Here is a 121,212-nt window from a genome sequence, read left to right on the forward strand (position 1 = left end):
TGGTGAGACCCCATCTCTAAAAAATAAAAATATTTTTAAAAAACCAATTCCACAGCTCAAGTCCCATCTCTGCCACTTCGGCAATGAGCAATGGGCCACATGTGCCGAGCCTTTACTACCTGCTCCGAATTGTGTCAAGCACTTTGCACGTATTATCTCTTGAGCTTGTGTCTGAATATAAATCATATATATATGTATTTTTTTGAGACAGTGTCTCACTCTGTCACCCAGGCTGGAGTGCAGTGGCTTGATCTTTGCTCACTGCAACCTTCACCTCCTGGGTTCAAGTGATTCTCCTGTCTCAGCCTCTAGATTAGCTGGGATTACTGGCGCCCGCCACCACCCCGTGTAATTTTTTTTGTATTTTTAGTAGAGACGGGGTTTCGCCATGTTGGCCAGGCTGGTCTCGAACTCCTGAGCTCAGGTGATCCGCCCACCTCAGTTTCCCAAAGTGCTGGGATTACAGGCTTGAGCCACCGCGCCCGGCCCATTGTGATTATTTTATGAGATAGAAGATATAATAAAAGAAATCCAAGAGTGCTAAGGAGGCACAGAAGTGGGGTTTCTGAGGCAGTCAGAGTGGTGGGAGTGAGGAATCAGAAGGTGGGGGAAGAGGAGTAAATTCTTTAGAGAAGGTAATGGCCTCAAGTTTTCAGTAAGTAATACTTTTCCAGGCAAAGAAGATGGAGAAAATTCCAGACAGAACACAGCATGAACAAAGACCAAAGGGATGAAATTAGAATTCTGTACACAGTCATAAAAAAGAACAAAATCATGTCCTTTGCAGTAACATGGATGCAGCTGGAGTCCATTATCCTAAGCAAACTAATGCAGGAATAGAAAACCAAAGACTGCATGTTCTCACTTCTAAGTGGAAGATAAACACTGGGTTCTCGTGGACAAAGATGGGAAGACACTGGGGACTCATGGCAGGGGGGAAAACTCACGATTGGGTACTATGTTCAAGTACCTGGGTGATAGGATCAATCTTACCCTGAATCTCAGCATCGCTCAATACACCCATGTAACAAACCTGCACATGTACCCCTTGAATCTAAAATAAAAATTGAAAAATTTTTTTTTTTTTGAGATGGAGTATTGCTCTGTCGCCCAGGCTGGAGTGCAGTGACGTGATCTCAGCTCACTGCAAGCTCTGTCCCCCGGGTTCACACCATTCTCCTGCCTCAGCCTCCCAAATAGCTGGAACTACAGGCGCCCGCCACCATGCCCGGCTAAGTTTTTTTTTGTAGTTTTTAGTAGAGATGGGGTTTCACCGTGTTAGCCAGGATGGTCTCGATCTCCTGACCTTGTGATCCACTCGCCTCGGCCTCCCAAAGTGCTGGGATTACAGGCGTGAGCCACTGTACCCGGCAAAAGTTGAAATTTTTGTGTAGATATAGATGTGTGCGTGTGTAAGTTAGAATTCCCGATCTCCCAGGCTCAGGGATTAGTATGAAAGAAAAGGGAATTGGTGGCCAAGCAGTGATCATTCATGCCTGTAATCCCAGTGCTTTGGGAGGCTAAGGTGGGAGCTTGCTTGAGCCCAGGAGTTCAAGACCAGCCTGGGCAACATAAGGATACCTCATCTTGGCTGGGCACAGTGGCTCACGCCTGTAATCCCAGCACTTTGGGAGGCTGAGGCAGGTGGATCACCAGGTCAGGAGTTCAAGAGCAGCCTGGCCAAGATAATGAAACCCCGTCTCTACAAAAAATATAAATACAAAAAATTAGCCAGGCATGGTGGCAGGTGCCTGTAATCCCAGCTACTCAGAAGGCTGAGGCAGAAAATTGCTTGAACCCAGGAGGCGGAGGTTGCAGTGAGCGGAGATCGTGCCACTGCACTCCAGCCTGGGCAACAGAGCGAGACTCCGTCTCAAAAAGAAAAGGATACCTCATCTCTTTTTAAATTTTTTTTTGAGATGGAGTTTCACTCTGTTGGCCAGCCTGGAGTACAGTGGTGCGATTTCAGCTCACTGCAATCTCCACCTCTCAGGTTCAAGCGATTCTCCTGCCTCAGCCTCCCAAGTAGCTGGGACTATAGGCGTGTGCCACCATACCTGGCTAATTTTTGTATTTTTAGTAGAGACAGAGTTTCACTATGCTGGCCAGACTGATCTCGAATTCCTGACCTCAGATGACCCACCCGCCTTGGCCTCCCAAAGTGCTGGGATTATAGGTGTGAGCCACTGCACCTGGCCACCTCATCTCTTAAAAAAAATTTATATATATATATATACACACACACACACACACACATATATACACACACACATATATATATATTCCAGATCTCCCAGGCTCAGGGATTATATATATATATATATATATATTTTTTTTTTAATATTTGAGGCAAGGTCTTACTCTGTCAGCCAGGCTGGGGTGCAGTGGCAGGATCATAGCTCACTGCAGCCTTGACCTTCTGGTCTCAAGTGATCCTCCCACCTCAGCCTCCTGAGAAGCTGGGATCACAGACATGCACCACCACACCTGGCTAATTTTTTTGATTTTTGGTAGAGACACAGCCTCACTATGTTGTCTAGGCTGGTCTTGAACTCCTCACCTCAAGTGATCTGCCCTCTTCAGCCTCCCAAAGCGCTGAGATTACAGGCAAGAGTCACCACACGCTGCTGGGGTTCTAGCCTTGCCTGTCCCGCCACCTCCTTACCCCTCACCAGGTCCTCTCTCTGTCCTCTCTCCCACAGGTCCTTCCTGTTCATCCGTTCAAAGGTGCTGAGAGCCAACCTCCAAGCCTCCTCTGTCCCGAAGTGGGTGATGAGCAGCTGGGCCATTTCCAGGGGACCGGCCATCTCCATGCGTCCCCAGGGGATCTTGTCTTCTCCCAGCTCTGTCGCAGTCCCCAGGTATAACTTGAACTTCTTCAGCTCCACAGCCTCGAGTTCTTCCAAGTAGGCGGACAGGCGACAGAGGCCGTCCCTGCCTGCGGTTCGTAGCATGGGGGTGCCGTGAGCCCGGAAGGAGAGGACCTGGAGGCTGAGATGTTCCTATGCACGGGACACGGGGCGACCGCAGCACACCTTCCATTGCATCGTTCACAGGTGGTGGGCGGAGAGGCTGAGCCAGCGGTTCGAGGACTGAGAGAGGGAGGAAAAACCTTTTGCTGAAATAATGGCTTTCTCACTCTTCAGCTCCCTCCTGCCCCGCCCCACTCACCAATGGGTGTTCTGGGTGGAGAACAGGAAGTCAGGGGGAGATTAAGAAATCCTAGGAGCCACTTGGCTGATGAAAATGAGCTTCACTTCTGCTGTCTCTTCCCGGCTCTCTTGACACAACAGTCGCTGTCTTTCCGCCTTCCTCTTGTTTTCCTTGTTTCACTAGTGTGTGTGGCAGAGGGTATCATCAAAACTGTGACTGCGGCTGGGGGCGGTGGCTCAAGCCTGTAATCCCAGCACTTTGGGAGGCCGAGACGGGCGGATCACGAGGTCAGGAGATCGAGACCATCCTGGCTAACCTGGTGAAACCCCGTCTCTACTAAAAAAAATACAAACAAACAAACAAACAAACAAAAAACTGTGACTGCGCCTCTTCCAAGGAGAATTTGTTGTTTTTTGAGACAGAGTCTCGCTCTGTGGCCCAGAGCGATGCAATCTTGGCTCACTGTAACCTCTACCTCCCAGGTTCAAGCGATTCTCCCACCTCAGCCTCCCGAGTAGCGGATTTCAGGCACCCGACACCACACCCGGCTAATTTTTGTGGTTTTAGTAGAGACAGGGTTTCACTATATTGGCCAGGCTGGTCTGGAGCTCCTGACCTCAGGTGATCCACCTGCCTCGGCCTCCCAAAGTGCTGGGACTAGGCCGGGCGCGGTGGCTCACGCCTGTAATCCCAGCTCTCAGGGAGGCAGAGGCGGGAGGATAGCTTGAGCCCAGGAGTTCGAGACCTGCCTGGGTAATATAGCGAGACCCCGTTCTCCACAAAAAGGAAAAAAAAAAAAAAAAAAAAAAAAGCCAAAGTGCTGGGATTACAGGTGTGAGCCACCATGCCTGGCTTTTTTTTTTTTTTTTTTCCCTTTGAGACAAGAGTCTCACTCTGTCACCCAGGCGGGAGTTCACTGGCGTGATCTCAGCTCACTGCAACCTCCCGGGTTCCAGCGATTCTCCCACCTCAGCCTCACAAGTAGCTGGGACCACAGACGTGCGCCACCATGTCCAGCTAAGTTTTTATAGTTTGGGTACAGATGAGGTCTCATTATGTTGTCCAGGCTGGTCTCGAACTCCTGAGCTCAATCTGCCCACCTCAGCCTTCCAAAGTGCTGGGATTACAGGTGTGAGCCACCGAGCCCAGCCTCAGGGAGAAGTATTAAGGACCTCACATAGGGCCGCTATTTTTTCTTTTCTCTCAGTCACAACAGTGGCATAAGAGGGACTCTGTGGTAGGCAGGATAATAGTCCCCAGAGATATTCATGTCCTAATGCCCAGAACCTGTGACATTTCACCCTACATAGCAAAAGGGACTTAGCAGATGTAACCAAATGAGGGCACTTCAGATGGGGACGTTATCCTGGGTTATCTGGGCAGGACCCGTGGAATCACAAGAGTCTTTCTTTTTTTTTTTTTTGAGACGGAGTCTCGCTCTGTCACCCAGGCTGGAGTGCAGTGGCGAGATCTCGGCTCACTGCAAGCTCCACCTCCCGGATTCACGCCATTCTCCTGCCTCAGCCTCCCGTGTAGCTGGGACTACAGGTGCCCGCCACCATGCCTGGCTAATTTTTTTTTTTTTAATTTTTAGTAGAGACGGGGTTTCACCATGTTAGCCAGGATGGTCTTGATCTCCTGATCTTGTGATCCACCTGCCTCAGCATCCCAAAGTGCTGGGATTACAGGCGTGAGCCACCGAGCCTGGCCACAAGAGTCTTTATAAGAGGAAGACAGGAGGGTTAGTGTAAGAGGGAGATGTGACTGAGTGCAATGGCTCACGCCTGTAATCCTAGCACTTGGGGAGGCCAAAGCAGGTAGATCGCCTGAGGCCAGGAGTTTCAGACCAGCCTGGCCAACATAGCGAGGCCCCATCTCTACAAAATATATGTTAGCATAATTTATGAATTCTGATGGAGGAGCAAGTTTATGATTCCCTCTGTCTCCTGCATCATGCCAACTCTGTTTCATGCTTCTGATCAATTCAGACCTCTCAGACACACACACACACACACACAAGTCTTCATAGCCAGGCGCAGTGGCTCACGCCTATAATCCCAGCACTTTGGGAGACTGAGGTGGGCAGATCACCTGAGGTCAGGAGTTCGAGACCAGCCTAGCCAACATGATGAAACACCATGTCTAAATTTTGTAAAAATACAAAAATTAGCCAGGCTTGGTGGCAGTCATCTGTAATCCCAGCTACTTGGGAGGCTGAGGCAGGAGAATTGCTTGAACCGGGAAGCAGAGGTTGCAGTGAGCTGAGATTGCGCCACTGCACTCCAGCCTGGGCAACAGGGCGAGACTCCATCTCAAAAAAAAAGAAAAAAAAAATTAGCTGGGTTTGGTGGCGGGTGCCCGTAGTCTCAGCTACTCAGGAGGCTGGGGCAGGAGAATCACTTGAACTCAGGAAGCAGAGGTTGCAGTGAGCCAAGATTGCACCACTGCACTCCAGCCTGGGCAACAGAGTAAGACTCCATCTCAAAACAAAACAAAACAAAACAAAACAACAACAACAGAAACCTTCACAGCTTTTTATGAGACATTCTCCCATGTCAAGTCCTTTCCAGGACTAATGTTCTGTTGCATGGCATGGAGCGGTTTTGAGCAGGGGAGGGATGGAGTCAGATCTGGGTTAAGGAAGATTCCTCACAGCCCCTGTGGAAGGCGGACCACACGGAGGAGGCCTGGACTGGGAGAGCGAGAAACTGAAGCCATCATGTTTCCGGAGATGGAGACAACGCCTGACTGAGGGCGGGTGGTGGGTGCGTCCTGGGAGTAAGGGGATGGCAGTGATCATTGGAGGGGAGGAGAAAGGTGTGGCTCACCTGAATTCCCTACAGATCTGATTTGAGCGTCCTCAAGTGGCTCACGACCCAGGCTCCTTCCACGCCACTGCCGCAGGGGGCGGAAAAACTAATTTCTAGGAATTCGGAAGCGAGGGTTGGGAGAAGCTGAATCCACGTCTGTCTACTTCATGCTTCCACTTTCAAGATAGTCCTTTCTCATGGGGAAAGAGGAGAATTGGCAACTTCTATAGCTGCTTCTGGGCTCAGTGCCATTTCTGGAAACACAAGAATGAATCTAAAGACAAGGAATGCAATTTTCCTTTTTTTTTTTTTTTTTTTAGTAGATGGAATTTCACCATGTCGCCCAGCATGGCCTTGAACTCCTGAGCTCAAGCAATCCTCCCGCCTTGGCCTCCCAAAGCGCTGGGATTACAGGCATGAGACACCACACCCAGCCCAATTTTCCTTTTTTTTTTTTAAAAATTTTTTGCTAGGCGCGGTGGCTCATGCCTGAAATCCCAGCACTTTGGGAGGCTGAGGCGGGTGGATCATTTGAGGTCAGGAGTTTGAGACCAGCCCGGCCAACATGGCGAAACCCCGTCTCTACTAAAAACACAAAAATTAGCCGGGTGTCGCGCACCTGTAATTCCAGCTACTCAGGAGGCCGAGGCGTGAGAATCGCTTGAACCTGGGAGGTGGAGGTTACAGTGAGCCGAGATCCTGCCACTGCACTCCAGCCTGGGTGACTGAGTGAGACTCTGTCTCAACAACAACAAAAACTTAAAAATAAAATAAATAAAAATACAAAAGTCAGCGAGGCATGGTGGCGAGTGCCTGTAATCCCAGCTACTCAGGAGGCTGTGGCAGGAGAATCTCCTGAACCTGGGAGGCGGTTGCAGTGAGCCGAGATCGCACCACTGCACTCCAGCCTGGGCCACAGAGTGAGACTCCGTCTCAAAAAAAAAAAAAAATTACATATAGATGAAATATTTTATATCAGTTATAATAAGATGTATAAATATATAAATATAATATGTATATGAGATTGGCCCTCCCTAGACTTCCTGAATCAGAATCTTGGTAGGGCAGGGGCCATCAAACATATGTTTCTTTTTTCTTTTTTTCTTTTATTAGTGTTTTGAATAGAGATGACATCTCCTTATGTTGCCCAAGCTGGTCTGGACCCCCTGAGCTCAAGCGATCCTCCCACCTCAGCCTCCCAAAGTGCTGGGATTACAAGTGTGAACCACCGCGCCTGGCTAAATGCATGTTTTTATAATATAAAGCTCCCCAAGCGATTCTGCTGAGAAACATTTCTCTGTATCAGTACTATAAAGGCACAGAGAAATGCTTGTTTTTCTGTCAGCAGAATTTCCCTTTTGCCGTTCCGGAAGAGACCTGTTTCCTTTGAGGGAATACTTTGAAAAGTCACTTGAGTATGAAACCTGTTAACTGGAGAAATTTTGCAGTATGGTGTTTGCTTGTTTGCAGGTATAACTAAATCATTCAGGATAAAAAGGCGTTTTAGAAGCCACGTGGGGAAAGGCAGAAGGAAAGGAAATAGGAGGTGTCAGGTGCCTGGGAAGAACATTTGGTGGGTTTATGGAGATGACTAATAGGAATTTAAATTGCTTTACTAGATGGTGTATGATGAAAACTGTCTTCTATCCCAACCAAACCCATCATCAGTGAAATCTATGCTACTCGCTAACGTGTTGCAAACATGGATTTGCTGGTTTGTTTTTGTTTTTGTTTTTGTTTTTGTTTTGAGATGGGGTTTCACTCTTGTTGCCCAGGCTGGAGTGCAAGGGTACCATCTTGGCTCACTGCAACCTCCGCCTCTCGGGTTCAAACAATTCTCGTGCCTCAGCCTCCGAGTAGCTGGGATTACAGGCGCCTGCCAGCACGCCCAGCTAATTTTTATATTTTTAGTAGAGATGGGGTTTCACCATGTTGGTCAGGCTGGTCTCAAACTCCTGACCTCAGGTGATCCACCCACCTCAGCCTGCCAAAGTGCTGGGATTACAGGCGTGAGCTACCGCGCCTGGCTTGGATTTGCTTTTACAGGCAATGTGACAAAATACTGTCTCTAACTGGCATTGACTGTCCCGTGGGAGGCCACATCTGAAGTTTCCGTTCCTCTTTGTTGTCACGTAGAGGGGACACCAAGTGCTACCCACCGTTCCCATCACCACCACCGGCATCACTAGCTCACCGCCAACCGGCTAGAAAATGGAAACCATCATGCTCCACGTACGAATGAGGAAACAGAGACTGAGAGGGAAGTTCTGACTGTGTGGCTTACACAGCAGCCCTGGGAAATGATGGAGATGACTCTGAAATCCAGGTCTGGCTCCAAACTTCAAGCAGCCAAAACCTTCATCAGCTTGTACGATGAGGCCAGCCCTCCAATTTGAAAGAGGGATAGATTGAGGTCCAAAGTAGCAAAGTAGCAAAGTCACCTGCAGACTGTCACATAGCACTCAAAAGCTGCCCAGGGGCTACTCGGATGCAGTCTTTCTATTTTTTATTTTATTTTATTATTTTTTTTTAATGAGACGGAGTCTCACTCTGTTGCCAGGCTGGAGTACAGTGATGTGATCTCAGCTCACTGCAACCTCCACCTCCCGGGTTCAAGCGATTCTTCTGCCTCAGCCTCCCGAGTAGCTGGGATTACAGGCACCCGCCACCTACACCCAGCTAATTTTTGTATTTTTAGTAGAGATGGGTTTCACCATGTTAGCCAGGATGGTCTCCATCTCCTGGCCTCGTGATCCACCCGCGTCAGCCTCCCAAAGTGCTGGGATTACAGGCGTGAGGCACTGCGCCCGGCCACAGTCACTTTCATCAAGGCCCTAGTGTAGGGGTTGTGAAACTTCCTGTGAGCCACGTCCTCACTTTTACCACAGACCTTAGCAGGAAATTCATCCTGGCTGTGACCTTCCCTATGGGTTTTAGGAACAGTTGCACAGGTTCCAGCCCCACCACAGGCTCCACTATCCTTGTCCGGATCTATTGGAACGATTCAGCCACGGCTGATGATACTAAAACCTTTTTTTTTTTTTTTTTTTTTTTTTTTTGAGGTAGAATCCCACTCTGTTGCTCAGGCTGGAGTGCAGTGGTGCCATCTTGGCTCACTGCAACCTCCACCTCCCTGGTCCAAGTGATTCTCATGTCTCAGCCTCCCTGGTGGCTGGGATTGCAGGCACCTACCACCATGCCTGGCTAATTTTTGTGTTTTTAGTAGAGATGAGGTTTCACCATGTTGGCCAGGCTGGTCTCAAACTCCTGACCTCAAGTGATCCACACCCCTTGGCTTCCCAAACTGCTGAAATTACAGGTGTGAGCCATCTCGCCCGGCCAAATGATACTAAAACTTAGCATCAGGGAGAAGTAGGTGGCACTTAAAGAAAATGTATTATGTTCCTTCCTTTTCAGACCAATAATCTCCCTCTGTATTTGCTAAGTTTCCTCAGAGAAACAGAATCAATGGAAGGGAGACATACACACACACAGCGTTAGAAAGAAAGGGATTTATTATGGGGACCGGTTCACAGGCTTGCTGAGCCCTAGGAGTTGCACCATCTGCCATCGACCAGCTGTAGAACCAGGAAAGCCGGTGTGGAATTCACTCCAGGACCGAAGGCATGGGAACCAGGCGCTCCGATGTCCTAGGACAAGAGATGGACGTTCCAGTTCAAAAAGAGAGGGCAGGTTGGACGCGGCAGCTCACGCCTGTAATCCCAGCACTTTGGGAGGCTGAGGTGGGCGGATTACCTGAGGTCGGGAGTTCGAGCTCAGCCTGACCAACATGGAGAAACCCCATCTCTACTAAAAATACAAAATTAGCTGGGTGTGGTGGCACATGCCTGTAGTCCCAGCTACTCGGGAGGCTGAGGCAGGAAAGTCGCTTGAACTCAGGAAGCGGAGGTTGCAGTGAGCCGAGATTGCACCATTGTACTCCAGCCTGGGCAATAAAAGGGCGGGCCAGGCACGGTGTCTCAAACCTGTAATCCATTTTGGGAGGATGAGCCAAGAGGATAGCTTGAGCCCAGGAGTTTGAGACTAGCCTGGACCACATGGCAAAACCCCGTCTCTACAAAACATACAAAATTAGTTGAGCGTGGCGGCGCCTGCCTGTAATCCCAGCTACTTGTGAGGCTGAGGTGGGAGGATCACCTGAGCCCAGTAAGTCAAGGATGCAGTGAGCTGTGATCACACCACTGCACTTCAGCCTTGGCAACAGAGTGAGACCGTGTCTAAACAAAACAAAAAAAAACCACCCCAAAACAAAAAAGGCAAATTTGCCCTTGTTCACTTGGCCAAGGTCACTCAGCCACAAGGTACGGGGGCAGACACTGGACTTGGGTCACACTGTAATCACAGCCGTCACCCCTATTCTGTCACATACAGGTGTCTGTCTAAAAATAAAATAAAATTACAATTACAATTACAAAAATAAAATAGGGCCGGGTGCGGTGGCTCACGCCTGTAACCATGAAGTTACTTTGGGAGGCCAAGGCGGGTGGATCACAAGGTCAGGAGTTCAAGACCACCCTGGCCAATATGGTAAAGCCCCATCTCTACTAAAAATACAAAAAAATTAGCTGGGCGTGGTGGCGCATGCCTGTAGTCCCAGTTACTCAGGAGGCTGAGGCAGGAGAATCACTTGAACCTGGGAGGCGGAGGTTGCAGTGAGCCGAGATCGCACCATTGCACTCCAGCCTGAGCAACAAGAGCAAAACTCTGTCTCAAAAAAAAAAAAAAAAATTAATTAAGACTGGGCACAGTGGCTCACGCCTGTAATCCCAGGACTTTGAGAGGCCAAGGTGGGCCGATCACCTGAGGTCAGGAGTTTGAGACCAGCCTGGCCAACATGGTGAAACCCCGTCCCTACTAAAAATATAAAAATTATCTGGGCTTGGTGGTGCATGCCTGTAATCCCAGCTACTCAGAGGGCTGAGGCAGGAAAATCCCTTTAACCCGGGAGGCAGAGGTTGTAGTGAGCCGAGATTGCGCCACTGCACTCCAGCCTGGACGACAGAGCGACTCTCCATCTCAAAAAAAAAAAAAAAAAAGAAAAAAAAACAAGAAAGAAAAACCAAAATAGTACTATGTTTTGTTTTTAATTTTTTTATTCTTTTTTTTTTTTTTGAGACATGATTTCACTCTGTCACCCAGGCTGGAGTACAGTGGTGCAATCATGAGTCACTGAAACCTCAAAACACCTGGGCTCAAGCCATCTTCCTGCCTCGGTCTCCTGAGTAGTTGGGGTTTCAGGCATGTACCACCATATCTGGCTAATTTCTTTTTTTAATTTTTAGTAGAGATGAGATCTCACTATGTTGCCCAGGCTGGTCTCAAACTTCTGGGCTCAAGCGATCCTTCCTCCTCGGCCTCCCAAAGTGCTGGGATTACAGGCGTGAGCCACCGTGCCTGGTCCAAGACGGTATTACGTTTTTGATCCAGGCTTCCTATAGTTTTATTGCCAAGAAGAGATATAATTTCTATAAAACAACTCTCCTATCTAGCTGGTTTTAGGAACACTCCTACTGGTCAAAGTTAGTCTATAAAACTACGGGGACCAGAGTTAGCTGTAACTACCTTAGGCTCCACACATGCAGGTACTTAAGAAAATTAACGAACACTTCTTGTAAGGTAGAATGCATCTTTTACACCTGAGCAAATTGAGGCTTGGGTTACACATCTCTGCCTGGGACACGTGATTTATTTTCTCTCCCTTTTTGTTTTTAAGACCTAATCTTGCTCTGTTGCCCAGGCTGGAATGCAGTGGCACGATCTCGGCTTACTGCAACCTCTGCCTCCCAGATTCAAGCGATTCTCCTGCCTCAGCCTCCCGAGTAGCTGGGACTACAGGCGCCCCCACCACGCCTGGCTAATTTTTTTGTATTTTTAGTAGAGACAGGTTTCCGCCATGTTGGCCAGGCTGATCTTGAACTCCTGACCTCAGTTGATTCCCCACCCTCCACGACCCTCGGCCTCCCAAAGTGCTGGGGTTACAGGCATGAGCCACCGCACCCGACCTGGGTAAGTAATTTCTTTCTGGGTAAGTGATTTCTTTCTGCCTGTCTAATCATTAACCGGTAACTGAAACTCAGAAACAATTTTAATCTGATGACCAATTTACCCAGCAGTCAATTCATGCAAGATACATTTTTTTTAAATTGAGGCTTCCGTGGATGGTGATAATCAAAAGTGGAATGATTTTCATATGGGACAATGAAGAGCACCCCTTTTTGAGTTTTCTTTTCTTTTTTTTTTTTTTTGAGACAGAGTCTCGCTCTGTCGCCCAGGCTGGAGTGCAGTGGCCGCATCTCAGCTCACTGCAAGCTCCGCCTCCCGGGTCTACGCCATTCTCCTGCCTCAGCCTGCCGAGTAGCTGGGACTACAGGCGCCCGCCACCTCACCCGGCTAGTTTTTTGTATTTTTTTTTTTTTAGTAGAGACGGGGTTTCACCGTATTAGCCAGGCTGGTCTCGATTTCCTGACCTTGTGATCCGCCCGTCTCGGCCTCCCAAAGTGCTGGGATTACAGGCTTGAGCCACCGCGCCCGGCCGCTTTTTGAGTTTTCTAGACTGACCTCTGACCTCTGTTTCGGAGAGCCTGGCAAGGCCTAGCCTGGGACTGCAGAGGATTTTGTTTTATTTCCTGCGGACTAAATTATGATAGGATTTTAGGCACCAGTAGAGGGCGCTGAGACACAGGTGGGCGAGCAGAAGGCAGGCTGTTCAAGGGGAAGTAAAGCTAATCGCGTTCCCTTTAAACTTTGAAATGACTCACCACTGAGTAAACTTGAGGAAGTGAAAGTTGATAGGAATAGTCTCAGTGAACAATGCCATAAATTGCCATGCAGCCAAGTGCCAAGCTCTGATAACAAATCAGTAAAAAATGCAAGTTAATGGATGCCATTGTTCCCTTAGCGGGGAATAAAAATATCTTCTTTGTTAAAGCCATTGATTACCAGCAGAGGGTAAGGCCTGTTCAGAAGGTCAGCCGGCAGTTTTGGAAATTAATATGGTCTCATGCATGAAAATTCTTAGGGTGATTCAACTCTGACAAAAGTCGCAGAGATGTTTTCTATTATTTATTTACCTTTTTGAGACGAAGTCTCGCTCCGTCGCCCAGGCTGGAGTGCAGTGGCAAAATCTGGGCTCACTGCAACATCTGCCTCCCGGGTTCCAGCGATTCTCCTGCCTCAGCCTCCCTAGTAGCTGGGATTACAGGCGCCTGCCACAGCGCCCAGCTAATTTTTGTGTTTTTAGTAGAGACGCGGTTTCACCATGTTGGCCAGGTTGGTCAACCGCTGACCTCAGGTGATCTGCCTGCTTCGGCCTCCTACAGTGCTGGGATTACAGGCAATAGCCACCGTGTCCAGTCACAAACTGTCTTATCAATGGCAACTGTCTCCTGATCTGTTGGCCTCATAATAACTGAATAATAAAACCTGTATCTTGCCAGGCTCAGTGGCTCATGCTTGTAATCCCAGCACTCTGGGAGGCCGAGGCAGGAGTATCACCTGAAGTCAGGAGTTTGAGATCAGCCTGACCAACATGATGAAACCCTGACTCTGCTAAAAATATAAAAATCAGGCGGGTGTGGTGGCAGGTGCCTGTAATCCCAGCTATACGGAAGGCCGAGGCAGGAGAATTGCTTGAACCCGGGAGGTAGAGGTTGCAGTGAGCTGAGATCGCGCCACTGTACTCCTGCCTGGGCGACAGAGCTAGACCCTGTCTCAAAAAAAACAAAACAAAACAAAACATAAAACCCCACCCCCCAAAAAACCCTACATCTTAAAACAAGAGGCAAAATTGCCCTCCATTGAGAACCACCTTTCTAGACTTAATCTGTTAGAGTCATTTATTTATTTTATGCAAAGAATAACTTTGCAAAGAGGAATGACTTTATATTTGTTCCAGATTATAAAATAATCTATGCAGTCTTCTGTGCAGGTTGAGATACTTAAAACTATCGGCAAAGGCCAGGTGCGGTGGCTCACACTTGTAATCCCAGCACTTTGGGAGGCTGAGGCAGGCGGATCACGAGGTCAGGAGATCGAGACCATCCTGACTAACATGGTGAAACCCTGTCTCCACTAAAAATACAAAAATTAGCCGGGCGTGGTGGTGGGTGCTTGTAGTCCCAGCTACTCGGGAGGCTGAGGCAGGAGAATGGCATGAACTTGGGAGGCAGAGCTTGCAGTGAGCCGAGGTCATGCCACTACACTCCAGCCTGGAGGACAGAGTGAGACTCTGTCTCAAAAAACAAAACAAAACAAAACAAAAAAACGGCAAAGTCACAGCCATGGCTAATTATCATAAGTTTGTTCGGCAAACTCACCTTCTTTTTGCAAACATAATTTACACCGTTTAATCAGGAGAATTTTTCACAAAAAAGATTCTAGCAAACATAGCTGTCCATAACCATCATGGTTTCCAGGTTGCAAGTTCATAATCATTTGAATTATTCAAATGAGTCTCTAAATGCTACAAAAATATTGTCTTCTACAGTGGGAAGTTATGGTATAAATATATAGTTGATCCTAATTTCAGGACACTTGGTATGTAAATATTTGCTAACGTTTTTCTTTGTTACCTGCACAAAGACGAATGAGTAACCCAGTGCTCACTTACATCATAGCTGCTTTTTTTTTTTTTTTTTTTTTTTTTTTGCTTTTTTATTTTTCTTTGAGACGGAATCTTGCTCTTGTTGCCCAGGCTGGAGTGCAGTGGCGTGATCTCGGCTCACTGCAAGCTCTGACTTCCAGGTTCAAGCAATTCTCCTGCCTCAGCCTCCTGAGTAGCTGGGATTACAGATGCCCACCACCACACCCGGTGGTGTGGTGTTTTTAGTAGTGACACTGAGTGACAGCTGTCAACTCATGTGCCCCATGTCTCGGGTATTCATGGAGAGCCCAGCTGGGCTCCATAACCCAGTCCTTGGGGATCTGTTTCCCAACTGTCTCTCTCCAAACGCTGCCGGCTGCCAGAGCTCATGTTTTACTCCTCTTCCCCTTGTTCACTCTCCTCCAGCGCAGCGTTCATTTTACTCTTTTTAGAACAGGCAAAACACACTCCCACCTCCAGGCATCCGGATCTGCTCTTCCCTCCACCAGAGACGCTCTCCTTGGAGGCATTCGGGCCCCAGATCAAGCACTGTCTCTGGAGAGGCTTTCTGTCGTCGCCTCTCCTAGAATTGCATTGGTTACTCCTGCTCTCATGCCCAGCTTTTTTTCTTTATCAAGCACGTCACTGTCTGACATAGTGTGACATGTCTGTGTGTTCCTGTGGGTAATTATCGGTCTTCCCTTATAGTGCAGGAACCCTATGAGGACAGGCACTTTTTTGTTTTTAAGACAGGGTCTGGCTCTGTCACCCAGGCTGGAGGGCAGTGATGTGATCACGGCTCACTGCGGCTTCAACTTCCCTGGGTTCAAGCAATCCTTTCGCCTCAACTTCCTGAGTAGCTGGGACCACAGGCACATGCCACCATGCCCAGCTAATGTTTATAATTTTTTTGTAGAGACAGGGTCTTGTCACGTTGACCAGGCTGGTTTCGAACTTCTGGCTTCAGATGAACTGCCACCTCGGCCTCCCAAAGTGCTGGGATTACAGGCATGAGCCACCGTGCCTGGCTAAGGGGACTTTGTTCTTCTTCTTCTTCTTCTTCTTGGACTTTGTTCTTCTTCTTCTTCTTCTTCTTTTTTTTTTTTTTGGAGACAGTCTCGCTCTGTCACCCAGGTTGGAGTGTGCAGTGGTGTGATCTCGGCTCACTGCAACCCTCTGCCTTCTGGGTTCAAGCAATTCTCCTGCTTCAGCCTCCTGAGTAGCTGGGACTACAGGCGCGTGCCACCGCGCTCAGCTAATTTTTTGTATTTTTATTAGAGACGGGGGTTTTGCCATGTTGCCCAGGCTGGTCTTGAACACCTGGGCTCAAGTGATCCTCCCACCTCAGCCTCCCAAAATGCTGGGATTACAGGCATGAGCCACTGCACCCGGCCAAGAGGACTTTATTTTCTTCATGGCCCTATCTGCAGTGCCCGTCTGTACCAGGGCACAATACACTCTAGGATACTTGCCGAGTGAGGGAATTTCCCCAGTTAGCTAGTATAGTTTCATCTCTCCTGCTACCACCCAGGCAAGACCACCAGCGTCTTTCCCAAGGACCCCTGTCTTCTGTCCCCTTTTCACTTGACATCTTCACGAAGTTGGTATCTTTCCTCCACCCAGCAAGATTCTTTTAAAAACAGAAACCGGACTGTGTCATTTCCAATCCTAACAGCCCCTAATTGCTTCCTTTTCCACTTTGAACAAAAGCCAGATTCTTTACGTTTAACAGGAGCCATGATCTGGCTCCTGTTAGCCTTGGCTGCTTTCCTTCCTACCTCCAGGTTCCTCAGCCCTCCCTCTCTGATCCACCCCATTAGCCGCTGCGCTGTTTTTTCATACACCGGAAAGGACGCCTTTACGCCGGGCTCTTAGGCTAACCCTTCCCTGTGTTGTAACATCCAGGCTTCCTTAGGATCTTCAGGTTGCCCCTCCTCCTCATTCTGCAGTTCTCAGCTTAGAGGTTACCACCGCAGCTTCCTCAAAAAATTAAAAATAGAAACACCGTATGATCCAGCGATCCCACTGCTGGGTAGTTTCCAGAGGAAATGAAATCAGTATGTGGAAGAGACATGTGGAATCCACCTAGGCTTCCACCAATGGATGAACTCACCAAGAAAACGGGGTGTGTACGCACAATGGAATACTAGCAGCCTTAAAAAAGAAGGAAATCCTGGCTGGGCTCGCTGGCTCATGCTTGTAATCCCAGCACTTTGGGAGGCCGAGGCGGGCGGGTCATGAAGTCAAGAGTTCGAGACCAGCCTGGTCAACATAGTGAAACCCTGTCTCTACGAAAAATACAAAAATTAGCCGGGCGTGGTGGCGCACGCCTGTAATCCCAGCTACTCAGGAGGCTGAGGCAGGAGAATCGCTTGAACCCAGGAGGCGGAGGTTGTGGTGAGCTGAGATGACGCCACTACCCCCTGGCCTGGGTGACAGAGCTAGGCTCCGTCTACAAAAAAAAAAAAAAAAAAAAAAAAAAAAAAATCTTGTCATTTGGAACAGCATGGATGAACCTGGAGGACACATAGTAAGTAAAGTCAGTCAAACACAGAAAAACAAATACTGCAGGATGGCACTCATATGTGACATCTGAAAACGTGGCACTCATAGAAGTAGAGTAGACTGGGGGTTCCCAGGGGCTGGAGGGAGTCTGGGGGTGGAGGGGAAGAGAGAGAATGGGAAGTTCTTTTTTGAGACAGAGTTGGCCATGCTGGTCTTGAACTCTTGACTTCATGACCCGCCCGCCTCAGCCTCCCAAAGTGCTGAGATTACAAGCGTGAGCCACCGAGCCCAGCCAGGATTTCCTTCTTGTTGCCCAGGCTGGAGTGCAATGGCACGATCTCGGCTCACTGCAACCTCCGTCTCCCGGGTTCAAGCGATTCACCTGCCTCAGTCTCCCGAGTAGCTGGGATTACAGGCATGCACCACCATGCCCAGCTAATTTTTATATTTTTAGTCGAGTTTCACCATGTTGGCTGGGCTGGTTTCGAACTCCCAACCTCAGGAGATCCGCTTACCTCAGCCTCCCAAAGTGCTGGGATTACAGGTGTTAGCCACTGAGCCAAGCCAGGGAATACAAAGTTCTTAGTCAGAGAATACAATGTTTCAGGCGAGGCACAGTGGCTCACACCTGTAATCCCAGCACTTTGGGAGGTCAAGGTGGGAGGATTGCTTGAGCTCAGGAGTTTGAGATCGGCCTGGGCAACATGGCAAAACCCCATCTCTACAAAAAATACAAAATTAGCTGGGCGTAGTGGTGTGCACCTGCAATCCCAGGTACTCGGGAGGCTGAGGTAGGAGGATCCCTTGAACACAGGGAGTTCAAGGCTGTAGTGAGCCATGATCACACCACTGCCCTCCAGCCTGGGTGACAAAGTGAGACTTTGTCTCAAAAAACAAAACAATACAAAAAGATACAAAGCTTTGGATACACAGGAGGCATAAGTTTTGAGATCCATGGAACAAGAAGGCGACTAGAGTTAATAATAATGAACCATATTCGGCCGGGCATGGTGGCCCACGCCTGTAATCTCAGCACTTTGGGAGGCTGAGGCAGACGGATCATGAGGTCAGGAGTTCGAGACTAGCCTGACCAACATGGTGAAACCCCATTTCTACCAAAAAAAAAAAAAAAAAAAAAAAAAAAAATTGGCGTGGTGGTGCATGCCTGTAATCCCAGCTACTCAGGAGGCTGAGGCAGGAGAATCACTTGAACCTTTGAGGCAGAGGTTGCAGTTAGCCGAGGTCGTGCCATTGCACTCCAGCCTGGGCAATAGAGAGACTCCATCTCAAAAAAAAAAAAAAAAAGAAAAAAGAAAAATAATGAACCATATCTTGAAAACCACTGACAGTAGATTGTAAGTGCTCAAACCACAAAAAAATAAGTATATGAGGTAATGCACGTGTTAAACAGTTTGATTTAGCCACCCCACAATGTATACATATAGCAATACATTATGTTGTACACCATAAATACATACACTTTTCTTTTTTCTTTTTCTTCTTCTTTTTTTTTTTTGAGACAGAGTCTTGCTCTGTGGACAGGCTGGAGTACGGTGGCATGATCTCGGCTCACTGCAACCTCCACCTCCCGGGTTCAAGCGATTTTCCTGCCTCAGCTTGCCAAGTAGCTGGGATTATAGGTGCCCACCACCATGCCTGGCTAATGTTTTGTATTTTAGTAGAGAAGGGGTTTTACCGTGTTGGCAGGATGGTTTTGATCTCCTGACCTCGTGATCCACCTGCCTCGGCCTCCCAAAGTGCAGGGATTACAGGCATGAGCCACTGAGCCTGGCCAACACATACACTTTTCATTTGTCTATTTAAAAAAAATCACTACTGGCCAGGCGCAGTGGCTCTCGCCTGTAATCCCAGGACTTTGGGAGGCCGAGGCGGGTGGATCACTTGATGTCAGGAGTTTGAGATCTGCCTGGCCAACATGGTGAAACTCCGTCTCTACTAAAAATATAAAAATTAGCCAGGTGTGATGGCCGGCACCTGTAGTCCCAGCTACTTGGGAGGCTGAGGCAGGAGAATCGCTTGCACCCAGGAAGCAGAGGCTGGCAGTGAGCTGAGATCATGCCACTGCACTCCAGCCTGGGCAACAGGGTGAGACTCTGTCTCAAAAAAAAAAAAGAAAAGAAAAGAAAAAAAGAAATCCTTGCTAATCCTGATATCCCAGAGATGTTTCCCAATGCCTTGCTCTTGAATATTTATAGTTTTATCTTTCACAGTTAGACACGTGAACCATCTAGAAATGTATTTGGGGTATGGCATAAGGTCGGGGTCATGGACCGAACACAGCTCCACAAAAATGTCTGTTCTCGACTGCAAAAAAAGCAATGTGACTTTGTGCACAGATCGAGCGCATCTGTTTCTGAAATCTGTAGTATTCTGTGTCATCAGCCTGCATTTCCATGGTTGTGACAATACCACATTATCTGCCTCATTTCCTACCACAGCTTCTCAATCACTCTGAATTCAGCGGCACTAGCCTCATTGCTCTCGGATGAGCACACGTATTGTGTACCACTCAGGGCGCCTGTGTCTGGACCGGCAGCCTTTCTTAGATGCTTTGGGTGGTGGTTCTGTCTTATCCTTCAGCCGGCAGCTCAGAGTCCTGCCCTCAAAAGGCCTTTCCCTGACCGCTCCATCTAAAGTAGCTCACCCCAGTCCCCTATATCTTATTTTTTTTTTAATAATGCACCAGAGAAGGTGATACAGGTACATTGACAGGCCTTCTTTTATTAGCTTGAGCCATTATTATTATTATTCTTTGAGATTATTATAATAATTATAATTATAACTTAATTAAATTATAATAATTATTATTATACACCCAGGCTGGAGTGCAGTGGCACGATCTCAGCTCACTGCAACCTCTGCCTCCCAGGTTCATGCCATTCTCCTGCCTCAGCCTCCTGAGTAGCTGGGATTACAGGCCCGACTAATTTTTGTAGTTTTAGTAGAGATGGGGCTTCACCATGTTGGTCAGACTGGTCTCTAACTCCTGACCTTGTTATCTGCCCGCCTTGGCCTCCCTAAGTGCTAGGATTACAGGCGTGAGCCACCGTGCCCAGCCTTATTATTATTATTATTATTATTGATTTGAAATGAAGTTTCTACCTGTCGCCCAGGCTGTATTACAGTAGGGCGATCTTGGCTCACTGCAACCTCCACCTCCCAGGTTCAAGCAATTCCCCTGCCTTAGCCTCCTGAGTAGCTGGGACTTTTGTATTTTTTAGTAGAGACGGGGTTTCGCCATGTCGCCCAGGCTGGTCTCAACTCCTGACCTCAGGTGATCCACCTGCCTCAGCCTCCCACAGTGCTGAGATGACAGGCATTAGCCACTACGCCTGGCCACCAGTCCCCTATATCTTTCTATGTTCTGGTACATTTTGCTATACAAAAACAACTTAAGTGCGTGTTTGCTGACTCATTGTCTCTCTTGCATGTGTGAACAGAGCAGCAGCAATACTGTTTGCATGTTTTGTTCACTGGCCATGTCCCCTGGGCATAACTTACAGTAGGGAATTTGCTTTGGATGAAGAAAAATGACCCTCTTACACCCATTTAGGATGAATGCATTCTACCCTCAGAGTCCTCTAGGGGGCACCCTCACACGAATGCGCCCCTGCAGGGCACAGCTCTTTTTTTTTTTTTTTTTTTTTTTGAGACGGAGTCTCACGCTGTTGCCCAGGCTGGAGTGCAGTGGCGCGATCTCGGCTCACTGCAAGCTCCGCCTCCTGGGTTCACGCCATTCTCCTGCCTCAGCCTCCTGAGTAGCTAGGACTACAGGCGCCCGCCACCGCGCCCGGCTAATTTTTTGTATTTTTAGTAGAGACGGGGTTTCACTGTGGTCTCGATCTCCTGACCTTGTGATCCGCCCGCCTCGGCCTCCCAAAGTGCTGGGATTACAGGCTTGAGCCACCGCGCCCGGCCTTATGGGCACAGCTCTTGAGTTGCTTTTGTTTAACTGGCCTGCACCTGTTATTTTGTGTGTGTGTTTTGGTTTCTTCTTCTTCTTTTTCTTCTTCTTCTTTTTTTTTTTTTTTTTTTTTTTTGTGATGGAGTTTCGCTCTTGTTGCCCAGGCTGGGGTGCAATGGTGCGATCTCAGCTCACTGCAACCTCTGCCTCCTGGGTTCAAGCAATTCTCCTGCCTCAGCCTCCTGAGTAGCTGGGATTACAGGCGCGCGCCACCACGCCCAGCTAATTCTGTATTTTTAGTAGAGATGAGGTTTCTCCATGTTGGTCAGGCTGGTCTCGAACTCCCGACCTCAGGTGATCCACCCACCTTGGCCTCCCAAAGTAATGGGATTACAGGCGTCAGCGCCCAGTCTTTTTTTTTTTTTTTTTTTTTAAAGATGGGGATCTTGCTCAATTTGCCCAGGCTGGAGTGCAGTGGTGCAGTCACAGCTCACTGCAGCCTCGCACTCCTGGGCTCAAGTGATCCTCCTGCCTCAGCCTCCTGAGTAGCTGGGACTATAGGCACAACCACCTTGCCTGGCTAATTGAAAAAAATTTTTTTTATTTTTATTTTTTAGAGGCAGGGTCTTGCTATATTGGCAAAGCTGGTCTCAAACTCCTGACCTCAAGTGATTCTCCCACCTCAGCCTCCCAAAGTGTTGGGATTCCAGGCATGAGCCACCATGCACCAGGTCTGGCCTGCAGCTTTTAACTACACATTTAGAAAGAGAAACCACAAGTGGTAAAAGCCTGGGTTCTGCCCTAGATTACCTGAAATGAGCTATTTTTATAGAAGCCTCCTGTGTGCAGGGGCCCATGCTAGGCCCCAAGGGCAGGCAGAGGTTGTTTTTTGGTTTTTTGTTTGTTTGTTTGTTTTCTTTTTCAGACAGGGTCTCACTCCGTCACCCAGGCTGGATACAGTGGTGCAATATCAGACCTGCAACCTCTGTCTCCCAGGTTCAAGGGATTCTCCTGCCGTGGCCTCTGGAGTAGCTGGGACTACGGGCGCGCACCACCACGCCCAGCTAATTTTTGTATTTTTAGTAGAGACGGGGTTTCACCATGTTGGCCAGGATGGTTTTGAACTCCTGACCTCAGATGATCTGCCCGCCACAGCCTCCCAAAGCGTTGGGATTACAGGCGTGAGCCACTGCACCTGGCCTAAGGCAGACGTTGTTGACTGGTCTAAGTTGCTGCCTGGAAGGGCCCCAGTCTCCTGCAGGGAGGGAGGGAGGATCCCACCGTGGCTCCCAGAATTTTGCTTCCCAGCAAGAGGCACTAAATCAATCCCATGCTTTAGGATGGTGGGCCCTGGGAGAAATCAATCTTGGCCTCCAAGTGTTCAGACTGTGTGGGGGACGCCTGCTATTTACATCTGTGAAATGGGGCTGGAGACCTTGGCCCAGGGATGGGCTCCATCTCATCTCCTCCTCGAAGCTTGACGGAGAAAAGCATCTACAGCCATTTGTTATCACTGGGCTCCTTGCCCGAAAGAGTATAAATACCTCATTTAAATACATACATACATAGTGATGTGTTTTGACTTGGTAATATATTTCAGGGTAGACGCAAGCCTCCTCAGCCACCCCTGTTTTCCAGTTGCCCACTGTTCCTCCCTTTCTGTTTTTACTGATTTCTTCTGTATCTTTCTGGAAATATCCATTGCATATATACACACACACAGATATATATATATATGCACATATAAATGTGTGTGTGTATATACATATATATGTGTGTGTGTGCTGATATAAGACATGGTTTTAAGTATTTCACATGCATTGAGTCATGTAATATAAATATAATTTTATATTGCTAATATATTAATATGTCTAAAATGAGAAAATTACACAGGCCAGGTGCAGTAGCTCACACCTATAATACCAGAGCTTTGAGAGGTCGAGGCAGGAGGATCACTTGAGGCCAGGAGTTCGAGACCAGCTTGAACAACATAGGGAGACCCCTGTCTCTACAATGTGTAAAATAAAATATAAAAAAATAAAACCCGGCTAGGCATGGTGGCTTGCGCCTGTAATTCCAGCACTTTGGGAGGCCGAGGCGGGCGGATCACAAGGTCAGTAGTCCAAGACCAGCCTGGCCAACATAGTGAAACCCTGTCTCTACTAAAAATACAAAAAAAAAAAAAAAAAAAAAAATTAGCTGAGCATGGTGGCAGGCATCTGTAATCCCAGCTACTTGGGAGGCTGAGGCAAAGAGAATGGCCTGAACCTGGGAGGCGGAGGTTGCAGTGAGCCGAGATCACGCCACTGCACTCCAGCTTGGGCGACAGTGCGAGACTCTGTCTCAAAAAAATAAAAATAAAATAAATAAATAAAACCCGCCAGGCATGGTGGCTCATGCCTGTAATCCCAGCACTTTAGGAGGCCAAGGTGGGCAGATCACAAGGTCAGGAGTTCGAGACCAGCCTGGCCAACATAGTGAAACCCTGTTTCTGCTAAAAATACAAAAAAATTAGCTGGGCATGGCAGCGTGCACCTGTAGTCCAAGCTTCTCAGGAGGCTGAGGCAGGAGAATTGCTTGAACCTGGGAGGCGGAGGTTGCAGTGAGCCAAGATTGTGCCACTGCACTCCAGTCTGGGTGACAGAGCGAGACTCTGTCTCTAAAAAATAAGTAAGTAAGTAAGTAAATAAATAAATAAATAAATAAAACCCTAGCCAGAGGAGACAGCTGTGGTCCCAGCTACTCAGGAGGCTAAGGTAGGAGGATCTCTCGGACTTAAGAGGTCAAGGCTGCAGTGAGCTGTGATCATACCACTGCACTCTAGCCTGGCAACAGGGTGAGACCCTGTAATAAAATACATCAACAGTGATGTGTTTTGACTTGGTAGTATATTTCTGGGCAGACTGTAAGCTTCTCATCCATCCCAGTTTTCCCATTTCCCAGCGTTCCTCCCCTTCTGTTCTTATTGATATCTTCTGTATCTTTTTGGAATATCCATGGCATATATATATATATACGCACACATATAAATGTGTGAATATATACGTACTGATATAAGGCATTATTCTAAGAATTTTACTTTTATTTTTTTGAGACAGAGTCTCACCGTGTTGCCCAGGCTGGACTGCAGCAGCTGAGGCTCACTGCAACCTCCGTCTCCCAGGTTCAAGAAATTCTTGTGCCTCAGACTCCCAAGTAGCTGGGATTACAGGTGCCCACCACCACGCCTGGCTAAATTTTGTATTTTTAGTAGAGAAGGGATTTCACTATGTTGGCCAGGCTGGTCTTGAACTCCTGACCTCAGGTGGTCCACCCGCCTCAGCCTCCCAAAGTGCTGGGATTACAGGCGTGAGCCACCACGCCCGGCCTGTTCTAAGAATTTTACATGCATTGAATCATGTAATATAGATATTATTATTATTATTATTTTTTGAGATTGAGTTTCGTTTTTTGTCCAGGCTGCAATGCAATGGCATGATCTCAGCTCACTGCAACCTCTACCTCCCCAGTTCAAGCAATTCTCCTGCCTCAGCCTCCAAGTAGCTGGGATTACAGGCGCCTCCACCATGCCCAGCTAATTTATTGTATTTTCAGTAGAGATGGGGTTTCACCATGTTGGCCAGGCTGGTCTCAAACTGCTGACCTCAGGTGATCCCCTGCCTTGGCCTCCCAAAGTGCTGAGATTACAGGTGTGAGCCACCACGCCCAGCCTGATATAATTTTATACAGCTAATACATTAATATGTTTATTTTATTTACTTATTTTTTTGAGATAGAGTTTTGCTCTTGTTGCCCAGGCTGGAGTGCAATGGCGCAATCTCGGCTCACCACAACCTCCGCCTCCCGGGTTCAAGAGATTCTCCTGCCTCAGCCTCCTGAGTAGCTGGAATTACAGGCATGCGCCACCATGCCCTGCTAATTTTGTATTTTTAGCAGAGATAGGGTTTCTCTGTGTTGGTCAGGCCGGTCTTGAACTCCCGACCTCAGGTGATCCGCCCACCTCAGCCTCCCAAAGTGCTGGGATTACAGGCGTGAGCCACTGCACCCAACCAATATGTCTAAAATAGAAAAATTGTACAGGTCAGGTGCCAATTTTTTTTGTAGCGACAGGGTCTTGCTATGTTGCCCAGGGTGGTCTTGAACTATTGGCTTCAAGTAATCCTCCTGCTTTGGCTTCCCAAAGTGCTGGGATTACAGGCATGAGCTGTCCTGTCCTGCAGGCTCATTTTAACAATCAGCTCTCATGGGAACGAATAGAGCAAGAATTCACTCATTACCCTGAGAAAAGCGCCAAGCTCTTCATGCAGGATGGGCTCCCATGATACAAACACCTCCCACAAGGCCACAGGCCTCCAACATTCTGAATAAATTTTCTTTTTTCTTGAGACAGATTCTCACTCTGTTGCCCAGGCTGCAGTGCAGTGGCGCAATCTCGGCTCACTGCAACCTCCGCCTCCCAAGCTCAAGCGATTCTCTTGCCTCAGCCTCCTGAGTACCTGGGATTACAGGTGCTCGCCACCAAACCTGGCTAATTTTTGTATTTTTGGTAGAAAGGGGATTTCGCCATGTTGGCCAGGCTGGTCTCGAACTCCTGACCACAGGTGATCCACCCACCTTGGCCTCCCAAAGTGCTGAGATTACAGGTGTGAGCCACCGTGCCCAGCCCAGGATCAATTTTCTACATGAGATTTGGAGGGGACAAATAGGCAAACCATATATATATCCTTATTTTTGTGTTTTCTCACCTGTAAGATTGCATCCCCATGCATCATTTTGCATCTTGCCTTTTTCACTTAGGACTCCCTCCTAGAAAGCTTTTCATTTAGGTAAACAGATCTTCCTCATCCTTTTAAAAAGATACAGACACGGTTGCATTATCGAATCTGCCATCGTTCATCTCACCAGTCCCCTATAAGATGGAGTCTTGATCTATTTCCAGTCTGAGAAGTACATTCAGCAGGGGAGTTTTACAAATCAAATAGATTTCCTTCCTCGTTCCCCCCAAAAATGCAGCCTACGTCTTCAAAACAGAAGACTTCAGTCTATTTTGCTTAAGGATGACAAAAGTCACCATCTGTTAATCCAATCTGCATCACGAGGAAAATGCAAATCGTTTCATGAGCATGAAACCTCCTCTTGGGCTACATGAAGGGGAGTTCCTGAGGGTCTCTTGCCATGCAGCAGGGAGAGCCTCTGGCTGTGGTGGCTCTTGTTTGCAGACCACAGACATCTCTGGATCCAAGAAGCAGAGGAGGAATGTGTTGAAGGACTTTGAGTAAAAGCAAAATAACCGAGTGCGGTGGTTCATGCCTATAATCCCAGCACTCTTGGGAGGCTGGGGAGGGTGGATCATCCGAGGTCAGGAGTTTGAGACCAGCCTGGCCAACATGGTAAAACTCCATCTCTACTAAAAATACAAAAAAAATTTAGCCGGGCATGGTGGTGCATGCCTGTAATCCCAGCTACTCGGGAGGCTGAGGCAGGAGAATTGCTTGAACCCAGGAGGTAGAGGTTGCAGTGAGCTGAGATCGTGCCATTGCACTCCAGCCTGGGTGACAGAGCGAGACTCTGTCTAAAAAAAAAAAAAAAAAAAAAAAAAAAAACCCGCAAAGGATGCATGGAAAGGCTACGGAATCAGGCTCAGGAATGTGGCAGGAAGCCAAGAATAGACAGCAGCAAGAATGTTCCTAACGTCAGATGCGGCCACACCCCAGTGGAGAAGCCACCATTGCCACCGCCACCACTGGGCACTGCCCTCCTGACATTGACCAGTGACACCTTTGCCCTTGCCACTGTACTTTAATTTTTCTTTCTTTTTTTAAGACAGAGTCTCACCCCGTTGCCCAGGCTTGAGTGCAGTGGTGCAATCATAGCTCACGGCAGAATCGAACCCATGGGCTAAAGAGATCCTCCTACCTCAGCCTCCCAAGTAGCTGGGACCACAGGTGTACATGACCATGTCCAACTATTCAGTGTTTTTCTAAAAAAAAATTCACAGGGCCAGCTGAGGTGGCTCATGCCTGTAATCCCAGCCCTTTGGGAGGCCGAGGCAGGTGGATGACAAGGTCAGGAGTTTGAGACCAGCCTGGCCAATATGGTGAAACCCTGTCTCTACTAAAAATACAAAAAATTTAGCTAGGGCCGGGCACGGTGGCTCATGCCTGTAATCCCAGCACTTTGGGAGGCCGAGGCAGGCGGATCATGAGGTCAGGAGATTGAGACCATCCTGACTAACACAGAGAAACCCCGTCTCTACTAAAAATACAAAAAATTAGCCGGGCGTGGTGGCGGGCGCCTGTAGTCCCAGTTGCTCAGGAGGCTGAGGCAGGAGAATGGCTTTAACCTGGGAGGCAGAGCTTGCAGTGAGCCGAGATCACACCACTGCACTCCAGCCTGGGCGACACAGCGAGACTCCATCTCAAAAAAAAAAAAAAAGAAAAAAAATTTAGCTGGGCATGGTGGCCAGTGCCTGTAATCCCAGCTACTCAGGAGGCTGAGACAGGAGAATCGCTTGAATTTGGGAGGCGTAGGATGCAGTGAACCAAGATCACGCCATTGCACTCCAGCCTGGGTGACAGAGCAAGACTCTGTCTCAAAAAAAAAAACCAAAAACCAAAAAACATCAATACTAAATTTTGTCAAACACTCTTTTAGCACGTATAAGATGATTGTGCTGATTTTTTTTTTTTTTACTTTGCTAATATGATAAAGGTGCATTAATTTTTTTTAATATTAACCATTCTGGGCTGGGTGCACTGGCTTATGCCCTTATCCCAGCATTTTGGGAAACTGAGGCAGGAAAATTGCTTGAGCCCGGGAGTTCAAGACCAGCCTGGGTAACATGGCAAAACCTTGTCTCTACAAAAAAACACCATGCTGGGCATGGTGGTACACACTTGTAGTCCCCACTACTCAGGAGGCTATGGAGGGAGGATTGCTTGAGGCTGGGAGGTTGAAGCTGTAGTGAGCTGTGATCACGCCACTGCACTCCAGCCTAGGAGACCCAGAGAGACTCTGTCTCAAAAAAACAAAAACAAAAACAAAAATCCCATTTTGGCATTTCTAGAATAAACCCCAGCTGTTCACGTTGTATTATTTTTTACTCTACTGCTGGAGTCTGAATGCTAATACAGGCTGGCACACTCCAAAACACAGAGCTCTATTCTGAGCCTAAGGAGGCCACACAAAATGAAGGCTGTGCTACCCGCGCCATAGCCACAAAGAGCACTTGAAACCTGGCTAGTGAGACTGAGAAACCGAATTTTAAATTTTATTATTATTATTATTATCTTGAGACAGAGTTTCTCTCTTGTTGCCCAGACTGGAGTGCAATGGCGTGATCTCGGCTCACTGACACCTCTGCCTCCTGGGTTCAAGCGATTCTCCCGCCTCAGCCTCCTGAGTAGCTGGGATTACAGGCAGGAGCCACCACGCTCAGCTAATTTTGTATTTTTGGTAGAGACGCGGTTTCTCCATGTTGGTCAGGCTGGCCTCAAACTCCCGACCTCAGGTGATCTGCCCTGCACTACTCCAGCCTGGGCAACAGAGTGAGACCCTGTTGAAAAAAGGAAAAGAAAAAGGAAGCAGAAATGCATTCACAGGCTTTGCTGCTAGGTGGTTATTATTTTTTGTTTGTTTGTTTTTTTGTTTTTTGAGACAGAGTCTCAGGCACTCTGTCGCCCAGGCTGGAATGAAGTGGCGTGATCTCAGGTCACTGGAAACTCTGCCTCCCAGGTTCCAGTAATTCTTCTGCCTCAGCCTCCCGAGTAGCTGGGATTACAGGCGCACACCACCATGCCTGGCTAATTTTTGTATTTTTAGTAGAGACAGGGTTTCACCATGTTGGCCAGGCTGGTCTTGAACTCCTGGCCTCAAGTGGTCCGCCTGCCTCAACCTCACAAAGTGCTGGGATAACAGGCCTGAATCACTGCACCTGGCCAATCACTACTTTATGTCTCCAGAAAATTTTCTTCCTCCCAAAAAGAAACGTTCTACACTTGTATCAACCCCATCCCTTGAGTGTGGGAGGAATGTGTTACTTTCTTCTAACCAATACGGCATGGCAAAGGTGGTGCTTATATGTTGTAGAAGATTTCTTGCTAGCTGACACACCCTAGAGTCTCTCATTGCTGACTTTGAAGGAGCACGCACTGATGAGTTGATGAGTGTTTTAATTTTAATTTTTATTTTTTTGAGACAGAGTCTCGCTCTGTCGCCCAGCCTGGAGTGCAGTGGCACAATCTTGGCTCACTGCAAGCTCCGCCTCGCGGGTTCACGCCATTCTCCTGCAGCCTCTCGAGTAGCTACGACTACAGGTGCCGGCCACCACGCCCGGCTAATTTTTTGTATTTTTAATAGAGATGGGGTTTCACCGTGTTAGCCAGGATGGTCTTGATCTCCTGATCTCGTGATCCGCCCGTCTGGGCCTCCCAAAGTACTGGGATTACAGGCGTAAGCCACCGCGCCCGGCTGAATTCCTTTTTTTTTTTTTTTTTTTTTGAGACAGAGTTTCACTCTGTCATCCAGGGGCTGGAGTGCAGTTGCGCGATCTCAGCTCACTCCAACCTCTGCTTCCCAGGCTCAAGCGATTCTCCAGTCTCAGTCTCCCCAGTAGCTGGGACTACAGGTATGTACCACTAACACCTGGCTAATTTTTGTATTTTTATAGAGACGTGGTTTTGCCATGTTGCCAAGGCTGGTCTCCTGAGCTCAAAACGATCTGCCCGCTTTGGCCTTCCAAACTGCTGGGGTTACGGGTATGAGCCACTCTGCCCAGCCCCTGATGAGTTCTAAAGTCACAAGGAAATAAATTCTGCAGCAAGCTGAGTCAATTTGGAAGCAGATCCTTTCCCAGTTGAGCCTCCAGATCAAAACTCAGTGCTGGGTCAGGCGTGGTGGCTCACGCCTATAATCCCAGCACTTTGGGAAGCCAAGGTGTGCAGATCACTTGAGGTCAGGAGTTCAAGACCAGCCTGACCAATGTGGTGAAACCCTGTCTCTACTAAAAATATAAAAATTAGCCAGTTGTGGTGGCATGCACCTGCGATCCCAGCTACTCAGGAGGATGAGGCAGGACAATCGCTTGAACCCGTCAGGCAGAGGTTGCAGTGAGCTGAGATCGGGCTACCGCACTCCAACCTGGGCGACAAGGTGAGACTCCATCTCAAAAAAAAAAAAAAAAACCCAAAACTCAGTCCTGGCCAATACCTTGATTACAGCCTCACAGAGAACCCAGCTAAACTGTGCCAAGTTCCACAGAAACAGTGAGATAATAAATGCACACACATATAGATATGCATATATATGATATGTGTGTGTGTGTATTTTAAATCCAACGAAATATTCTTTGAGTGGGAACACTGACTATCAAAAAGAGAAGAAGAATTGTAATAGCAACAGTAAGGTTATGAGAAGAACATCTTTAGAGATGAAAAAGAGGAAAAGAAGAATTGACAGCCGGGCACGGTGGCTTACTCTTGTAATCCCAGCACTTTGGGAGGCTGAGGCAGGCGGATCACCTGAGGTCAGGAGTTCGAGACCAGCCTGGCTAACATGGTGAAACCCTATCTCTACCAAAAATATGAAATTAGCTGGGCGTGGTGGCCCATGACTGTAATCCCAGCTGCTCGGGAGGCTGAGGCAGGAGAATCACTTGAACCCAGGAGGCAGAGGTTGCAGTGAACAGAGATCGCACCACTGCACTCCAGCCTGGGTGACAGAGTGAGACTCCATCTAAAAAAAAAAAAAAGAAGAATTGACATGAGATTAAAAACAAAACAAAACAAAACAAAACCAACCTCTCTGTTGTTAGAGGACAGTCCTAGAAATGTAGCCAGGTGGCCGGGCGCAGTGGCCTCATGCCTGTAATCCCAGCACTTTGGGAGGCTGAGGTGGGCGCATCACCTGAGGTCAGGAGTTCAAGACCAGCCTGACCAACATGGTGAAACCCCATCTCTACTAAAAATACAAAAAAAACAAACAAACAAAAAAACCAGGCGTGGTGGCGGGCACCTATAATCCCAGCTACTCCGGAGGCTGAGGCAGGAGAATCGCTTCAACCTGGGAGGCAGAAGTTGCAATGAGCCAAGATCACATCATTGCACTCCAGCCTGGATGACAAAAGCGAGACTCCGTCTCAAAAAAAAGAAAAGAAAAAACGCACACATTGGTGGTGTCAGACGTGTTGGGAGTGGAAACCAGTTCGTAATCTTTATCCCAAGGGAACTCTCCCCCTAAAACCTCTATTACAGAGAATGCTATGATGCCATGTGGTAGATCGGATGGCCACTCTGTGGCTCTGGATCAGCCTCTTTCCCTGGCGTCCTCAGGGCTTGCTCCATGAGCTCAGGAACAAAGTGGCCGAGGTGGACGACAACAGCTACGTCACCGATGAATGCCTACCTAGCTGGCAGTAGCAAGTGCTGAGCCCCCAGTGTGGTAGTTTCCAAGGAAGATCAAAGAGCCAAATACCTGGGCGTGTGAGGATTACACTGGGGCCCTTTCATCCTGGACTGGGCAGTGAGTTTCCTCCCTCGAATAAACAACTCTGGGCTTGTTATTTGCTTTTCTTGCCCTTTGCACTTCTGCCAACAGCAGCATCTGTGTCTGCACTGAATGGCCCTATTCACCCTCCTGTTACCCCGCACAGTATTGCTTCTGGTCAAGGAGCTCCACATATTAGGAAGTCAGTGGGGGGCAGCGCATGTAGCCCGTTACCCCAAAGCAGCCAGCCTCATGGAACAGAGGCACAGCCTGTTTGAGACTGGGTTACAGGGCCAGTTTGGAGTCATCATCTTTGGGGTCAGGGGTGCTGCTTACGGCACGGGTAACCACTCTGAACCAGGGGCACATCCCAGATGATCCCAGATTACAGAGACCTGGGAACTCAAGAGTGCCATTTCTTTCTTTTATTTTTCTTTCTTTTTCTTTTCTTTCTTCTTTTCTTTTTTTTTTTTTGAGACAGAGTTTCACTCTTGTTGCCCAGGCTGAAGGGCAATGGTGTGATCTCTGCTCACCACAACCTCTGCCTCCTGGGTTCAAGCGATTCTCCTGCCTCAGCCTCCCAAGTAGCTGGGATTACAGGCGCCTGCCACCACGTCCGGCTAATTTTTTGTATTTTTAGTAGAGACAGGATTTCACCATGTTGGAGAGGCTGGTCTCGAACTCCTGACTTCAGGTGATCCACCCACCTGGGCCTCCCAGTGTGCTGGAATCAGAGACATGAGCTGCTGCATCAGCCAAGAGTGCCATTTCTTAGGACCACACCCGATGACTCACTCTTCAAATTTTTGTTTTGTTGTTATTTTTTGCTTTGAGACAGTTTCGCTCAGTCACCCATGGTGGAGTGCAGTGGCACAATCTTGGCTCACTGCAACCTCCACCTCCCCGGTTCAAGCCATTCTCCTGCCTCAGCCTCCTGAGTAGCTGGGACTACAGGAGGCGCCATCAGGCTTCATTTTTTTGTATTTGTAATGGAGATGGGGTTTCATCATGTTGGCCACGCTGGTCTCAAACTCCCCACCTCAGGGGTGATCTGCCGGCCTTGGCCTCCCAAAGTGCTTAGGATGACAGAGGTGAGCCACTGCGACCGACCTTCACTCTTCAAATGTTTGCTTCCTGTTCCTGCTACCCTGAACCCCGACGTTGAGGGGCCCTAGTGTCTACAGGGGAACCGCTGCCACCACAAGGAATAATACAGTAAGTTGTGTAAGTGGAGACCACCTCTGGGCCGTTTGGGGTACCTCGAGTGTGTCACTATGGGGTCAGGCAGTGACTGATTTAGGCAGGAAGGGAGAAAGATTTACTGCTACACTTGGGGCCAAGGAGGCCTGTGAGTGGAACCTAGAGGCGTCCCAGGGGAGTCTCCAGCTAACACCATGTCCCGACTCCCTATCCGTCCATAGCCCTCCCTCCTGGGACAAGGCCTGATCTGGACGCATTGAGACCTCCCTCCCCTGTGCAGGGCCCAGAATGACAGAGAGGGTCTGCGCCCCCTTCCCTTTGCAGAGGCACAGAGTGCGCACACAGGCTTTAACTTCCTCTGCCCAACCCCCTCTCCACTCCTGCAGAAACCCCCTTCCTGCAGTTCCCCCTCCGGCCCCTCCCCGCTCCGTAGGACACGTAGACCCGGATCCTCAGCTCCCGGACCCCTTCCTACTGCTCCCTTCGCCACTCGCGCGGCTTCCACTCCTGGTCTCGGCCTCAAAGCCTCTTCAGCTGTCGGCCCTGGAAGGTGCCCAGCGGCGGCAGCGCCAGACGCGCCCCGTTAGCTCAGCGTCGCTGAGCAGCCGCAGCCGCAGCCGCCACCAGGCCCCGCCCAGTGGCCGCCGCCAGCCAGGCCGCGCCCGGGACAACTGCAGAGCGCGGTGAGTGAGCGCGGCCAGAGGGAGGGACTCAGGCGTCCCGGGTCCCCGCCCTGCCCCTCCCCGGGGGCCCGACATCCCGACTCTCAGCTCCCTCTTTTTCTTTTGGCTCCGGCAGTGCGTTTTAGGGCCGCAGAGTCGCCTTTTAAAAACGCACCCGGCAGCCATTCCCTGCCCCGGGGACTTCGGGCCCACCAGCCCCTTGGATCCCTTCCCCTCTTGCAGGATCCAGGAATCCAGAGCCCCCAGCCCCAGCTCCAGCCCCATCCTCATTAAAATTCTGAGTCCCTCCCTCCAACCAGGAGTCAGGAATGTAGGCCAAAAATATATCTGCCTTCCAGACCCAGGCGGCTAGGCTTGCAACACCTGCTCTGAAAATCCAAGAGTCTGAGCTTTAATGGTTCTATTATTATTATTATTTACTTATTTTTAATAGAGCAGGGTCTCCCCCATGTTGCCCAGGCTGGTCTTGAACTCCTGGGCTCGAGGGATCCTCCCTCCTCAGCCTCCCGAAGTGCTGGGATTACAGGCGTGACCCACAGCGCCGGGGCCTGATTGTTCTTTTGAGTCAAGAATCTCGGCCTCAACCTAGGCATCCTGTGGAGCCCAGGAATCCGGGCCCCCAACTCCTACAGCGCTAGCTCCCGGGAATTTTGCCCCCAACACACCCCACCCCTATCCACTGTGATATCTGAGACCCGCGTCCAGCCGAGTCCCTTACCCTGCGGCGCCCGGTGCCAATGGGTACTAGGGGAGCATTTTGCTACCCCTTCAAGATCCTTAAATACAGGAATCTAGCCTCTGTTTCTTGGGGAGACCCAGCAGTCAGGGATCGTAGCCCAGAACCACCTAAGGCCCAGGAATACTGCTCTCAATTCTGCTGTCCCTCAGGGCTCCAAGAGACAGAGATCCTAGCCCACAAACCCCATTAAACTGAGGGGCCTGGTCCCCCAATCCGCTGCGACCCAGGTGTCTAAGCTTTCATCCAGCAAGGCAGGGGTGGGGGCGGAATAGACCAGGAAGGAGGGGGCAGGAAGGGAGCGGGAGAAAGGAGTGGGGTGAGACGGGGGTGGGGACCTGAGCTGGGGGGCTCTGTACTAAACAAACCCTAAACATGCGGGTTTCTATGGTAACGGTGTTCCCTGGCCTACCCTGGAGACTCCTCTAGGGCTGTGTCGAGGAGGGCAGCCCCCAGGAGTCTCCACGCCGCCAGCTGTTGTGTCTTCCTGTTTTGTCACCACGGCAACGGTGACCTCAGCTCTCCACCCTGCTCACTGGGGTGGGGCCGGAGCGCCGCGTTACTTTTTACCCGGGGGGCGTGGTCCGCTCTTGGCCCCGCCTCAGGGCGGAGCTGGGATAGCCCAGGCTCGGGGAAGTCCCGGTCCACCGCCCTAGCCTGAGCTGCGCCCCGCCCCGGCCCCGCCCCCGTCCCGCCCGCCCTGGCTCCCCAGCCCGCCAACCCCACCCAGCCCTCAGACCCTTCCAGCTGCAGCTGTCGTCTTTGCTTCAGCCTCAGCCGCCACTGGTTGCCTGAGGTGAGGTTGTGGGGACCCCAGAGGGCGTGAGCAACAGTCTAGGGTCCTTATGGCCAGAGGGAGGAATGGACTGTCTCAGAATATCTGGGTCCCTAGAAAGACTAGGGCTGGGCCAGGATTTTTGGGGTTCTGCAGAGGAGAGGGCTGAGGACCCGGACTGTGGAGGTCATATGTCTGGAAGAGTGGGGAAGGGGACCTGGACTCCTGGGTCTGAGGGAGGAAGGGCTGGGGGTCTGGACTCCTGGGTCTGAGGGAGGAGGGGCTGGGGGTCTGGACTCCTGGGTCTGAGGGAGGAGGGGCTGGGGGTCTGGACTCCTGGGTCTGAGGGAGGAGGGGCTGGGGGTCTGGACTCCTGGGTCAGAGGGAGGAGGGGCTGGGGGTCTGGACTCCTGGGTCTGAGGGAGGAGGGGCTGGGGGTCTGGACTCCTGGGTCAGAGGGAGGAGGGGCTGGGGGTCTGGACTCCTGGGTCCGAGGGAGGAAGGGCTGGGGGCCTGGACTCCTGGGATGAGGGAGGAGGGGCTGGGGGCCTGGACTCCTGGGTCTGAGGGAGGAGGGGCTGGGGGCCTGGATTCCTGGGTCTGAGAGAGGAGGGGCTGGGGATCTGGACTCCTGGGATGAGGGAGGAGGGGCTGGGGATCTGGACTCCTAGGTCTGAGGGAGGAGGGGCTGGGGATCTGGACTTCTGGGTCTGAGGGAGGAGGGGCTGGGGGCCTGGACTCCTGGGATGAGGGAGGAGGGGCTGGGTCTGCGGGAGTAGAGAGATGGGGACTCGTAGGTGCCCTAGTTGGAGGCTGGAATCTGGTACGTGGAGGTCCTTTAGGAAGGGAACAGCTTGGGTTTAGGAGTCCTGGGTTTGGGAATGAGAATGGAAGGAATTCAGAATTACTGACCCCTCCCCATCCAGGGGACAGACAGAATCGGAACTTTGGGCTCCTGAAAGGCCGAGGGAGGGGTGTTAAGATCCAGCCCCGTGCTCCCAAAGTGCAGAAGGAGCTGGGAAAGGAGGAGAGGACAGGGCTGCGTCCCGCATCTCTGGGTGCCGAGAGCCGAGGCTGGGGTTCTGGGGCCCGATTCTGAGCGTGAGCGATAGGTGTGGCGTCTGAAGTGGACGAGGGAGGACACTGAGGGGCTGGGTGTGGCCCGGGGAGTCCGGTGCTCTGCAAGGAATCCCGGAGGCCTGTTTCCACACCCTCCAGGCTCTGGCTGCGCATTCCTGAGCTCTGATCTCGGACGACTGCTGGAGGCCCTAAGGGCGGGGTGGACCCCTCTCCTCCCCTCCCCTCGGCGCGCCCCCTCCGCGGCTAGCCCACCTTCCGCGGGAGACTGAATGAGTGACGCCCTCGCTCGTCCTCCTCTCCTGCTTGGGACGGGGCAGTAGCCCGCCTTCTAGAGCACGGGACGCTGGGCCAGTCCCGATTTCCTTCTCCTTCCCGGGTCCTGGGGGGTCGTGAGGGCGAGGAGGTGCTCCCGCAAGCCCCGAAGCCCCCGCAAGCCCCGAATGCTCCCAGGTGCTCCCGCAAGCCCCGAATGGCGATCAGGGAGACCGTGGGAGGCGTGTCTGGGCCTCGGGCCTGACTCCAGCACCGCGTGCAGTTTCCAGCCCGGAGCCTGAGTCCCGGGTCCCTGCCCACTCCGGTCTTAGAGATGCTCTCGGAGGGCTCTCAGCCCATGTTTATAGGGATCCAGAAATACGGGCCTCCACTCCTCTCCTACTAGGGCCTGGGAGTCGGGGTCCCCACCCCCCGGAAATCCGGGAGAGGGCGGGCAGCCCCGGAGGCGGGCGGGGGTCTGGGCACCGCCTCCTGGTCCCTGACACATTCCAGATGGCTGGGCCGACTCGAAGCCCTTATAAGGCGCGGAGACTCCGGCTCTGGCTGGGCCTTCCGCCCCCGCAGCCGCCGCCCAGGGTTCTCTAACCACCGCCGCCTGCACCCCAGTCCCCCCGCCCCCGCGGGGTTAAGATCACACGCGCGCCCACGCCGGCCCGCGGGGCGTGCACTTTCGCTGGCTTCCATCGGCCGCAGCCCAGTTTACTGAACGGGAGGGGAAGGGGGCGGGGCTCGCCCGGGGTCACAGCCAGGCCCCTGCTGGGCTCCACGCCACGTTCCTGTCCCCGCGGGGCAGCGGATCTCGGGAGGGAGGAGCCTGTCCAAACGGACGCTAACGGCCTCCCTCCTCCTCAGGTGCTCTTACAGCCTGTTCCAGGTGTGGCTTAATCCGTCTCCACCACCAGATCTTTCTCCGTGGGTTCCTCTGCTAAGACCGCTGGTGAGTGGGCAGTGGGCTTGGACTCCTGGGTCTGAGGGAGGAAGGATTGGGTTCTGGACTCCTAGATCCTGGGAGAAAGACCAGGAAGCTTGGGCTCCAAGGAATAGGGCCCCAGACACTGAGATATCTGAGGAAGAAGCATGGCCAGGCCCTGGCTCCCTTGTCTCGGGGAGCTGCTGTGCTGGGACTGCCGGGAAGAGGTTAAGACCTGTGCTACTGCCCTGCAATGTGCCTGAATCTGAAAGGAGGAAGTTACTTTCCTGTGGGCTAGGAGAGGTCAACTTGGGTTTAGTGGTGTGGCTGCAATGAGACAGTTTACACCCTGAGGAAAGAACTGGGCACCTGGTTTCTAAGAGGACTGGCACTTGATTCCTGGGGGCCGTTAGGACAAGGAGGTGAAAGCTGTAGATTTTGCAAGGACAAAAGAAGCAAGTTGGTTTTCTGGAGTCTGGGGCATCTGGGATCCTTCAGGCTCAGGGCCCAGGGCCAGAGGTCTGACCCCTTATGACAGGACTGTGATGGCCAGGCGCAGTGGCTCATGCCTGTAATCCCATCACTTTGGGAGGCCAAGGCGGGCGGATCACTTGAGGTCAGGAGTTTGAGACCAGCTTGGCCAACATGGCGAAACCCCTTCTCTACTAAAAATACAAAAATTAGCCGGGCTTGGTGGCGGAAGCCTGTAATCCCAGCTACTCAGGAGGCTGAGGCAGGAGAATCGCTTGAATCAGGAGGCGGAGGTTGCAGTGAGTCCAGATTGCACCATTGCACTGCATCCTGGGTGACAGAGCGACTCCGTTTAAAAAAAAAAAAAGTAAAACAAACAAACAGGATTGTGAGGCCTAAAGAGTTCAGTGGAAGGGCCTGGGGTTCCTACTGGACAGTTGGAAATCTGGGGAGCTGAATTTCCCAGAAGCTGGGGGACCAGCTGGCTGGGTTTTGGGGAGAGAAGGTGGAGGCGGATGGACTCAGTGTGCGGGAGTGGGGAGGGGGAGGCTGAAACCAAACTTTTTGGGTTACAGTACTCCAGTCCTAAATTCCGGGTGGGAGTTAGACTGAGAGTGAAGGTCTTAATCTCCAAGGTTGGGGGTGGGGAGAGGAGGGGGCCACTGAGAGTTTAGGCTCCTTGCCAGAAGGGAGGGGAAATCTCTTGGTTTTCCGCGGCTGGGATCTCTATGAGAAGATATCCTTTATTGGGAGGTCGGAGCTCTTATTAGATGTGGGTCCCTGAGAATGGAAGCCTGGGGAGGTTGGGCCGTTTAGAGGCTGGAAATGTCGAGGTCACCGTTCGATAGAAGAAGGAAGTCTGCTCACAGGGTCTGGGGTGCAGAGCTCTGAATACTGAAAGAAAAGGAAGTTGAGAGATGGGGCTTTCAGAGTTCGTGGAAGACAAGCGTTTTGTCCTGACTCTTAGGTTGTGGCAGGAGGCAGAAGGAGGACGCTTTATTATTATTATTATTATTTTAATTTATTTTTATTATTTTATTTTATTTTTTTGAGATGGAGTTTCACTCATGTCGCCCGGGCTGGAGTGCAGTGGTGCGATCTCGGCTCACTGCAACCTCCGCCTCCCGGGTTCAAGTGATTCTCCTGCCTCAGTCTCCCGAGTAACTGGGATTGCAGGTGCATGCCACCATGCCCAGATAATTTTTGCATTTTTGGTAGAGACCGAGTGTCACCATGTTGGCCAGGCTGGTCTCCAACTCCTGACCTCAAGTGATCCACCTACCTTGGCCTCCCAAAGTGCTGGGATTACAGGCATGAGCAACCACACCCAGCCTATTTGTAATTTTAATTTTTTTTTTTTTTTTTTTTTTGAGTCGGGGTTGTTCCCGGCTGCACTGCCCAGGCTGGAGTGCAGTGGTGCAGTCTCGGCTCACTGCAACCTCCACCTCCCGGGTTCAAGTAATTCTCCTGCCTCAGTCTCCCAAGTAGCTGGGATTGCAGGTGCCCACCACCACACCCAGCTCATTTTTGTATTTTTAGTACAGGATTTCACCACATTGGCCAGGCTGGTCTTGAACTCCTGGCCTTAAGTGATCCACCTACCTTGGCCTCCCAAAGTGCTGGGATTACAGGCATGAGCCACCGCACCATATTATTATTTCTTTTTTTAAGGCAGAGTCTGGCTCTGTTCCCCAGGCTGTTCCCCAGGTTGGAGTGCAGTGGTGCGATCTCGGCTCACTGCAACCTCCGCCTCCCGGGTTCAAGTGATTCTCCTGCCTCAGTCTCCCGAGTAACTGGGATTGCAGGTGCATGCCACCATGCCCAGATAATTTTTGCATTTTTGGTAGAGACTGAGTGTCACTATGTTGGCCAGGCTGGTCTCCAACTCCTGACCTCAAGTAATTCACCTCCCTTGGCCTCCCAAAGTGCTGGGATTACAGGCATGAGCAACCACACCCAGCCTATTTGTAATTTTAATTTTTTTTTTTTTTTTTTGAGACGGAGTCTCGCTGTATCACCCAGGCTGGAGTGCAGTGGCGCAATCTCGGCTCACTGCAAGCTCCACCTCCCGGGTTTACACCATTCTCCCGCCTCAGCCTCCGAGTAGCGGGGACTACAGGCGCCCGCCACCTCGCCCGGCTAGTTTTTTGTATTTTTAGTAGAGACGGGGTTTCACCATGTTAGCCAGGATGGTCTCGATCTCCTGACCTCGTGATCCGCCTGCCTCGGCCTCCCAAAGTGCTGGGATTACAGGCTTGAGCCACCGTGCCCGGCAATTTTTTTTTTTTTGAGTCGGGGTCTCACTGTCCCCGGCTGCACTGCCCAGGCTGGAGTGCAGTGGTGCATTACAGCTCACTGCAGCCTCGACCTCCCAGGCTCAAGCACTCCTCCCACCTCAGCATCCCGAGTAGCTGGGACCACATGTACACACCACCACACCCAGCTAATTTTTAATTTTTTTTTTTTTTTTTTGGTAAATGAGGTCTCCTTAGGTTGCCCAGGCTGGTCTCCAACACCTGGGCTCAAGCAATCCTCCTGCCTCAGCCTCCTGGAGTGCTGGGATTACAGGCATGAGCCACTCCCACGCCTGGCCAGAGGGATGGTGCTGTAGAGTACAGAGTGCTAAATGGCTGAGTTACTGAGTCCCTGGGGGAAGAAGGGAAAGAGGGAAGCCTGGTATCTGGAGTGGGAAGCAAACAGTGTAGTTGTACAGTAGTTAGGTCTCGAAAGAGAGAAGAATCTCTTGGGAAGGAGGAAAATAGGTGCCTGGACTCCTGCGTTCTGATACGGGTAGGGGAGGAGTGAGTCTAGAGCTGGAGGGGACAGGCTCATCCCTGTATGCCGAGGACAGTCCCCATTTGAAAACCCAAGGCCGGGCGCAGTGGCTCATGCCTGTAATCCCAGCACTTTGGGAGGCCAAGGCCAACGGATCACCTGTGGTCAGGAGTTCGAGACCAGCCTGGCCAACAGGGCAAAACCCTGTCTCTACTAAAAATAAAAATTAGCTGGGCGTGGTGGCACGCATCTGTAATCTCAGCTACTCGGGAGGCTGAGTCGGGAGAATCACTTGAACCTGAGTAGCGGAGGTTGTAGTGAGCCGAGATTGTGCCGCTGCACTCCAGCCTGGGCCACAGAGCAAGACTCTGTCTCAAAAGAAAAAAGAAGAGAAAGGGAAACAAGAAAGAAAACCCGAAGCCCCACGTCTTGGGAACTCCCTAACTAGAGCTCATATTCATTTGTCCCTGCGGTAGGCAATGGCTAAGGGACCTGGATTCCTATGTTTGTGACCTTGTAAGGACACTGTCTTTCCCCTTTTTGCAGCCATGCCAGTGACGGTCACCCGCACCACCATCACGACCACCACGACGTCGTCCTCGGGCCTGGGGTCCCCCACGATCGTGGGGTCCCCTCGGGCCCTGACACAGCCCCTGGGTCTCCTTCGCCTGCTGCAGCTGGTGTCTACCTGCGTGGCCTTCTCACTGGTGGCTAGCGTTGGCGCCTGGACGGGGTCCATGGGCAACTGGTCTATGTTCACCTGGTGCTTCTGCTTCTCCGTGACCCTGATCATCCTCATCGTGGAGCTGTGCGGGCTCCAGGCCCGCTTCCCCCTGTCTTGGCGCAACTTCCCCATCACCTTCGCCTGCTACGCGGCCCTCTTCTGCCTCTCCGCCTCCATCATCTACCCCACCACCTACGTCCAGTTCCTGTCCCACGGCCGTTCCCGGGACCACGCCATCGCCGCCACCTTCTTCTCCTGCATCGCTTGTGTGGCTTATGCCACCGAAGTGGCCTGGACCCGGGCCCGGCCCGGCGAGATCACTGGCTACATGGCCACCGTGCCCGGGCTGCTGAAGGTGCTGGAGACCTTCGTGGCCTGCATCATCTTCGCGTTCATCAGTGACATCAACCTGTACCAGCACCAGCCGGCCCTGGAGTGGTGCGTGGCGGTGTACGCCATCTGCTTCATCCTAGCGGCCATCGCCATCCTGCTGAACCTGGGGGAGTGCACCAATGTACTGCCCATCCCCTTCCCCAGCTTCCTGTCGGGGCTGGCCTTGCTGTCTGTCCTCCTCTATGCCACTGCCCTTGTTCTCTGGCCCCTCTACCAGTTCGATGAGAAGTATGGCGGCCAGCCTCGGCGCTCAAGAGATGTAAGCTGCAGCCACAGCCATACCTACTATGTGTGTGGCTGGGACCGCCGACTGGCTGTGGCCATCTTGACAGCCATCAACCTACTGGCGTATGTGGCTGACCTGGTGCACTCTGCCCGCCTGGTTTTTGTTAAGGTCTAAGACTCTCCCAAGAGGCTCCCATTCCCTCTCCAACCTCTTCGTTCTTCTTGCCCGAGTTTTCTTTATGGAGTACTTCTTGCCTCTGCCTTTCCTATGTTTTCCTCTTCCTGTCTCCCCTCCCACCTTTTTCTTTCCTTCCCAGTTCCTTGCACTCTAGTTCTTGGATGCATCTTCTTCCTTCCCTTTCCTCTTGCTGTTTCCTTCCTGTGTTGTTCTGTTGCCCACATCCTGTTTTCACCCCTGAGCTGTTTCTCTTTTTCTTTTCTTTTTTTTAAGACAGAGTCTCACTCTGTGGCCCAGGCTGGAGTGCAGTGGTTGAATCTTGGCTCACTGCAACCCCCGCCTCCCGGGTTCAAGCAATTCTCCTGCCTCAGCCTCCCAAGTAGCTGGGAGGACAGGTGTGAGCTGCCGCACCCAGCCTGTTTCTCTTTTTCCACTCTGTTTTTTTTTAAATCTCTTTTCTGGGTTTCCTGTTGGCTTTCTTAACTGCCTGTTTCCCAACCACCTTCTCCTATGTCCTTGGGAGCCCTGAGACTTCTTTCTCTTCCTGCCTCCACCCACCTCCAAAGGTGCTGAGCTCACACATCCACACCCCTTGCAGCCGTCCATGCCACAGCTCCCCAAGGGGCCCCATTGCCAAAGCATGCCTGCCCGCCCTCGCTGTGCCTTAGTCAGTGTGTACGCGTGTGTGTGTGTGTGTGTGTTTGGGGGGTGAGGGGTGGGTAGCTGGTGATTGGGTCCCCTTTCTCCCAGTGGAGGAAGATGTGCAGTGACTTCCCCTTTAAGTTAAAAAAATATATATATACATATATATGTGTGTATATATATTTTATATATATATATATATTTGGAGGTCAGTAATTTCCAATGGGCAGGAGGCTTTAAGCACAGACCCTGGGTCCCTAGGCCCTGCCTGGCACTCAGTCTTGCCAGAGATCGGCTCCAGAATTTTTGCCAGGCTTACAGAACACCCACTGCCTAGAGGCCGCCTTAAAGGAAGCAGGGGCTGGATGCCTTTCATCCCAACTATTCTCTGTGGTATCAAAAAAAAAAAAATTCAGGGCCGGGCGTGGTAGCTCACGCCTGTAATCCCAGCACTTTGGGAGGCCAAGGCAGGCAATCACCTGAGGTCAGGAGTTCAAGACCAGCCTGGCCAATATGGTGAAACCACGTCTCTGCTAAAAATACAAAAATTAGCCAGGCGTGGTGGCGCGCGCCTGTAATCCCAGCTACTTGGGGGACCGAGACAGGAGAATCCCTTCAATCCGGGAGGTGGAGGTTGCCGTAAGTCTAAGATGGCGCCACTGCGCTCCAGCCTGGGCGACAGAGCGAGACTCCATCTCAAAAAAAAAAATAAAAAAAAAAGGAGTCGGACAAAGAACCACAGGATGTTGAAGACAACTGTCTGAAGTATTTGTGCGGGACAGGGATGTGGCCCTCTGTGTTAAAAATAACGTGTCCTGCTTTGGCAAAGAGAAGAACACGGCCACTGCCCGCTTTCAAGGCAAGATCAGCCTTTTTTGTTTTGTTTTTCTTTCTTTTTCCTGGTCATGAGGATGAAAATTACTGAGTGGCCCTTAAAGAGGGAAGTTTCTTTTCAGCTGTTCTCTTTTGCCTGTAGGTGGGAGGGTGCGGATTGCTGCCGTCCTAGCTAGAGGAATGGCTTTGCTTGAATGTGTAGCGCACACGCATGGGTGTTTCTGTGTGCTAGTTGCTTCTTGCTGCTGCTTCCTGCTTGTCTGGGACTCACATGCATAACGTGAGATATATATATATATAAATGTATAAATATATATTTTATTTTTTTTTAATTCTCTGGAGCTTTTGGTTCCAATCAGTTCCTGTTGTTAGTCATAGAAGCCTTGTCCCTTCCCCCATTCCCGTATCCATCATGTTCTTTTTCCTTTAACTATCAATATAAAGATAAAAGAAGGACTTGTACTTTATTAATGGGGAGGGCGGCCAAGCACGGTGGCTCATGCCTGTAATCCCAGCACTTTGGGAGCCCAAGGCGGGCGGATTACTTGAGGTCAGGAGTTTGAGACTAGCCTGGCCAACATGGTGAAATCCTGTCTCTACAAAAAAAAAAAAAAAAAAAAAAAAAAAATGGGGAGGGCTCTCGGAGAAGGGCAAGGGTCAGATTCTTGGGCCTAGTGGGAGAATGGGGTTGGGGGCCAAGACAACCTTGGCCTCATCAGAAGATACTAGCTGAGTCAGGGTCTTCTAAATGACTTCCTCAAACCAGGAGGGCTGGGTGGGATAGAAATGAACTAGACTTCACCCTCCTCAGAGTCCGTCCCCTGAGCACCTCACAAATACAATGTCCCAATTTGAGTGAAGGAGCTTTCCTCCCAAATCACCTCTTCCTCCCAGGCTCCCCATTTCAGTAATAGCCTCTCAGAGCTGAGAACCCAAGCATATGGTAGTACCTTCCCCCCTCTCCTCAGTCAGTCCCTCATCAAACACTGTCTGTTTCTTCCTCCTAAATACCATTTCCACCGCCCTCTTCTCCAGGTTCCTGGCCCAGCTCAAGTTCCACTTTGTTTCACCTGAGCTACTGCCCCAGCCTCGTCCTCCACCATCCCACCCTGGATCCAGAGGGATTCTTCCCTCATGGAGATCTGATCCTGCCCTTCCCTGCTGAAGTTCCGTAGCCCATGCCATATTGCCTATAGGCACTATCAAAGCCCCTGGGTCTGGCCTTCATGATCTGATCCCACCTACATTCCCACTATCAGCTCCCTTCTTACCCTCCAGTCTAAGCCTCTGAATATACCTGGTCAACAGAAGACCTTCATAGAGATCAAATGAACTACTGCAACCAATCTCTGCCCCACAGAAGGCCATCTTGTCCATTTCTGTAGGGGCCAGCCCTACGGGGCTTAGCGGGTGTTCTCCCCGTGTGCGGAGATGAGAGATTGTCATAAATGAAGGCACTAGACAAAGAGATAAAGAGAAAGCAGCTGGGCGCAGGGGACCACTACCATCAAGACGCGGAGACCGGTAGTGGCCCCGAACGGCTGGGCGCGCTGATATTTATTGCATACAAGACAAGGGGGCGGGGTAAGGAGGGTGAGTCTTCTAAGTGGTTCACAAGGTGAAGCAAGTCATGTGATTACAGGATGGGGGCCCTCCCCTTTTAGGTAGCCGAAGCAGAGAGAGCAGGCAGCATACGTCAATGTTTTCTTCTATGCACTTACAAGAAAGATCAAAGATTTTAAGACTTTCACTATTTCTGCTACCAATGTTTACTACGAACTTCAAAGAGGAACCAGGAGTACAGGAGGAACATGAAAGCGGACAAGGAGCGTGACCACTGAAGCACAGCACCACACGGAGGGGTTTAGGCCTCCGGATGACTGCGGGCAGGCCTGGATAATATGCAGTCTTCCACAAGAAGCTGGTGGAGCAGAGCATTCCCTGACTCCTCCAAGGAAAGGAGACTCCCTTTTGTGGTCTGCTAAGTAACAGGTGCCTTCCCAGACACTGGCGGTATCGCTTGACCAAGCAGCCCTCAAGTGGCCCTGATGAGGGCGCGACAGAAGACTCACCTCTCGCCTTCTAGGTCACTTCTCACAATGTCCCTTCAGCACCTGACCCTATACCCACTGGTTATTCCTAGGTTACATTAGTAATGCAACAAAGAGTAATTTTTGTTGTTGTTGTTGTTGTTGTTGTTGAGACGGAGTCTGGCTCTGCCGCCCAGGCTGGAGTGCAGTGGCCAGATCTCAGCTCACTGCAAGCTCCGCCTCCCGGGTTTACGCCATTCTCCTGCCTCAGCCTCCCAAGCAGCTGGGACTACAGGCGCCCGCCACCTCGCCCGGCTAGTTTTTTTGTATTTTTAGTAGAGACGAGGTTTCACCGTGTTAGCCAGGATGGTCTCGATCTCCTGACCTCGTGATCCGCCCGTCTTGGCCTCCCAAAGTGCTGGGATTACAGGCTTGAGCCACCGCGCCCAGCCAAAGAGTAATGTTAAAAGCTAATGATTAACAGTATTTATAATAATGATTGGTAATTGTCCATGATCATCTCTATATCTAATTTGTATTATGACTATTCTTATTCTAACTATTTTCTTTATTATACTGAAACAGTTTGTGCCTTCAGTCTCTTGCCTGGGCACCTAGGTAATCCTCCGCCCACACATTTTTCCCCCCTCCTCAGGAGAATCACAAATACACAAATATATATAAGCCCTACAAAACTCCCGGATCAGGCCGGGTGGGTGGCTCACGTCTGTAATCCCAGCACTTTGGGAGGTCGAGGTGGGTGGATCACGAGGTTAGGAGATCGAGACCATCCTGGCCAACATGGTGAAACCCCGTCTTTACTAAAAATACAAAAATTAGCCAGGCGTGGTGGCAGGTGCCTGTAGTTCCAGCTACTCATGAGGCTGAGGCAGGAGAATCGCTTGAACCTGGGAGGCGGAGGTTGTAATGAGCCGAGATCATGCCACACTGCACTCCAGCCTGGGAGACAGAGCGAGACTCCATCTGAAAAAAATAAAAAATAAAAAAAAATAAAAATTCCATGATCAGCCGCCACGGAGGCTCACGCTTGTAGTCCCAACCCTGGGAGGATAAGGCGGGAGGATCGCTTAAGCCCAGGAGTTCAAGACCAGCCTGGGCAACACAACAAGACTTCGTCTCTATTAAAAACAAACAAACAAACAAAAAAAGTTTTAAAGAAAATTCGATGATCGCACAACCCCCTATCTGCATCTACATCCGCAAAAGCAATTGGGGAGAGACACCGAAAGGGAGGGAAGGGTTCCCGTGGAAGGGGAGAAGGAAGGGCCAGCTGGGGCACACACTCTCGTTGGATGAGGAAAGGCCTCCTTTTCATTTCTGCAGCGTCCACTTTTGAGCTCCAGCCCACTCCATCGCTGTCTTTTTTTTTTTTTTTTTTTTTTTTTTTGAGACGGAGTCTTGCTCTGTCGCCCAGGCTGGATTGGAGTGCAGTGGCGCGATCTCGGCTCACTGCAAGCTCCGCCTCCCGGGTTCACGCCATTCTCCTGCCTCAGCCTCCCGAGTAGCTGGGACTACAGGCGCCCGCCGCCACGCCCGGCTAATTTTTTGCATTTTTAGTAGAGACGGGGTTTCACCGTGCTAGCCAGGATGGTCTCGATCTCCTGACCTCATGATCCACCCGCCTAGGCCTCCCAAAGTGCTGGGATTACAGGCGTGAGCCACCGTGCCCGGCCCATCGCTGTCTTCGTAAAGGACTCCTCGCCCACCCTTCTCTCCCATCCCATGCCTGAATCCCTTCTGGAAAGCACCCGAGAGAATAGCTATAGAACTCTGGGGTGATACGTTGGTTAACTCGGGAAAGAACCCAAGGGCACTGGACTAGAACGTGGTGGGATTCCTAGGTCAGTTTCGGGGCCATTCCCGCCGCCTATCCTTCGCCCTAGGTCACCTGGAGGTGGCTGGAAGGTCAGTGGTCTCCACATTTAGGGAGAGTGGTTACGAGAGGACTCGGATTCCCCCACCTTCCCTTCGGCTTTGGGAATCCCAGGAAACCCGGCCCGAACCCCTAAAAAGTCCCAGAGAAGGTGTGCTGGACGTCCAGAGTCCCTCCCAGGCGCCGCCGCACCGTCCCGCCCAGCCTCGCGGGGCACGCCGGGAGACGGAGTTCTCGGCCACGTCCCGAGAGTGGCTGGTCCGCAGACTCGGACTACCAGTCCCAGAAAGCACTGCGCCCGCAGCCCGGGGCGGGCCGTGGTTGCCCCTGGCAACAGAGCCGGTCTCTCCGGAGCTGGGACTGGGAAGCGCTCCCGAGCCGGGGAGGCGCAGAGCCAGACCAGAGAGAGGCGGGGACGCGGGTAGAGCGACCAAGAGGTGGGGAAGCCGGAAGAGACTGACCGCGCCGGCCCTCGGAGAGACCCCCTTCCTGAGAGGGGGCGCACAGAGAGGATGCCGGAGCCAGCGAGATCTAGAGAGAGGAAGACAGGGATTGAATCACAGAGACACTCAGGGGGAGGGAGAGCCCTCAGAGACAGAGGGATTCACAGGGCCGGAGAGACACGAAGAGTGGGTCAGAGAAGAGGGCAGAGGACAGAGGCATAGGAAAGAAAGGACGGAGAGAGACGGAATCACAGATACGCAGGGAGCGAGGGAGAGACCTCAGAGATGGAGAGAGACTCACAGGGCCAGATCGACACATGGAGTGGGTCAGAGAAGGGGACAGAGAGAAACAGAGACACAGACACAGAAGAGGGAAGAGGGAGAGAGACTGAATCACAGAGAGACAGAGAGGGAAGTCTCTAGAGCCCCTCAAGAGGGATTCAGAGAGCCAGAGACAGAGATTCAGAGAGCCAGAGACAGAGATTCAGAGAGCCAGAGACACGGAGAGATCATAGAGACATAGAGAGAGATTCAGAGAGCCAGAGACAGAGATTCAGAGAGCCAGAGACACGGAGAGATCATAGAGACATAGAGAGAGATTCAGAGAGCCTGAATTACGATTCACAGAGCCAAAGAGACAAACAGAGGATTCATAGAGCCACAGACACAGAGAGATTCGGAGAGTCAGAGACATCGAAAAAGATTCATAGAGCCAGAGACACAGAGAGATTCAGAGTCAGAGAGACATGGAGAGACATTCATAGAGACAGAGACATAGAGAGATTCAGAGTCAGAGAGACATGGAGAGACATTCATAGAGACAGAGACACAGAGAGATTCAGAGTCAGAGAGACATGGAGAGACATTCATAGAGCCAGAGACACAGAGAGATTCAGAATTAGAGAGACATAGAGAGACATTCATAGAGCCAGAGACACAGAGAGATTCAGAGTCAGAGAGACATAGAGAGACATTCATAGAGCCAGAGACACAGAGAGATTCAGAGTCAGAGAGACATAGAGAGACATTCATAGAGACAGAGACATAGAGAGATTCAGAGTTAGAGAGACAGAGAGACATTCATAGAGACAGAGATACAGAGATTCAGAATTAGAGAGACATTCATAGAGCGAGAGACACAGAGTCAGAGAGACATTCAGAGACAGAGACGCAGAGAGATTCAGAGTCACAGAGACATAGAGAGACATTCATAGAGCCAGAGACACAGAGAGATTCAGAGTTAGAGAGACATAGAGAGACATTCATAGAGCCAGAGACACAGATTCAGAGAATCAGAGAGACAAATAGATTCAGAGAGCCAGAGACACAGAGAGAGTGAATCACAGACACAGAGGGACGGGGAGATCCCCAGAAACAGAAGGAGATTCACAGAGCCAGAGAGACAAACAGAGATTGGGTCAGAGAGAAAGGGACAGAGACAGAGAAGAGAGGAGGGAGAGAGACCCCCCTAGCGTCAGAGAGAGAGAGATCAACAGAGCCAGAGAGGGGCAGGCACAGAGAAACAGATGGAACCAGAGAGAGATGGGAAGAGACAAACAAAAACAGAGACGAGTTGCAGAGCCGGAGGAAGGGAGAGAGACAGAGACAAAGGCATTTCTAAAGACAGGGGTGGAGGTGAGGAGAGAGAGGGAGAGACAGGGGCAAGCATTTAGAGAGTGACTCCCAGAGAGGAAGACAGAGATGAACTCCCAAAGAGATCAAGTCGCAGAGGGAGGGAGAGACACAGTCGCAGCCTTAGAGAGAAGAGAGATTTACAGAGCCAGAGAGACAAATAAAGACAGGGAAAGGAACAGACTCAGGGAGACAGGGGTGGAAGAATTTATCAGACATAGAGGGAGAAACAGAGGGAGACTGACTCACAGTCAGACAGACCAAGACCCCGAGAAGGACCACAACACCAAGACCCAGAGATGGCGACAGATACAGATGGAGACACACAGCCGAGGAAAGAGAGACATAGAAAGAAATAGAAACAGCATTTCTCGGAGACAGGGAAAAGAAAACAGATCCACTGAGAGGCAGAAAGAGAGACACGTCGAGAAAGGTCGCTCCAGGAATAGAGGGAGAGGGACAGAGGTCACAAGAAAGATACTCGCGGGCAGAGAGAGCCACGCAAATAATGGAGAAGCCAAGGGGAGAAATAAAGACTCAGCCGGCATCAGAGAAGGCGAGAACCCCAGCAGCCTCCCTGTCCACTGCTGGACCCCTAGCGTGGAGCATAAAGTTTGTTGAAGGAAGGAGAGGGGCAGGGTCAGACACAGGGACCCCAGGGCGCCCACAGGACACACGAGGCACCCTAGTGGGGGAGGAACACGGGGCAGGATGACAGATTGCAGGGTAGTGGGGGGGAGCCAGGCTCAGAGGATGCCCCTCCCTCCAGCCAGCCCCCGGAGTGGGTGTGTGCACGTGTAGGGGGCAGGGAGGGAGGACATTTGTCCCGTGTCTCCGGGAGGGGAGCGCCTTTAAGCTGAAACCCCGCCCCCTCTGTCGTCCTGGCAACGCCTCCCCCTACCCGGGGCTCCCACATTTCAGCAGGTGCCGGAGCTGGAGCTCCCACCGCCGCCGCCCGTGCCTCCGGCTCCCGGCGCCGTGCCTTTGGCTCTTCCTCCCCACTCGCCCGCTCCCCCTGGCGGAGCCGGCGCACCCGGGGGTGCCGCTCCCTGCCTGGCGCGCTCCGCACCTGGAGGTGCCTTGCCCCTCTCCTACCCACCTCGGAATTTCCCTGTGGCTCCTTTGATCCTTCGAGTCTCCGGCTCCTTTCCCTTCCACCTGTTTCCCCCAAGAAAGGCAGGATCCTGGTCCCTGCTACGTGTCTGGGGCCATGGCTGGTCTGGGCCCCGGCGGAGGCGATTCAGAGGGGGGACCCCGGCCCCTGTTTTGCAGAAAGGGGGCTCTGAGGCAGAAGGTGGTCCACGAAGTCAAGAGCCACAAGTTCACCGCTCGCTTCTTCAAGCAGCCCACCTTCTGCAGCCACTGCACCGACTTCATCTGGTGAGGGAAGGGGGCTAGGGGACTGGGGGAGGAGGGGACTAGGGGTGCAGACCCCTGTCACGCCGACCCCTGTGGAAGGAAGAAGGAGGGGGCTGTAGCCCCGACTCCCAGGTTCTAGGATGGCCGGGGAACGCTGGGAGCCTCGACTCCTGGGTTTGAGGGAGGAGGAGGCTGGTTCCTGGAGTCCTGGGTCTGAGGGAGGAGGAGGCTGGAGGACGGAGGTCCTGGAGTCTTGGGTATGAGGGAGGAAGGGGCTGGGGGGCTGGGAGCCTGGATTCCTGGGTCTGAAGGAGGAAGAAACCGGGGGCTGAACTCCGGTCTAAGGGAAGAAGGGCTGGGGGCCAAAATTCCTGGGTTCTAGAAAGAGGAGGCGGCCGGGGCTTGGACACCTGGGCCCTGTGGGAGGAGGGTCAGAGACCGCAGGCCCCCTGTGGCTCGCAGAGGTTGGGGGTCCAGGTACCCCTTTCTGCACTGACCTGGGATCCCTGACTTTTCCAGGGGTATCGGAAAGCAAGGCCTGCAATGTCAAGGTAAGAACTGGGGACCAGGGCTCCTGGGACCCTCAGGCGGGTGGAGGCTGGGCCCTCACAGCTGAGGCTGCTTGACACACGTGTTCTCTGGTCCCCAGAGAGGCGCGGGGGAGCCCGGGGCGGGGGGTGTGGCAGACACACAGCCTGTGGCGGGGAGGGAGCTCTGATGGTGGGGCCACCGCGGAGGTGGTGCTGGGGGCCCCTCCCTCGGCCGGCTCCAGGTGGGGACAGATATTTGGAGAATCTGTTGCCATGGGAACAGGGAGATTTGGAAAAGGGGAGCTGAAGGGGGGAAGGGGGAGGGGGCTGGAGATGCAAAGTCAGAGCCCCCCCCACCCCAGACTGCTGTCGCCATGACAACACCAGCCGTCCTAGGCAGGGGCAGGCCGGGTGGGGTCACCGATGGGCGAGTGGGGGCCGGGCGGGGCCGGCAGTTCTGGGGGGCGGGAGAGGGGGGCGAGTCCTTGAGCACCAGCTGCCACTGCTGAGAACAGAGTGAGTCAGGGTGGGGGGCGGGCCGGCACAGCGCCCCCAGACTCACTTCTGCCCAAGTTGCTGCTTCCTGGGCTGCGTCTGAAGATATTTCGGTTTTTGCTCTTTGAATCTGTCTGCCTCTCTCCTCGCTTTCTGATCTCGGTCCGTGGGCCTGTGTCTGTTTGTCAATGGGATCTTATTTTCTTTCTCTCTTTTTCCATCTCCCTTCCCTGGGCTCTGTGCTCTGTGTCTCTCTGTGAGTCTCTGCGTCTCTGTTTCTGCCTCTGAACCTATCTCTTGGGTTTCTGTCTCCGGCTTCTCTCTCTGGCCTCCGATTTTCTCTCTGTTGGACTCTCTGTGTTGAGATCCCTCTTTCTGGTTTTCTCTGTTTCCGAGTTCTGCTCTCTCTTTCCAATTTTCTGTCCGCTGGGGTCTCCCTCTGGATCGATCCATGCCTCCATCTGTGTCTCTATGATTTTCACCTTTAGTCTGCAGCTTTGTGGTTCATCGACGATGCCACGAATTTGTGACCTTCGAGTGTCCAGGCGCTGGGAAGGGCCCCCAGACGGACGTGAGTGCCCGGACACCTGGTTCTCCTCCTTGGGCCGCGCCCCCGCCCTCACCCCCTCGGCGTCCGTCCCAATTTCTCCTGCTATTTTTATGGCTGGGAGGGGAGGGGGGCTGGAGAGATAGGGGGAGCTATTTGGCCCAGATTCCTTGCCCTTGGCCTGGAAAGGGGGAATGCGAGGGGGACTGACAGGCTGGGGACACAGGTGGGGGACAGAGAGGAGGCCGGGGTGAGAAGACTGAAGATGGGTACTGCTGGGGGTGGGCTGTGATCCAGGGATGAAGGGATTTAAAAATTGAGAGCTGAGGAGCACACAGAGAAAAACACCAATGCAGGTGCGGAGATCCCAACATAAGACAGAGGCAGTCTCAGGAAGAGGAACAGAGTCACAGAAAAAGACAGAGACCCAGGAGAGATTGAAGATGAGGCAGAGAGAGAGACGGAGCAGAGAAAGAACCAGGGAGAAAGAGGGGAATTCGGAGGCACCAAAAGATGGACAGAGAAAATCCAAGAGAGGGAGACAAAGACACCTGGAGAGAGAGACTAAAATAGAAAACGGTGGATACAGACAACAGCCTAGGAGATGCTAAGAGACCCAGGGAAGTCCCACAGTACACTCGCACACACGTGCGTGCATGTACAGATGCCCGTCATCACAGATGTGCAGCACGCGGAGACACACAGCCTCTCCCCAAACCCTCTCTCTCCATCAGAGGCTCACAAGACCAGTCAACCCTGAGTGCCCATCCCCGTTCTCTTTTCTGCTTTATCTCTGAGCCTCAGTTTCCTCCCCTATAAAATGGGGCTGATGATCTAGCATTGACCAACAGAACTGTCTACAGTGACGGAAGCATTCTGTACATGCACTGTCCAATAGGCAGCCACCAGCTCCATGTAGCCAGTGAGCACTTGAAACAGGGCGACTCTGGCTGAGGAACAGAAATTCCATTTCATGTCATTTGAATTGACTTACGTTTATTTTTTTTTTTAATGTTTATTTTTTGAGATGGAGTCTTGCTCTGTTGCCCAAGCTGGAGTGCAGTGGCGCAGTCTCGACTCAATGCCACCTCCGTTCCCTGGGTTCAAGCGATTCTCCTGCCTCAGCCTCCTGAGTAGCTGGGACTACAGGCACGCGCCGCCACGCCCGGCTAATTTTTTTGTTTTTTTAGTAGAGATGGGGTTTCACCATGTTGGCCAGGCTGGTCTCGAATTCCTAACCTCATGATCCACCCACCTCAGCCTCCCAAAGGGCTGGGATTATAGGCGTGAGCCACCGCGCCTGGCCACATTGACTTAAATTTAAACAGCCACATGTAGTTAGTGGCCACCGAGTGGGACAGCACACATCTGGACATTTCCTGGCTTATTTTGAAGTCGGGTGAGTTCAGAGTTTCGCCCAGGGTTTGACACAAGATTGGAGACAGTTTTATGATGTACAGATGGAGAGGCAGAGAGAGAGAGAGAGAGATCCACAGAAGTCCATGAGGCGTTTTACCAGCTTATCAGCCGAAAATAACAGAAGTCTACATAGAAGATGTGACTTCATAGAACATATACTGAACACCACTGTCTACCAGCACGTGTATGTGATTGATGACCCGCCTCATTCACTCACCTCCGCCACCAACACCAGACTAAGTCTGATGTATCCAATCCTCGTTGGGTACACTCATCAAGATTTTTCTGGTTTTTCGCCTGTAATCCCAGCTACTCAGAGGCTGAGGCAGAATTGCTTGAACCTGAGTGGCGGAGGTTGCAGTGAGCCAAGATCACGCCACTGCACTCCAGCCTGGGCAACAGAGCAAGACTTTGTCTCAGAAAAAAGAAAAAAGATTTTTTTGTTTTTGTTTTTTGTTTGCTTTTGGGGTATTTTTTAGATGGAGTCTCACTCTGTTGCCCAGGCTGGGGTGCACTGGTGCGATCTTGGCTCACTGAAACCTCCACCTCCCAGGTTCAAGCGAGTCTCATGCCTCAGTTTCCCGAGGAGCTAGGACTAGAACAGGCATGTGCCACCATGCCCGGCTCATTTTTATATTTTCAGTAGAGACAGGGTTTCACCATGTTGGCCAAGCTGGTCTTGAACTCCTGACCTCAGGTGATCCACCCACTTTGGCCTCCCAAACTGCTGCGATTACAGGCATGAGCCACTGCACCCAGCTGATTTTTGTGTTTTTTTGAGACAGGGTCCTGCTCTGTCACCTAGACTGGAGTACAGTGATGGGATCATAGCTCACTGCAGCCTTGAATTCTCCAGGCTCAAGTTCTCCTCCTGCCCCAGCTTCCCAAGTCGCTGGGACTACAGGCACAAACCACAATGCCTAGCTAATTTAAAAAAATGTTTTTGTAGAGATGGAGTCTCACTTACTATATTGCCCAGGCTGGTCTTCAACTCCTGGTCTTACTCGATCCTCCTGCCTCAGCCTCCCAAAATGATGGGATTACAGGCATGAGCCACTGCACCTGGCCTCAAGTATTTTATATACAGTATAGGATTGGATCCACACAACAGCTCATGTGGTTAAGTTAGATATTTTTCCTGTCCCTATCTGGTTTGAATCCCAGCTCCACCACTTTTGGTTCTGTGACATTTCCTGAGTTAATTTACCTCTCTGCACTTCTTGAATCCCTTGTCTGTAAAGTGGAGATAATAATTATGCTCACTATGGATTGGTTTGAAGATTTAGTGAGTCAGACATTTGGGATGGTCTCTGACACATAGCAAGAGCCAAAATATTATCTTTTGTTATTGTTAAAATTATTATTATGACCAATGAGGAAACAAGTGAATAGTGAGGAGGAGATCTTTCCTCTGCAGCACTTGGTTTTTTTGTTTGTTTTGTTGTTTTACTATTGAGACAGGGTCTCACTCTGTTGCCCAGGCTGGAGTGCAATGTGCGATCACTGCTCACTGCAGCCTTGACCTCCGGGGTTCAAGTGATTCATTGCCAGCAGTTGATCTTCTTAAAAGTAACATGCAGGCCACGCGCAGTGGCTCATGCCTGTAATCCCAGCACTTTGGGAGGTCGAGGTGGGCGGATTACCTGAGGTCGAGAGGTCGAGTTCAGCCTGACCAACACGGAGAAACCCCGTTCTCTACTAAAAATACAAAATTAGCTGGGCGTGGTGGTGCTCACCTGTAATCCCAGCTACTCAGGAGGCTGACGCATGAGAATCACTTGAACCCAGGAGGCGGAGGTTGCGGTGAGCTGAGATTGTGCCACTGCACTCCAGCCTGGGCAGCAAGAGCAAAAGTCTGTCTCAAAAAAAAACAACAACAAAAAAACAAAGCAAGGTAACATGCCTCGGCCGGGCACGGTGGCTCACGCCTGTCATCCCAACTCTTTGGGAGGCTGAGGCAGGTGGATCATGAGGTCAGGAGATTGAGACCATCCTGGCTGACATGGTGAAACCCCGTCTCTACTAAAAATACAAAACATTAGCCGGGCTTGGTGGCATAAGCCTGTAGTCCCAGCTACTTGGGAGGCTGAGGCAGGAGTATCGCTTGAACCTGGGAGGCAGAGGTTGCAGTGAGCGGCGATCACACCACTGCACTCCAGTCTGGGTGACAGAGTGAGACTCCATCTCAAAAAAAAAAGAACATGGATCAAGAGCTTAAGATGTGCTAAGGGTTTGGCAAGTATGATTTCATTTAGTACTCAGGGAGGGCACATGGCCCCACTTTTCAGACGGTAAACCTGAGGCTTTGAAAAGGGGCAGGCGTGGTGAGGCCACCTAGCTGGGTAGGGGGTAGAGGCAAGATTTGAACTCTGATGTATGTAACCAGGGCCTCCGTGCTGTCTCCTTTTTAACAGTGACATTCACTTTTGAGAATAAGAACAGCAGCCTCTGTCTGTGGATGGCTTGTGTGTCAGGCACCCTGCTGAGAGCCTTCATACACAGCATCTTATTTAGTGCGGCAGGAACCCTTTGAGTTAGGGTCAGTGGAAGACATTTAGAAGCTCAGCACATTGAAAGGGATCCTGGAAACTGCCAACACCCTCCTCTACCCAAATATATATTCAAACTAGAAACCCCGCTAACATAAATGAAAATCCAAGAATGGCCTAAATTTTCACCCTGTGATAATCCTTTTAATGGATTCTTAGAATCAAGTTATTTAACAAGCAGATATTGTCCCAGGGGTAGAGGGTGGCAGGGGAGAAGGAGAAGCTTCACTGATGTCCTGCATTCGTGTTTAAGGGACTCTGGAAATTTAGCATTGCTTCAAAATATAGATTATTTATTTCCACTTGACAGAGGAGGATGCTGAGGCTCAAAATTAGGAAAGAACTTGCCCCAAATCACACAACTGAGAAGTGGCCTAGCTCTTACTTAAATTCAGGGCTATGTAGGAACTGCAATAAAATCCCTAATAATAACCACAGGAAGAGTAATAGTATTGGGAGCGTCTAACATGGTAGGCACAGCTGTGTTTTATACACCAATTATTTTATTTAGGCCTGCTGGGTTCCTGTTATAACTGAGGGGTCATCTTCTCCATTCCACCTGGAGCTCAGAGAAAGTATACCATGTGGACACTGGCAGAAGCTGCCAGTGAATGAGCTGGGGTTCAGGGTGGCCCACAAGTCCTCAAATACTAACTTGTGGGAGTTGGGGGGATGGGAACTATGGGATGTTGGAAGCTCCTGCCTCCTTCACATTCTGCCCGGATACCATTTTGTCAGCGAGGCCTCCCCACCACACACTGTTTGTTTTGTTTTGGTTTGGTTTTTTGAGCCAGAATCTTGCTCTGTCGCCCAGGCTGGAGTGCAGTGGCACAATCTTGGCTCACTGCAACCTCGGCCTCCTGGATTCAAGCGATTCTCATGCCACAGCCTCCTGAGTAGCTGGGATTACAGGCGTGCACCACCATGTCCGCCAAATTTTTGTATTTTTAGTAGAGACAGGGTTTTGCCATGTTGCCCAGCCTGGTCCCGAACTCCTGAGCTCAAGGCAATCCGCCCACCTCAGCCTCCCAAAGTGCTGGGATTACAGGCATGAGCCACCACGCCCGGCCAGGACCACCGTATTTAAAATTTCAATCCCCCAACTTCTGGTGGTCCCCATCCCTGTCTCATTTTTCTCCAGAGCACCCATTACCAACCATCAAACTATATGTTTTATTTATTTACCATGTTTACATTCTGTCTCCCTCCACTAGGAAGTAAACTCCATGTGACAAAGAGGTTTTTTTTTTCATTTGTTTAATGCTGGGTCCCCACACCAAGAACGGTTCCTGGCACACAGCAGGTGTTCAATTATTGGTACATGGAGAGAAAAAGATGGAGTCTCAGGATGACCTAGAGAGTAAGGCAGGAGGAAAAGATAAAAGGGCCCCTCCCCTGGGGTTTTAGGACCCTCCCAACGCCCCCTAAGCCAGTCTTCTCTGCTCCCAGGACCCCCGGAACAAGCACAAGTTCCGCCTGCATAGCTACAGCAGCCCTACCTTCTGCGACCACTGTGGCTCCCTCCTGTACGGGCTTGTGCACCAGGGCATGAAATGCTCCTGTGAGTGAACTGGGCGTTGCCAGGGCCCTTCCAAAGCGCCTGGGAAATGCCCGGGATGGGGTGGGGGGTGGAGGCTTGGCTTGGGGGCGGGGCCTGAGGTGCTACCCGCAGCTTTCTCCCGCAGGCTGCGAGATGAACGTGCACCGGCGCTGTGTGCGTAGCGTGCCCTCCCTGTGCGGTGTGGACCACACCGAGCGCCGCGGGCGCCTGCAGCTGGAGATCCGGGCTCCCACTGCAGATGAGATCCACATAACGGGTGAGGTCCCGCCCCCTCGCCTTGCCCCGCCCCTTTCCCAAGTGTGAGGCGAGGCTGACCCAAGGCACTTGTGCTGGCCCAGCCCCACCCCAAAGATGGGGCCACGCCTCTCTCGATAGTCACGCCCACACTTCCGACCCCACCCCAAAGGCCCTGCACACCCCGCCACGCCCCTTTTGGCTCAAAGCTCCGCCACCAGCCTGGCCTCTTGCAATTTTCAGCGCCTGTTAATGACTTTGACTTTCTTTGTTTTTTTTGAGGAGGGCAGAGTTTCGCTCTTGTTGCCCAAGCTGGAGCAGCGATCTCAGCTCACTGCAACCTCCGCCTCCCGGGTTCAAGCGATTCTCCTGCCTCAGCCTCCCAAGTAGCTGGGATTGCAGGCGCCTGCCACCATGCCCTGCTAAGTTTTTGTATTTTTAGTAGAAACGGGGTTTCACCATGTTAGCCAGGCTGGTCTCGAACTCCTGACTTCAGGTGATCTGCTCGCCTCGGCCTCCCAAAGTGCTGGGATTACAGGCGTGAGCCACCGCATCTGGCCAATGGCTTTCTTTCTTGTTTTTGTTTTATGTTTATTAAGACGGAATCTTGCTCTGTCGTCCAGGCTGGAGTGCAGTGGTGCAATCTTGGCTCACTGCAACCTCTGCCTCCCGGGTTCAAGGGATTCTCCTGCCTCAACCTACAGAGTAACTGGGATTACAGGTGCCCGCCACCACATCTGGCTATTTTGTTGTTGTTGTTGTTTTTGAGATGGGATCTCACTCTGTTGCCCAGGCTGGAGTGCAGTAGGGCGATCTCAGCTCACTGCAGCCTCCGCCTCTCAGATTCAAGCAATTCTCCTGCCTCAGCCTCCTGAGTAGCTGGGACTACTGGTGTGTGTCACTGTGCCCAGCTAATTTTTGTATTTTTAGTAGAGACGGGGTTTCACCATGCTGGCCAGGCTGGTCTCGAACTCCTGACCTGAGGTGATCTGTCTGCCTCGGCCTCCCAAAGTGCTGGGATTACAGGTGTGAGACACTGCGCCCAGCAATGGCTTTCTGGGTATAAGCATCTTGAGAAGGGTGAGTACCTGGTTCTGAGGTAGGCTGAGGTTCAGTATTGGTGACATGGCCAGGGTCCAAACTCTGGTTCCTAATGGAGAGAAGGGCTCTGGTCTGATTTCGGGGTCACTGTTTGGGGAAAGGGCTCTATGCCCTGTCTTCTGGGTACTGGAGAGGTAAGAAGTCATGAGAAATGAGACTGAGAGCTTGGAACTCTTGACTGCTGACTGGAGGAGGGCTGGGAGTCCCTTCCTGGATCTCTAACCCATCACGCTCTTCCTCACTTCCCATTTAGTTGGCGAGGCCCGTAACCTTATTCCTATGGACCCCAATGGTCTCTCTGATCCCTATGTGAAACTGAAGCTCATCCCAGACCCTCGGAACCTGACGAAACAGAAAACCCGAACGGTGAAAGCCACGCTAAATCCTGTGTGGAATGAGACCTTTGTGTTGTGAGTCTGGGGTGCAGGGAAGGCAATGATAGCTGACAGAGAATGATCTGAGGGTCCTAGTGGTCCCCAGAGAGCAGCTGATGGGAGGGGTTAGGATAGAGGGAACCCAGAAAAGGGCAGAAGATGATGGTGGGAAAAAGGAATAGAGCGATTGAGGGAGTGGAATGGAGATACAGAAACAGAGACAGCCAAACCACTGTGTAATTTGTCTCCATTGAAGCCCCCCAACTTTAGAGTTAGACAGAGATGAGAGAGAGAAGAGAGAGCCTCAGACGAGGCAGAAACCCAAAGAGAGACACAGAGGGAGAGGGAGGGGAGAAGACGAGGGATGGCAGGGAGACAGAGGTCAGCTGACAGAAAGACAGTGACAGAGACCCAGAGAGGAGAGAAAGGTGCAGAGACTCAGAGAGAGAGATCTCGAGAGACAAGAGACAGGGATGGGAAGGGCGGAGAATGCAGGAAGAAGGGAGGGAAGAGCTCTCCGGGTTTACTTCAGGCCCCAAAGCCCTAGCTGGGGAGAGAGCCCCACTGGGAAGGTCAGAGGTCGGAGACAGACAAAGCAGGAGAGGAACCCCAGCTGGCTGGGTTTGCCCCCACCTTTAGCACCAAGGATGGGGAACCGAAGGGAGCCATGAGCTTGGCCCCGCACCCCATTCACCCCACCTTCCTGCAGCAACCTGAAGCCTGGGGATGTGGAGCGCCGGCTCAGCGTGGAGGTGTGGGACTGGGACCGGACCTCCCGCAACGACTTCATGGGTGCCATGTCCTTTGGCGTCTCAGAGCTGCTCAAGGCGCCAGTGGATGGCTGGTGAGGAGCAGGGCTGGGGCCTGGGGATGGAGCGCAATATTACCATCTCCATCTGTGTGTGGTCTCTCTCCTCCAGGCCACTGTCCTTCCCTACACCTCCCAGCACACACACACACACACACACACACACACACACCCCTCTCTCTCTCTCTCTCTGTATCTCTTCTTCTCTCCTTCTCACCTCCCTTTCTTCCTCTCCCTCTCTTTTTATCTCACTCTTTCTCTCTTCCATCTCTGTGTCCGTCTCTCTGTGTCTCTTTCCTCCCTTCCAATGTCTTTGCCTCTCCCATGGGTGCCCCGTCCCCGCTGTCCGCCTCTGGTCTCCGTCTGTATGTCAGGTACAAGTTACTGAACCAGGAGGAGGGCGAGTATTACAATGTGCCGGTGGCCGATGCTGACAACTGCAGCCTCCTCCAGAAGTTTGAGGTACCCAGACCCTGGCTTCCTCAGGGGAGCCCAGCCCAGCCTCCCATAGTTCAGAGCTGGCCTTTCCTTCCACCCCTGAGTGCCTGCTGGTCCTGGGACTACAGTTCCCAGAAGACCCTAGGACTCCCTCCTCTGCTCTTCTAGGGGACTCGAGCCCCAGGGTCTGTTGGGAATTATAGTTCCTATCCATTGCCATGGCTTGAGGGTACTAGGGGCCACCAGCCCCTGCTCTAGGGCGATCCCTTGCCTCTCTTGGGACCCTGACTCTCTCTTTCTTTTCTCCCAGGCTTGTAACTACCCCCTGGAATTGTATGAGGTGAGTAGAACAACCAAGGCATTGAATGGAGGCAGTTTCAGCCTGCGTGTCTGATTTCTTATCCCTCCTCTGACTTCTGTCTTCAATTCTACACACACGAGTTGAGCACACATTTGCGCTAGGTCTGTCTTGTGCTTGCTGAATAATCCAGGATCCAGAGGTGAATCTGACCCTCAAGCAAGTCCCCAAGGTAGGGACACAGTCACAGATACTTAAAATACAGGAAGATGTGCTAAATTAGAGGTAGCCCAGGGCACTGAAGAGGCCTAGAGGAGGCATTAACGCAGCCTCGGGGAGGGTGGTCAGGGAGAACTTCCCTGAGGAGGTGACACCTGAGTTGATATTCTCGAGGTGTTTTTCTTTTTTGGAGTCAGAGTCCCGCTCTATTGCCCAGGCTGGAGTGCAATGGTGCAATCTCGGCTCACTGAAACCTCCACCTCCCAGGTTCAAGCAACTCCCTTGCCTCAGCCTCCTGAGTAGCTGGGATTACAGGTGACCGCCACCACACCCGGCTAAGTTTTTTGTATTTTTAGTAGAGACGGGATTTCACCATGTTGGCCAGGCTGTCCTCAAACTCCTGACCTCAGGTGATCCGCCTGCCTTGGCCTCCCAAAGTGCTGGGATTACAGGCGTGAGCCATGCCCAGCTGATTCTTGAGTTTTAAAAAATCTATCAAGCATGATGACCTTAATCTCTCCATTCATTCATTCACTCATCGAATACCTTTTTTTTTTTTTTTTTTTTTTGAGACAGAGTCTCGCTTCATCACCCAGGCTGAAGTGCAGTAGTGCAGTCTCGGCTCACTGCAACATCCGCCCCCCAGATTCAAGTGATTCTCCTGCCTCAGCCTCCTGAGTAACTGGGATTTCAGGAGCGTACCACCACACCTGGCTAATTTTTGTATTTTTAGCAGAGATGGGGTTTCAACAGGTTGACCAGGCTGGTCTCGAACTCCTGACCTCAAGTGATCCGCCCACCTTGGCCTCCCAAAGTGCTGAGATTAGAGGCGTGAGCAACCACACCCAGACGAATACCCATTTTCTTTCTTTCTTTCTTTTTTTTTTTTTTTTTTGAGACAGAGTCTCGCTCTGTTGCCCAGGCTGGAGTGCAGTGGCCGGATCTCAGCTCACTGCAAGCTCCACTTCCCGGGTTCACGCCATTCTCCTGCCTCAGCCTCCCGAGTAGCTGGGACTACAGGCGCCCGCCACCTCGCCCGGCTAGTTTTTTGTATTTTTCAGTAGAGACAGGGTTTCACCGTGTTAGCCAGGATGGTCTCAATCTCCTGACCTCGTGATCCACCCGTCTCGGCCTCCCAAAGTGCTGAGATTACAGGCTTGAGCCACCGCGCCCGGTCACGAATACCCATTTTCTAGGGTGTCATAAGCCAGACCCTGTTCTGGGAATAGAATCAGGCCATTCCCTGGGGGAGCTCTTCTTGTAGTGGAGGACAAAGTTACAAACCCAGACATTCACAACGAGGAGCAATGCTGCTGTAATGGAGATAGCCTCAGGCACTGGGGCGTCCCTGGCACAGCCTGAGTCAGAGAAAGCTTCCCAGAGAGGTGAGACCTGGTGGAAGGGCGGGATTTCCCAAAGGAGAGACCAGATTTTCAGGCAGAAGGAAGTAATGCTCTCTCCCTCATTTACCCTTTCAAAAAATACTTTACAGAGCGTCTCTATGTGCAAGGCGTGGCTCTATTCACTGGGGATATAGAGAGAGCAGGGAAAGAACTAACAAAAAAAAAAGTTCCTTTCCTCATGGGATTTACACCAGGAGGAAGACATCAAACAAAATATATAAGCATATGATAGGCCGGGCGCCGTGGCTCATGTCTGTGATCCCAGCACTTTGGGAGGCCAAGGCAGGCAGATCACTGAGGTCAGGAGTTTGAGACCAGCCTGGCCAACATGGCAAAACCCCATCTCTACTAAAAATACAAAAATTAGCCGGGTGTGGTGGTAGGTGCCTGTAATTCCAGCTACTCGGGAGGCTGAGGCAGGAGAATTGCTGGATTCCGGGAAGCGGAGGTTGCAGTGAGCCAAGATTGCTCCACTGCAGTCCAGCCTGGGTGATAGAGGGAGACACTGTCCCCCCCCCCAAAAAAAAAAAAAAAAAGAAAAGAATCTTCAAGATTCAACAACAGCAACTACATGCTATAGTCTTCCCTGGACTCTTACAGAAACTTTCCCCCGAGTTTTAAATGTTCCGTGTAGGGGTTCATCTGCATCAGAATTCCTAGAGTGCTTGCTTTTAAAAGCATATTCCCCGGCCTTTCTGCAGACCCACTGAGTGAGGGTCTCTCTGAAGCCTCAAATGTCTGCATACGAAATTAATTCCTTAGGTGATCCTTTTGCAAAGTTAAGTTGGAGAACAGGCTCTGCAGGAGACAAGGGTACCAGCGGGAGGAAATTCTGAGCCAAAGAGGTAGAGTCTTTTGAGATCAGCGGGGATGATCCTCCCATGCAAACCCAAGAAACCCAGCAGGGCAGACGGTGGGCAAAGGCCTAGAGGCAGGGAGTGTGTGCCTGTTGTGGTTCACAGTGCTCTCCCACAGTTCAGCAGGCACCACTTAATATTACCAGTGAACACCAACTATGTGCCAAACCTTGAGCTAGGTACGGGGCTAACAACACAGCAAACAGAAACAGCCATTATTATTATTATTATTCTGTATTTATTTATTTGAGACAGAGTCTCGCTGTGTCGCCCAGTCTGGAATGCAGTAGCGCGATCTCGGCTCACTGCAACCTCCGCCTCCTGGGTTCAAGCGATTCTCCTGCCTCGGCCTCCCAAGTAGCTGGGACTACAGGCATGTGTCACCATGTCCTACTAATTTTTATATTTCTAGTAGAGATGGGGCTTCGTCATGTTGGCCAGGCTGGTCTTGAACTCCTGACCTCAGGTGATCTGCCCACCTCAGCCTCCCAAAGTGCTGGGATTACAGGCGTGAGCCACCGCACCTGGCCCTCAACAAATATTTATGTAGCCTCAATGATGTAGGCAGAGTTACTGTGTCTTAGCGAACAAAGCAGACCCCTGCCTTAGGGAGCTCACAGGCAGAAAGCAGATAGTCACACAGATAGATGTAAATTACTAAGAATAAAAGTGCCAGGAAGGTGCTGTCCATGGTGACCAAGGGGTGGTAAGAGAGGCATCTGACCCAGTTTAAAAAGTCAGGCATGGCCTCTATGAAGTGATGCTTGAGTCAAGGTCTAAAGGGTGTTTGGGAGGCAACTAGGAGGGAAGGGGAGGGGAAAGCTTTACAGAAAGACCTGACAGCATATCCAGAGGCCCCGAGGAGGGAGGGAGGACAGCGTGTGTCAGGCCAGGGTGGCTAGATCATGGAGCCCCCAGGAGAGAGAAGAACAACCTGCAGGGTCAGTCACAGCCTGGCTCTGCAAGTCACATGGAACAAAATCTTAACACAGACAGAGCAGTTAAAGGGTTTACAAGCATAGGGGAGACATGACCTGGTTTATTTATTTTTAAATTGGCTCCTGTGCCTGCTGAGTAGAGAATGCATTCGAAAGGGCAGCCGTCCATGTGGAGGGACAAGTGTGGAAGCTGTGACAGCAGCTTAGTCGTGGGCCCCCTCCCTGGGGGGCCAAGGCAGGAAAAGGTAGAGAAGGGACCTTAGCTGAAAGCCAGGAGTGCTCCCTGGACTGGCAGCACCCATGTCACCCAGAAGCTTTTTACGCATACCAATTCTCACGTCCCATCCCAGATTTATAGAGTTAGAAAATCTGGCACTGGGACCGAGCAATCTGTTTTACCAAACCCTCTAGGCGATTCCAGCTTAGAGGCTAAGAGCAACCAGACTCTAGAGCTGAACTGCTTGGGTTTCGTTTCTAGCTCTGCTCTTTACCTGCTGTGTGACTTGGGGCAAGTTACTTAACGTCTCTGTGCTAATTTCCTCTTCTGTAAAATGGAAACGATAGCAGGGTTTTCTGGAGATAGCATATAAGCATCTACTAAAAAAAAAAAAAAAAAAAAAAAAAAAGAGAGACAGAGAGATCTAAGTGTTTGTTAAATAATAAATAAACCCTCCAGGCTATGGGAGTCAGAGAAAATTAAGCCAAGGATGGAATAGGAGGGTGGCCATTTTCCTCTCTCTAGCTAGTCTCATCCTTTTCTTTCTTGGGTGCTGTCTCTCTCGGGGGGCATCTCTTTATCACTGTATAAGGTCTAACTGCCTCTGGCACTTTCTTTCTCCTTTCCACAGCGGGTGCGGATGGGCCCCTCTTCCTCTCCCATCCCCTCCCCTTCCCCTAGTCCCACCGACCCCAAGCGCTGCTTCTTCGGGGCAAGCCCAGGACGTCTGCACATCTCCGACTTCAGCTTCCTCATGGTTCTAGGAAAAGGCAGTTTTGGGAAGGTTGGATTCCTGGGGTTCCGGGGGAAAGGGAGGATGTCTGCGGGGAGGTCAGATTTCTGGTTCTTAGGGAGGAAGTAGGGGTGGGAAGACACTGGGCTCCTGCATCTTCAAATATGGTTAGGCTGGGCCGTTCAGGTTCCTGGAGAGGAGAGGTTTAGAGATGCGGACACTCTCCCTGAGGGGGCAGGCGGCAAGTTAGGGCTGTCAGTCCCTTAAGAGATGGAGGGAGGACCTGGGATCCCATTTCCCTGCGTCCCTGAAAGGAAGGGGGCAGGTCCTGTACCACTGGGTTCCCAACACGGACTGGCCCTTTTGGAACTGTGTGCATAGGTGATGCTGGCCGAGCGCAGAGGCTCTGATGAGCTCTACGCCATCAAAATCCTGAAAAAGGACGTGATCGTCCAGGATGACGACGTGGACTGCACGCTGGTGGAGAAACGCGTGCTGGCGCTGGGGGGCCGGGGTCCTGGCGGTCGGCCCCACTTCCTCACCCAACTCCACTCCACCTTCCAGACCCCGGTAAGGATGGAGGGGGCGGAGGCTGGCCTCGGGGCCCTGCCTCATCCAGTTCTGGACAGATCCGGCATCTGCGTTGGGATTCTGAGTTTAGGGCGAGGCAACAGAACCTTGTACTCTCTGAGTGGGCGAGGCCAGGAGGATGGGCTCCTCAGGGGGCGTGGCCAGGGAGAGGGGCTCCTCGGGGGCCAGGCGGAAGGGCCCCTCGAGGGGCGTGGCCAGGTGGAGGGGTCCTCGTTGGGCGTGGTCAGGCGGAGGGACTCATCGGGGGCGTGGCCAGGAGGAGGGGCTCCTCGCGGGGCGTGGTCAGGCGGATGAAATCTTTCGGGAGTTTGGAGGGCGGACTTTGTCAGGCGATGCATCATTAATAGGCGTGACCAGGCAGATTGGCTCCTTGAGGGCGTGGCCAGGCAGATGACATTATGAATGAGCGTATCCAGGCAGGTAGATTTTTCGGGGGGCGTGGCCTGGCGGATGAGCTCCTAGGGGGCGTGGCCAGGCGGTGAGTTCCTCGGGGGCGTGGCCAGGTGGATGGATCCTGCGAAGGTGAAGCGGTTGAGCTCCTTGGGGGCGTGGCCAGCTGGATGGGCTCCTGGGGGGAGTGGCCAGATGCCTGTTTCCCTGGGGAGCTTGGTCTTAATTGGGTATAGCCAGTGCCCTGGAATTTTGAGCAAAGGAGCACAGTGGAGGAAAGTGCGTTCCTAGTGGGCCTGCCCAGAATTGGGCCCCGAGTGACGGGGTCATCACTTTTGGATTCTGACTGAAGGACACATCAGAAACAGGGCACTTCCCTAGGATTGCGACGTAGGGGCAGAGAGTCAGAACCTGCAGGATTTTGAGAGGGCGTGACTTTACTTCCAGGGACTCTGAGTGAACGTGGCTAGCTACCTGGATTAAAATTTATATGTGAGCAACTTTGATTCCTTTTTTTTTTTTTTCCCGAGACGTATTTTCGCTCTTGTCCCCCAGGCTGGAGTGCAATGGCGCGATCTTGGCTCACTGCAACCTCCACCTCCCGGATTTAAGCAATTCTGTCGATTACAGGCATCCGCCACTGCGCCCGGCTAATTTTTGGTATTTTTAGTAGAGACCGGGTTTCACCAGGTTGGTCAAGCTGGTCTCGAACTCCTGACCTCAGGTGATCCACACGCTTCGGCCTCCCAAAGTGCTAGGATTACAGGTGTGAACCACCACACCCGGCCGCAACTCTGAGTCTTGGTATGAAGCCAGAATTGCATATGTGTGTGAGTGGCTGTGGAAAGAGATTTTGGTGTCCCCAGATTTCGAGCGAAAGGTGGGCTTCAGTCTTCATTCTGAGAAGGCGGGGCCAGAACAGGTGGTCTGATAGCTGGGAGTGGTCTGGCGGGTGGAGATTCTGAGGTAGCAGGGTTAGCACCTTAGGGCCCTTCCAGGGATGTGGCTAGGTGCTCTGATTTCTGGTTGGGTGCATCCAGAACCTTCCACATCTGTCCTGAGTGATCAGGAAAGAACTTCTCCTACCCCGGGTAGATGAGTGCCGCCTCTAAGCCCATGCACTCCTCCGCAGGACCGCCTGTATTTCGTGATGGAGTACGTCACCGGGGGAGACTTGATGTACCACATTCAACAGCTGGGCAAGTTTAAGGAGCCCCATGCAGCGTGAGTCTCGGTCAACAGAGAAGGGACGGGGTGGCGGAAGGGGGCAGGGTCCAGCCACTGACCCTCTGATGTCCTCACCCACCCCGTCCTCCAGGTTCTACGCAGCAGAAATCGCCATCGGCCTCTTCTTCCTTCACAATCAGGGCATCATCTACAGGTGAGCAGCCTCAGGACTTTCCACGGAGGAAATCACGCCCCTGGAAGGGAAGGGATTTGAATATGCGGCTCCAGACTGCTGAACTCAACCCTTCTTGCAATTCCTACCCTACCCGCCCCGCTTCGTCCAGGGACCTGAAGCTGGACAATGTGATGCTGGATGCTGAGGGACACATCAAGATCACTGACTTCGGCATGTGTAAGGAGAACGTCTTCCCCGGGACGACAACCCGCACCTTCTGCGGGACCCCGGACTACATAGCCCCGGAGGTAACCCCAACCCTGCTGGTCTGGCCACGCTTTGAGATCCCTTAGAGGGTGTGGCTGATGGTCCAGTATTCATCGCGGGGGGAGGCCTGACCCTCGGGCCTTGTCGTGCGTTGTGGCCTTCTTACCCAGCCAGGCGTTCCTCCAGCCTCCAGCACAGGTGAGCTTGTGCACTGAGCCTGCCAGGTGGGCCCAGCTGGGTCTCTAAATAGGTAAGGTGGGCGGCACCTGTGGGTGAACATTCCAGGAGAGTGGGACCAGCTTGTAGGAATTCCGAGTAGGGCCTGATCCTGGACCCTTCTGACAAGGTGCAAGCGATTTCTAGTGTACTCTGAGTGGGTGTGGCCTGTCCCCTGCCAACACTGAACATGTCTGGACTATGTCCTGAATACTCTTAACTGGGCAGGGCTCTCCCTGGAGTATTCTGTTGGATGGAAGCTTATTTCCTAAGTGTTGTACGTGGTTCTCTGATCTAAGTGGGTTGGACTTCTGTGCTGCATTTTTTAAGAGGGCAGGATTAGTCAGGCGCGATGGCTCACACCTGTAATCCCAGCACTTTGGGAGGCTGAGGCGGGTGGATCACTTGAGGTCAGGAGTTTGAGACAAGCCTGACTAACATGGTGAAACACCGTCTCTACTAAAAATACAAAAATTAGCCAGGCGTGGTGGTGAGTGCCTGTAAACCCAGCTGCTTGGGAGGCTGAGGCAGGAGAATTGATTGAACTCGGGAGGTGGAGGTTGCAGTGAGCTGAGATCACACCACTGCACTCCAGTCTGGGCAACAGAGTGAGACCCTGTCTCAAAAAAAAAAAAAAAAAAAAAAAAAAAAAAAAACCACACACACAAAAGAAAAAGGGCAGGGTGAGATCCCTAAGGTTCTGGGACAGCAAATGCTGTCCTATGAGTATTTTAATTTTAAGTGGGTGGGGTATTACCTGACTTTGTTAAAGGGGAGGGGCTGATGTTCTGAACGTACATATAGATGGATAAAGCACATGCCTGTAGTCCCAGCTACTTGGGAGGACGTGCCTGACTTGTGCCCAAATAATCAACGTCAGTGATCACAAAACCTGGCTGGCAATCAGAATCATCTGTAGAAAATTTGAAAACTGAGGCCAGGCATGGTGGCTCATGCCTGTAATCCCAGCACTTTGGGAAGCTGAGGTAGGCGGATCAGTTGAGGTCAGGAGTTCAAGACCAGCGTAGCCAACATGGTGAAACTCTGTCTCTACTAAAAATACAAAAATTAGCTGGATGTGGTGATGTGTGCCTGTCATCCCAGCTACTCAGGAGGCTGAAGCAGGAGAATCACTTGAACCCAGGAGCTGGAGGTTGCAGTGAGCCAAGATTGCACCACTGCACTGCAGCCTGGGCTACAGAGTGAGACTCCATCTCAAAAAGGAGAAAAGAAAAGAAAATTTGAAAACTACACACATAGCCGGGCGTGATGGCTAACGCCTATAATCCCAGCACTTTGGGAGGCTGAGGCGGGTGGATCATGAGGTCAGGAGTTCAAGACCAGACTGGCCAACATGGTGAAACCCTGTCTCTACTAAATACAAAAATTAGCGGGGCGTGGTGGCGGATGCCTGTAATCCCAGCTATTCAGGAAGCTGAGGCAGGAGAATTCCTTGAAACCAGGAGGCGGAGGTTGCAGCGAGCTGAGATCCTGCCACTGCACTCCAGCCTGGGTGACAGAGCAAGACTCTGTCTCAAAGAAAATAAGAAAAAGAAAAAAACAAAAACAAAAACTACACACATATTCCTGACTCTGACACAAATATTCTAGGTGGTTGCAACTAGTGACTTGGACCTTAGGTAGTGTTTCTATTTGAGGCCAAATGAATGTTTGAAGTAGGTATGCTTTGTTTCCAGAATATTCCAAAAGGTAGATCCCTGGCCAGAATATTCAGAGTGGAGGCTGGGCGTGGTGGCTCACTCCTATAATCTCAGCACTTTGGGAGGCTGAGGCAGACAGATTGCTTGAGTCCAGGAGTTGAGACCACCTAGGTAATATAGTGAGGTCCTCTCTCCACTAAAAGTGCAAAAATTAGCCAGGTGTGGTGGTGCACACCTGTAGCCCACCTACTTGGGAGGCTGAGGTAGAAGAATTACCTGAGTCTGGGAAGTTGAGGCTGCAGTGAGCTGTGATCACACCACTGCACTCTAGCCTGGGCAACAGAGTGAGATCCTGTTGAAAAAACAAAATGAGACAAAAAATCACCTGACCAGCCGGGCGCGGTGGCTCACACCTGTAATCCCAGCACGTTGGGAGGCTGAGGCGGGCAGATCACGACGTCAGGAGATTGAGACCATCCTGGCTAACACGGTGAAACCCCATCTCTACTAAAAGTACAAAAAAATTAGCTGGGAGTGGTGGCAGGCGCCTGTAGTCCCAGCTACTGGGGAGGCTGAGGCAGGAGAATCGCTTGAACCTGGGAGGCAGAGCTTGCAGTGAGCTGAGATCGCGCCACTGAACTCCAGCCTGGGCGACAGAGCGAGACTTCATCTCAAAAAAAAAAAAAAAAAAAAAAAAAAAAACCATCCGACGAAATAATATTCAGAGTGGGAAGAGCTTGTGCTGAAAGCACTTAAAGTGGGTAGCGCTCCCAGGGGTTGAGGCCAGAGGGGTCCTAGGCTTCTTAAAGAATGGATCGTGATTACCTGCCTTCCACCTCCCCCAGATCATTGCCTACCAGCCCTATGGGAAGTCTGTCGATTGGTGGTCCTTTGGAGTTCTGCTGTATGAGATGTTGGCAGGACAGGTAAGGGAAGGTGGGGAGAAGCTGGCTTGGCTAAAAGAGGCAGAGTGGGGCACCTGTATCTCAGGAGGAGCGGGTTAGAAAGGAGCCTGGAAGGTTGTGCCCGAATAGCGCTGTCCATGGTTCTGAAGTGTTGTCTTACTGTAGACCAGGTTTTTTGTTTTGTTTTGTTTGTACCATGGATTCTTTCTCCCTAGATGCTAAAGTAGCAGTCTGGTTAAGCCTATGGATCCCTTCTCAGAAGAATCTTTTTCAGTGCACAAAATAGAATAATACATACACAGAAAACCAACGTTCAAATCCTCACTTTGCCACTTACTGGCTGTGTGAGCTTAGACAATTACATACATTCTAAATCAGCTTGATTGGATTCCTGGACTGCTGAGTGTACTAAAGCTAAAAAAGATTGGGTGCCACCCTCTTGATCATCTTCTTAGCTGGCTATGGTAGTGGGCACCTATAGTCCCAGTTACTGCGGAGGCTGAGGCAGAAGGGTCACTTGACCCCAAGAATTCGAGGTTACATTAAACTATGACTATGCCACTGTGTTCCAGACCAGGTGACAGAGCAAGACCCCATCTCAAAAGAACAAACAAACAAAAAAAAGAAATCAATTATTTTGAAAGATAGTCACCAAAACTTTTAAAATTTAATTGAATCTAACAACCAACTAAATTAAATGTATACAGTTGTCTAAATATTTTAAATTGGAATATGGACATATGTGCAATTTCTTATTCATTAAGTAGTAGGTTCTAATGGTAATAAAGTGAAAAGGAGCTCTCACAGTAATTTTGAAGTAGCAATGGCTAATAATTTGAAATATCTGCAACTCTCATGTGATGAGAAAATACCTGTGATTTCTATTGATAATGAAGCCACAAGCACTGCTGCTGCCTGCGTTCATAACTGAAGGGAATGCTAAATTTTAGTTAGAAGTTAAAAAAAATTTGGCTGGGCATGGTGGCTCACACCTGTAATCCCAGCTCTTTGGGAGGCTGAAGTGGGCAGAACACTTGAGGTCAGGAGTTTGAGACCAGCCTGGCCAATATGGTGAAACCTAGTCTCTACTTAAAAAAACAAACAACAAAAAAAAAAAAAAAAAAAAAAAGGAAAAGGAAAGAAAAAAAATAATGCCTGGTATCATTTTTTTGTAACCTCAGAAGACTGTGAACCACTCATCCAACCAGGAGAACGCTTTTAGAGTGTTTCCTGCAGTTTTTCCTCTCTTCTATTTAACGGACATGTTGTGTAATTAACACCCTGCCGACTTACATAGCAGATAAAAAGAGGCAGAATAGTACAGAGATGCACAGAGCTGAGGCATCTGAGATAGGAAATGAGAGAACCTGAGAAGGAGAGAGATCAAGCTTTGGTGGTTTGGTTCGGTCTTTCCTGAGGGTGTGGTCGGGTGTGTATGTGGGGGTGTGATGGGTCAGGTATGTTCACGGTGGGGTGAGGAGGGTGTGGAAGGTTTGGGGAAAGGCAGTTGGGCAAGTCTCTGACTCTCTATCCCCTCCACTTTCATAGCCTCCCTTCGATGGGGAGGACGAAGAGGAGCTGTTTCAGGCCATCATGGAACAAACTGTCACCTACCCCAAGTCGCTTTCCCGGGAAGCCGTGGCCATCTGCAAGGGGGTGAGAGCCCTCTGACTCCCAGCTTCTCCAGGCTCACAATCCACACACCCCATTGCTGTCTCTGTGCCTATTAGAAAAAGGCTCTCATTCCTGAAGTCACTTTATTTCCATCTGTTGGAAAAGTTGATATAATACACAGGTTTTTGTTAGAACAGTGGTTTCTGGCCCTCTTGCCACCAGGCCTGGAGATGGCCTCTGTCCCATCCTTGTCTGTGACACCCACTCCCCAGCTCCCTGCTTGCAGGAAGTGCTGAAAGTCCAGGGTCTGTCTTTCCGGAACTGGGTGGGTCAGGTAAACCCAACTTCTGCAGCTTTTCTTCCTGTGGGATCTTGGGTGACTCACCAAAACTTTGTGAGCTTCACTCTCTTCAGGGGTTATGGAGTTGACACAGAAGAAAGCATCTGGCCCATAGCAGATTTTCAGCCCATGTCAGCACCTTCTGCGTCTAGCTGCTCTCTCTGCATCTCCCTGACGGTCTCTCTGGTTTCTGCCTCATACCTCCCCTCCATCTGCATACGACGGGGCTCTCTGTGTTTCTTCCTTTTCTCTTTGTCTCCTTCTGTATCTCCATCTACACTTTTGGGCCTTTGTCCAACCCCCCCCCCCACCCCCGTCTCTGTTCCCTCCTGTGTCTGCTCTCATACACACACTGCATCTCACCGTCCTCTCCTGCTGGCTTTCTGTCCTCCCCTTTCTCTGGGTCTCTGTCCCCATATTTGGTCTTTATTCCTCCCTCTGGGTGTGTGTTTCCTGGGTCTCTATCCTTCTCTCTCTCTGAATCTCTGTCCCCTGGGTCTCCTCTGTCTCCTCCCTTCTCTGGGTTTCTGTCTTCTCACCTGGGGTGTCTGTACCACCCTCTGAATTTCTATTTCCCCCTTTCTCTGAGTCTGCAACCTCTTTTCCCCATTCCTTTCCTCTTCCCCTTGTCTCCTCTCCCCTTCCCTCCCTCCCCCTACCCACTTCCCTCTCTCCTTCACTCTTCCCCTTCCCTCCCTCCCCCTACCCCTCTCTCTCCTCTTCCTTCTCCTCTTCCCTCTCTCCCCCTACCCCCTTTCCCTCTCCCCTTTGCCATCTCCTTCATTCTCTTCCTTTCCCTCTCCCTCTGGGATCCTTCCCATATCTTTCCTCTTTCTTGGGTTCTCTGCCCCTCACAACCTCACACCCTGATTTGTTCTGTTTCTGTGTCCCTGGGTCTCTGGGTATGAATTTCGTCTACTCCCATTGTCATGTATCCTCCCTCTTCCTCTTTCTCTCTCTCTCTCTCTCTCTGTCTCGCTCTCTCTCGCTCTCGCCTTCTCTGTCTCTCTTTTCCTCTCTCTCTCTGTCCCTCTTCCTCTCTTCTCTCGTCTCTCTCTGCATCTATCTCTCTGTCTCTCTTTGTCTTGTTCGTCGTCGTCTTCTCTCTCTCTGCCTCTCTTTCTCTCCCCTTTCTTTTCCCTTCTTCCCTCCCTCTGCCTGTTTCCCCTGGCTGTTCTTATCTCTCTGGGTCTCATGGCTGTGTCTCTTGGTTCCTCCATCTGCTTGTCTCTGTCTATTTCTTCCTCGTTCTCTGGGTCTCCCTGTCCGGGACTCTGTCTGTCTGTCTCTCTGTCGTCTGTCTATCTGTCTCTCTCTGTGTTTCCCACAGTTCCTGACCAAGCACCCAGGGAAGCGCCTGGGCTCAGGGCCTGATGGGGAACCTACCATCCGTGCACATGGCTTTTTCCGCTGGATTGACTGGGAACGGCTGGAACGATTGGAGATCCCGCCTCCTTTCAGACCCCGCCCGGTCAGTCACCCTCCAGGCAACAAAAACTTGGTCCCTAATGGGGTGGGGTTCCCGTGGGTCTCAATATACCTGTATGTGGGGGTGGGGCTCCCTCTGCAGAGCCCTGCCGCCCCCTACAAAAGGAGGTGCAGAGACCGTGAAGCATGCATAGAGATTCTGCACGAGACAGGAGATGAGACCGGGGTACACAGGGGCACGCGAGGAACCCTTGGAGCTGCTTAACCTTCCCTCCCCCACGTCTCCCACAGTGTGGCCGCAGCGGCGAGAACTTTGACAAGTTCTTCACGCGGGCGGCGCCAGCGCTGACCCCTCCAGACCGCCTAGTCCTGGCCAGCATCGACCAGGCCGATTTCCAGGGCTTTACCTACGTGAACCCCGACTTCGTGCATCCGGATGCCCGCAGCCCCACCAGCCCAGTGCCTGTGCCCGTCATGTAATCTCACCCGCCGCCACTAGGTGTCTCCAACGCCCCCTCCGCCGTGCTGGCGGCAGCCCCCACTTCACCCCCCACTTCAACACCTCCTGCCCCATTCTAGATCCTGCACCCACGCATTCCGGCTCTGCCCGCGCGGGTTCGAGACGCCCCTCCCGAGCGTTCCTGGCCTTCTAAACTCCATACAGCCTCTACAGCCGTCCCGCGTTCAAGACTTGAGCGGAGCCCGATATTCTCCCCGACCTTAGCATTCTGGACTCTGCCCCAATCGGGTCCAGAGACACCACCACACCACTAACCATCCCCAACTCCATGGGGTTCGAGACTCCATCTTGGTAGTTCTATGCCTCCCCCCAGACCCCGCCCCTGGGGAAATAGCCTCACGGGGTTGGCTGTTCCAGACTCAGGTTCCAGAACAACCCTCAGCCTCCGAGGCCCGCCCCCCACCGCCTCCACTCCAGTTCTAGATGAGTGGGAGGCGTGCCCCCCTCCTCCAGTACGTCCCGCTGCTGTGCTCTGGGGATTTCTGGGATATATGGAGGATTCTTCCCCCAGCGGCTCCCAATCAGCTTTTGTTCTAGACTTCCCCATCCCGAAGCCATCACTGCTCCCCGCAGCCTGCCTGCCGTGCATGGCTCCTGTCTGGCTCGGACCCACCCCAACCCTCCCCAGTGCCTGCCACTCTCTGGGACTCTCCTCCTCCCCTCCTCTTCCCTTAGCCTCTCCCACCCCGCCACAGCTGCTGGAGAATAAATTTGGGATGCTGATGCTGAAGTGTTTGGATATTTTCTTGTAAGCTTGGAGAATGAAGGGGGTGTGGAGGCGGGACAGTGACTGTCCATAGAAACAAACAGAGACGGAAAGCATGGAGACCTACAAAGTCAGAGGGGAGACACCCACAGCAAGGGAGCAAGCAGAGAAAAGCGCACACACACAGGCAGGAGACCCGGACAGACAGGAAGAGAAAATATCACAGAGGGCACCAACGTCGACAGTGCACAGTGAGAGAGGGGCACGGAGATCACTGGGAGTGCCAGGTGGCGACCCCGGCGCAGAGACCCAGCTCGTCCGTGTTCACCACAGCAGCCACGCAAGCTCACATGCACATCCAGGCTCAGACACTGGGGAGAAGTCCTTCCCAAGAGGGGAGATCACAGTCTCGCCTCCTCTTGAGAGACCTAGAGACCCGATCAGAGGAAGAGATCCCCTCGTCAGAGCAACCAAAACCGGCCAGAACCCGTGAGCCTAGGGATCGGTGACGGAGGCACACGGCAGCCAGACGCGCCTTCTGGGCCTCTTTCCCTTGACCCACTTGCAAGTCTGGGGAGTGCCGGGGACGGTGCAGATGCACTACATTTCCCAGCAGGCCCCGCGGCAGACCCTTCCCCCAAGTGCGGCTCCTCGCTGCCAGGGCTGATGGGAAATGTAGTCTCCGGACAGGGCCAGACCAGCGGAGCGGAGTGCCTTGTCTGTGTGTTTGGAGGGGACTGAGCCCCAAAGCTTCGCAGGCTTCCTTGCGGACCCGGGCACTTCTTCTTCCCTGCAGGCTCCTGGGTTTCTATGTCCCGGTCCAGCTGGATGCTGGGGCTTCCCCTCTCTCCCCCATCACCGCCGCGACACCCCCATCCCGTGCCCGCAGGCCCCAGCCCCCGCTCCGACCCTCGGCGGGCGGCCTGCCCCTTTAAGAGTGGCCCCGCTGACATCACGGCAGGGGGGGGGGGGGTGGGCTGGCCCGGCTCCCGGCTCCGCGGCGGCTGCAGGACCCGACTCCGCTCTGCGCCCGCCCGCTGCTGTAGGGACCCCGGCCCGGGACGCCCCCTCCCGCTTCCTGCAGTCGTCCAGACCCCAGGCTCCGCCCCAGGCCTGGCTAGAGCCCCAGTCCTCGTCAGGGGACCCCCAGGATTGTCCCTGCTGTCTCTCCTTCTCAGAGTCTCTCTCTCTCTCTCTCTCTGTCTCTCTCTCTCCGCCTCTGTCTCTTCTCCAAGCTCAAGGTCTCTGGGTCTCAGCATCTCTCAGCCCCAGGCCTCTGGGCGTCCCCCTGTCTCTTTCTGTCTCTTTCTGGTCTCCGACCTCTCCACTTCCCGGGCCTCAGAATCTCTGCGCCTAGGTGGTGAGGGGTGGTCCTAAACTCTGTCTCTCTCCCTCCTTGTCTCTGTCTCTGTGTCTCCTTCTGTCTCCAGACCTGAGTCCCTGGACTTCTCGGCCTCAAGGTCTCGGCGTGACTTTCTCTCTCTGCCCTGTCTCTCTTTGTGCCTCTGCCCCTCTCGGGCTCTCTGCCTCTGTTTCTATTCTCTCTCCCTCTCTGCCTCCCCCATCCTCAAGGCCCATCTCCCTCCCTCGCTGCATCCTTCCCCCCTTCCCTCCCCGCCCCTCCCCTCCTCCGCAGTAGCCAATGAGCGGCCGCCGGTTCCTGCTCCCGGCTCCGTCCGCCGAGTGAGGCCGCGGGCGCGGGGGGTGGGGGGTGGGAGGCCGGGAGGGGGCCGGGACGCCGGGCTCCGGGGCGGGGGCGGGGGGCGCGGGCACCGGCGACCCCGGTGGCGGCGGCGGCGGCCGGGGGAAGCCGCGGGGCCGGTCATGCGGCTGCGGGGCCCGCGGCCCGGAGCGTCCGCCCAGCCCTGAGCGAGGTGAGCGCTAGAGGAGGGTCCTGGGAGGAAGAAGGGGCGTCCCTCGAGGTGTCTGCGAGCCGGGTTTGGGGCGACAAAGGACCCGAGGGGCTCCAGGGGTGGTGGGATCCTGGCAGTCGGGACGCCCGAATTCGGGCGGCTATGGGGGATGCAGGGACACCTGGGCCTGGCGATCCTGGAGGACGGGGTCCGAGGGTCCCGGAGTGGGAAACTGCACGCTTCATGTCCGAGTCGCAGCGACCGTGGGCTGGGGAGGGCAGAGGCCGGGTCCTTGAGGAAGGCGGTACGGGGCGAGGGCGGAGGACCCAGGCCGGCCAGAGCAGGGTGTGGGTCTGGGAAGGGGTCCCCAGAAACGCGGAGTTACAGTCTCCCGAGAGATGGAAGGGAGATGGAGTTTGGGCTTAGGACTTGCAGAATGGGACCCCAGAGATTCAAATGCCTGAATCCGCGAAAGGGTGGGAGAAAGAGGGAGAAGAGGAGGCTCCAGGCCTGGGGGGAGGGTCCCAAAGGAGGAAAGGTTGGAGGAATAAGGAGATCTGGGCTGGCCAGTGAGAGTGAGGAGGAATTGGAGCAAGATTGGGTTTTAAAACGGGGTGCAAGAATGTGGAGGAGAGACGAGGTCTCAGCTGGGAGTCAGAGGGGCCAAAGGGGAAAGCTGAGATCGGCTACCTGGGACGGAGGCAACCAGGGTGGCCGGGGTAATGGTGCCCATTTCCGGGCCCACAGGGCTGCCAGAGGACCAGGCAGCTCGCGGTCAAACCCCCGAGCCGCCGGGCGGGGGATGGGAGGAAAAGCTGGCCAGAGCCTTCCCAGACTCTGGATCTCGGAGGCCTCCAAGAGGCTGGGGGGGAAGGAGGGGGGATCTGGAGGCTGGGAGTGCGGGGTGGAGCGGGGAGGAGAGAAGGTTGTCTCAGACTCCAGAGTCTTTATTCAGGTGGAGCAGAATTGCAAGGCTAGAAGAATTCTGGTTAGGGAAAGTGGAGTTTTATGTCTTGATTACTTTGTTGGGGAGAGTGTTTAGGGGACTCAAGCTTCACAGTTAAAAATATCCCGGGTATTCAGGCATGTAGCCGTCTCTGGTTGATACAGGCTGAGGGTCCCAAGTAGAGACCCCCAAATCATGGGATTGTGTGGCTTGGGGAAAACTCTTGCAGGGGTCGGGGAGAATCGTGGGTAAGGAATTGCAAGTCCTTGAGCTCTGGGTTGAGGAGCTCCCTCGTTGGAATCTCTAGGTTCCTAAGTGGAATTGGGGAGGCCACCGATATGAACTGGGGATCTCCTGTTTGGAGTCTAGTGTTATGAAATCGGGGCTCCATGCTGGATGTTGAAGAGGATCTGTGATTGGAAGTCCCAGCATGGGAAACCGAGGTCCAGAACCTCTGGTGGGAAGTGTTAGGGGAGGCGGTTTTGGGACTCCTGCTTGGGATTTTAGAGTTCAGGGCACTGAATCCTAGTTGGAAGGATGAGAGTCCGATGTTTGACTGGGGTGCTCTGATTAGGATGCTGGATTGGTGGTGGTGGTGGTGGTGGTGGTGGGTTCCCAGCTCATTCATGATTTTTTTTTCTTTCTTTTGAGATGGACTTTCACTCTGTCACCCAGGCTGAAGTGCAGTGGCGCGATCTCGGCTCACTGCAACCTCGCCCCCTGGGTTCAAGCTATTCTCCTGCCTCAGCCTCCCAAGTAGCTGGAATTATAGATGTGAGCCACTGTGCCCAGCTAATTTTTGCATTTTTAGTAAAGACAAGGTTTCACCATGTTGGCCAGGCTGGTCTCGAACTCCTGACCTCAAGTGATCCACCCACCTCAGCCTCCCAAAGTGCTGGAATTACAGGTGTGAGCCACCTCACCCAGCCCCATCTCCTGATTTTGACATTCTGGAATCTCTAATCGAGATTCTGGTTCTATGTCTCTGGGTTCCAATGTTCTGGGACTCAGCAGCCTATGAAGATGTTCCAGCATTCCAGGTCCAGGGGCCTGCCTAGATGTGGGAGGTTAGAATTACCGTTCTGGCGCTAGGATCTGGGTTGTGAGATGTCATCTCAGATTGGGGTATCAAATGAGGTCAAGGCACAGGATCAGAGTTAGAAGGTCATGAGTCAAGTTCTTGGTGTTAGAATTGGGTGTTAGGCTCAAGATACAAATCCAAGAGGCTAAACTTAAGTGGGGGCCTCTGCTCAAAGTCTTAGGGCAGAGGTCAAGGGTGTGAAGCCCCGGTATGGGGTTAGAGATCCTTGGTTAGTGACCCACTTTGGGGATTTCTGGGTGCAGTTCAGAGACAGGGTGCAAGAAAATGTATCAGGGTATCAGATTAGGGCAGGGAGTTAAGACTGGGTAGCCTGGGTTAGAGTTTCTGGCCAGCTCAAGTTGTAGAGCATCCAGGGTTCAAGCCCAATGCCCTGTGCTCTGGGATCTAAGTCCTGGCTCAGAGTTCAGGTTATTGATTCTTGTTGGAGTCTGATGTTCACAACTGGGGGCTTCGATCGGCGCACAGAGACAGGGCTGTGGGATGCCAGGTCCTAGAGGTGAAATCATTGATTGGCCTAATAGTTTCTGACTCACTGACCCACACTCAAGGTTAGGGACTCTGGTGGCATCTGATTTCTAAGTTAGGGTCTCAGGTCAGCAGGTGAGGTTAGGTTTAGGCAGGGAGACCTGGTTCTGGGGTTCAGAATCTCAAATTAGAATTTCTGCTCAGAGTCACAATATTTGGGACCCAAGTCCAAACACGGTTGGAGCCAAGATTCAATCTCTGGGCCTGGGCTGAAAGTTAGGATCAGAAATCTAATTCTGGGGTTGGGATCAGGATCTGGAGCCAGAGCACAGGCAGCAGGTTTGGGGAGCTCAGTCCTGAGGCTGAGGCTCAACAGTTGGTGTCTCTGGTCAGAGTCTAGGGTTGGGGTCATGGGTCAGGCCAGGGAGGTCAGATCTGAGAGAGTTCCATTTGGGAGTCGGTGTCTCTGGCTAGGACCCAGCATCCCGGGTTGCTGCATGGGGTCAAGCACTCTGGTCGGTCCCATGGAGCTCTGCACTGCAGCTTCCCTCTCACAGGCCCCGCAGGGCGCCCCCTGCCTCTGAGGATGAGTCACTGCAGCAGCCGCGCCCTGACCCTGTTGAGCAGCGTGTTTGGTGCGTGTGGCCTGCTCCTGGTGGGCATCGCGGTCAGCACTGACTACTGGCTGTACATGGAAGAGGGCACAGTGCTACCGCAGAACCAGACCACCGAGGTCAAGATGGCCCTGCACGCCGGCCTCTGGAGAGTCTGCTTCTTTGCAGGTACAGCCCTCACCTGTCTTCCACTCAACAGTTTCTGCCTTGCCTGGGGTCTGAGAGTCTTAGCCATAGTCCCATCCATTGGGTTCCAGAAATCCAGAAATGGATCCTGATTCTCTCCCGGAAGTTCAAATTTCTACATGGAGTCCCAATGACTAGCCCTTTATTCCTGGATCTAGGAGCCACAGTGCTGCAGGTCTGTAACCCCTAAGGAATTATGGAGTCCTTCCTTAAAGTTTGTAGTCTAGGTTTAGAACTTGTCCACTGAACAATTTCAGTGCTGAATGGGCAAGATTTTAAAAAAAATGCATGGGACGGGCGCGGTGGCTCACGCCTGTAATCCCAGCACTTTGGGAGGCCAAGGCGGGGAGGTCCCTTGAGCTCAGGAGTTTGAGACCAGCCTGGCCAACATGGTGAAACCCCATCTCTACTAAAAATACAAAAATTAGCTGTACGTGGTGGCGCACCTCTGTAATGCCAGTTACTTGGGAGGCTGAGGCAGGAGAATCGCTTGAATCCGGGAGGTGGAGGTTGCAGTGAGCCGAGATCACGCCCCTGCCACTGCACTCCAGCCTAGGTGACAGAGTGGGACTCCATCTCACTCTGCCTAGCTCTGACTGGTGGCGTGCACCTGTAGTTCCAGTTATTCAGGAGGCTGAGGCGGGAGGATTGCTTATGTCCAGGAGTTCGAGGCTGCAGTGAGCTATGATAGTGCTGCTGCACTCTAGCCTGGGTGACAGAGCAAAACCCTGTCTCTAAAGAAAACAAAAAACAAAAAAAGAAACAAACAAAAAAAATATGCCTCCCAGGGACCACAAAGACCCATTCATTGTAAGAATCCTGGCTCCCCAGACCTCGTCCCCTTTAGGGACCATGAGTTCTGATCTACAGATCTTTCGTTGTTTAGGACCTAGAATTCCAGCCTTGTCCTCTTCCAATCAGGAATCTCTAGGGCAGCCAGAAAGAGGAGTCCCAGGCCAGGCGCAGTGGCTCACGCCTGTAATCCCAGCACTTTGGGGGGCCAGGACGGGCAGATCACAAGGTCAGGAGTTTGAGACTAGCCTGGCCAACATAGTGAAACCCCGTCTCTACTAAAAATACAAAAATTAGCTGGGCATATTGGCATGTGCCTGTAGTCCCAGCTACTCAGGAGGCTGAGGCAGGAGAATCACTTGAACCCAGGAGGCAGAGGTTGTGGTGAGCCAAGATCGTGCCACTGCACTCCAGCCTGGGCAACAGAGCGAGACTCCATTTCAAAAAAAAAAAAAAAAGAAAAGAAAAGAAGAGAAAAGAAAGAGGAATCCCAGACAGACATCCACCCACCCCCTTTCCCAACACCCCTGGAGTGGTACAGCTTGTAACCCTTGGGCTAGGCCTTGCACCCCCAACCTGGGGTCTCCCCTCTGTCCACCCTGCCCCCACCCCCACCCCCACAGCCTCTCTAGAGCTTAGGAGCCTCTCATCCAGGCCCGTCTGTTTCTCTTCCCCCCAGGTCGGGAGAAAGGTCGCTGTGTGGCCTCAGAATATTTTCTTGAACCAGAGATCAACTTGGTGACGGAAAACACGGAGAATATTTTGAGTGAGGGGATGTGGGGGTGCCAAGGCACAAGAGAGCAAGATCACAGTCAAGTCCTGGAGTCCTGGGAGGGGGCAGGACTAGGGAAATGGTGGGGTCCAAGGGAAGGAGGGGAGGCTTGAAAGAAGGCAGAGTGGGTCAGGCGTGGTGGTTCACACCTGTAATCCTAGCACTTTGGGAGGTTGAGGTGGGTGGATCACCTGAGTTCAGGAGTTCGAGACCAGCCCGGCCAACATGGTGAAACCTTGTCTCTACTAAAAATACAAAAATTAGCTGGGTGTGGTGGCACGCGCCTGCAGTCCCAGCTACTCAGGAGGCTGAGGCAGAAGAATTGCTTGAATCTGGGAGATGGAGCTTGCAGTGAGCCGAGATTTCGCCACTGTACTCCAGCCTGGACAACAGAGTGAGACTCTGTCTAAAAAAAAAAAAAAAAAAAGGAAGAAAGAAAGAAAAGAAAGAAAGAAGGCAAGGCAGAGTGGTTAGGTAAGGAGAAAAGGCAAGGTTGAAAGGGTGAGGTCCGGTTGGTGAGGAGCAGTTAATCAGAAAGGGGGCGGAGTTAAGCCCAAGGGGGTGTGGCCTATGTGAGGGGGCGTGGCAGGCTTGTGTCCACGGAGGAAATATCAGGGGAAGGGGAGGAGTCAGTGGGGAAAGGGAGGAGCCAAACAAAAATGCAGAGGTGGCGACAGCAGAGGTCAAGGAATGGGGAAGTGACCCACTGGAGATTCCCTCCTCACTCCTGTCTCTCCCCATCCGCTCCCCAGAGACAGTGCGCACGGCCACCCCCTTCCCCATGGTCAGCCTCTTTCTCGTGTTCACGGCCTTCGTCATCAGCAACATCGGCCACATCCGCCCGCAGAGGACCATTCTGGCTTTCGTCTCTGGCATCTTCTTCATACTATCGGGTGAGCCTAAGGACTTGTGGGCTGGGGGACCATTTCCAGTTCCAGGGACCTGTGGTTCCTTTTCCACTTAGCCACTTCTTTGCTGTGTGGCCTGGGAGGAGTTGCAGACCCTCTCTGAGCACCACTTTCCTTCTATGTGCAATGGAAATAGCAGTGCCCATTGCAAAGCGTCCTTTAGAGGACCACATTATAGCGAGGGCTAACTGGGTGCTAATTAGGTACCAGGCTCTGTTCTGATACTCACAACAACCTTGTGAGGTAAATCCTATTAATAGCCCATTTTACAGATACGGAAACAGACACTCAGAGGGATGAAGTCATTTGCTCAGGGCCATACAACTAGTGAGAGGCAGAGCTGGGAGTGAAACTCACGCAATTCGCCTCCGGAGGCTGTATTTTTAACCACTGCTGATAAACTGCAATTAACAGTTTAAAGGACTCCTTATTTTCTGTGCAATATTTTGTTCTAAATTTTTTCAAATAAATGGAAAAGTCCAAAGAATTTTATAGCGAACACCCATGTAGCCACCACTTAGAGTCAAACATTAACAGATCACTAGACTTGCATGATCTTGCGTCTGTCCATCTGTCTATATGTCCAACCATCCATCAATCTACCTTATTGTCTAGATGCATTTCAGAGTAAGTTTCAAGCATCAGTACACTTCACCCTACTTACATCATCATACATGTGATTAGCTAGAGTTCAATATTTGTTTACGGTTATTTTTTTTTTCTTCTTTTGAGGCACAAGCCTCTTTTGCATATGTGAAATCACACCCATCTCCTAACATCACTACCTAGGAGTTATTATTAGCACTCACTTGATAAAATGGGGGTTCCAATGCCCAGAATTGCAGAGAGTTGCCCAAGATACCAACATAAACTATTTCCAGAGGACTTGAGTGTCCAGAGTTCCAGTAAAGCCTTTTTTCTTTTTTCTTTCTTTTCTTTTCTTTTTTTTTTTGAGACGGAGTTTCGCTCTTGTTGCCCAGGCTGGAGTGCAGTGGCATGATCTCAGCTCACCACAACCTCTGCCTCCTGGGTTCAAGCAATTCTCCTGCCTCAGCCTCCCAAGTAGCTGGGATTACAGGCATGCACCACCACACCCGGCTAATTTTCTATTTTTTTTAGTAGAGATGGGGTTTCTTCATGTTGGTCAGGCTGTCTCAAACTCCCGACTGCAGATGATCTGCTCGCCTCGGCCTCCCAAAGTGCTGGGATTACAGGCGTGAGCCACTGTAACTGGCCTTTCTTTCTTTTTTTTTTATTTGAGACGGAGTCTCCCTCTGTTGCCCAGGCTGGAGCCCAGTGGCGTGATCTCGGCCCATTGCAACCTCTGCCTCCCAGGTTCAAGCGATTCTCCTGTCTCAGCTTCCCGAATAGCTGGGATTACAGGTGTGCACCACCACGCCCAGCTAATTTTTGTATTTTTAGTAGAGATGGGGTTTTGCCATGTTGGTCAGGCTGGTCTTGAACTCCAGGCCTCAAGTGATCCTCCTGCCTTAGCCTCCCAAAGTGCTGGAATTACAGGCATGAGCCACCATGCCTGGCCTAAAACCTTTTTCTTGAGTGTTAATCTCCTCCAGATTTCAGCTGAGTCCAATCCAATTCAGTCCAATTCAGCTAAAATCAGCCCAAATCAACTCAGCTCGAGTACATTTAACTCCATCCATCCAACCCAGCTAACCCCAATTCATTCTGACTCAATTCTTCAGTTCAATTCAAATGAATTCAACATAATTTAGTTAAACTCAAATCAGATCCTTGTAATTCAGTTGATGGTTTATGAACAAACCCCACTGCATGTCCTGTCTCCATTCTGTCCCCTGGGGCCAGCACTCAGCTCCCTCTTTTCAGTGGCTGTGCAAATAGTTGAAAAGGGATTCTCCAACTAAGCAACTGAGATCCAAAGTGCCTGATCCAGGATCCCCTCCTCCAGTCTCTGCTCCTCACCCGGCCTCCTCTGGGTTTAACCTCCCCCATGCCTTCAACCTAACCTGAAGAGACCTTTCCCAGGGAAGGCAGGGTGCAAGCTCCGTGCAAACTTGAATCACAGCGTGTGGAGCCAGACACTGAGCTAAAATAAGACGTGGAGAATATCACAATCCTAGAGTGTCAGAGCGGAAAGGTCTCATCATTTTTCAAATGGAAAAATAGTGGCCTAGAGAGAAAAAGTGGGGCAAGAGTAGATAGCATGGGGATTTTTATTCAACCCGTCAAAATCATTATAAGGAAAGTCCCATTGTTTGCGGTTCACAGGAACAGAAACAGGGGCTTGCAGAGGCGACATAGCTCGTCAGTGGCAGAACTGGGATTGAAATCTAGGGTATTCTGATTCCTAAATCCATGCTTATACCACCCACTGCACCAGGAACTGACTGCCCAAGGTCACGCTGAGGATCAGTGGTGCAGGCAGGCTGGAAGTCACGTCTCTAGGGTAACAATAGAGTAATTTGGAAGAGATTGAATCCAACTGCCTGAATTCCTTCCTAGCATTCATTTCACCTATGCACTCCACCCCAAGGTATCCAGGCATGTGCTGCCAAGCTTGTGGGGTGTAGTGGCTGAAGGCCACATGTTGTGAACCTAGAAAGAACTGGGTTCAAATCTTGCCTCTATCACTTACTCATGGTTTAAACCAAAGCCTTCTTTTGTGGAGTTATTGAGGGGACAAATCTTGGTCAGCGGTTGGCAAGCTTTTTCTGCTTAGGGCCAGATAGCAAATATTTTAGGCTACGTGAGCCATAGGTTCTCCAATGCAACTATTCAACTCTGCTGGGAGGCAATTGGCCACTGTAGTGCAAAAGCTGCCAGGTTAAGCAAATGGGAGTGGCTATGTTCCAGTGACTACTCGTGGACTCTGAAATTTGAGTTCAATGTAATTTTCATGTGCATGAAATAGTCTTCTTTTGATTTTTTAAGTCAAATTTTTAAATTTAATTTATTTAAATTTTTGTTTTTTTAAATCAAAAGGAGAATAATAGGTAAAAATCATGCTTAGTTCGCAAACCATACAAAAGCAGACAGTGGGCCAGGTCGTCATTTGCCAACCCCCGATTTAGATCATGAGTGTAAAGCATCTGACCCAGCACCTGACTGTAACAATAAGTGCTCAACACTTGTTGTTTTAAGTAAATAAATAAACATAGTAATAATAGTGGTAGTACTAGCGGTGGTGGTGGTGGTGATAGTAGTAATAGTACTAGCAGTAACAACCAACTTTTTAATTTTTTTTTTTTTTTTTTTTTGAGACGGAGTCTTGCTCTGTCACCCAGGCTGGAGTGCAGTGGCCCGATCTCAGCTCACTGCAAGCTCCGCTCCTGGGTTTACGCCATTCTCCTGCCTCAGCCTCCCGAGTAGCTGGGACTACAGGCGCCCGCCACCTCGCCGGGCTAGTTTTTTGTATTTTTTAGTAGAGACGGGATTTCACCATGTTAGCCAGGATGGTCTCGATCTCCTGACCTTGTAATCCGCCACCTCAGCCTCCCAAAGTGCTGGGATTACAGGCGTGAGCCACCGTGCCCGGCCTAACTTTTTAATTTTTATTTTACTTTTTTATTTTTTATTTTTTTGAGATGGAGTTTTGCTCTTGTTGCCCAGGTTGGAGTGCAATGGTGCAATCTCAGCTCATTGCAACCTCTGCATCCCAGGTTCAAGCGATTCTCCTGCCTCAGCCTCCCGAGTGGCTGGGATTACAGGCATGTGCCACCACACCCAGCTAATTTTTTGTGTTTTTAGTAGAGACGGGGTTTCACTGTGTTAGCCAGGATAGTCTCGAACTCCTGACCTCAGGTCGCCCTCGGCCTCCCAAAGTGCTGGAACTGCAGGCGTGAGCCACCGCACCTTGCCCTTATTTTTATTTTTTAATTTTTTCCCCTTCTGGCCAAATTTCAGCTCACAACAACCAACTTTTTTGGGGGTCCAGACAGTTCTAGGGGCTTTATACATATTAAGGTATTTATTTTTATCCACCCTGTAAGGCAGGTGCCATTAACATCCCCATTTTACCATTGGGAAAACAGAAACATGCAGAGGTTACATTGTTCCATAAGGGAAGCAAGATTCCAACCCAGGCTCCTCACCATGGCATTATGCTGCCCCACTAAGGTTAAAGCATAAAAAAGGAGGAGATTTAAAATGAGAGGTTAAGGACAGAAATAGTACCAATGCCTTGGGACTTGGAATGGAATAGCCTGGTGTGACTGCCTCCTGTTCCCAATGAGGAAACCAGGGCTCAGAGAGAGAAAGACAGGGATTGCCTCAGGCCTGGTCATTGGTGGAGTTGTCCTCAGGCCTGGTCATTGGTGGAGTTGTCCTCAGGCCTGGTCATTGGTGGAGTTGTCCTCAGGCCTGGTCATTGGTGGAGTTGTCCTCAGGCCTGGTCATTGGTGAAGTTGCCCCAGGTCTGGTCATTGGTGGAGTTGCTCCAGGCTGGTCATTGGTGGAGTTGCCTGAGTCTGGTCATTGATGGAGTTGTGCCAAGCTGGTCATTGGTGGAGTTGCCTGAGTCTGGTCATTGATGGAGTTGTGCCAGGCTGGCCATTGGTGGAGTTGCTCCAGGCTGGTCATTGGTGGAGTTGCCTGAGTCTGGTCATTGGTGCAGTTTCCCCAGGTCTGGTCATTTGTGGAGTTGCCCTAGTCTGATCATTGGTGGAGTTGTCCAAGGTCTGGTCATTGGTGGAGTTGTCTGAGGTCTGGTCATTGGTGGGGTTGTCCCAGGATGGTCATTGGTGGAGTTGTCTGAGGTCTGGTCATTAGTGGAGTTGCCCCCGGTCTGGTCATTGGTGGAGTTGCCCCAGGCTGGTCATTGGTGGAGCTGCCCTGGGCTGGTCATTGGTGTAGCTGCCTGAATCTGTTCATTGGTGGAGTTGCCCCAGGCCTGGTCATTGGTGCAGTTGCCCGAGTCTGGTCATTGGTGGAGTTGCCCGAGTCTGGTCATTGGTGGAGCTGCCCCAGGTCTGGTCATTGGTGGAGCTGCCCTGGGCTGGTCATTGGTGAAGTTGCCCGAGTCTGGTCATTGGTGGAGCTGCCCCAGGTCTGGTCATTGGTGGAGCTGCCCTGGGCTGGTCATTGGTGAAGTTGCCCGAGTCTGGTCATTGGTGGAGCTGCCCCAGGTCTGGTCATTGGTGGAGCTGCCCTGGGCTGGTCATTGGTGAAGTTGCCCGAGTCTGGTCATTGGTGGAGCTGCCCCAGGTCTGGTCATTGGTGGAGCTGCCCTGGGCTGGTCATTGGTGAAGTTGCCCGAGTCTGGTCATTGGTGGAGCTGCCCCAGGTCTGGTCATTGGTGGAGTTGTCCCAGGCTGGTCATTGGTGGAGCTGCCCCAGGGCTGGTCATTGGTGCAGTTGCCCGAGTCTGGTCATTGGTGGAGCTGCCCAAATCTGGTCATTGGTGGAGCTGCCCTGGGCTGGTCATTGGTGGAGCTGCCCCAGGTCTGGTCATTGGTGGAGCTGCCCCAGGGCTGGTCATTGGTGGAGCTGCCCAAATCTGGTCATTGGTGGAGTTGCCCCAAGTCTGGTCATTGGTGGAGCTGCCCTGGGCTGGTCATTGGTGAAGTTGCCCGAGTCTGGTCATTGGTGGAGCTGCCCCAGGTCTGGTCATTGGTGGAGTTGCCCCAGGTCTGGTCATTGGTGGAGTTGCCCCAGGCTGGTCATTGGTGCAGTTGCCCGAGTCTGATCATTGGTGCAGTTGCCCGAGTCTGGTCATTGGTGGAGTTGCCCCAGGCTGGTTATTGGTGGAGTTGCCCCAGGCTGGTCATTGGTGGAGTTGCCCGCATCTTGTCATTGGTGCAGTTGCCCCAGCTCTGGTCATTGGTGGAGCTGGCATTCAAGTCTAGAGAAACCAGTGGAAGGACTAGGGCAGGAGGGATAGGGTCACAGCTGGGCATTAAATGTCTCACAGGGACCTGTGCTGGAGATGGACTAGAGGGAAAGAGACTGGAAATGTACAAACTGAGGAGGCTTGTTTAGTGGTCCAGGCCATAGCAGACAAGGTCTGTGCTGGGGCTGGAGATGTGAGGAAAAGGCAATTGGATGGCCATGTGAGAGAGGGATATTGATGGAAGAATCAATAGAATCAGATGACTGACTGGATGTGGCTGGTGGGAGAAGTGGGAGGAAGCTAGACAGGCATTGATTTTTTTCCAGGTCATAAGAGGCTTGCGCATGCATGTCCCACATTAGTCCCTGATCATTAAACATGATCTGTGCATATGTTAATTCATTCAGTCTTCAGATATCCTGTATACCAGACCCTGTCCTTGGCACAGAAGACACAATTAAATCCTCATGTATAACTCAGATGCACTCACTCACAGAACAGCTCTTGACTACCTGTCAGTCAAAGCTTTTCACACTTTTTCTTAAATTCCTTCAATAGATTCCCATCGCACTTAGAATATACCCAAATGCCTCAGTCTGGCCTCCAAGGTCTTCTATGATTTGGCTACCGCTCAGATCTCTGACCTCATCTCCTCAGCCACTAGCACTCTCCGCATTGCTTATAAGTTCAGCCTACACTGGCCTCATTCTTCTCCTTGAAAATGCGAATCACAGCCTCACCTCAGGACTTGGTACACTCATTATTCTTCCCTGCTTGGAAGTCCCTTCCCCACCTCCAACTCCATCCGACCCTGATTCTCAGAAGCCTCAAACTTTTTTCTCTTCAGAGTTGCTTTCTCTGACAACAGTACCTAGTATTCCCTTACCCCTGCTGTACTATCACATGCTTTGTTTTATATTTTTTAATAGCATTTATTGCTACTGTTGTGATATTTGTTTTCTGTCTTTTTGTACCAGAATGTAATCTTCAAAAGGGCTGAGACAGGCCAGGCATGGTGGCTCACGCCTGTAATCCCAGCACTTTGGGAGGCCAAGGTGGGTGGATCACTTGAGGTCAGGAGTTTGAGACCAGCCTGGCCAACATGATGAAACCCTATCTCTACTAAAAATACAAAAATTGGCTGGGCGTGGTGGTGGGCCCCTGAAGTCCCAGCTACTTGGGAGGCTGAGGCAGGAGAATCACTTGAACCTGGAAGATGAAGGCTGGAGTGAGCAGAAATCATGCTGCTGCACTCTAGTTTGGTCTACAGAGCAAGACTCTGTCTCAGAAAAAAGAAGAGTGAGGAGGATGCTGAGACCTTTTCTTTCCTTTCTTTTTCTTTTCTTTTCTTTTCTTTTCTTTTCTTTTCTTTTCTTTTCTTTTCTTTTCTTTTTGAGACAGAGTCTCGCTTTTTTACCCGGGCTGGAGTACAGTGGCGCAATCTCCTGCCTTAGCCTCCCGTGTAGCTGGGATTACAGGAGCCCGCCGCCACGCCTGGCTAATTTTTGTATATTTAGTAGAGACGGGGTGTCACCATGTTGGCCAGGCTGGTCTCGAATTCCTGACCTCAAGTGATCCACCCACCTCAGCCTCCCAAAGTTCTGGGATTACAGGCATGAGCCACTGTGGCCCAGCGGGCTGAGACCTTTTCAAACATGTTCTTGTTTGTGTCTTAGAGCCTAGAAGTGTTGTTTGTATGAAGTGCAAACTGAACTATTTCCAGAATGAGTGAGGGCAGAATGGATGAGTGACAGTCCTGGGTATTCTGAGAAAAGGGATGATGCATTAACCTGACATAGTAGGGTGCTGTGGGGAGGGTGAGAGAGACCAGGGAGGGCTTCCAAGAAAAGGTGACAGCTAAGTTGATGCCGAAAGGGTCAGGGGGAAATTTTCAAGTCCAGAAAGAAAGGAACTGGTTTGGAGATGGAATTCACAGCATGCGATAAGGCCCTAGAGAGGAGCTAGGACAGGCCAGGCACTGTGGCTCATCCCTGTAATCCCAGAACACTAGGAGGCTGAGGCAGGCAGGTCACCTGAGGTTAGGAGTTCGAGACCAGCCTGGTCAACATGGTGAAATCCCGTCTCTACTAAAAACACAAAAATTAGCCAGGCATGGTGGCAGGCGCCTGTAATCCCAGCTACTTGGGAGACTGAGACAGGAGAATCGCTTGAACCTGGGAAGCGGAGGTTGCCGTGAGCTGAGATTGTACCATTGCACTCCAGCCTGGAAAAACAAACGAACAGGTTGCCGTGAGCCGAGATTGTACCATTGCACTCCAGCCTGGAAAAACAAACGAACACACACACACACACACACACACACACACACACACACACACACACACACACACACACACACACACACACACACACACACACACACACACACACACACACACACACACACACACACACACACACACACACACACACACACACACACACACACACGAAAGAAAGCAAGCAGGCAGCTAAGACAGAGGTCGACGCCAGTGCACCTGTCCATGGTCCTGAAACCCAGTTGCTTTCAAGCCAGGATGGTTCTATTCAGCTTGGAATGTAGGTGACTCTTGCCTACTGTGCTTTAAGAATTACAAAGCAGATGAAGTTGAGGGGGTGGGAAGAGAGTAAGAGAGTTGGATTGCAGAGAGAGAAAGGGGGAAGGGAGGGAGAAAAAGAGAAAGGAAAAAGACATTATTTTTGGAGAACCAGGGCTAATGCAAAATGGCCAGAAAGAAAAAGGGATGATAAGAATGACTTATTACAAAGAAAAAAGAAAACAAAATATTTTCCTCAGTGGAAATATTTCTTTCTTTCCCATCATACCCTGGTCCTGACTCTGCTTATAGAGACTGGTATTTATTTATTTATTTATTGAGGCAGGAGAAATCTGCCTCTTGGTCTGTTGCCCAGGCTGGAGTGCAGTGGCACAATGTTGGCTCACTGCTACCTTCACCTCTTGGGTTCAAGCAATTCTCATGCCTCAGCCTCCCGAGTAGTTGGGATTACAGGTGTGCACCACCACACCTGGCTAATTTTTTTCGTATTTTTGTAGAGATGGGGTTTCACCATGTTGGCCAGGCTGGTCTTAAACTCCTGACCTCAAGTGATCTGCCCACCTCAGCCTCCCAAAGTGCTGAGATTACAGGCATGAGTCACCACACCTGGCAGAATGTTTGTTATTTAGAGCTGTAACGTGAAACTTGGGCCTTAAGTCTGGGGTTGGAGTGAACTGTGAGGCAGGTGTTGTCAGCAGGAACAAGATCACAGACAGCCTGGAATGACAGGCTGAGTTGTTTCTCCTGTGGACAATGCGGAACCAAGGAAGGGTTCTGAGCCTGGAGGGATAGAGTCTGCTTTGGGTTTCAGAAAGGGAGATGAAGACTTTGGAACAATGGTACAAACATGCAGAATAAGGCCTGAAGGCCGGGCACGGTAGCTCACGCCTGTAATCCCAGCACTTTGGGAGGCCGAGGTTGGCGGATCACAAAGTCAGGGGTTCAAAACCAGCCTGGCCAACATGGTGAAACCCCATCTCCACTAAAAATACAAAAATTAGCCGGGTGTGGTGGCACATGTCTGTAATCTCAGCTACTCAGGAGGCTGAGGCAGGAGAATCACTTGAACCCAAGAGGCAGAGGTTGCAGTGAGCTGAGATGGCACCATTACACCAACTCCAGACACAGAGAGACTCCATCTCAAAAAAAAAAAAAAAAAAAAAAAAAGAGAGAGAATAAGGCCTGATCTGGGGCAAGGGACTTGGGGAAGCAAAAAGGGGGTTATATTTATGAGAAATTCAGGAAGTAAAACAGACACAATTTGATTGTCCTTCAGTGACCATCCCTGATGGATGAGAGAGAGAAAGAGGGAGAGAGAGAGAGGAAAAGAGGAATGAAGCTGATTCCCCTGCATTTGCGTTAGGCACTGCAGTGAGTGCGATTTCTGGGCTTCCTTCAATCTTCCTTTCCTATAAACCTGCTCATATTTCAAGACCAATCTCGGTGCGTTTTCACCATGTAATGCTTCATGATCACTTTCTTTTTTTTTTTTGTTTCTATTTTTTGAGGTGGAGTCTCGCTCTGTCACCCAGGCTGGAGTGCAGCAGCATAATCTCAGCTCACTGCAACCTCCACCTCCCAGCTTCAAGCAATTCTCCTGCCTCAGCCTCCCGAGTAGCTGGGATTACAGGAGCCCGCCACCACGCCTGGCTAATTTTTGTATTTTTAGTAGAGACAGGGTTTCACCATGTTGGCCAGGCTGGTCTCAAGTGATCCGCCCTCCTTGGCCTCCCAAAGTGCTGGGATTCCAGGCCTGAACCACCACATCTGGCCTATAATCACTCGCTTACTGCGTCTCAACATTGTGGAATACTAGAAGTTGAAAGTGTTATGGAAGTTCAGAGCAAGGAAAAGTTAATTCTTGGAAGGGATAGAGGAATGGTGGGATTTAGAATGAATGAGCTTTTCTAGTCATTCTAGCTGCATGGCAAGTATATGCATTCATTCAAACAGTATTGACTAGTTGCTGGAGAATAATAAAGAACAAGGTGGACTCGTTTCTAGCATCATGGAGTTCCTAGCATCCAACTGGGGATGGAGGAGATGTCTAATAAAAAAGTAACAAATAGATAACATAATGTTAGATGGTGCTACATGCTACAAAAAAATAAATAAATAAAAATAAAAAATAAAAAAAAAAAGCAGGTTAGGAGAAGGAGAGTGATGGGGAGGGGTTATTATATTATCCCACCCACCTGAATGTTTTTCTCTCTATCTTTCCCTCCTACCTCACCTTTTTTTTTTTTTTTTTTTTTTTTTTTTTGAGACAGAGTCTCACTCTGTCACCCAGGCTGGAGTGCAATGGCGCCATCTCTGCTCACTGCAACCTCTGCCTCCTGGGTTCAAGTGATTCTCCTGCCTCAACCTCCCAAGTACCTAGGACTACAGGCGGGCACCACCATGCCTGGCTAATTTTTTTTTTTTTTGAGACGGAGTCTCACTCTGTTGTCCAGGCTGGAGTGCAGTGGCTCAATCTCAACTCACTGCAACCTCCGCCTCCAAGGTGCACAAGATATTTCCTACCTCAGCCTCCCGAGTAGCTGGGATTACAGGTGCCCGCCACCACGCCCCACTAATTTTTTGTATTTTTAGTAGAGACGGGGTTTCATTGTGTTAGCCAGGATGGTCTCGAACTCCTGACCTCGTGATCTGCCTACCTAGGCCTCCCAAAGTGCTGGGATTACAGGCCTGAGCCACCACACCCGGCCAATTTTTGTATTTTTAGTAGAAATGGGGTTTCACTGTGTTGACCAGGCTGGTCTTGAACTCCTGACCTCAGGTGATCTTCCCTTCTCAGCCTCCCAAAGTGCTGGGATTACAGGTATGAGCCACTGTGCCTGGTACCACCTCACTTTTTAAACACACCACACACAGATTTTTTTGGCTTTAGCATTTGAAAGTAAATTGCAGACATGTTGATAGTTCATCTCTAAAATTAAGTGTTAGTATGCGTCCTTTAAGGATAAGGGTCGGGTGGTGTGGCCTCACTTTGGGAGGCCGAGGTGGGCAGATCCCTTGAGCTCAGGAGTTCAAAACCAGCCTGGGTGACGTGGCAAAATCCCGTCTCTCCAAAAAATACAAAAGTCAGCCGGGCATGGGGCATGCGCCTGCAGTCCCAGCTACTCAGGAGGGTGAGCTGGGAGGATGGCTTGAGCCCAGGAGGCAGAGGTTGCCATAAGCTGAGATCATGCCACTACACTCCAGCCTGGGCAACAGAGCCAGATCTTGTCTCTAAATAAATAGAAGAATAATGACATTCTTCTACGTAACTACAACAACATTATCAGACCTAGAAATTTTATAATTCCATAATATAATTTAATACATTTTTAAACTGTCTGGCTATTTCAAGAATGTCTTTTATAACTGTTTCCCCAGAACCAGGATTCAATCTAGGTCCATGCGTGACATTTAGTTAATAAGTCTCTTTTTTGGCTGGGTGCAGTGGCTCATGCCTATAATCCCAGCACTTTGGGAGGCCGAGCTGGGCGGATCATTTGAGGTCAGGTGTTTGAAACCAGTCTGACCAACGTGGTGAAACCCTATCTCTATTAAAATACAAAAAAGTTAGCTGGGCGTGGTGGTGGGTGCCTGTAATCCCGGCTACTCAGGAAGCTGAGGCAGGAGAATGGCTTGAACTCGGGAGGCGGAGGTTGCAAGTGAGCTAAGATCGCGCCACTGCATCCAGCCTAAGTGACACAGTAAAACTCTGTCAAAAACAAAACAAAACAAAACAAAACCTAATTCCACTACTATTTGTTTTCACAACACTGACTTTTTTTTTTGAGACGGAGTCTCGCTCTGTCGCCCAGGCTGGAGCGCAGTGGCTCGACCTCGGCTCACTGCAAGCTCCGCCTCCCGGGTTCACGCCATTCTCCTGCCTCAGCCTCCTGAATAGCTGGGACTACAGGCGCCGGCCACTACGCCCGGCTAATTTTTTTTTTTTTTTTTGTATTTTTAGTAGAGACGGGGTTTCACCGTGTTAGCCAGGATGGTCTGGATCTCCTGACCTCCTGATCCGCCCGCCTGGGACTCCCGAAGTGCTGGGATTACAGGTGTAAGCCACCGCGCCCGGCCAACACTGACGTTGTAAATATTTCTCATTATTAAAATATAAAAAAAAGCCAAGCACAGTGGCTCGAGCCTGTAGTATTAGCTCCTCTGGAGGCTGAGGTGGAAGAATCACTTTGAACCCTGGAGATGGAGGCTACGCTGAGCTGTGATGGTGCCACTGCACTCCAGCCTGGGCAACAGAATAAGACCCTGTCTGAAAAAAATAAATAAATAAAAATTGAAATAAAATAGAGAAAGAATAGTATAATGAAATTCATGGATCCTGTACTCAGTTTCAACAATTACCAACATATGGCAAATCTGTTTTTAGTCATATTGCCATGTCCTCTTCTGCATTTCACTACATTATTTTAAAGCCAGTCTCAGACATCATTTTATTCACAGACATTTCAGTATATCTCTGAGTTATAAGTAGTCTTTTATTTACTATAACCACAATGCCATGATCAAGCCGAAGCAAATAAGAATATTCACTTCCTATTATATCTAGTTAATGCTCACTCTTCCCCACAGGCCTCATAAATGCCTTTTCATAGTTCATTTGTTGCAAATCAGATCCAAGTTCCACATATACATTGAGTTGATAGATCTCTGAAGCCTCTTTCAACCGAAAACGGTCCCTCTCCTATTTTTTTCTCGCCATTTATTTTTTTGAGAAATTTGGATTTTTGTTGTATGGAATTCCCACATTGCAGAGCTTTCCAATGGAATCCTCTGTTGTGATTTAATATGTTCATCTCTTCCAGTGTTTTATTTCTTTTCTCTCTCTCTTTTTTTTTTTTTTTTGAGACAGAGTTCCGATCTTGTCGCCCAGGCTGAAATGCAATGGTGCAATCTCGGATCACTACAACCTCCGCCTCCCAGGTTAAAGCGATTCTCTGGCCTCAGTCTCCCAAGTAGCTGGGATTACAGGCACCTGCCATCACACCCGGCTAATTTTTGTACTTTTAGTAGGGATGGGGTTTCGCCATGTTGGCCAGGCTGATCTCAAACTCCTGACCTCAGGTGATCCACCCACCTCAGCCTCCCAAAGTGCTGGGATTACAGGCGTGAGTCACTGAGCCCGGCCTTTTCTTTTTTTGAGACGGTCTCACTCTGTCGCCCAGGCTGGAGTGCAGCGGTGCAACCTTGGCTCACTGTAACCTCTACCTCCCAGGTTCAAGTGATTCTCCAGCCTCAGTCTCCTGAGTAGCTGGGATTACAGGTGCCCACCCCCACGCCTGGCTAATTTTTTTTTTTTTTGAGATGGACTGTCACTCTGTTGCCAGGCTGGAGTGCAGTGGTGAGGTCTCAGCTCACTGCAACCTCTGCCTCCCAGGTTCATGCAATTCTCCTGCCTTAGCCTCCCGAGTAGCTGGGACTATAGGTGCCCAGCACCACACCTAACTAATTTTTGTATTTTTAATAGAGAGGGGGGTTCATCATGTTTTGGACAGGCTGGTCTCAAACTCCTCAGGTGATCTGCCCGCCTCAGCCTCCCAAAGTGCTGAGATTACAGGTGTGAGCCAATGCACTGGCCTATTCCTGTATTTTCTTGTAAGCCAAGATCTAAAGGAAGCTTAGATGGATGCAGGTTTGATTTTTTTTTTTTTTTTTTTTTTGGCAAGAACACTTTACAGATAGGTGGTGCTATTCACATCCTGTTGTGTCTATTACATCAGGAGACACGGAATGTCTGATTGTCTCTCTTTTTGAGATATTAGAGTTGATCGCTGGTTTGAGTGTCATTAGCTTGGTCCATGTCATCGTTTTTCTGAAGACTGAGGGACAGGGTATCCTGGTGAATGTCCTGCATCTTGGATTTATTGTTTAATTCATTTTTATTTTTATATTTATTTATTTTTTATTATTAATTTTTTTTGAGACGGAGTCTTGCTCTGTCACCCAGGCTGGAGTGCAGTAGCCGGATCTCAGCTCACTGCAAGCTCCGCCTCCCCGGGTTCAAGCAATTCTTGTGCCTCAGCCTCCCGAGTAGCTGGGATTACAGGCCTGCACCACCATGCCCAGCTAATTTTGTATTTTTAGTAGAGGTGGGGTTTCTCCATGTTAGTCAGGCTGGTCTTAAAGTCCCGACCTCAGGTGATTCACCCGCCTCGGACTCCCAAAGTGCTGGGATGACAGTCGTCAGCCACTGCTCCCAGCCGCATCTTGAATTTATTTGGTTCTTCTTCGTAACATTTCATTTGTTCCTCTTTCCTTGTATTTTCTGTAACCTGGAAGTTCTGTATAGACTAGAGGCTCGATACCATTCACGTTAAACATCATGGGCAAGAAAAGCCAGAGGTGCCGCCATGTACTTTGTATCCCATTACTCCAGGGAGCAAATAATGTCAGGTTGTCCTACTATGAGTGGTACCAGCTCGAACCCTTGGTAAAGGTGGTGTCCATCAGAGCTCCCAGGGGAAAAGGTAGGTTTTTCTTTTTACAGTGAAAAAGCAAGGCCAGGCACAGTGGCTCACGCCTGCAATCCTAGCACTTTGGGATTCCGAGGCGAGAGGATTGCTTGAGCCTAAAAGAGTTTGAGACCAGGCTGGTCAACATATTGAGACCCTGTCTCTCCAAAAACAAAAAAAGCAAAACAAAACAAAAAAGTTAGCCAGGTGTGGTGGTGCATACCTGTTGTCCCAGCTACTCCAGAGGCTGAGGCAGGAGGATCGCTTGAGCCCAGGAGTTTGAGGCTGCAGTGAGCCATGATCATGCCATTGCACTCTAGCCTGGGCTATACAGAGAGACCCCATCTCAATAAATAAATAATGAAATGAAATACTAGTGTGCAGGTAATACTTTAGCACTTTGAAAAAAAAATCTCTGGTTTGGGATACTCATATTTTAAACTTTTTATTTTGAAAAAATTTTAACACTGCAGGATGCTTGCAAAAATAATACAATGAACTCTCATATCCTTCACCTAGCCCAGTTTTTCAACATTTTACCACGTGTGCCTTTCTGTCTGTCTCTCGCTCCATATACACATATGATCTATATACACATATATGTATACACATGTTACATATACATATATACATATGTATACACATGTTATATATATACACACAAATATATACATATGTGTGCACAAAAAATATATATATACACACATTGATGCAACCACTTGAATATAAGTTGCAAACACTTCACTAGTTCAGCAAGTATTCCCTAAGAACAAGGGCATTCTCTTACCTAACCACAGTACAATAATCAAATTCAGGAAGTTTAAGGTCTATAAAATACTATAGCTAATACCTAGTCCTATATTTAAATTTCATCGATGCGAATTTTTTTTTTTTTTTTTTTTTTTTGAGACAGTCTTGCTTTGTCACCCAGGCTGGAGTGCAGTGGCTCAATCTTGGTTCACTGCAACCTCTGCCTTCTGCCTCAGCCTCCTGAATGGCTGGAACTACAGGCTCATGCCACCAAGCCTGGCTAATTTTTGTGTTTTTAGTAGAGACAGGGTTTCACCATGTGGGTCAGGCTGGTCTCAAACTCCTGAGCTCAAGCGATCCACTCACCTCGGCCTCCCAAAATGCTGGGATTATAGGCGTGAGCCACCGCCCCCACCCTCCAATATTGTCTTTTTTTTTTTTTGAATTGGAGTTTCACTCTTGTCATCCAGACTGGAGTGCAATGGCGCAATCTTGGCTCACTGCAACCTCGGCACTTCCTGGGTTCAAGTGATTCTCCTGCTTCAGCCTCCCGAGTAGCCGGGATTACAGGCACCCACCACCACGCCCAGCTAATTTTTTTGTATCTCTAGTAGAGACGGGATTTCACCATGTTGGTCAGGCTGGTCTCGAACTCCTGACCTCAGGTGATCCATCTGCCTTGGCCTCCCAAAGTGCTGGGATTACATGTGTGAGCCACCGCGCCTGGCTTTTTTGTTTTTTGTTTTATTTTGTTTTGTTTTTGAGACAGTCTTGCTCTGTCACCCAGGCTGGACTGCAGTGTGCAATCTTGACTCACTGCAACCTCCACCTCCTGGGTTCAAGCGATTCTCCTGCCTCAGTCTCTCAAGTAGCTGGGATTACAGGCATGCGCCATCACACCTGGCTAATTTTTGTACTTTTAGTAGAGACAGGGTTTCACCCTGTTGGCCAGGCTGATCTCGAACTCCTGACCTCGAGTGATCCACCCACCTTGGCCTCCCAAAGTGCTGGGATTATAGGCGTGAACCACCACGCCCGGCCCAATGCTATCTTTTTTACTGTCACTTTTTCCTGATTCAGGATCCGATCTAAGATCACTCTTTGCATTTCCCTATTGTGTCTCTTTAGTCTCCTTTCATTTTTTTTTTTTTTTTTTAGTACGTGGAGGATACCATGTGAACCTTTCATTTTTTATGGAGCTCTGCTGCCTTTTTTTTTTCTCTTTTTCAATCTTTCATGTTGACGTTTTTGAAGAGTGCAGCCAGTTGGGCTGTAGAGTGTCCCACTGTCCTCATGAGTGGATTCAGGTTACACATTCTCAGCAGGAACACGACACAAAGGAAGTAGTGGCTTGCTCAGCTCTCTTCTCCGGAGGCCCGTGGTGTCGGTCTGCCCTGTTGCTGGTGATGTTAACTTCGATCGCTTGGTTAAGGCGGCATCTGCCATGTGCTTTCAGCGTAAAGGAAGCTTTTTCTCTCTGTAATAATTAATAGATCTGTGGGGAGTTTCTGTCATCCAGCGATGGAGCATCCTCTTGTGACTCTTGCCTGAATCTGACATTACTACTAGGATTGCAGGATGGTGTTTTCTTCTAACTCTGTTATTCCACCTACATGGATAAATTGGTGTGCTACTGAAAAGAACTTTCTCTTTTTTCTTATTTTAAATATATCAGTGTGGACTCATGTATTTTATCTTATTTTGTTTGTAATTTAGTTGTTTTTTTTTTTTTTTGGAGACAGTCTCACTCTGTCACCCAGGCTGGAGTGCGGTGGTGCGATCTCGGCTCACTGCAAGCTCCGCCTCCCGGGTTCAAGCAATTCTTGTGCCTCAGCCTCCCGAGTAGCTGGGATTCCAGGCATCCACCACCACGCCTGGCTAATTTTTGTATTTTTAGTAGAGACCAGGTTTCACCATGTTGGCCAGGCTGGTCTCAAACTCCTGACCTGAAGTGATCCGCCCACCTTGGCCTCCCAAAATGCTGAGATTATAGGCGTGAGCCACCGTGCCCGGCCTAACTTAGTTTTTTGAGACAGTCTCGCTCTGTCACCCAGGCTGGAGTGCAGTGGCGCAATCATAGCTCACTGCAGCGAACTCCTAGGCTGAAGGGATCCTCCTTCCTGAGCCTCCCAAGTAGCTAAGACAACAGGAACTAATTATTTATTTTTAGTAGAGATGGGGTCTCACTATGTTGTCCAGGCTAGTCTTGAGCTGCTGACCTCAAGTGATCTGCCCACCTCAGCCTCCCAAAGTACTGAGATTCCAGGTGTGAGCCACTGTGCCCAGCCTCCATTCTTTTTCTTTTCCTTTTCTTTTTTTTTTTTTTTTGAGACAGAGTCTTGCTCTCTCCCAGGCTGGAATGCAGTGGCGCAATCTCAGCTCACTGCAAGCTCCACTTCCCAGGTTCACGCCATTCTCCTGCCTCAGCTTCCCGAGTAGCTGGGACTACAGGCGCCCGCCACCTCGCCCGGCTAATTTTCCGTATTTTTAGAGAAAATTAGAGTAGAGACGGGGTTTCACCGTGTTAGCCAGGACGATCTTGATCTCCCGACCTCGTGATCCGCCCGCCTCGGCCTCCCAAAGTGCTGGGATTACAGGCGTGAGCCACCGCACCTGGCCTCCGTGTGTGATTTTGTTAGATGCTACTAAATCCCTTTTCACGTGGCGGCACCATTTGGCATTCCCACCAGCAATGCAGAAGAATGTCCATTCTCTCAGCCTCCCCAAAAAAGTGTACTGTGAAGCTTTTAAACTTCTGACTACCTGGTTGATGAGAAGTGGTAGCTCGTCATATTTTTCATCTGCATTTCTCAAATTTTGAGTGAGGGAAATATACTTTTTTCAACAAGGAGATCATAAAAGACCCCTCCCCCCCTCCCTCCCTCCTTCCCTCCTTCCCTCCCTCCTTCCTTCCTTCCTTGACAGAGTTTTGCTCTTGTTGCCCAGGCTGGAGTACAGTGGCACGATCTTGACTCACTGCAACCTCTGCTTCCCAGGTTCAAGCAATCCTCCTGCCTCAGCCTCCCCAGTAGCTGGGATTACAGGTGTGTGCCATTGCACCCGGCTAATTTTTGTATTTTTGGTAGAGACGAGGTTTCACCATGGTGGCCAGGCTGGTCTCAAACCCCTGGCCTCAAGTGATCCTTTCGCCTGGGCCTCCCAAAATGCTGGGATTACAGGTGTAAGCCACTGCGTCTGGTCTATAGAAGGTCTTTCTAAAGAGGCAACAAGTGAAGAGAGATCTAAGTGACAGAGACAGACATGGGGAAATCTGTGGGAAGAGCATTTGGGGTAGAAGGAACAGCAAGACCAAAGGCCCTGAGGCAGAAGTGAGCTTGAGGAGTGCAAAGAAGAAAAAGAAAGTTAGGTGTTCTAGGCTGAGTGTGGTGGCTCATGTTTGTAATCCCAGCACTTTGGGAGGCCAAGGTGGAAGAACTGCTTGAGCCCAGGAGTTCGAGACCAGCCTGGGCAACATGGGGAGACCCTGTCTCTACAAAAAAATATAAAAGTTAGCCAGGCATGGTGGTGCATGCCTGTTGTTCCAGCTACTCATGAGGCTGAGGTGTGAGGATCGCTTGAGCCAGGGAGGTGGAGGCTGCAGTGAGCTATGATCACACCAGTGCACTCCTGCCTGGACAACAGAGCAAGGCCCTGTCTCAAAAAGAAAAAAATAATAAAGTAAAGAAACTTTGGTGGTCTAAGAAGAAGAAACAAGGAGAAACTGATCAGAGATGGTGTGGGCCAATACCAGATTGTTTATGTACTGTAGTCTGAAAGGTCAGCGAAGTTTTCTGTAAAAAGCCAAATAATAAATATCTTCAGCTTTATTGGCCACCCAGTCTCTCTTGCAACTGCTCAGCCTTGTGAGATGTGAGGCCAGGCACAGTGGCTCACGCCTGTAATCCCAGCACTCTGGGAGATGAGGTAGGCAGATCACTTGAGATCAGGAGTTCAAGACCAGCCTGGGGAACATGGCAAAACCCTGTCTCTGCAAAAACTACAGAAAATTAGCCGGGCATGGTGGTGTGCACCTATGGTCCCAGCTACTAGGGAGGCTGAGGTGGGAGGATCACTTGAGCCTGGGAGGTGAAGGCTGCAGTGAGCCATGATTGCCCCAGTGCTCTCCAGCCTGGGCAACAAAGCAAGACCCTGTCTTCAAAACAAAACAAAACAAAAAAGGCTGGGCATGGTGGCTCACACCTGTAATCCCAGCACTTTGAGAGGCCAAGGTGGGCAGATCACTTGAGGTCAGGAGTTTGAGACCAGCCTAGTCAACATTGTGAAGCCCTGTCTCTACTAAAAATACAAAAATTAGCCAGGCATGTTGGCAGGTGTCTGTAATTCCAGCTACTCAGGAGACTGAGGCAGGAGCATCGCTTGAGTCCAGGAGGCGGAGGTTGCAGTGAGCCGAGATTACACCACTGCACTCCAGCCTGGGTGACAAAGCAAGACTCCGTTTCAAACCCCCCCTTTCCCCTCCAAAAATTGAGATGTAATTCACATACTATAAATTTCATATAATTCAGTGATTTTTAGTACATTCACAAGGTTGTGCAACCATCTCCATGAGCTAATTTCACAACATTTTCATTATTCTCAAAAGAAACCTCACATACCTTAGCAGCCAGACACAATTTCCCCCTCCATCCTATTCCCTGGCAACCACTAATCTACTTTCCATCTCTGTGGATTTGCCTATTCTGGACATTGCATATAAATGGAATCACACAATATGTGATATTTTGCATCTGGCTTCTTTTACTTAGCTTGCTTTCTAGGTTCATCCCTATGGTAGCATGAATCAGTACATCGTTCCCTTTTTTGGCTGAATAGTATTCCTGTATATGGATATACCACATTTTGTTTATCCATTCATCAGCTGATGGGCATTTGGGCTGTTTCCGCTTTTTGGCTATTACGCATAACACTGTTACAAACATCCGTGTATGAGTTTTTGTATGAACATATGTTTCCACTTCTCCTGGGTACATACCTAGGAGTGGAATTGCTGGGTCATATGATAATTCTATCTTTAACTTTTTGAGGCACTGCCAAATGAAATTCATATACTTTTTATGTGCCACAAAATACCAGTCTTGTTTTGATTTTTAACATCATTTACTTATGTGAAAGCCATTCTTAGCTGGTGGGCCATACAAAATGAGGGGGTGAGCTGGGTTTTGTCCATGGACCATGGTTTGCCGACCGCTGGTGTAGACAATGGAAGGAATTTGGGCTTATTCTGTGTGTGCTGCACACAGAATGTTTATTTGTAGGATTCTAGGGGAAGAGGTTGATAGGGATTAGTTAGATACATTTAAGGCAGGGAACTTTGTAGCCTCCTTAAGCCACTCTTGGCATGGTTACTGTTTAGAGGAAATTTCATCTGGAGAAAATTATAATCGCCTCTTAGAAATTCTCAGATCGGACCTCTCCTCTGCACACTGTCCATATGCTGTATTTCCTCAATTGTAAATGGTGTTAAAAATGTACCTCCTTCAAAGAGGTGTTGTGAAGTTTGAATGAATTTATATATATTCAACACCGAGAACAGTGCCTGGCACAGACCAAGACCTATATAAGTCGTTGCTATTATTATTGCTATTGTTGCAATTATTATCCACACAGCCTCAGCTCAGGCCTCATCCTCTTCCCCCTGGAATATGTCTCCCTCCAGTCTGTTCCCAGCACCAACCAGCCCCCAAGCGTTCTTCTAACACTGGGATCTGGCCCTGTCCTTCCTCTGCTACAAACTTTGTGTAGCTCCCTAGTACCCTTGGTGTCAATGCTCAGCTCCTGGGCCGGGCATTCGAGGCTTACCATGGCTATACCTTCCCCTTTCTCTAACCTCATTTCTTGTGGCTACAGCTTATGTTACAGCTACATGGGTGGACCAGCTCTATCTTCCCTCCTTCTCAAACCTTTGCCCATGCTGTGCACTCTGCCAGTATGCCCTTATTCTTCCCTGGGCCTCATCCTTAAGACTTGAACAGGCCAGGCACGGTGGCTCATGCCTGTAATCTTAGCATTTGGGAGGCCGAGGGGGGCGGATCACCTGAGGTCAGGAGTTCGAGACCAGCCTGGCCAACATGGTGAAACCCCGTCTCTACTAAAAATACAAAAAAAAATTAGTTGGGCATGGTAGCGGGCACCTGTAATCCCAGTTACTTGGGAGGCTGAGGCAAGAGAATCACTTGAACCCGGGAGGTTGAAGGCTGCAGTGCACCGAGATTGGGCCACTGCACTCCAGCCAGGGCCACAGAGTGAGACTCCGTTTCAAAAAAAAAAAGAAAAAAGAAAATAAGACTTGAACAAAGTAATCTTTCCTTCATTTCTCTTGCCCCTGCGCCAGGTGGGTTTGGCTCCCCTTCCAGAGTCCCACAGAGCTCCGTGCTACTTCCTTGTAGCACCTATCACCTTATATGTGACTTGATCAGTGTGTTCCAATTTTCCTTCTCCAATTGCATTGTGAGCTCCTGGATGGCAGATTTAGGGGGGTAAAGGGGGAGGTGGTTGTTGATTCATCTCTGGGTTCCCTGCACCCAACCAAGGCCCAGCACACAAGGGGCTTCCGCGAAGTTAGTCCAGGACAGAATGGGGAGGAGGGGAAGACAGTGAGGTGGGGCTGGGACTGGGAAAAGGGGCCCACTTCTAATGGACGAGGGCACCCCCTCTACTCCCCTAGGCCTCTCCTTGGTGGTGGGCTTGGTTCTTTACATCTCCAGCATCAACGACGAGGTCATGAACAGGCCCAGCAGCTCTGAGCAGTATTTTCATTATCGCTACGGGTGGTCTTTTGCCTTCGCCGCTTCCTCCTTCCTACTCAAAGAGGTGATGTCCCTGGGACCTAGACTCTAGAGTTCTGAATGGACAGAGGTCTTGGGGGCCTGGTTCCTGAGTCCAGGAGGAAGGAGAGGCTGGAGATGCAGACTCTGGCGTCAGAGGGAGGTGGTAGCTGAGGGTCTAACCCCTGGGTCCTGGAGGAAGAGGGGTCTGAGAGCTCCAACTTTTGGGATCCTGGGGGAGGAGGGGTCTGGAGACTGGGACTCCTGGGTCTTGAGGGAGGGGCCAACCCGAGGGCTTGGACTCCTGAGGTCCTGGGGAAAGAGAGGGTTGGAGTCCTGATCCTGGGTCCTGGGATAGGAAGGGGCTTGGGGTGGGGACTCTGAGTCCTGGAGCGAGAGGAGATGAGTCGGGGTCCGGGGATGCGCGGGGGGGCGCCCCTGGGACTCTGACCTTGCCTTGCTGCAGGGGGCCGGCGTGATGTCCGTGTACCTGTTCACCAAGCGCTACGCAGAGGAGGAGATGTACCGTCCACACCCGGCCTTCTACCGCCCGCGTCTCAGCGACTGTTCCGACTACTCGGGCCAGTTCCTGCAGCCCGAGGCGTGGCGCCGCGGTCGGAGCCCCTCCGACATCTCCAGCGACGTGTCCATCCAAATGACGCAGAACTACCCTCCCGCCATCAAGTACCCGGACCACCTGCACATCTCCACCTCGCCCTGCTGAGGCCCGCCCCTCGGAGCGCCCCGTGCCTCCTCTTCCTCCTCGTCCTCGGGGGTCTCCCTGCAATGCAGCGCCCCCTTCGGTCCTCGGGACTCCTCGCTCCCACCCGGAGGAGGCTGCGCCAGCTTTAGGCCCCGCCCTCTCCCCATGGCTCCGCCCACACCCTCCCCTATTTCAATAGCCGCGCCCCCTTTTCCCGACCTCTCCTTTTCATTGGTCCCTCTCCCTCACAAATGACTCCTCCCCTTCGTTGCCCCGCCCCTTTCATCTGGCCCCACCTCTCCAAGAAAATTAGCTCCTCGCTCTTTCTCCACCAGCTGTGCGCTGGGAGCAGCCCGGGGGAGTGCAGGCGCCCAGCTGCCAGGAGCTCCCCAGCCTCCGACCTCACTGCAGGGGCTCTGAGCTGGAGAACAGGTTCGGGCGGCCGCTGGGAATGCCGACCATCCTCTTCTCCCTTCTGCCCTGGGCTTCCTTTTTCCCTGCCTAATCTCACCTCCTGACCTGCTGGGTCCTCCGGTGCAGTGGGAGGGCCGGCTGGCTCCACCCGCAGCCCCGGGGTGGCGTAGGGTTCCCTCCCCATCTCCCCGACTTCCCTGGAAGGTCCCATTCTTTCTCACCGGCTGGGCTCTTTTCTGCTTCCTGAAGGTTACCTGCCTTTTAGGGGGCTCTTGTCTAAAGGATCTTCTTGCTTTCTCAGCTATTCTTGGTTTCTTTTTCGTCTTCCTCCTCCTTTAACTTTCTCTCCTTTCCTCCTTCCACCTGCTCGTCCCAAGCCGCTGGGTGCATCCCGCCCTAGGCGCACACCAGACGGCCAGAATGGGGACCCTAGGGTGGAGGGAATTCCCACACGCCATCTCCACACCTGTGCCCGCCTCTCCCCCCTCGAGGCCCCGTCGAGGGAGGGAGGGGCAGTAGCGGGGGTCGACACCCCCCCCAAAACGTCTAAGTCTTCCATTTTCTGGCTCTCCTCCTCATTGACGTCCCTCTTCCCCCCTCAGAACCCCAACTCTGGCCTCTTTCAAGGGCCCGTCCGCCCCGTTGGACAGATTTTGGGGGGAGAGGAGGTCACCAGGAACTCGCCCACCCCCCCTTATTAGGGAAAGAGGGGCGAGGTAGCACAGTGCTGTACACGGAACCGGAATGGCCCCCGGGGTGGGGGGAGGGGGGCAGGGGAGGGACGGGGGCTTTTAGTTTGCATCGGAGGGGGGAGGGGGGAGGGGGACCCGCCGCAGTTAACCTGACTTTACGCAGCGATTTTTAACGAGGCTGGGGGGAGGGGGGCACTGGGGGTGGGGACAGGGTGGGGTGGGGGGCCTGGCTCTGTTATTTACCGTGTATCATATGTAAATATCGACAGAAACTTCAATAAACTTTATTTCAAACACGTCTCCGCCTGCCCAGAGGGAAGGGATTGGATACAGGGGCCTTAGTCCAGGTCTCTGCTTTTAGGGTTGCAGGCCTAAAGTACTGCAGAATAACATTAGATGGGTCGTTGTTAAATGACTTATAATTATCAACGACAGCGCTTTATACTTCAGTCCGTGTAAAGCATGCAGGACCGTAAATGATACTGGTCAGGATCAATAAACACATTTTCCTGATATTCTTATGACCCCGCAGAGTACTGTTGCTATGACTCGCCTTCTTTAGACATGCATTGCTTGTTTTAACTTTCCTCCCAAACGTGCACTGTCAATTTATTGGCCTCATTTTGCAGATAGGTCCAGAGAGGTGAAGTGACCTAGCCAAGATCACGCAGGTGGAACTTGGCAGAGCCATTTGCTAAAACCAAGTTTAGGCCAGGTGCGGTGACTTACGCTTGTAATCCCAGCACTTTGGGAGGTCAAGCCGGGCGGATCGCTTGAGGTCAGGAGTTCGAGATCAGCCTGGCCAACATGGCGAAACGCCGTCTCTACTTAAAAACACAAAAAAATTAGCTGGGCGCGGTGGCTCACGCCTGTAATCCCAGTTACTCGGGAGGCTGAAGCAGAGAATCGCTTGAACCTGGGAGGTGGAGGCTGCAGTGAGCCAAGATCTCGCCACTGCACTCCAGCCTGGGCGACAGAATGAGACTCCATCTCAAAATAATAATCATAATAAAACCAAGTATCTGGTTCTGAAGCTCAGGCTTCCTCCCCCTTGCACCAGGCAGTGGTGGGTTTTCCCAACGCTTGGCTCAGTCCCTCTGTTGAGAAATGACTGCTACCATTTACTGCACACCTACCGTGAGCCAGACGCCTTCCTTCCTTACGTGATCTCATTAGACATTCACAGCAGCCCTGTTATGTAGGAATTATCACCCCGTTTTTGCAGGTGAAGGAGGCAGGCTCAGAAAGTGGGTGCTGCGATCTGCAGTCTCACCCACTATACTGAGAGACTGAGAACAGCCTAAATGTTTGATAAGCTTATTCTTGCAGCATATTGTAAAGGAAACACCGTGCCAGATTTTCCCTTCTTTGCCTTGTCTAGATTTGGCCTCTTAAGGATCCATCAGAACTATTTTTGCTATTACAGTCACAACTGTTAACAACCATAGACACATTTATCAGGTCATCATTAGGGTATCAGACACTGCACTAAGCACATAAAAAAAAAAAAAAAAATAGGATCTCCTTGTGTTGCCCAGGTTGGTCTTGAACTCCTGGGCTCAAGGGCTCCTCCTGCCTTGACCTCCCAAAGTGCTAGAATTACAGGCATGAGCCTCCCTACCCGGCCTGCACTAAGCACCTTCGATTTATTAGCTGACTGAATCCTTCCAACCATCCTGTGAATCAGGCATTCCAATTAGCCCCATTTTATAGATGAAGTAACCGAAGCTCGGGGAAGTGAGGCCACCCACCAGGTAAGATGCGGAGGAGAATTCATGCCCGGTCTCTCTGACCTCAGAGCCCACACTCTTAGCTGCTATAATTTACTGCTATGGATTTGGTGCAAACTCATTCTGTGACCTTGAGCAAATCTTTTAATCTCTGGGGCTTTCCGTTTTTGTTTTTGTTTTTTTCTGTAAAAAATAAAAATAAAAAATACCGAGGGCAGTGGTTGGTTTAGAAGGATTCCAAATCCCTCTGAATAGGGAGGTTGGTGGGGGTAAGTTAGCGGGAAAGAGTTCTCAATCAGCAGGACTGGACTCCCGGAGGGAACTATTCTGAGTCATTTTCAATAATTTCACAAATTTCTGGAGGTCTTGCTTGAGATTTGGGATTGCAAATCATGCTTCAGCTTCGTTGTCAAAACTAAGCGATTCGTACTGGTTGCTTGGAGCCCAGTATTAGAAGGATTCTGAGCATCTGCTCGGTGGGAAAGAGTGTCGCCATTGATTGGTGCTGTCTGCCGTGCTGCTCAATTGGTGCTGTCTGCCTTGCCTGCAGGATGGGCTGCGGTGATGCAAATGCTAGATACTTGCTAACACTATGGGAAAGTTAACAACCTAAAATCCTAAGGTTTGTGTTCTTTTTTTTTTTTTTTTTTTTTTTTTTTGAGACGGAGTCTCTGCCGCCCGGGCTGGAGTGTAGTGGCCGGATCTCAGCTCACTGCAAGCTCCGCCTCCCGGGTTCACGCCATTCTCCTGCCTCAGCCTCCCGAGTAGCTGGGACTACAGGCGCCCGCCACCTCGCCCGGCTAGTTTTTTGTATTTTTTAGTAGAGACGGGGTTTCACTCTGTTAGCCAGGATGGTCTTGAGCTCCTGACCTCGTGATCCGCCCGTCTCGGCCTCCCAAAGTGCTGGGATTACAGGCTTGAGCCACCGCGCCCGGCCTAGGTTTGTGTTCTTTTAAAAAGTCAAGCTAGTTCTTTTGTTTATTAAACTTTGAAAATGGAATGCAATCCCACAGTTCAGGATTGGTGAGTTTTTTTGTTTTGTTTTAAAGAAATGCTGTGAAAAGTTCCACCTTTATTTATCCAAAGTGAGTCATGATGTCCTAACATTCTGAAATCCTCCTCCCCCTGAGGTATTATTAGTTTTTAATTTCAGGAATACTCTATGCATATTCAAGCATATATGCATGTGTTTAAATCCACATATGGATGAGTATGTGGTATACACATTTTTATTGTATACATTTATCATGTAATGCACATAGTTCGGTGCCTTCTAGTTTCAAATGAGAATGCATGATGGGGCTCATTTAGTATGTTATATAACTCTACTGTTTTCCAAGCCTGCTTAATAACAATTGTTTGCATAAATTAATTGCATAATTTATTGAGTGCTTACATGCCAGCCATTGTGTGTTTCAGTCCTAAGCCTTTTACATTCTATAACCCCAGGAGGTTTGGTACTCTTAGAATCATTCTCATTTTATAAATGAGATCTTGAGACACAGAGAGGGTAATTAGCTTTCTCCTGGTCACGCAGCTAGTAAGTGGTCAAGCTAAAATTTGAATCCTGAGAGTCTCCTGTGTCTCCAATACTTACCCACTAAGCTTTGTGTGTGTGTATATATATACTGCCTTCCTTGGCCTCCCAAAGTGCTGGGATTACAGGCATGAGCCACCGTGCCCAGCTTTTTTTGTTTTGTTTTGTTTTTAACAAATTTTGCTCTGTTGCCCAGGCAGAGAGCAGTGGCATGATCTCGGCTCACTGCAACCTCCACCTCCTGTGTTAAAGCGATTCTCCTGCCTCAGCCCCCAGAGTAACTGGGATTACAGGTACACGCCACCACTCCTGGCTAATTTTGTATTTTTAGTAGAGACAGGGTTTCGCCATGTTGGCCAGGCTGGTCTCAAACTCCTGACCTCAAGTGATCTGCCCTCCTTGGCCTCCCAGTGTGCTGGGATTACAGGTGTGGGCCACCATGCCCAGCCCTCTGTGTATATTGAAGCCTACTGGTTCCATTTATTTATCAAGGACCTATATCTCCCTATTGCCCTTAGGAGCAAATCTAAGCTCCTCACCTGTGTCCTTTTGCTAAGAGCACCCGTCTCATCGTATGCCGCCCCCATTGCTGCCTCCAGCAGACTGAGGTTGTCTTCCCTACCATTCCCAGCTCCTTCCTGTGCTGAGGGCTTCCTGGGTGGTTTCCTTCCATGGAATCCCCTTCCATCTCTCAGCCATATGGCAAACTCCCTATCCACTCTTTTTTTTCTTTCTGAGACAGGGTCTTGCTCTGTTACCCAGGCTGGAGTGCAGTGGTGCAATCTTGGTTCCCTGTAGCCTTGACTTCCCAGGTTCAAGTCATCCTCCCACCTCAGCCTCCCCAGTAGCTGAGACCACAGGCAAGCACCACCACCCCCAGCTATTTTTTTTTTTTTTTGTATTTTTGGTAGAGACGGGGTCTCGTCATGTTGCCCAGGCTGGTCTCAAACTCCTGAGCTTGAGCGATCCACTGACCTGAGCCTCCCAAAGTGCTGGGATTGCAGGCATGAGCCACCGTGCCGGGTTCTGTCCACTCTTGAGATTCAACTTACATGTTCCTTCCACCAGGAAGCCTTCCCTGAGCTTTAAGCCTGCATCAGGGTTTACCTAAGTGCTTCCACCCTACCCTATATTGCCCCCCTTAGACCACAGTGATTTACAGGACGATACTACATACCAGTGTTTCTCAAAGTGTGTCCCAGGGAGCCGGGACGTTCCTGAGACCTATTTAGGAAGTTCACAAGGTCAAAGGCATTTTTGTCGTAATACTAAGATATTTTCCTTTTTTTTGTTCTTATTCTCTCATGAGTGTATACAGTCTGGAGGTTTCACAAGAAATAAGAGCACGATTGAACGCAGAAGCAGACATGAGACTGACTTTCTTCTGTTGAGTCGAATGTTAAATCGATTTTAAAAAATATAAACCAATACCATTACGTAATTTTTTTTTATTTTGGAAACTATAGTTATTTTTATTAAAATAAGTTGCTTATGTAAACATACAATAAGTTGATTATTTTACTTAAATACATATTTTGGATTTTTTTTTATCAGTTTGAATTGCAAATATGCAAAATATCAATAGACATAGCACAAATGTAAAAAGCTCTTCGGGGTCCCCTACAATTTTCTTTTTCTTTTTATTTTTAGAGACAAGGTCTTGCTCTGTTGCCCGAGCTGAAGTGCAGTGGTGCTATCATAGCTCACCGCAACCTTGAACTCTCAGGTTCAAGAAATCCTCCCATCTCAGCCTCCTGAGTAGCAAAGACCACAGGTGCGCACCACCATGCCCAGCTAGTATTTTAATTTTTTTTTTTTTTTTGTAAAGACGGAGTCTCAAACTCACGGCCTCAAATGACTGTCTCACCTTGGTCTCCCGAAGTGTTGGGATTACAAGTGTGAGCCACCAGCTCTTTACAATTAAGTGTATGGAGGGATCCTGCATTCAAAGGTTTAAATGCCGATGCTGTATGTCACAGAGTTAGTAAGATTTACCTAATTCCTCTAATGACTATGTAGTGGTCCATTGTAGAGAGGTAATTTATTTGAACAATACACTCATTTTAATTATGAATTTATTTATTTATGTATTCTTAATTTTTAATTTTTTTCTATCTCAAAAATTTTTTCTATTTCTATAATAAATTGATTAGTTTACTTGAGATGGAGTTTCACTCTTGTCACCCAGGCTAGAGTGCAATGGCACGATCTCTGCTCACTGCAACCTCCACCTCCCAGGTTTGAGTGATTCTCCTGTCTCAGCCTCCGGAGTAGCTGGGATTACAGGCGTGTGCTACCATGCCCGGCTCATTTTTATATTTTTAGTAGAGATGGGGTTTTGCCAAGTTGGCCAGGTTGGTCTCAAACTCCTGACCTCAGGTGATCTGCCCGCCTTGGCCTCCCAAAGTGCTGGGGTTACAGGAGTAACCACGCCTAGCCCTGAAATTTAATACTCAGTCATGATTTAAAAGTTTCAGCATCAGAGAAGGGTATAAAGAAAGTAGCTTTTGGCTGGGCATGGTGGCTCACGTCTGTAATCCCAGCACTTTGGGAGGCCAAGGCAGGTGGATCATGAGGTCAGGAGTTTGAGATCAGCCTGACCAACATGGTGAAACCCTGTCTCTACTAAAAACACACACAAAAAATTAGCTGGGCATGGTGGCGGGCGCCTGTAACCCCAGCTACTTAGGAGGCTGTGGCAGGGAGTTGGAGGTTGCAGTGAGCCAAGATCACGCCATTGTACTCCAGTCTGGGCAACAGGTCTAAAAAAACAAAACAAAAAAAAAACAAAGCAAAAAAAACAGGTATTTCCTTTTTTTTTTTCTTTTTTGCCTTAATTTTTATGGACACAAATGAGATTTTCCTAAATTGATTCATAAGCTATAATTCTTTTTTAAATTTTTATTTTGAGACAGGGTCTCTCTCTGTCTCTTGGGCTGGATAGGGTACAGTGGCACAGCCTTGGCTCACTGCAGCCTCAACCTCCTGAGCTCAAGGCGTCCTCCCACCTCAGCTTCCTGAGGAACTAGGACTACGCTCCTGGTTAATTTTTTAAGAATTATTTTTTGGCCGGGCATGGTGGCTCATGCCTGTAATCGTAGCACTTTGGGAGGCCGAGGCAGGTGGATCACCTGAGGTCAGGAGTTCGAGACCGGCCTGGCCAACATGGTGAAACCCGGTCTCTACTAAAAATACAAAAAATTAGCCAGATATGGTGGCGGACGCCTGTAATCCCAGCTACTCAGGAACCTGAGACAGGAGAATCACTTGAATCCGGGAGGCAGAGGCTGCAGTGAGCTGAGACCGCACTCCAGCCTGGGCAATAAGAGCGAAACTCCGTCTCAAAAAAAAAAAAAAAAATTATTTTTTGTAGAGTCAGGGGTCTCACTATGTTGCCCAGGCTGGGCTCAAGCAATCCTCATGCCTCAGCTTCTCGAAGTGCTGGGATTACAGGCATGAGCCACCGCGCTCTGCCAGCTATGATAATTTGCAGGAGAATAGGGACCTCTTTGAGAGACAGATAAAAGCTACGGACCCCCAGAAAAAAAATACTCATACTCACACTATTTTGTACATAATTTCAGGGGCTTCACTGACATCCCGTTAGCTCTTCCAGAATGCCTTGGATTTGTGATTTGGAATCACAATCTCAACAATAGAGAGATCACTAACTGTGTCCCTCTTCCCCTTCTACAGATGAGAGAATGAGAGAAGGAAGGTGCAGAGAGAACCAAGGTTTGGCTCCGGGTTCCTTGGGGAGGCAAAGAAGAGCCGGAGCTGGAACTCGGGCCACCTGGCTCCCCAGCGTTGGAATATTTCCACTTCACCCTGAATGAGGACGTTTAAGAAACGCTGATCGACGCTTCCTGGTACAGCAGGAAGACATGCCACCACCACTCTGTTCCTCTTGAGGAAACACAAAGGCCCCAGCTGTTGTTGATGAGAAACACTCGAGCACCTGGGAAAAACCACACACTCAGGATATGAGGCAAGGAGAAGGGTTGGATAGGGACAAGAGGTTGGAACTGGCTGCATAGAGGGTGGAGACCCTAGAATATGTATCCACTCATTCTGTGACTCATTCATTTATTTGTTTATTCGTTCATTCGTTCGTTCATTCATTCATTTGTTCAGCAACCCTGGACCGAGGACTCCTGTCCATCAGAGCTAAGCTGGGATCTAGGGGACACGGAAGTAAATCAGACCCGTGCCTGTCCTTGAACAGCTCCTGCACTAGTGCGGAGAAGGCCGACCGCGTGTCAATCACAAAGTAGCATTGCTGTGGCTTAAGGGAGCCAGTGCAAGCAGGGTGGAAGCACTGATGTAGACCCTGATGCAGGCTTGGGACGTCAGAGAGGGCTTCCTGGAGGAAGGAGTGTGTAAGTTGAATCTCAAGAGTGGATAGTGCCAGATGCAGTGGCTCTGTAATCCCAGCACTTTGGGAGGCTGAGGTGGGAGGATCACTTGAGCTCAGGAGTTTGAGACCAGCCTGGGCAACATGATGAGACCCCATCTCTACCAAAAATGCAAAAAAAATAGCCGGGCATGGTGGGGCTTGCCTGTGGTCTCAGCTACTGGGGAGACTGAGGTGGGAGGATGGCTTGAGCCTGGGAAGTCAAGGCTGCAGTGAGTCAAGATTTTGGTGCTACTGTCCAGCCTGGGTGACAGAGCAAGACCCTGTCTCAGAAAAAAAGAGTGGATAGAGGGTTTGCCCTATGACTGAGAGATGGAAGGGAATTCAATGGAAGGAGACCCAGGAAACCCTCAGAACAGGAAGGAGCTGGGAATGGTAGGGAAGAAAACTTCAGTCTGCCGGAGGCAGCAATGGGGGTGGCATACGATGAGACTGGTGCTCTTAGCAAAAGGACATAGGTGAGGAGCTTAGATTTGCTCCCAAGGGCAATAGGGAGACATAGGAGAATTTTATTTTATTTTATTATTATTTTTTGGGAGATAGAGTCTTGCTCTGTTGCCCAGGCTAGAATACAGTGGCACAATCCCGGCTCACTGCAACCTCCACCTCCCAGGTTTAAGTGATTCTTCTGCCTTAGCCTCCCAGGGAGCTGGGATTACAGGTGTGCGGCACCACGCCAGGCTAATTTTTGTATTTTTAGTAGAGACGGGGTTTCACCATGTTGACCAGGCTGGTCTCGAACCCCTGACCTCAAGTGATCCGCCTGCCTTGGCCTCCCAAAGTGGTGGGATTACAGGCATGAGTCACTGCACCTGGTGAGCTCTGGGTCTCACAAGGCTGAATTTAAGATGCCGGCTGGCTGTGTCCTCTGCCGGGGATTTGGCTAGGGAGAGAACCACTTCTAACCTCCCACAGGTTGAGCAGAATTCCCTGTAGTTGTTTGACTGACGTCTCTGTTTTCTAGTTAGCAGTAGCCACTTACTCTCAGGTCTTTGCCATGATAAGACAGTTTGCTTCCTCAAGGTTCTCAGGAGAATCTCCTTTGCTTTGGTTCTTTCTGATGTCTTGATCCTTTCCTAAGAGATCACCTGATTAGGTCAGGTCCACCTGGGATAATTTCTTTATTAATTAAGTCAACTGATTAGGGACCTTAATTATATTTACAAAATCCCCATACCTTGCCATATAATGTCACATAATCACGGGAACAGCATCACCTCCTAGCGGCAGGTCTTGTCTACGCTCAAGGGAAGGAGATTCTCTCAGGGCTGTACGCCAGGGGGTGGGAATCTTGGAGATTATTTTAAAATTCTGCCAATCACAGTTGGAAGTGAGGACTGAGGACCTTCTCAAGGGAAGGGATTAGCAAACCTATCTCTAAGTCTGCAGGCTCTAGGTCTCTGGGTCAAGCCCAGCAGAGGCCTTGGCTAATGTAAAATGAATACATGAGCAAATGTAGAAATGAGATATTATAAAAGCTCACAACCTGCTTCTTTTGTGACACCCCTTCTGAAGAGGCCTTCCATGAGGTGAAGGAGTGATCAGTGGGTTCAATACTCCCGTCTTCTCTTTTCCTTTCTTTTTCTTTCTTTTTTTTTTTTGAGACAGAATTTCACTCTTGTTGCCCAGGCTAGAGTGCAGTGGTATGATCTTGGCTCACTACAACCTCTGCCTCCCAGGTTCAAGCGATTCTCCTGCCTCAGCCTCCCACATAGCTGGAATTACAGGCAGGCACCACCGTGCCCAGCTAATTTTTACATTTTTTTTTTTTTTTTTTTTGAGGCGGAGTCTCGCTCTGTCGCCCAGGCTGGAGTGCAGTGGCGCGATCTCGGCTCACTGCAAGCTCCGCCTCCCAGGTTCCCGCCATTCTCCTGCCTCAGCCTCCCGAGTAGCTGGGACTACAGGCGCCCGCCACCGCGCCCGGCTAATTTTTTTGTATTTTTAGTGGAGACGGGGTTTCATTGTGTTAGCCAGGATGGTCTCGATCTCCTGACCTCGTGATCCGCCCGTCTCGGCCTCCCAAAGTGCTAGGATTACAGGCTTGAGCCACCGCGCCCGGCCTAATTTTTACATTTTTAGTAGAAACAGGGTTTCACCATGTTGGCCAGCCCGGTCTCGAACTTGCAACCTCAGGTGATCCGCCTGCCTTGGCCTCCCAAAGTGCTGTGATTACAGGCGTGAGCCACCGCACCCAGCAATACTCCCATCTTTCAAAATGAAATCAAGAGATACTATCTCATTCCTTAAACTCATTCCACAAGTTCACTGCTAGGTATGTGCCCAAGAGATATGAAAACATATGTCCACACAAAAATGTGCACACAAATGTGCACAGTAGCATTATTCATAGTAGCCAAAATGTGGAAAAATCTCAAATGTTCATTCACGAATGGATTCATAAAATGTGATATCTCCCTCTATACCATGGAATATTATTCTGCCATAAAATGGAATGAAGTACTGACTCATGCTACAACATGGATGAACCTTGAAGACATTACTTACTTAGCCTGAAAGCAGCCAGACACAAAGAACCATAGGTTGTATGATTCAATTTCTATGAAATGTCTAGAATAGGAAAATCTATACTGACAGAAAGTACATTAGTGATTGCCTAGAGCTGGGGTGTGGGTGCTTAGATTGGGGGCGAAGGCTAAGGAGTACGCAGTATCTCCTTGGACTAATGAAGATGTTCTAAAAGTGATCTGAAGTTGATGATTGCACAGCTCTGTACAACTAAAAGTCATTGAATTGTACACTTGAAGTGGGTGAATTGCATGATATGTGAATTCGATCTCATTAAAGCTGTGAAAAAAAGATATACTCTTTAGTTGTTGAAATAAATCATGATTTAATCATGCATGACTTAGTGTCACAAAATTACCAATAGAAGAACAAACACTTGGCCGGGCGTGGGGCTCACGCCTGTAATCCCAGCACTATGGGAGGCCGAGGTGGGCAGATCACAAGGTCAGGAGATCGAGACCATCCTAGCTAACACGGTAAAACCCCATCTCTACTAAAAATACAAAAAAATTAGCCAGGCGTGGTGGTGGGCGCCTGTGGTCCCAGTTACTTGGGAGGCTGAGGCAGGAGAATGGCGTGGACCCGGGAGGCGGAGCTTGCAGTGAGCTGAGATGGTGCCACTGCGTTCCAGCCTGGGCGACAGAGCGAGACTCTGTCTCAAAAAAAAAAAAAAAAAAAAAAAAGAAGAAGAAGAAGAACTAACACTTGAGGAAGAAGGGAAGGAAAAGTGAGGGCTGCATGAATCAATTTGTTATCTATTACAGAAAAAATATCTGTACATAATGTATAATTTTGATACATCCAAAAGAAAATCATTATTTAGGGATGTCAAGGCAAATAAGATAAGAAATAGCTAAGAGTGTTAATAGACAACCGGGCACGGTGGCTCATGCCTGTAATCCCAACACTTTGGGAGGCCGAGGCTGGCGGATCACGAGGTCAGGAGTTCAAGACCATCCTGGCCAACATGGTGAAACCCCGTCTCTACTAAAAATGTAAAAATTAGCTGGGCATGTTGCTGCATGCCTGTAATCCCAGCTACTCGGTAGGCTAAGGCACAAGAATTGCTTGAACCCAGGAGGCAGAGGTTGCAGTGAGCCGAGATTGCGCCATTGCACTCCAGCCTGGTAACAGAGTGAGACTCCGTCTCAAAAAACAAAAACAAAAACAAGAATGTTAATAGATTTTCCAATAAGGAACAGGATTTGAGGTGGAACAGGCTACATTATTTTTATTATAGTCCCTTGTGTACCATTTGATTTTTTTCTTTTTTCTTTTTTAAACCATGAGCCTATATTGATTTGACTAGGAAATATATTTTCATTTAAAATAAAATAAAGAAGTTCCCCCCCCGTTGCTAATTCGTATAATTTAATAGTTCTCAACCAGGGGAGATTTTGTTCCCCAAGGGACATTGAGCAACGTTTGGAGACATTTTTGGTTGTCCCCAAATGCTATTTTTAGGGTGCTATTTGGAGGTGCTATTGGCATCTAGTGGATAGAGGCGAGGAGTACTGCTCAACGTTCCACAATGCACAGGACAGCCTCCACCACACAAAATTATCCATCCCAAATGTCGAGAATGTTGAGGTTGGGAAACCCTGGCTTTAAAAAATTATCTTCATAGTCATTCTTACCAGTGCAGTTATATCAGCACAGGCTCTGGAATTTGATGTTCTGACCAATTTCCTCCAATACAACTGACCTCCCAACCTCAGTTTTCACATTTTTAAAGTGGGGGCTGCTAAGAGAACCCACTTCTTTTGAAGATGGATACCAATGCCCTCAGGCTCCTTGGAGTCTGTAATATTAAATGTCCAGTTTATTTATTTTTTATTTTTATTTTTTTTGAGACAGAGTTTTACTCTTGTTGCTCAGGCTGGAGTATAAGGGTTCGATCTCAGCTCACCGCAACCTCCAACCCCCCTCTGCCTTGGTTCAAGCGATTCTCCTGCCTCAGCCTCCCAAGTAGCTGGGATTACAGGCGTGCACCACCTTTCCCGGCTAATTTTGTACTTTTAGTAGAGGCGGGGTTTCACCATGTTGGTCAGGCTGGTCTTGAACTCCCGACCTCAGGTGATCCACCCGCCTCGGCCTCCCAAAGTGCTGGGATTACAGGCATGAGCCACTGCACCTGGCCTAAATGTCCAGTTTATATTGGTTATCACCATTGTTTGCTGATGTATCTCCCCCTCCCACTCTCCAGCAAAAGAGCAGAAAATAAACAACTTTCCTCAAACGAATTTCATTCCAGGCCTCTTCCCTTGGGGGCTGTTTCTTTGCTTCTAAACCAGGAGTGTTGGAATGCATGTCTAAACTTTCTCCCATGGGCGGGGTGAGAATTAAGTGAAATGACCTAAAGAAATTTCAGTAGGAATGTGAGATGCTGGGTACTGAAAGATATCACCCCTCCAAAGATATCACCCCTCCAGCAGGAGCAAACACTAGGTAAATAGATGTAGGGAATTTTTGTTTCTGCCAGCCCAGGAGGGTGCCGTAAATGTGTGTTGGGTTACATGACTATGAATTTCACCTATTGTTGGCTGCCCTCCTCCCCCATAACCCCCTATTGTCTCAGAGCCTCAGGTTACTCATGGATCATATAGGAACATTGGTGTCCACACTGCAAAGATTCTGTAGGAATTCTGTAAGACAGTGAAGCTTGCCAACAGCCTCCAATCAGCCATGGGGCTAGTTCTTAGTTTCTGATAACATTTGTATGAAGATCGGTTCTTGAGTAAACGGCTTGCCTAGAGCCACATACAAGCCCACTTCCCTTCCGCGGTCATACTTGATTGGAGGCAGCTTCTGTGCCCTTTATAACCAAGAGCAACTGAGTTTAGAGGAGAAGAAGTGTTTTGTCCAAGGTCACACGATGCCTAGGGGGCATCCGTGAAATGTGGACCCAAGACCAAACTTTCAGACTCTCATCTCAGACTCTCCACCTCCAATTGTTCCACTCCCCCAACCTACTAGCTAGTTCTAGAACGGACAGATCCATGCTTCTCAAAACTGTTGCATAGACCCCTACCCAGTCCCAGACGGGTTTCTTTAAGACATATTTGCACCCAAGCTTCTCGCATTCTACTCTCCTTCCCAGCCCCAGCCCCATCTCGGGGGCATCTGACTTCACCCCTCCTTCCCCATCAGGTTTGAACTAGGGGAGGGGAGGGGGATGAGAAGAGAAAAGAAAAAAAAAAATTGTTGGTGAAAGTCAAAAGGCTTGTTAACGTTGTAAGTTTAATATTGTTTTATTTGGGGTGGTGGCGGGGAATCTTTGCCCTTGCCACTTGGAGGACGAGCGGTGGGAAGACCCCGGGAAGTTGTGCTTTCCCTTGGATTTTGGGAAAGGGGAGCATTCCTGGGGTCCTTTTGAAAAGGCCCTCCCCTCATTTCCGGCCGCCGCTGCCAGCCTTGGCTGGGCGCCTGGATCCTGTTGCTATGACGACAGGAAGAGGCGGTGGCGGCGGCAAGCGATGCTGAAGAGAGATGGAGGCTAGTGGGGGTGGGGGTGGTGGCATTGGAATGGGGGAGGGGGCAGGGATCCGGGGCTGGGGACGCGGGAGGGGGCGGGGGCAGGGGTATCCTTCATCTCTGACCTCCTCGGGGCATCTCAGCCTGACCCCTCTTCCGTTATTTTTTCCGGGCTTCCTTCGGGTGCCTCCCCAGTCTCAGTGTCTGCCTCTGTTTCTCTGGGTCTCTCTCTCTTCCTGTCTCAGTCCCTCTCCGGCTGTCTCTCTCTGGGTCTCCCTCTTCT

The 121,212-nt window shown here is 50.6% G+C and overlaps 4 protein-coding genes across 18 annotated transcripts in view; 3 read left to right on the plus strand and 1 right to left on the minus strand.

The window, feature by feature from the left end:
- NLRP12 (NLR family pyrin domain containing 12) overlaps positions 1-3,094 on the minus strand; it is a 32,185-nt gene extending 29,091 nt beyond the window's left edge. For 8 of the 12 annotated variants that reach the window (XR_012427964.1, XM_074024633.1, XM_045379647.3 and 5 more), the window contains exon 1: positions 2,666-3,094. Coding sequence is in view for 7 of the 12 variants with exons in the window: in XM_074024633.1 (XP_073880734.1) it covers positions 2,666-2,954 (289 nt within the window). In the remaining 5 variants the exon portion in view is untranslated. Of the gene's footprint in view, positions 1-2,560 lie in introns of all 12 variants that reach the window. The other 4 variants (XM_074024637.1, XM_074024636.1, XM_074024634.1 and 1 more) reach the window with 2 other exon arrangements.
- A 30,219-nt stretch (positions 3,095-33,313) lies between these two features.
- MYADM (myeloid associated differentiation marker) lies at positions 33,314-43,829 on the plus strand. 2 transcript variants are annotated; one of them, XM_005590269.4, is made up of 3 exons: positions 33,314-33,360; positions 37,077-37,161; positions 40,927-43,829. In XM_005590269.4, the coding sequence occupies exon 3, from the start codon at positions 40,929-40,931 to the stop codon at positions 41,895-41,897; it is 969 nt and encodes a 322-aa protein (XP_005590326.1). In that variant the 5' UTR covers positions 33,314-33,360; positions 37,077-37,161; positions 40,927-40,928; the 3' UTR covers positions 41,898-43,829. The 2 variants fall into 2 exon arrangements, with proteins under 2 accessions (XP_005590326.1, XP_005590325.1); XM_005590268.4 differs by lacking the exon at positions 33,314-33,360 and adding an exon at positions 34,832-34,892.
- A 6,454-nt stretch (positions 43,830-50,283) lies between these two features.
- Positions 50,284-75,459, plus strand: PRKCG (protein kinase C gamma). The gene is made up of 18 exons (XM_045378786.2): positions 50,284-50,755; positions 51,254-51,285; positions 52,248-52,330; positions 57,724-57,835; positions 57,960-58,091; positions 59,424-59,580; positions 60,254-60,388; positions 60,727-60,814; positions 61,101-61,130; positions 65,354-65,506; positions 65,837-66,025; positions 67,569-67,660; positions 67,755-67,817; positions 67,948-68,086; positions 70,768-70,848; positions 72,376-72,483; positions 74,112-74,252; positions 74,501-75,459. The coding sequence occupies exons 1-18, from the start codon at positions 50,586-50,588 to the stop codon at positions 74,687-74,689; spliced, it is 2,094 nt and encodes a 697-aa protein (XP_045234721.1). The 5' UTR covers positions 50,284-50,585; the 3' UTR covers positions 74,690-75,459.
- Positions 75,460-77,069: 1,610 nt separating this feature from the next.
- Positions 77,070-107,779, plus strand: CACNG7 (calcium voltage-gated channel auxiliary subunit gamma 7). Of its 3 annotated transcripts, XM_005590272.5 has the most exons (6): positions 77,070-77,309; positions 80,359-80,583; positions 82,073-82,159; positions 82,918-83,058; positions 105,340-105,485; positions 105,906-107,779. In XM_005590272.5, the coding sequence occupies exons 2-6, from the start codon at positions 80,388-80,390 to the stop codon at positions 106,161-106,163; spliced, it is 828 nt and encodes a 275-aa protein (XP_005590329.1). In that variant the 5' UTR covers positions 77,070-77,309; positions 80,359-80,387; the 3' UTR covers positions 106,164-107,779. The 3 variants fall into 3 exon arrangements, with proteins under 3 accessions (XP_005590329.1, XP_065390937.1, XP_073880739.1); XM_065534865.2 differs by lacking the exon at positions 105,340-105,485 and having other exon boundaries at positions 105,906-107,548; XM_074024638.1 differs by lacking the exons at positions 105,340-105,485; positions 105,906-107,779 and adding an exon at positions 83,346-83,416.
- Positions 107,780-121,212: the final 13,433 nt, after the last annotated feature.

This window comes from Macaca fascicularis, chromosome 19 (assembly GCF_037993035.2).
Source record: "Macaca fascicularis isolate 582-1 chromosome 19, T2T-MFA8v1.1".
NCBI lineage: Eukaryota > Metazoa > Chordata > Mammalia > Primates > Cercopithecidae > Macaca > Macaca fascicularis.

What these genes read in the sequence shown, in the direction of transcription:
- CACNG7 (XM_005590272.5), top strand. Translation starts at nt 80,388, where the DNA reads ATGAGTCACTGCAGCAGCCGCGCCCTGACCCTGTTGAGCAGCGTGTTT. An exon ending in GAGAGTCTGCTTCTTTGCAG is followed by an intron (nt 80,584 to 82,072) that starts GTACAGCCCTCA and finishes TCTTCCCCCCAG; the next exon opens with GTCGGGAGAAAGGTCGCTGT. An exon ending in CCTCCTTCCTACTCAAAGAG is followed by an intron (nt 105,486 to 105,905) that starts GTGATGTCCCTG and finishes GCCTTGCTGCAG; the next exon opens with GGGGCCGGCGTGATGTCCGT.
- MYADM (XM_005590269.4), top strand. Translation starts at nt 40,929, where the DNA reads ATGCCAGTGACGGTCACCCGCACCACCATCACGACCACCACGACGTCG.
- PRKCG (XM_045378786.2), top strand. Translation starts at nt 50,586, where the DNA reads ATGGCTGGTCTGGGCCCCGGCGGAGGCGATTCAGAGGGGGGACCCCGG. An exon ending in CACTGCACCGACTTCATCTG is followed by an intron (nt 50,756 to 51,253) that starts GTGAGGGAAGGG and finishes TGACTTTTCCAG; the next exon opens with GGGTATCGGAAAGCAAGGCC. An exon ending in TGGAATGAGACCTTTGTGTT is followed by an intron (nt 59,581 to 60,253) that starts GTGAGTCTGGGG and finishes ACCTTCCTGCAG; the next exon opens with CAACCTGAAGCCTGGGGATG.